General features: G+C 43.8%; 1 protein-coding gene across 4 annotated transcripts; it reads left to right on the top strand.

Moving 5' to 3' along the window:
- The first annotated feature begins 66402 nt into the window (after nucleotides 1–66402).
- Nucleotides 66403–141898, top strand: CNOT10 (CCR4-NOT transcription complex subunit 10). Of its 4 annotated transcripts, none has more exons than XM_075547099.1 (19): nucleotides 66403–66557; nucleotides 85130–85224; nucleotides 85982–86143; nucleotides 89915–90065; nucleotides 92595–92734; nucleotides 94102–94188; nucleotides 94968–95051; nucleotides 99607–99724; nucleotides 100757–100906; nucleotides 101722–101924; nucleotides 104161–104282; nucleotides 109540–109713; nucleotides 110518–110598; nucleotides 131554–131667; nucleotides 131935–132065; nucleotides 132616–132651; nucleotides 132864–132991; nucleotides 140416–140491; nucleotides 141466–141898. In XM_075547099.1, the coding sequence occupies exons 1-19, from the start codon at nucleotides 66536–66538 to the stop codon at nucleotides 141618–141620; spliced, it is 2229 nt and encodes a 742-aa protein (XP_075403214.1). In that variant the 5' UTR covers nucleotides 66403–66535; the 3' UTR covers nucleotides 141621–141898. The 4 variants fall into 4 exon arrangements, with proteins under 4 accessions (XP_075403214.1, XP_075403215.1, XP_075403213.1 ...); XM_075547100.1 differs by having other exon boundaries at nucleotides 92592–92734; nucleotides 110521–110598; XM_075547098.1 differs by having other exon boundaries at nucleotides 92592–92734.
- Nucleotides 141899–144179: the final 2281 nt, after the last annotated feature.

Here is a 144179-nt window from a genome sequence, read left to right as displayed (position 1 = left end):
AGCTCATCCTGCAAGCAAATAGATTCATTAGACAGAAGCGCTTTGCAAGGGAGACGTGGCAGGGAGCCTAAGGCAACACAGGCCACAGTCTCTCAAGAAAAGGAAGGGAAGGTTTATAAGGGAGTTGAGGAGGTAAGGACATTATGTTTATTAACATACAGCATGGAGAATTCCAGGAACTGTGTCTACATGGGTGGGGTTATGGAAATTGGGTGTGTCTTCAAGAGGTGTTCACAAATGTCATCCAAGGTAAAGGTTTCTGGGAAGGGTGTAATCACTTACTATGGGGGAGCTCCTATGTGCTGGGCAGCTCGTCCCTCAGGGTTGAGTCCTCTTCCAGTTCAACTGGAGGCCACAGGTGTCCGGGCTGCTCCTACTCCTATGACTAGGTTAAGCCTGTCAAGTGAGTGAATGCTACAGAGCAAAGGGGTGGAGCTAAAAGACATTATTCTTACAGGGCAGAAAAACACATGACTCTTGCAGTGGAGGAAGCAACTTGAAGATGATGCAGGCCATCCTAACATACCACAAGTTCAACGTTTAGCCAGATGTGGGGTGTACTTGAGCCCATCTTGGTTGGCTTGGGAAAATTCCTCAAAGGCATCTGAACTTGAGAAAAAAAGGGGGGAAGGGGATGGAAGCATCCACCTCTTTCCTAATCTTTCTCTCTAGCAGAAGTCCCCTCTGAGACTTAGTGATGTGGAGATGGCCATCCTCAACCGCGGAGTTGCGGCCAGGAGTGCCACGGGGCAGAATCAGAGTCCTTGAGCTCACAGCAACTCTGGGCTTATTGCCTCCCACACTCTCTTTGCTGTTTTCCAGATAAGGAAAGTGAAGTCTCCAAGAGGTTAGGTCACTGGTCGCTTTTGGCAGTCACCCACTTCTCCTGGGCACATGTGAGCCCTTGACAAGCCTTTCCGAGAGCAGCACAGATGGACCTGACTTGGCCAGGCCATCAGACTCCAGACTTGGTTGTTTTTAGCAATTAAATGACATCATGACACAGAAGATGGAACAGCCAGACAGCCGGGCTGCCCAACCAGAATCACTATGTTCTGCTGATCCTCTGGAGCCTGAAAGGGTACCTCCTTCCCCATCAGCTGACTGTACACAACTAGAAATATATGCCCCCTGCACACACACCCTCCACATTTGGAAGATCCATGAGGTTTGGTAGAGTGGCTGGGAGCAAAAATAAATCTTCAGGAGAAGATTGGGTCAGAAGAACCCACATTGGGAAAGGTGATGTACTTTTGTTGAATGGAGACCTAGACTCCCAGGTATGATGTGTAGCAGACATTGTCAGAGTCCTACCCGTATTCCTTCAGTCTCATCATTCCAGATATGCCAACCACTCCCTCCTGTAGCCTGAGGGTTTTCTTTGGCTACAGACTTGTGCACGACCATTCCAGTGGGGAGCTTCAAGATACTATCTTCTGACAGGGAGGGTGGAGGGTGGAGGGTGGAGGGAAGGTGAGGGAGAAGGGGGAACAGGTTACAAGGATCTACATATAACCTCCTCCCTGGGGAAGAGACATTGGAGAAGTGGGTGAAGGGAGATATCAAAAAACGGCTTAAGATATGACAAAAAAAGATATGACAAAATAATAATAATTTATAAATTATCAAGGGTTCAAAGGGGAGGGGGGAGCAGGGAGAGAGGGAGAAAATGAGGAGCAAATGCTGGAGACTGAAGTAGAAAGCAAATGCTCTGATAATTATGAGGGAAACAGGTGTACAGGAATGCTTGACACAATGAATGTATGTGTGGATTGTGATAAGAGTAGCATGAACCCCCAATAAAATGATTTAATAAAAAAATAGTATCTTCTGGAATTATGAAGGATTGATAGGCTTCGGGGTTTTCATGTCCTGATTCCTTGCCCCTTGGGTAGGGCAACTTTGATTTGTTGTTCTAAGTCAGTGGTTGTCAACCTTCCTAACGCAGTGACCCTTTTTATTGTGGTGACCCACAATCATAAAATTATTTTCATTGCTACCTTATCAATCACTATAATTTTGCTACTGTTATGAATCAGGCGACCCCAGTGAAAAGGTTGCTCGACCCCCAAAGGGGTTGCGATCCACAGGTTGAGAACCGCTGGTCTAGAGCCCAGCTCTGCTCTGACACGTGTGTGGTCGTCAGGGAGTCTGCTGGACTCAGTGATGACATTTTTGTATTTTGATTGTGTTTTACCTGAGACTTCAGCTCGCAAAGACCTCTGGCTAGCTGCAATCACCCCCTCCCCCAAGTGATCTACAAGCCTCTTTCTCTTCCTGAGTCTGTCCAGTAGACAGCCAGCTTTCTTCCCGAGCCAAACTTCCAAGAACTTTGGGACCAGAACTGGCACAACATCCCTTTCATGGTCATCTGGGGGTCAAAGCAAGTGACAGGCCCAGGTCAGATTCAAGGGTAAGGGAGCAGATAAGACACAAGCATCCAGAGGCCAAAGTCACTGGAAGCCACCAATGTGACAGGCCACCTCTGCATCTGGGGACATGAATTCAAGCCCTGTCTCCTCCACTTACTAACTGTATTGTCCGGCCCTTTGAGTCACTGGTCCCTTCCACGCCTGTAAACTACTTAGAATAGACTCCTCCCAGGGATCACTGAAGGGATCACTCTGCACATGCAAGAAGATAGACACTGCTTGGCACCCTCGCTGCCTGGGACTGCATAAAAGGGATGTGAGCATTGGCAAGGTGTAAAAACTGTAAGCCTGACCTATCTGAGAACACAAGCTCCCGGCTAGCTGAAGTAATCTTTTAGAGAGCATTAGCCTTCTAAAGAACCAGATGTTGGGGCCAAGATTATTTAACTGTCAAATACAAATGGATCACAGAGAGGGTGTAAATAGATACTCTTGTGTGGCTCCCGAAGTGCAGAGTTCTCTCTCTCTCTAATTGAGCTACGGTTAACATATCAAACAATGGAGTGGTTCAATCATATCAAGAAGGGTTGTGCAATCACCTTCATTTTTCTCCATCTTGAGCTACCTTTTCCATGTATCAACGTCTCCACTTTATTTTAAGGAGCCCTGGTGGCATGGGGGGTTGGGCATTGGGCTGCTAACCACAAGGTTGGTGGTTCAAACCCAACAGCAGCTCCACAAGAGCAAGATGAGGTTGTCTGTTCACCCAAAGACTCACCGTTTCAGAACCCTGTTAGGGCTGCTGTGGGTTGAAACCGGTTTATTTTTGACCTTGGTGGTATAGTAAATAAAGAACCAAGTTACTAACCCAAAGGTTGGACAATTGAAACCCACCAGCTGCTCCAAGGGAGAATGCTTCCTTAAAGATTTACAGCCTCAGAAACCCCTATGGGGCAGTTCCACCCTGTCATGCAAGGGCGCTCTGAGTGGGAATCTTCCATGACAAGAAGTTTGGTTTGGCTCAGTTTAGGGTTTCCTCTTTATCTTCCTGTCTAATTAGATATGTCGTCTGCCTAATTTCTTTTCTTTCCTTAATTTACTTTTTATTGTTCAGTAGTCTACCATACTATGGATATATGTTAGTCTGGGTAGACTATAGAAACAAATTCATAGACACACATGTGTATGAGAAAGATTTATATACAAGAGCAATTGAATATTGAAAAAATATCCTAGCTCAGTCCAGAGCACGTCCATAAGACCAATATTAGCCCATATGTCTGATATCAATCTATAAAGTCCTCTTCAGACTCACAAAATACATGCATTGATGCTGAATGCAGGAGGATCACAGACTAGTGGGTTGGAAGTCTTGTGGATCCAGTAGTATTATAAGCATCTCAGTGCTGGGAGGGTCTCTCCATGGCTTCTCCGGCTCCAGACGTGTGGTTGCATCAGGGTAGGTCCATGTGGCCTCTCCAGCTCCCAGGGTGTAGCGCCATGTGTCTTGTCAGTAGAGCATCTCTCAGGGAGTGAGTCGAGAGAGAGCGTGTGCCTCCCACCTCCAAGAAGGAACTACAGGAGTTGCCAAAATTCTCCAGAGAAGGCCATGCCCACACAGAGGCCACATTAGCTATGACACAATTGACAGACTAGACTCCACCCCCTTCACTCATAATCCTCTCAAGTCCCAAATTGACACAGATCAGGTAACTATCAGGATAGAACACATTTGTTGGATCCATTCATCCACTGAAGGATATTTGTGTTGTTTCTAATTATGGGTAAGTATGAATTCAGTATCAACACACAGATGAGTACAGGCTCTGCCTAATTTCTTATTCTTCCCCCCAAACCTGGAGACTCAAGAAGCCCTCCCCAAGGTCACCACCTTCTCCTCTAGAGGACAACTATCTGCCTGGTCCCTGTAGCTTGTCACAGCCTAAGCTGGAGGAAAATGGAAATCCCGCCCCACAGGTGGTCACGTGAACAGCGCCCCTGGTCCTGCCCTCCTGTCCATTGCAGGGCTCCCTTGAACTGAAGCAATCTGTGAGCTAGTGGCCTTTCACCCCGTGAGAATCACTTCCCTGAAAGCCCTGCTAATCTTCTCAGGTGTTAATGGTTAGCATTACCTTGTGTAACCCAGGTGCTCCCAGCCTTATCAGCAAAACCCTTTGGCAATGCTTCCCTTCCCCTCTGCTTCCATGTTCATGACGTCCTATCCTGTCCGTCGAAGGAACTCTGTCTCTTTGGTGGCCAATTTGACCAAGGGCCCAGTCAGTACATCTCAGGGCTGCTGTCTGCCACAGGATAATTAGCATTTGACTAAAGGTCTAGCTTCAACTCAACAACACCTAAGGACACACCAGTCAAGGCACTCATGCTGCTCAGCCGTTTGTAATGGATGGGCAGATTCGGGCTCAGAAAGTCAGGAGTGGAACCGGAGCTTCTGCATCTCTGAACAACTCTCCAATGGTGCTGGTCCAGGACCACCTTGATAAGGAGGAAGTGCTCCTTCTGAGGAGTCCCTGGGTGGTGCACATCCTAATGCACTCGGCTGATAGCACACATTTTGGTGCCCAAGTATTTTGATTTATTTCTGGGTATATTTGACTTGCTGATTTAAAACAATAAAACAGTACCAGTTCCTCCCTGTCAGCTTTGGATTTTGAGATACAGAACGTATGCCAGATACCACTTTTCATTCTACTCGCCCATTAAAAAAAATCAGAATATTTTAGTGTAGTGTTAGCAAGCATGAGGGAGAGGAAGTGCACTCAGGCTTGATTTAAAGCAGTTTTTGTGACACTAAATACTCAGGTCAAGTTATACTTCACATGGTGTCCTTTGCTCTAAAGATCTATTTGGACAGTGCACATTGTGTGAACTTGGATTTCTCACAAGTGTCACTTCACCTTTATTAGGAATTGGACAGCGGGCAGTCCCAATTTGTTATCTTTAGAAGGGGCCCGAGATCAGAGTTACTGTACATCAAAAAGGAGCGCTGATAGGTTTTGCGTTTGCTAACCACAGGGTCAGCTGTTTGAGCCCACCAGCCATTCTGTGAAAGAGACTTTCTGCTCCCTTAGCCTCATAAGAGAAGCGACACTCTGTCCTACATGGTCGCTGTGAACAATTATCAAGCCACTGACTGTGAGTTTGGTACAGTACACTGAGATTCAAAGGTTTTGAAACTCAAAATGGATCTGTTCAAACTCCTTTATTAAAATCGAAATGTTCTGGTCTTGTATTAAGATGACCCAACTTCGCCACCTGTGCACAGAAACTCTTAAAAGAAAAGTTAAAAGTATTATTATAAAGAAGTTTGGTGTCCCTCACCTCTGACACATTTAACAGGCATCAACCTTTGGCTTCTATCTGCTACAATGTACCCTGAAAGATTTGGTACGTAATTTGAAGAAGAAAAATGTAGAGCTGCAAAATATGTGTGGAAATTGCTACATTTTTGCCATCCTAAATTGCCCTCACACTTTCCATTTAGGTGTCTTAAATGTTCCATTCTTCTCAAGCTGTGTACTGACTTTGCACCAGCCAACTTACACTCTCTGTGTATATTTTCCACAGCCTCACATACCCAAAAGGAAAACTTACTGCTATCTAATCAATTGTAACTGCCTGTGTTAGTCTGGGTAGACTAGAGAAACAAGTTCATAGAGACTCATGTGAACAAGAAAGAGGTTTATATAAAGAGTAACCGTACATTAGGAAAACATCCCAACCCAGTCCAGACCAAGTCCATAAGTCCAACATTAGCCCATATGTCCTACACCAATCTAGAAAGACCTCTTCAGACTCACAAAACACACGCAATGACGCAGAATGCAGGAAGGTCACAGGCCAGTGGGTTGGAAGTCTTGTGGATCCAGTGGCGCTGTAAGCATCTCAGTTCTGGCTGGGGTCTCTACGTGACTTCTCTGGCTCCAGAGATCTGGTTGCATCAGGGTAGGTCTGTGTGGCTTCTCTAGCTCCCAGGGAGTAGCACCATGTGCCTTGTGAGTAGAGCATCGTCTCAGGGAGTGAGCAGAGAGGGAGAAGTATCTCCTGCCTCCAAGGAGGAAAATACAGGAGTTCCCAGAATTCTCAGGGGTAGGCCATGCCCACACAGAGGCCTCATTGCCTATAACCCGATTGACAGACTAGACTCCACCCCTTCACTCTTAATCCTCTCAAGTTCCAACCAAACTGACATCAGATTATGTAACTACCACACTGCCCTTTGGATTTTCAAACTTTTAAATCTCTTAAAGGCTGCAGAGTGACTGCAGCCTTTTGATTGGCAGCTCTGTGCATAACTAACTTGCCACCATCAGTCCATAAACAGTTTCCCTTGGAAGTCCTTTAATATTTAATTCTTTTTCAAATTTTTTTTTGCCTGTTTTGTCTTATCATATTTAAAACTAGGATGATAAAATAACAAATTAATGTAACTTAATAGCTGAAAATATAGTGAAATAGCATATCAAAGAAACTAGAGCTGATGTCTAAGTAATGAAATGTGAATCAGTACCCAAAATATCCCCGGGAACAGGGGTTAAAAACCGAGACCCCCAAGGGAAACAAACACTTTCTGGATATCGATAACGGTCGCCCAACATGAAGAGTGTGGTCAGTGTCACTGGATTGTACATGTAGATGTTGTTGAATTGGAGAATGTTTGCTGTGATTACTTTGTGACAATTGTTTAAAATTACACTAATAACAATGAGAACAAGGAAGAAGAAAATGTTCTAAAGTGGATTATGGTAATGATTGTACAACTCTTTTTGATATGATTGAACTATTTAATTGTATGATATGTGGATGAAGTGCCAATAAAACTGTTAAAAGCAGTTATTGGTGTTTTGGGGTTTTTTTTTGCCTGCTTGGGCTGTGTAATCTAAAGGTTGGAGGTGCAAGACCACCCAGAGCCACTTTAGAAGACAGGACTAGCCATCTACTCTTTAAAACTCAGCTACATAAGGTGTCAATAGGATAAGGTATCAGGTACCTAAGACCCAGAACAAAGTCGGACCCAATGTGAACTGGGGCTGGCGGGGGAGGGAGGACGTAAGAGGAGTGGAGACCCAAAGCCGTCTATAGATAATTGGATGTCCCCTCACAGAAGGATCACAAGGAAGAGACAAGCCAGTCAGGGTGCAGTGTGGCACCAATGACACACACAACTTTCCTCTAGTTCTTTGGTGCTTACTTCCCTCCACTATCATGACCTCAATTCTACCTTACAAATCAGATTAGACCAGAGCATGCACACTGCTACAGATAAGAGCCCTTAACACAGGGAATCCGGGACAGATAAGTCCCTCAGGGCCAACAGTGAGAATAAGAGATACCAGGAGGATAAAGGGAAGGTGGGGGATGAAAAGGGGAATCAATCACAAGGATGAACATATAACCCCCTTCCAGGGGGATGAACAACAGAAAAGTGGGTGAAGGGTGACAGAGGACAATATAAGATATGAAAATAATAATCTAAAAAAAAGATAATAATATATAACTTATTAAGGGTTCAAGAGGGAAGGAGGGGAAAAATGAGGAGCTGATAACAAGGGCTCAAGTAGAAAGAAAATGCTTTGAAAATGATGATGGCAACCTATGTACAAATGTGCTTGACACAATGGATGAATGGGTGGATTGTGATAAGAGATATAAGAGCCCCCAATAAAAGTATTTAATAAAAATTTTTAAAATAAAAAACTTTTGAGACATAAAAAAAACTCAGTCACTGACAGCTTAATGGAGCACAGTTCTATTTTTTGCACACAAAACACCATCACCTGAAATTGACTCCATGACAACTGTTTGCCTTTTGTTTGTTTGTTTGTACTACATACTAAGAAGCCAAGAACTCTGTCAGTTTGTACTACACATGGGGTAGCTATGTATCTGTCAGTTTGTCAGATCGTGGTGGCTTGCATGCTGCTGTGATACTGAACACAATGCCACTGGCGTTTCAAACACCAGCAGGGTTAGCGGAGGTGAACAGGTTTCAGCAGAGCTTCCAGATGAAGAACACGCTCAGGAGGAGGCTATTCACTGTCGCTGAAAACCTGATGGATAGCAGAGGAACATTTTCTGATCTAATGCTCGAAGATGAGACTGTCAGGTTGGAAGGACCGAAGAGGCTCAGCCCAAACAAGGAAGATCAACAAGAAGGAGTGACACAGTGGCTGCAACAATGGGTTCCAACATAAGAACTGTTTTGAGGCTGACAATGAAATGAGCAGTGTCTATTTCTGTTATGCAACATGCAGTCCTAAAAGGGCTATAGGAGTGGACTCCTTCTTGTAGCTCTGGAAGACAGTAAGCAACTCTGCTTCCTCGGACATCTTTTCATGGCCAAACGCCTGGACTATGGGGTGAAGAAGTGTGTTAGACCCGGCAGACTAGAGAAACAAATCCAGGGACATTCATATGTGTAAGAGAGAGCTTTATATCAAAGAGCAATGGTGTATTGAGAAAACAGCCAGTCTAGATCATGTCCATGAGTCCAATATTAGCCCATAAGTCCAATACTAGTCCATAAATTCCTCTTCAGACTCACATAGCCACTCGCAATGATGCTGAATGCAGGAAGATCACAGGCCGATGGGTAAAAAGTCTTGTGGATCCAGTTACAGTGGCAGCATCTCAGCGGTGGTGCGGGGTCTCCACATGGCTCCTCCAGTTCTCTGATTGTCTCCTCCACAGGAAAGTGAAGCAGAGAGAGAGTGTGTCCCACCTCTCCGGAGAAAGAGAGAATGTTCCCAGAATCCTCGTGAGAAGGCCACACCCACAGGCTGTGACCTGATTGACAGGCTACACTCCCCCCTTCACTCTTAATATCCTCAGGTTGGCATGAGATTATGTAACTATCACAAACAGCTATCTTCTAATCTGAACTCTTCCTTGACCATGTGCTCTTAGGCAAGTCATTTAAACTCCGAGCCACAGCTTATGAAAAAGCAGGGAGAAGCATATTATCTACCTCCCAGGGATGTCCAGGAACTTCCATGAGAAAGCATGTGTGCAAGCAGAGGGCCTGGCCCATGGTTGTGGGTGGCAGGTACTGATGACTCAGACTCATCGTGTGACCCCACAGGACAGAGCAGAGTGGCCCCTTAGGCTTTCTTAGGCTATAGTCTTCACAGGATCAGATCACCAGGTTTTTCCTCCGCAGAGCAGCTGGTAGGTGAGCCTCCAAGGATTGAGCCATTACAATACCAGGGCTCGTCTGGTACATAGTAGGCCCTCAACAGAGCCTCACTGTTGTAAAGATGGGCTGGTGAGTCCTACTCGGGTGCTGACTGTCTGCAGCTTCTGCATAGCCAAAGGGAGTACAGGGATCTGTTTTCACAAGTCCCAAGTTCATCAGCACAGGACCGAGGGTGTGCTCGGCCTGTTCCAAACCACCCCAAGGCAAAATGAAGTCATGCGCTGGAATTGTGAAGATCTCTCTCACTAGTTGTCACACCCCGCAGACGTTGAGATGTTGCGCATCAGACTGTTTTCTATTATAAAGTACAGCTGACACCTTTGCCAAAGGTTCTTCTCAAGGGACACAAAGGAACACGTTTCTCAGGACACTTTCTTCTACACTCACAGACGCTGTTCCTTTAGGCGGCAGTGTCCCATTCCTAAGCCCCTGGCTTGGGCAGGCGCCTTAACAAAGCAGCAGGCATATGCAAATCCTTTAAAGATTTATTCTGCTTGCTGGAGCGTTCCGCTTATTTCTGAATAATGACAGGCTGCTCCGCTGACAGGTGAGAGAGAGGACTCTCCGACTTTCCTCGCCGTGTGCCCACCTGGTTGGACTGTAGGAGGTAACTCCCACGTATCTCCCGAATTTTGGCTGATGATTCAGCAGGAGCTTTCACCAGCAAAACCAGTTGTCTTGTGCAGAGAACACCCTTTGGCTGTCCATGTTTCCTAAGACGATGACAACAACCTAAGTTATGGAGGGAGCTCAAACTGCCAACCTTTCGGTTGGCCGTCGAGTGCCCGTTCCAACACTAGTGTATTATAGGTTTCACATTAGGCACCAGACGGGAAGAGAGGCTGGTTAATAGGGGTACAACTTTGATGAAGAAAAAACATGCACAAAAGCACCAGTACTTGAATTTTTGTTTTGCTCCAGAGCCCAGGCTCCAGCAAGGTCCGCAGCACTGCAGGGAGAGTCAGGGGAGACGTCACTCCTGGCTCCACCAACTGCTAGCGTGTACCGTCTTCGATGCTCACTGGTTTCAGAGCTGACATGTTAAATGCTCACATCCAAGCGTTGAGCTTGCTCCTTTAGACGTGGAGTACTTGCACCAGTGCTCCGGATCCTTGCATTTTGTTGCCTTGTGCCAAAGGGCCAAAGGAATACTTTAAGGATAGTCATTTCTTTTTCATGAAAGAAATCGCCCACGTTTCCATCCAACTGTGGCATACAAGTTCTTAGGTGCTCCCTGCTGCTTCCAGGAATGGTAATTCAATGCAACTGGTAGCCCCAGAAGACAAGGAATCACGTGCTTCTTGCAAGAGTACTATGTAAGTAACACACAGTTTTATTATTGTCTTCCTGACCCGTCTTTATCTGCTGGCATCTATGCGGATCACTTTTCAAAGGTTCAATAAAGAAATGTGCTGGAATCGGTGATATTAAACTTAATTTTTAATTCGCACTTTTATTGTCTTTAGTTTGTGTTTATTGTAATGCAATCTGAAAACCCAGTAAGGAGAAAGATGCCATTAGCACATAAATGGAAGGTTCCGTTTGTTACTCTATTAGTAGAGACGTGAGCTTCATTTGTGGGGTCTGGCTCTCCTCAATAATGTCCTTAACTGAAGTGCTTCCTTTTAGAAATAGCTTATCCTCCGAAATATTCTATTCCACTTGTGAGAAATAAAGCCCTACCTGGTCCATCGGGAGGAACAAGGGGCACAAATGACCAAGAAGTTATCACAAGGGCAGAGCACAGTTGGTTGGCTGATTGACAATCACAGGAACCCTTGCAGCTGGGGTTTGTGGGAACAGGGTGAATTAGAGAAGGGGAGGGAACCTAATCGAGAACTGGCAACTTTGAAATAAGGATGTAACCATATAAGGAAGCAGGCGACCTCCTGGAAGGCTGTTCAACCCGGGGAGGGACTTTCTTACCAAGGAATAAAATGCTTGTGAAACAGGTGCTTGCTGTGCTGTTGCCAGCCCACCTTACCTTCTGGGGGTTGGGGACTGGTTTTGCAAAATCGACTACTAAAGCCAGACTCCTGCTCAAGTGGGTATAGATTGGATTTCTTGAGCACTCATGGATATAAACACTCATGATACCCACTGGTAACCTCATATGGGATAAGGTGCCCCCCACCAATTCTCTTTCTGGAGACCCATGGGGTAAGGTCCTACTAGGGGGCTTAGATGACCCTCCAGTTACCAGGAGGAATTAGATGATATTGGTATGTCAACAATGTTTCTTACACACTAAGAAGAATTTCTACACACATACAAAGAAGTAAACCTGTTCTATGCTTCTCCTAGATGATCTCAATATATAAATTACTAGAAATGAATCGATTTTGAGATTTAATTTTTGAAGGTTTAAAAAATCTCTAATACTGACCCTGAAACCAAACCACTCTAGGAATATACCCATCTTCAATTTTTTTCAATATATATATTGCAAACCATGTTATATATAAATAGTAAACATTGTAAAGGAACTTACTAGAAAGGCATAAAATGAGATCTAGATTGTTCCTCCCGCTCACCTCTAATCCTTCTCCCTGAAGAGAGTCTGGAAATGCTGAGAGCCTACAGCTGGGGCACCTGACCACGAAGTGGGAAACAGAGGTGTCCAAAGTGAAAAGTCACGTGAGCTAACAGTCAAAGGAGAACTGGGCATACACTAAGTCAAGAGGACCAGGAGGGGGAGGCAAGACTTTGCCGAGAAGAGAAAATGCATGTGCACAGGCTCTGTGGTGGACGGAGGGTGTTAAACGTGGAGGACGAAAACCCTGGCAGTGAAGTCGAGCTGAGCCAGGGGTGAGCATGGAGAGAGAAGTAATAGGTAGAGGGTTTGAAAAGCTTTGTAAACCATGCTGAGTAGTTTTTAATCTACCCAAAGAATGAAAGTGTGGCCAATTAGTATTCAACACTCATTCCACCTCCCTGGACTGCAGAGACTGAGAAGCTACTCCCTGTCTTTCCCTAAACCCTTGCAACATAGGGTGCTGTGTTGGTTTAGATGCAGCGAATCAGTTGCACACACATTAGTTTGGAGGGTGGCAGTTGGGAGGCAAGTCCACACTTCAACTATTGCTGAATTTGCTCTGTGAGAGCCTGACCAAGATGGGATCATGAGGGGCTCCAATGACAAATACTCCAATTTTTGAATGGGCAGAGGACATGGGCAGACACTTCACAAAAGAAGACGTCTGACAGCCAACAAACATATAAAGAAACACGCGTGCTTTTTAGTCATTCAAGAGATGCAACCCAAAACAACCATGAGATATCATGTCAGCCCAGAATTAAGAACAACAGTTTAGGAGAAGAGAGCCACACTCGGAGGGTGTCCTGGGGTACAGTCACTGCTCTGACGGCGTGGGCCGTGTAACTGTGGATAGCATACTTTTCTGTGTAGGCATGCTACTTTACAAAGAAACAAGGGAAAAACAAAAGTAATTTTTTTTAAGAAATGAGAGAGAGAAGAGTCACAGCCTTAAAAACCCCTATACTTTCCTTTGCCAGCAGATCTAAACGCTGGTCTGAGTGCTTAAAAAGGAGGAAAAATCAAATCAAAACTCACCTCAATTCTTCTGTGACACACAGGCCAGATTCAAACAAAAAATAACAACAACCGTAAAACAACAAGTGCTGGTGAGGGTGTAGAGAGACTGGCAGGACTACACAATGGTGCAGCAACTGTGGAAAATACGATAGTTCTTCAAACAACAGACCAGAAATACCATTGACTCACCCATATGTCTGCTTAGCATATACTCTAGAAAAATAAGACCTTCAACACAGATATATGCACACTCACCAGTAAGTGCTTCAAGTCCTCTTTGCTTTTCTATAAGTAAGGTTGTGTAATCATATAATCAGCACATCACAGGTTTCTAATAAGCCCTCCTCCAAATCCGATGCCTCATTAGTGCTCCATATAGTGCAGTTTCTCAGACTGTTTGATGAGCGTACAGAGTGAATAAATATGGTGAAGGGGTATGGCCCTAACGCACGCCTTTCCTGATTTTAAACGATGCCATATCCCCTTGTTATGTTCAGATAACAGTCTCTTGGTTTATGTACAGGTTTTGCATTCGCATAATTCAGTCTTCTGGAATTCATATTCTTGTTATCCATAAAATCAAATTTCTTTGCAAAGATAACACAATACATGTAAATATCTTCCTGGTATTCTCTGCTTTTCTTCAAGGTACATCTAACATCAGCAATGATAATTCCTCATGCCACACCCTTTTCTGAATTTGGCTTGAATGCGTAATTTGCCGTGCCTATACACGTTAACATATCTGTTTAATGTATATAGGCTTAAACCCAAATTGAACTTATTTTCTTTTAAAACTAAGAGTGGGCACATCAAGTTATACTTAATAGATAAAAGCATAAACCCTAAAACTAAAAGGTAACCCCCTACCTAGTTCACAATACAAACGTTAACTCTGAAAATAATAATAATCTTCTATTAAAACACCGCTTAAAAATGTTACAGACAGTCATTTTCATGTCACCTCTCGGGCAATGTCAACGGGTGCTATCTGCACCCTTCACATGTCCCTAGTGAAGTGGCCTATTTGACAAACAACAAGGCAGTGTCTGCAGAGAGAGGAGTGGAAGAGAGAGTACTGGTGATGAGGCAGGAAAGAAGAGGGAGTCCAGATTAGTAGGAGGTTGTAGGCATTGTGAACGGGTCCGTGTAGAGCTCTTTCCTTCCATACGGAAGACCTGGATTTGGTTCCCAACCAATGTGTTTCATACACAGACCTGTGTGCTGTGATAAGAATCACAGGTTTCAGGAGCTTCCAGACTAAGACATCCTAGGATGAAAGGCCTTATGACCTACTTCTGAAGATCACCACAGTCCAACCTGCAACCGGTCGTGGAGATGACGCAGCTCCGTGCTGCCTTTCTTTCCGTCGCTCCTGTGGACCTGGTCCCGAGGGCCTCACCGCAGCAGCCAGGGCTCTCTCTGGCTGTCACTCCGGAAACAAGAAGCCACTGGAGGGTTTGAGTGGAAGAGTGACGTGTTCCGAGTTCGGTTTTGTATTATTTTAACCTGAATCTCAAATTTTAGTTTGCCAGACCATTCTTTGAAGGTAACAAGAGTGGATTCCTAAAGAAAAAGGGCTGTTGATTTTGTAGTCGAGAATATAAACGGGAGAATAGGCAGCTGAAGTACTGATGAAAGTATGACCCCACTCGATGGGATCAAACGACAGACTTCCATGTGGATGGATATATTGGATTGCGTACGATACAGCAAAAAATACTCAACACAACAAATCTATTATAGAGAAAAAATTCATAAGGGTTTCCTGGGGGTAAGAGAGGGCGAGGAGGGGGGATCAAGGGGAGCTGATATCAAGAATAAAGGAAATGTCTTGAAACTGATTGTGGTAGCAATTGTACAATACTGCTTGATATGATTGAACTATGGAATGTTATGATATCTGTACAAGCTCCCAATAAAAGGATTAAATCTTAAAAAAGAATATAAACAAAGCACACACCAATTTATCAGTTCCTAAATGGATGATTTAATGACATTGATGACATCCTTCCAGAGGGCAAGCATTCCCACCCTCCTTTTCTGAGCTGCCCCTCCCTCATTGACATAAACTCACCGACACCTGAAGCTCCTGGTGTCACTTGAATCCCCTATCATTCACTGCCATCAAGTCAATTCCAAACTCACAGACACCCTATAGGGCAGGGAAGAACTAACCCTCTGGGTTTCCGAGACTATAAATCCTTCCAGGAACAGAAAACCTCATCCTTCTCCCATGGAGTAGTTAGTGGATTTGAACTGCTGACTTTGTGGTTAGCAGTCCAATTTGTAACCCACTAAGACACCAGGGCTCCTTGATTCCATATAGATAGTTCTTACAAGAGCCCGATTGAGTCTCAAGGCAGCTTTTTGGTTTTATTACTAGTTTAATTAAATTATTGCTTGCTTTTAAGACAACTTCAGGGAATATTTTTGATGTAGGATTTAAAGATTATTTTGGGGCAATAATTTCAGGGATTTATCCAATCCTCATGACTCCCGGAGGTCTGCTCTGCATTTCCCCCATTTTGATCAGGATTCTTCTAAACAATCTCTGATCAAAATATCCTGACCTACTTTTAAAGTGATCACTCTGGATACCACGTTTAGAGAAGATTAGGGGGCAAGAACGAAAGTGGTGAGATAAGAAAAAAAGGATATTAATTAAATAATCCAGGTGAGAAATTTTGGATCAGGATGATTGCAGCAGAAGTGGTTAGAAATGGGTGTACCTGTGTACTTATGTTTTAGAAGAGAACTTAAAGATCATCTGACCCATTCCACTAACCAGCTGCAGATGGGGTTCGTCCCATCTGCAAGGCATTACTAAAATGTTGTCATATTAATTTGCCAACATTTAAAAATCAGGGGCAGGGGTATCTCTCAGTAAATCAGCTCTGACAATCTGGAGTCTGCAGTTCGGCAAGGAGTCTCTGTGGGAGACTCGGGGTTTCCCCTTTAGGCTGTATGGGTGTTTTCCAGCTCAGCACAGTCTCCACCAAGCCCTGGCCTGCCTGCTTCTCTCATTTGCTCCTCCCCAGCTGCCACTGCAGGCATGGACTTGGCACCGAAAGGACTTGATGGCAGTGAGGAGGAGTCTAGTCCAAGAAATCCCTGTGTGGCCCAGAGCTTGTCTGTCTACTGATAGAGGCGTTGGCGGTTCATGATCACCCAGAGGATTTCTGTGGGAGAAAGTCTTGGTAATCTGCTTCTGAAGCGGTTGCAGCCACGAAACCCCCTCTGAGAGCAGGTTCTTGTTGGAAACACACGGAGTCACCATGAGTCACAACTGACTCAGCTGCAACTGAAAAGGAGCCCTCCCTTCCCTGTACAGACGCGGAGGCTGAGGTGGCACAGAGAGAGAATGGAGGGCTGGAAATGGAGTCTGAGCTCACTGACCAGACTCTTTTATCCAGTGTGCTGTTTCTTCTGCGCATGGGCTGGCCGGGTCTTCTCCAGGTTATAGCTCATCCCAAGATCCAGGCTGCAGGGGCAATGGCTGCAGGAGGCCATCTCTCCTTAAGGGGAACAGGCAGAAACTCAGGCGGTCAAGTCAAAGCTCACAAAGTTGCAGAAAGTGTTAAGTCTGTGATGGCACACATTACCCCTGCACACATCCTACTGCCCCACGCCAAAGTGAATGCGGTGAAGAAACATACTCCATTCCCAGGAAACTCAAGCAAGCATAAGGAAGAGAGAAATGGGCGTGGAAAAATCCCATCTATTGTAGGGCAAACCAGGAGAGCGGCTACAAAAAAGGTTAGACAGACTTACGGTTGTAGTCATAGTTAGGTGTTATCAAGTAGGTTCCAATTCATAACGACCTTACGCACAACACAACCAAACCCTGCCTAGCCCCGCGCCATACGCAGAATTGTTCCTGTGCCTGAGCCCACTGTCGCACCCATTTTGTCATCCCATCTTGTGGAGGGCCTGCTTCTTTTTCGCAGCCCCCACCCCCTGCCCCTGCCCTTCTCCTTTACCACGCATGGTGTTCTTCTCCAGGGACTGGTCTTTCTTAACAACATATCCAAAGCAGATTGCCTCTAAAGAAATCTAAAGGGGATTCCGTTGTCCTTGTAGCAGTCCATGGTGCTTTGTACTTCTCCAGCACCACCATTCAAATGCCTTCTTTATTCGATGTCCAACTTTCACATGCGTATGAAGCCATGAAAAATATCATGGTTGGATCAGGTGCACCTTAGTCCTCAAAGAACATCCTTGCTTTTCAAACACTCTGAAGAGGTTTTGGTAGCTGATTTACCTAATGCAACTTGTATTTCGTCCTCTTGACTGCTATTTCCATGAGCATTGATTGTGAATCCAAGCAAGACAAAATTCTTGATGAGGTCAGTCTTTTCTCCACTTATCATGATGTGACACATTGGCCCGACTAGTTGTGAGGGTTTTGGTCTTCTTTACCTTAAGTTGTAATCCACAGTGAAGGCTGCACACCTTGCTGCACATCAGCAGGCAGGGTTGTGTCATCTGCATAGAGCAGGTTATGAAGAAGCCTTCCTAAACGAGGAGCTGATACCAAGGGCTCAAGTAAAAAGCAAATGTTTTGAGACTAATGATGGTAACAAATGTACAAATGTGCTTGACACAATGGATGGATGGATTATGATAAGAGTTGTACGAGCCCCCAGTAAAATGATTTTAACAAAAGAAGAAGAAGTCTTCCTCCAATCCTGCTGCCACATTCTTCTTCATATAATCCAGCCTCTCCTAGTATTTGCTCAGCATACAGATTGGGTAGTATGGTGAGACCTACTATAAATGCAACTCAAGCAACTGCAGAAGCTTTATCCACTGTGCCCTGTATACCACGGGACGTTTGCTTTCTGAACATGCCACCCAGCTTATAAAATCTTAACTCAGTTGTCCAGTACTGCTATAACAGAACACCTCAGGAGGGTTGGCTCTAACAAACAGAAATGGACTTTCTCATACTTTCAGAGGCCGGAAGTCCCTGTGCAAGGTGCTGGAAGAAACTCCCAGGACATCTACATATCCTCCCATCCCTCTCCTTGCTAGATTGCATTCAATCTCTTTTATGTCTCAACTCAAATCCATTTGCATACATCCAACACAAATCCTAACTCGTGAACAGGACAAAGACAGCCTGCTCCCAAATGAGGTTAGAACTATAGGCTTAGAGGTTAGAATTTACAGCACACATTTTTCGGGGGCACAATTCCATCCACAACAATGCTTTATGCCCTTTCAGGTTATAAAGACACCATTTGGTCCTTACGGGAGAAAGAAAGAAACTACCCTTATCAATTTTTGAATGTCAAGAAAATTATTTCCTCCCTTTGGTCCCCTGCCAAAGTTACACTGATCAGTAAATCTCGCTGTAATTCCCTGGGAATAAAAACAAGGAGTATTGTTGCTAGGCAACAAACAAAAGGAGAACACTATTTTTATGTATTTTGGAAGACGTAGCATCATGCTCCACTGTTTCCATGGTGAATCCTAATTGTCAGGATTAATCAGAAGTTAGAAAATTGAAATGTATGCAAATGTGCTAGCTTTAGTAGGCAATTACTTATGCTAAGGGACAACCAGGAGAAATATTTAGACGAATACTCTTGCCTCAAATCAAGCATTATCCCGCGGCATCAACAGGGTGCTCGAGTTGGCTCTCTCCGGCGTGTCATCTGCTTCTCTAAACAAACGCAGTGGCAGTCCATCAGAATCACAGAGGGCACACGTGTCATTCCAGTGCGAGCCACCATCGGGTGGTTAGAGTGTGGATGAGCTGCCTCGGATTACTGAAACACATACACAAGAAATGATTCAGGGGGGGGACGAAGTATATATATAAAAAAAGAAACGATTCAACAAAAGGGCCTCTGCTGCGGTGCTGTAATAATGTGCAGGTTTCTGAAGGTCTTTTCCAGAATGCAAAAGAGGAACTAGCCCAGCTAATTTAGAGAAAGTAACATAAATGAGGGGCTAGAGATACTTATGGAGTAATCCTACCAGGTTACTAATGCTTATAAAACAGCTAAAGAAAGAAAGAAACTTGATGAAAGCATAGACAGCCATCTGGCTTAGAATAGGTACCATATATAAACCGTGTATAAGCCGAGTTTTTACCCGAATGAAGGCTGAGCATGATAGTGGGACAAGAGGAAAGTAATAGGAAAGATCTAGGAGGCAAAGGGCATTTATAGAGATCTAAATATAGGCATGTACATATACATATATATGAGGATGTGGAAATAGATCTATGTGCATATATGTATACATTTAGTATTAAGGTAGCAGATGGACATTGGGCCTCCACTCAAGTACTCCCTCAATGCAAGAACACTTTGGCATTCCATGATGCTCATCTTCCCAATAAAATCGCTGAGGACAAAGTAGGTGAATAAGCAAATGTGGCGAAGAAAGCTGATGGTGCCCTGCTATAAAAAGATATAGTCTGGGGTCTTAAAGGCTTGCACTTAAACAAGTGGCCATCTAGCTCAGAAGCAACAAAGCCCACACAGAAGAAGCACACCAGCCTGTGCGATTATGAGGTGTTGAAGGGATCAGGTATTAGGCATCATCAGAACAAAAATTCCTATCATTGTGATTGATGGGAAGTGCGGAGTGGAGACCCAAAGCCCATCTGTAAGCAATTGGACATCCCCTTAGGGAAGGGTTTTGGGGAGGAGACAGTCAGGGTGCAGTGTAGCAATGAAGAAATATACAACTTTCCTTTAGTTCCTAAATGCTTCTTCTCCACCCTACCCCCACTATCATGATCCCAATTCTACCTTACAAATCTAGCTAGACCAGAGGATGTACACTGGTACAGATAAGAACTGTAAACACAGGGAATCCAGGGCAGATGACCCCTTCAGGACCAGTGGTGAGAGTGGCAATACCAGGAGGGTGGAGTGAAGGTGGGGTGGAAAGGGGGAATCGATTACAAGGATCTACATATAACCTCCTCCCTGGGGGATGGAACAGAAAAGTGGGTGAGGGGAGATGTCGGATGGTGCAAAATATGACAAAATAATAATTTATAAATTATCAAGGGTTCTTGAGGGAGAGGGGAGCAGGGAGGGAGGGGAAAAATGAGGAGCTGATGCCAGGGGCTCATACAACTCATCACAATCCATACATACATCAATTATGTAAAGCACATTTGTACATTCGTTGCCCTCATCATTCTCAAAACATTTGCTCTCCACTTAAGCCCCTGGCATCAGCTCCTTATTTTTACCCCTCCCTCCTTGCTCCCCACTCCCTCATGAATCCTTGATAATTTATAAATTATTATTTTGTCATATCTTACACTGTCTGACGTCTCCCGTCACCCCCTTTTCTGTTATCCATCCCTCAGGGAGGAGGTTATATGTAGATCCTTGTAATTGGTTCCCCCTTTCTACCTCACCTTCGCTCCACCCTCCCGGTATCGCCACTCTCACCACTGGTCCTGAAGGGATCATCTGCCCTGGATTCCCTGAGTTTCCAGTTCCTGTCTGTACCAGTGTGCATCCTCTAGTCTAGCCAGATTTGTAAGGAAGAATTGGGATCATGATAGTGGGGGGGAGGAAGCATTAAAGAACTAGAGGAAAGTTGTATGTTTCATCGTTGCTACCCTGCACCCTGACTGGCTCGTCTCCTCCCTGCTACCCTTCTGTGAAGCCATGTTTTTTCAGCACATTTTTAAAAGCAGTTTTTGTGGTAAAAAATCAGGTGTCTTAGCTGATATTCAGGTTAGTTTATACTCGAGTATATACGGTAGGTAAGATACAGAAGACATTTTAAAAATTGGGAAAAGAAGATACAGAAATGACAGATGAGCATATGGAGAAGATGCTCATCATCATTCCTCATCAGAGGTGAAAAACGCCAGGCTGTACCCACTGACTTTTTAGCTGCTGCCAAGTCGGTGCCTGCCTCATGGAGTCCTCGTGCACCAGGGGCTTGAACAACGTGATCCACAGGGGTTTTATTGGCTGTTTTCTCAGAGAGAGATCCCCAGGACTTGCTTCCTAGAGATTGCTAGGACTTGCTTCCTAGTCTGCCGAAGTCTGGAAACTCTGCTGAAACCGACTCAGCATCATAGTCACACACAAGCCTTGTTGAAAGACACGAGGGGGCTGCACCTGAGACGCAGTGACTGGGAATCAAGTGCAGTCTCCTGTATGGAAAGCCCACTCAAAGTCAATGCCGACTCACAGCCACCCTAGAGGGCAGGGTAGAACTGCCCCTGGGTGTTTCTGAGCCTGGGACACTTTGTGAGAGAAGAAAGCCCCGTCTTTCTCCCATGGAGTGACTCGTGGTTTCAAACTTCCCATTTTGCAGTTAGTAACCCACTGCAAAACCACTCCGCCACCAGGGCTCCTGGAAATACCCAATAGGATGGCTGTAGCTAAAAATATCAATCATAATAAGTGTTGACAAGGACACAAGGAAATCGGCACCCTGTAAACTGTTGATGAGAATGTAAAACGGGGCATCCACGTTAGAAACAGAGCTGGTTGTACCTCAAGGGTTACCATTAGATCCAGCAATTGCACTCTTGGGCATAGACACAAAAGAATTGAAAATGCACATCTACACAAAAAATCACACATAAAAATTTAACCATGTCCATAGCAACATCATTCACTGTAACAAAAAGAAATGAAAATAAGTCCATCATCTACCGAATAAATAAATACTGCATGATACACCCCCACACAGTGGAATATTATTTGGCTAAACCAAGAAATGAGGAGTCCTGTGATGCACTGGGCCACGTATCGAGCTGCTAACCAAAGAATAAGCGATTCAAACCCACCGACTGCTCTGTGGGGAAAGCACGAGGCTGTCTGATTCCGTAAAGTCTTTGGAAACACTGGGGAGCGTTTTACTCTGTCTTGTAGTGTCGCTATGGGGCAGGATAGGCTCTGCAGCAGGGGCTATACATGCCACAACCTGGGGGACCCTTGCACGCTTCGGGCTAAGTAAAGAAGCCTACCCAAACAAACAACACCCCCCCACACACAGTGTATGATTGTTATTGTATGAAATTCCCAGAATAGACAAAGCTATAGAGACAGAAATTAGTAGTGACCTAGGGCTGGGGTTAGGACAGTGGGGGTTCAGTGGGAGACCAGGGTTTGATTCCTGACCAGTGCAGCTAACACCTGTCAGCCAACAGAGGCTTTGTGCTGCTGTGATGGTGATGCTCTGAGCGTCCAGGGTAAGGCAGAGTAGAAAGCAAGCGTTGGTGACCTGCTTCTGAAAAACGAGTCAGCGTAAACCCGGAGGATCGCAATCATCCCCACCCCCCACCCACCCCGGTTGTGCAGACAGAGACGGACTTGAAGGCAGCAACAACAACAGCAGGGCTTGGGAGGAGAATGAGTGGAAGTCACTGATGAAGGGTAGAGAGCTCCTTGGGGGGATGACAAAAATGTTCTGAAATGTACTGTGGTGGTGGTGGCGGTGGTGGTGGAGGTGGAGGTGGTGGTGGTGGTGGTGGTGGTGGTGGTGGAGGTGGCGGTGGTGGTGGCGGTGGTGGCAGTGGCGGTGATGGTGGTGGTGGAGGTGGAGGTGGCGGTGGTGGTAGTGGTGGTGATGGTGGTGGCGGTGGCCGTGGTGGTGGTGGTGGAGGTGGTGGTGGTGGTGGTGGCGGCGGCGGCGGCGGCGGCGGTGGTGGAGGCGGTGGTGGTGGTGGTGGTGGAGGTGGTGGTAATGGTGGTGGTGGAGGTGGAGGTGGTGGTGGAGGTGGAGGTGGAGGTGGTGGAGGTGGTGGAGGTGGAGGTGGTGGCGGTGGCGGTGGTGGCGGTGGTGGCGGCTGGAGTACTCTTAGCTTCTAACACCTTGGTTCCTGGCCGTTTCAAAACTGTTTGAATGGCCTTTTGCTAGTGTCTCCAAATCCTTCCAGTAAATTCCCTTTTGCTTAGATTCTCTTGACTCAGCTTCTCCTGCTTGGAACAAAAGATCATGAATTGATGCGGTTATCTAACGTTCTCTTTCTTTTGAGGAAGAGCTGAGGGAAAAAATACCTGGGACCAATGATTAATTCGGGAGAGCGCAGACTCAGGGCTTCAGAGCCTCCCCGGACAGCCGTCCTTGCTTCCGTGAACAGGTGTGAGCTCACCCAGCTTCTCCCTTGGAGTAAATGACCCTTGATTCTTATGTGAGACGCTGATTCAAGCCTGTGTCTGACCTGCAGCCTCCAAACATACATCTCAGTCTCAAACCTCCTCTTCATACCTGAGCTGGGATTCCCCCTCACCCCCCTTCTTTCCCTGTTGTGCTCAGCCGGCCTTCCTGAAAACAGAGCCATTCAACTGCACACAGACAGCTGTACTTGCAAATAAAAATAGCTCACGGGAGAAACACCGCCTTTCTCATGAGCGGAATTTTCCTCCCAAGATTGTTCAGCTCTTGGACTGTAGGGAAGTAAATGAGCGCAACAGGAAGACCAAAATAGACCACATCAGATCCCCTCAGAATCTAAAGACACCCCCCTGGTCTGAGGTACCAGGCACCTGCCTGTCCTCGGATGTTGTCGTTTTGGTTCTGCAGAATAATCGGGTGCCTGGATTCTAACTCAGGATGTCCTGGGACGATAATGCATTCATTGTTTATGATATTAAAGGATGCAGAAGCAGGAAGGCCTCTCTTGCTTGGAAGGTCTTTCGCTGTCTTTTTCTTTCACCCGTGCGGCTTTCTCTGTGTGCGCCTCCAAAGAGGAGGAGGCGTTTCCACCCATTGGGGATGTTTCGTTGGATTCTGCGGATAGTGGGGAGGGATGGAAGGCCACTGAGCGTGCTGATTTGGGCCTGTTTCAGATTCCCATCTGGTGGTTATTAAGATGTTTCACCCAGAAGGAGCAGAAGAAAAAAGCCACACATAAGCCTCACCCAAAAGAACAGTCATAAGAAACTCAGCCTTGTGCTCAGAAACAGGGTCACTGCTTGGAGGTAAACAACGGATTATCCCAGGGAGAACTAGGAGACACAGGCACGGGGAGGAGTATTTTAATCAGCATTTAAAACAAAGAATCTGTTACGCACACTGATCTCTTCAGGTTCTTCTATAGAAAAACTCAGAAGGGCTCTGGTGACTCAAGGGTTAAAGTGTTCTGCTCCCAACAGAAAGGTTGGTGGTTCAAATCCACCAACTGCTCAGTAGGAACAAAAGGAGGCAGTCTGCTTCTGTACAGATCCCAGCCTTGGAAACCCCATAGCCCAGTGCTGCTCTGTCCTCCTGGGACTCTGCGAGTTGCAATGGACTTGATGGCAGCCAGTTTGGGTTTGGTATAAAATCTCAAAAGAGAGTCATTGAAAAATTTGCATGCTAATTTTTTTCCTTCTTTTGGGTTTATAGCAGCGGTTCTCAACCTGTGGGTCGCAACCCCTTTGGGAGTCCAACAACCCTTTCACAAGAGCCACCCGATTCTTAACAGTAGCAAAATGACAGTTATGAAGCAGCAATGAAAATAATTTTATGGTGGGGGGGGGTTCACCACACGAGGAACCGTATGAGAGGGTCGCGGCATGAGGAAGGTTGAGAACCGCTGCTCTACGGAGAGTTCTCCTTGACTACAGGGCCACCCGGTAAACGGGCCACACTCCCCCCAGCGGTGCCATTCCAGGAGCCCTGGTAAAGCGGTACCATTAGTAACACAGGCTCAGCGGGCCTTCTGCTCTTTTGAAAAGTAGAAACCAATAGGGCATGTGTCAATGACACCCCCACCCCACCCCACCTCCCGGAAGTTAAATCCCTCTTCTCCTGACAACTTTAGCTGTGGTTTATAGCCGTGGGTCCTTCCGGGAGTTAAAAAGATGCGGTTGAGTCATTGATATTACCAGGACATTGTTCTAATTCTTCCGCATAAGCTTTAGAAATCATTTTCCTCCCTATTGATTTCTCTCAGTAAACATTGATCTCTTCCCCACCACCTCCTGTCACTTCAAATTCGAGTTGAAATAAGAGATCAGAGCTGTGTAAGTGGACAGCAAACATTAGCACTGGAAGTCCCGCTAGGAGTCAGGCAGCTGCAGGGGGACCGAGCGAGCGAGCGGTTCTGCAGGTGGAAGGAGCATGCGGTCAGGTCTGTATGCGCCTGAGGAACATCAGCTCAGAGCCCAGCGGAGACCAGGGACCACAAGCAGCTCCCGAAGCTCTTCGGGAAGACAAGCAGGGTTGCCCCCCACTGGTGCTTCAGGAGTGAAGCTCAGCTGGGCTCTTTGCCCAGGTCACTGCCTCTGTCTGTCCCCTGACTACTGCAGGTGCTAACCCCTCACATCAGTGACAAAGTCTCCTTGGATGCTGGGAGGCTGAGCCAAAGCTTACAACCAAGTTGACTCCCTGTGTTGGACTGGGATGACGAGAGAAAAAAAAGAAATTATTTTAAAAAGAGAAAAAAAAATTTTTAAACCCCTGTAGTTAACCATAGCAACAAAAACAGGTTGGAAGACCAACTTATATGTATCAATAGACTACCAGGCTAAAATACTGTGTGTGTTTTTTCAACTTTCTCTTTGTTTGTTTTATTTATTTTTAATTTTAATGAATCATTTTATTGGTGGCTCTTACAGCTCTTATCACAATCCATACATCAATTGTATCAAGCACATTTGTACATTTGTTGCCATCACCATTTCCAAAACATTTTCTTTCTACTTGAGCCCTTGGTATCAGCTCCTCTTTTCCCCCCTCCCTCCCGACCTCACTCACCCCGTGGACCCTGGATAATTTATAAATTATTTTTATTTTCACATTTTATACCATCTGCTGTCTCCCTTAACCCACGTCTCTGCGGTTCCTCCCCCTCCAGGGGGATGAGGTGTGTACGCCAGTCATTGTGATCGGTTAGTGCTTTGTCCCACCAGCTTCTCCACTCCTCTACCCCCCATGGTATTGCTGCCTCAAGGGTTTCTCTAGCATGGATTCTGGTGACAGCTGTCAATATTACCCAGTTATAATGATGCTTCAATCATGTGATTTCATCTGACTCTGCGATAAGCCAGACCTGTTGGGTTCACTGCTGCCACTGTTTTTAGAGTGCTTCTGGTATTTTAGCCGAATTTTGTAGTAAATAGAATTTGGGAACCTATCAATAACTTCTCTTGAGAATGAAGTCATAATTAAGGAAAGGTCCCACCCACTGCCATCAAGTTGAGGCTGACACATCACAGCCCTATCAGGACTGAGGAGAATTGCTGTTTAGTGCTTCTGAGATGTAAACTCTTGACTAGAACAGACAACCTCATCTTTCTCCCTTGGAACAGCTGCTGGGTTCGAGCTGCTGACCTTCCTTGCCGTGAGTAGTCCAATCTTAGCCTACTGTGGTACCAGGACTCCTAGTAATTAAAAGAAAGATGGAGAGAAGTCCAAACAAACTTCTGCCTCATTACTAATAATGTTGTAACCAACAATGTTGCAATTCAAGGTAGAAAGATTTATAAGAAGTATGACATTTTAGCAATTTACAACTTTATATGTCATCATATTCTATGATTATCATTGATACAAAGCAATGCTCCTTAGCATTCTGGTCCAGTGTGAGAGGAAGTACATGGAGGAGCAGCAGCACCGTGAGTCATCAACCTGACACCAACCCTAGACACCCACGGCGTGTGTGATCCACAGTGAGGCTTGAGCTTCGGCAAGCTTGGTAAGAGGGCCGCGAATTCCCAGGAAGCCCAGCCCCTCCTCTACTGCATTCCTCTTTCAGTGAGCCAACACATAAGAGCCCCGTGATCATGCAACCCTTTCCTAGTGGGGTCTCTCCTTGCTTATGCTTCTGGAGCAAGGCAGACAGGCTGGGGCTAAAATGAAGAAACTTGCCTGACTTGAATCACACCTGGAGTAGCTGTGACCTTCCTGTGCCTGAGCTTCCTCGTCTGTAATATAGAAACAATAGAACACTCTCCATCCTACGCTTGTGATGAAGATGCAACAAGTGAATGCCTGAAAAAATACTCAGAACTGAGTACCTGGCACCGGGTGATGGAACACTGTTGGCTATTGTGGAAAAGAGTCAAGGTTAAGAACTCCCTCAACCCTTTGATTTCCAGAATATGGCTTACTTCAAAGACTCCCCTTTCCACCCGAAATAGATAAAATTCATAGATGTCCTCTTGTTTATCCATGGCAAGACTCCAACAGCTTCTCCAAATTCCCATTTTTTGTCTCATAAGTAACTCTCTGAATTGCTTGTCCCTCACTAATCAATTGGTACAAGACCCTTGTTAAGCAACTTTTGGTTGACTTTTTGTTTTCCCCCAGGCTCCTGGACTTTGGTCCACCCTCTACCAAAGCCGGCCCCCAACACCTCCGGAAGGGTCCCTCCCAAAGAATAGGCTGGCTTTTGTGCAAAACTCTCTGGTCTCCTGTGTGACCACGTCACTAATTCTACTTCCCCACACCTGGTTCTTCCCAGTCTTGCCAACTCTTCCCTACACAAACAAACAAACAAACAAACCAAAAACACACCCTTTTTGCCTAACTCTCAAGATACTTGCTGATCTTATAGTCAGGATCTCCCATTACCATAATCTCTCTCTCCCTATGACAATAGAGATCCACCCCTGGAAATCATATTTCTAAGTAAAATCTCTCCTTGCTTCAGGGGTGCCCTGGAGTGGGTGAGTAGATGGCGTACCAGGGATTTATTACTAAGGACACTTGGGAGTTGCCCTGTCCTGCTCTGTGTTAACCCAGATCTTACACTTACCAATACCATCCATCATCCTTGGTAATAATCCAGTTGTAATATGGTGCGTGTACATACATGAACAAGGCAATGGCCCGCCCTGGGTGGGAGGAAAAGCTAGTGTGAATCCAGCAGTGGGGAAGCAGCCAGAGAAAGTCTCTTCATCTCCTCCAGCAGTAATATTGGACTGTCGTGTGGGCCTCACACATTGGTGGAGCCGTAAACACACAACCCCAAGTGACAGGAGGAAAGAGGCATGGTAGCCATACTCATTAAAAGCAACAGCCTGAGGTTAGCCTGGGCACTTTCCAGACCACTCAGTCCCTTCCCCAGCTTCCCCGAGCAGAATCATAGAATCTAGGCAGCATGGTGCATCTTGTTCCCTCAACCCCATCACTCTCCGTGTTTTTTTTTGCCATAAATCTTTTTATTTATTATTTTTTTTATTTTAACAATTTATTGGGGCTCATACAATTCTTTTCACAGTTCATACATATACATACATCAATTGTATAAAGCACATCTGTACAGTCTTTGCCCTAATCATTTTTTTCTCTTTTCTTCTTTTACATTTTATTAGGGACTCATACAACTCTTACCACAATCCATACATATACATACATCAATTGTATAAAGCACATCCATACATTCCCTGCCCCAATCATTCTCAAGGCATTTGCTCTCCACTTAAGCCCCTTGCATCAGGTCCTCTTTTTTTTCCTCCCCTCCCTCCCCATTCCCCCCTCCCTCATATGCCCTTGGTAATTTATACATCGTTATTTTGTCATATCTTGCCCTATCCAGAGTCTCCCTTCCCCCCTTCTCTGCTGTCCCTCTCCCAGGGAAGAGGTCACATGTGGATCCTTGTAATCAGTTCCCCCTTTCCAACCCACTCACCCTCCACTCTCCCAGCATCGTCCCTCACACCCTTGGTCCTGAAGGTATCATCCACCCTGGATTCCCTGTACCTCCAACCCTCATATGCACCCGTGTACAGCCTCTGTCCTATCCAGCCCTGCAAGGTAGAATTCGGATCATGGTAGTTGGGGGGAGGAAGCATCCAGGATCTGGGGGAAAGCTGTGTTCTTCATCGATACTACCTCACACCCTAATTAACCCATCTTCTCTCCTAAACCCCTCTATGAGGGGATCTCCATTGGTCGACACTTGGGCCTTGGGTCTCCACTCTGCACTTCCCCCTTCATTTAATATGATATATATACATATATACACATACATATATACATATACACATACATACACACACTTATATCTTTTTTTTTTTTTTTTGCATGATGCCTTATACCTGGTCCCTTGGGCACCTCGTGATCGCACTGGCCGGTGTGCTTCTTCCATGTGGGCTTATTTGCTTCTGAGCAATGCATGAATACCTTCTTTTATTAAATTGGAACTCTATGATGCTCACTCTCCCGACACAACGGCTGGAGCCAAAGTGGGTGAACAAGTAAATGTGGTGAAGAAAGCTGATGGTGCCCGGCTATCAAAAGAGATAGTGACTGGGGTCTTAAAGGCTTGAAGATAAACAAGCGGCCATCTAGCTCAGAAGCAACAAAGTCCACATGGAAGAACACACCAGCCTGTGTGATCGAGTGGTCCCAAAGGGATCAGTTACCAGGCATCAAAGAACAAAAAATCATATCATTGACTGCACACCTCCATGATAGGATCGCTGAAGACAAATGGGTGCATAAGCAAATGTGGTGAAGAAAGCTGATGGTGCCCGGCTATCAAAAGAGATAGTGTCTGGGGTCTTAAAGGCTTGAAGGTGAACAAGTGGCCATCAAGCTCAGAAGCAAATAAACTCTCCGTGTTTTGAAAAACATTTCACCTTAGCTCCTTGCAAAAGGCCACACATTCTTCCTAAGCACCATCTTCATCCTGAATTTTGAAGTCACCCACCTACCCCAAGGTTTTTGTCTCTGGCTGGTGTGTGTGCACATCACACACACACACACACATCACACCACAAACTGACCTAGAATCTTGATGAATACAACTTTCTCCATCTCCCTCTCTATCTTCTCTTCCCCACCCCTGCCCCCAGCCCAAGAATTGTTTGTTGAAGACGGTTCCGCCCTTTTTGTAGGTGCTCATAAGGGGAACATTTCTCTTTTCTTAACATCTCCACGACAAGATTTTGTGATTCAGCTGAGGAGCACTTCCCCAAACATGATGAAGTGGAAATTTTTGTAGGTCAGAGTCCCATTTGTGCTTCCCACTACTGATGGGTGAATTGTCCCCTAGGCTGGCTGCCTCCTGCCACAACTTCCGTTTTATATATGTATAATACACACACACATATATACACATATGCACATGTACACGTCCCTATTTCTACTGACAAAAGCTTCTTGCAGTGAACTGAAGATGTTACAAGACCAAGACCCAAGCTAATCTTCGCAGGGGGTGGGGTTGTGGCATCAGGACTCCGGGAAGAAGCAGGAGTTGTGCAGGCAGCCCCTGCCTGCCCCCAGACTGTGAACAGCCTCCACTCTTGCCTGTGGGAAGGTCAGTGCCAGGTGGGGCTGGGGGGCAGGCAGGAGTGACCCTGAACGGGGCAGGGCCAGAGACAAAGTGTACCTCTGGGAAGGCAGGTATGTGTGGAAGGCTCCAAACCAGAGTGGCTGCTTAGACAACACGTGGGGGTCACGTACAGGCGTGAGTCGGGTGGCCATGGGTTTGACAGGGCCGCAGGAACAGACCTACCCGGAGTTGAACTAAGTGGTGTACAGCTCCTGGGGTAGACTGGAGCAGGGGGGCAGTCTCTCAGGGGTATGTATGCACAGCTTTGTTCTCAAAGGATCGGCCACTTGAGGGGTCCCTGGTCCCAGAGTATGGATGCAGCTTTTAGCGTCAGTCAGGGTGGTGGTGGTGGTGGTGGCGGGTCTGACTGACACAAGGGGGTGGGGGTGGGGTGAGCCACATGCTGGCCCATGGAGCCCCCCAGCTCAGAGCCTGGATCCCGACGGATTTGCATTCCCACGCCCCAGGCCCTGTTGTTCACAAGACCTCCACTGCAGGGCTCCTTTGCCACGTGAACATCTCTCTTTGGGAGACATCAAAGGGCACATCCAGCCCCTCATTCTGGGGCCAAAAAAGCCTGTGTTGATGTTTTCAAAAGCTCTGAAAAAGGAGGAGAAAGGGGCTTGCTTGGTAGGTTTAACTGAAAGGGACGGTGGACGTGAGCCTCTCACTTGGCTTCAAGCAGAGAAAGAAATCCTAGGCCCTTCAAGGACGAAGAACCACCAACAGAGAACGTGCAGAATCTCTCCCAGAAGCGGCAGAGTCCGTGCTACACCAAGACCAGAGGCAGAGACCATGAGACAGAGCAGAGGAGTCTCTCCGGGCTCAAGCCTAACATCTTAAAACCACTGCCTTTTATGGCCACCAACACAGCATTATCCCTGAGACTGAGTCTAGCCCAGGAGAGGCGGGGCTTCCCGGCCAGCAGAGACAGGGTCAAAGGACCATGGGGCTGGGAGGCCGAGGACCAGAGAGAGAACTGTCTGCTTGCTGGCCGAGGAAGACGTACGTGGCTGGGGACCAACGACTGTGTCCTTACTGTTTTCTGATCTTGGCTAATGGTAAGCTGCTCACTTCCCTGGTGAGCCCCGTGGTTGTGAGTGTTGTCTGTGAGCTCTGTGTAGTCACTGCAGCAAATTACCAAACCAGAAAACCTGAGAGATCTGGGGGAACGGCTGGTCTCAGAATAGGGTAAAGAAGATGGAGGGTAGACAATTGCCTGGTGGCAAGTGGCCTGGGGCCCGTGTGGAGACGCAGTTTCTCCCTGTGTAGCCAGAGGAGGTCGGATGGGGCCTCCTCGTCCTTTTCTTAGGGGAAATAATAAAAGCTCACATTGCTGGTGGCAGGGGGAAGCGGTTTTAAGCCCAAGCATTCTGATGCTACTGCCACTCTCTGAAGCATCCTTCTGGAGCTGGTGAGCTGCCTGGGCCCTTGTGCTTCCAGGATGCTGTTTTCTGAGGCGGCCAGAACGCGGATATGGATACATCTCGGGGCTTCTGCTTTTGAGTTGGCGATGCCTGAAACCACAAAGACCTTTGAATCTCACAAGGCATGAGGTTATGTTGGTGGCATTCAAAGGCAATGAAGTTAAGGTGGCCGACCAGGGCACTCATCCAACAACTTCTGGTTCTTCCTCCTTGTCCCTGTAATCACCCCAGCTCAGTGGGGCTCAGTCTCAGAAACTCCCTTCTACTCAGCCCTCTAGAGTGGAGTCAGAATCTACTCCAAAGAGAGTGAGTTTTCTGAGTTAAGACTCCCCAAAAATGATTCCAATAATCAACAGTGACAGAGAACTTACTCGGTCTCAATCTCTTCGTAAATGCTTTACATTTAGTCAGCAGAACAACGAGTCTGGTTATTGCCTCCCCCTCCCCTAGACACTTTTGCAGATGGGGAAACTGAGGTTGAGGAAGTCGAAGAAGCCAGGCCACAGAGCTCCTGAGCTTCTAGCAAGGATTCAGGGGCTTGCTCCGCCGCCATTTGTTTCCAGAATGTCTCCTGAGCCACTAGGCTTGGTGTCTATCTGCACCCACACTCACCAGGGCCACCACAAAAAGGAAATCACACGATGGCCTTAATAAAGGCACACAAAACACTATTTTGCATTTTCCAAAGCGCACATGTTCCCATGTGCGCCTGAGTGGGAAGGAGGAAACACTGTTAATCTCTTCATTAGTCAATCCTCCCCCACCAGGCTGATTCAGCCCCATAAACAATAGATATAATTACAGGGAACAATTATGTGTTTGCTTCCAAGTCTAAACAGAGTTTACATTTAAAAACAAGGAGAACAGAGAGGAGAAGGCATCCTGCTGTTTGGGGATTGTTTTTTGTTTTTTTTTTAATTCTTCCTCAGATTTTCTTCTCAGCTTGAAAGCTTGGCTTGAGAGCAACCAACCCCACAGCAAACTCACTGCCACTGAGTCCACAGCAACTCCGACCACCTCGGGGACAGGGAGAACCGCCCCTTTGTGTCTCTGAGACTTCGACTCTTCGAAAGGGACAGCCTCAGCTTTCTCCTGAGGAGAAGCTGCTGTGTGCTCGGAGGTCAATACTCAAGAGGAGGAGGATTCTTTTTCAACCTTTTTTTTGGGGGGGTAGGGTGGGGGGAGTAGGGAACTCAGTTTTATTTAGAAAGAATATTAGAATATTAGAGACTGGATCAATGATTCCTTGGTGTACGGCAGGGGAGGTTTCGGGGAAATGGGAACTAAGAACAATGAGTACAAGATTGAAGAAAATGTTCTACAACTGATGTGATTGAACTATTGTATGATATGTGAATTATATGCCAATAAAACTGGGAGAAAACAAAGTATATTAGAGTTTAAATGTCTAAGCACTGTGTTTTCAAAAGGTTTTGGTCTATTGTAGAAGTACAAGTGCCTTTATGAGTCTCCACATGAAATCAGTCTCAGTTGAGGGGGCTTGTCAACGCCCAGCAAAATTACATAGGAGCTTAGAGCCCGGCTTCTAATAAGCTATCCCAAAATAGCGTGGCTGAAATGTGAAGAAACATTTTTCTGCAGCACAAAAATTTGGAAACCACACCAAAGTCTCTAAGAGAACAATGAATACACGACGACACACCAACACAGTGGCGTGCTCGGCAGTTCTGAAAAGAACTAGGAGGCATTTCTGTAAGGGTATGAAGTGATGTCTAAGGTGTACTGCTACACGACACGCACAAAAGGAAGAGAGGGAGAGAAAGTATGTAAACTAGACCACATCAAATCCACACCAGGGATGGGAGCCTCTAAAATACACTTCTCTATCACCAACGTGTAGTGACATTGAGAAAAATCCTAACCTCCCTCTTGGCGCAGTTCTGAAATGATTTAAAAAGAGCAACTCTTTGTTAGGAAGACACTGCTGATAGCATGGCAGCGTGAGGTTGTTGGAGTCTATCCTTACTTATACAAAGAGGGGAGACACTGTCTGGGAACTAAGCTAACAGGGAGCAAGGCAGAGGCCGAGAAGAGTTTCAAAATTGCACCTTGTGAGCAACTCAATCTGGCCAGCTCTCACCCTGTGCATTGAAATCATGTCAACCCCCAAATTCTCTTTGCTTAAGCTAATGCCACAACCATAAGAATCCCGAGTAACGGAGTACCCATGGTATTGGGCAAATCTTGGGCACCACTTCATAGCCTCTTGCCGAGCCATGTTGGGTTTGGCTCCTTTCAGATCAGAAGCCCCTCTGATTTACATCTTTCCTACACAGTATTCAGCGGCGTCACATGGATGGCTTGAAGTTAGCCCCGGCTATAAAATGCAGGGCAGCCCTGGCAGTGGGAGAGCCCTGGTGGCGTAGTGGTTACTTGTTGGGCTGCAATCCTCAAGGTCAACAGTTTGAAACTGAGGGAGAAAGAAAGACTTTCTACGCCCCTAAACATTTACAGTCTCGGAAACTCATAAGATGGCTATGAGTTGGCATCGACTTGATGGCAGTGAATTTGTTTGGTTTTCTGGGCAGTGCAAACTATTAGCCGAAAATTTGTCTGTACAAAGCTACCCAGAGGCAGCCCGAAGACAGATCAGGCAATTTTGCTTCTGAAAAATAACAGCCTTTGGGAGGAAACCCCTTGGGGGCAGCTTTACAAGGCACACAGGGGGTGGTCATGATTCAGAATCAACAGCAACTAACAATAACAACAGAAACTAGCAAAGGCTTCTTTGCCCTTTTTGAAAGCTGATTCGAGGCACTGTTGTCTTGAACTCACCTAATGTTTAAGCAGCTGCTGCAGTGACCTCTCCATAGAAGCTCCCACAACAAGGTCACCGAGCTCTTCATTTCCGACACAAACAAACAGAAAGGGGAGTGGGGGAATAAATAATAATAATAACCCACTGCTACTGATTCTGACTCACAGCAATCCTATAGGACAGAGTAGAACTGTCCCAACGAATAAAGTGTAATGTTACAACACAGAGTGGGTTTCTGCAGCTGTAAATCTTTACAGGAGCAGAAAGCCTCATTTTTCTCCTAGGTAAAACAGCTGGTGCATTTGCACTGGGTACATTCTTATAAGACTGTCTTGAAGCTCCTCAGAGACGTGAACCACCAGTTGCCAGTAGTGATGGTCAACTCGATCATGTTTTCTTGTCCCGGCTTCCTCTCTCGCTGTTGCACTCTGCGGCCTGAGGTTGCATCTGCCCAGACAAGGGACTCCTGCACAGGCTTTCATCGCAGGCACTGATTTCAGGGGAACCAGGCTTTGATGGCCAACGTTGGAAAATGCTGGGTCTGCTAGCTTGTGAAATTAGCTCATGGAGACTGCACAGTCCACAGAAGGAAAAAGGTTTAGCCCAGATTGTTATGAGATCCCCTCAAGAACTCTCTCTCGCATAGCTAAATTCCCTTTTTAGGCACCTGTGATGGCAAGGAATGACGTCAACGAGACACTCCTGGGTAAGGGTAAGGGCAGGGCCCAACCTGTCAATTGCAGCCTGGTAACACCTCCTGGGTGTTTTAAGCCTCTGGGTATGAGCATGAGAGACACTGAGAGTGGCCTCTCTCTGCCCAGGTCCCTCCCTATTTTCTGGGATTCTGCCTCCCTTCCAGGGGCCACCCCATGTGGGCCGCCCCACCCTGAGAGCTGTTGGTGTCCTGCCATGTTTCCACCGATCCTGGATATTGAATAAGGAAGACCATAAAAGAATAGAGACATTCAAACTGTGGTGCTGGAGAAAAATACTAAAAGGACCATGAGAAAATAAATAAATAAAAGGACTATGGACGGCTAAAAGGACAAACAAATATGTATTGGAAGAAGTAAGGCCAGAGTCCCTCATTGAGATGGACTAACCCAGTAACGACATCAATGGGCGCAGGCATGGGAACACTTGTAAGGATGTCACCGTGCAGTGTTTTGTTCTGTTATGCTATATGGTCGACATAGGTTGAAGCTGACTCAATGGCACATAACCATATAAAACTCTTTCTTACACAAACATTCGTGTTACTCGTTTGATCTCTCTACACAACCCAGCCTAATACAGCTGCCCATGCCAAATCTCACTCACCCCACCATCATTTCCTGAAATGCTGTTGTGATCACCCCCATTGGATAAACCACAACTAGTCTTCCAACAGAAAGACCTCAGATGAACACAGATGGTACAGGCACTGACCAAGTCATTTTTTCTTAAATCTAGCAGGCTGATGACCAAGAGGTCAGCTGTTCAAAATCACCAGCCTCTCCTTAGGAGAAAGAAGAGGCGTTCTGCTCTCATAAAACGTTACAGTCACAGAAACCTACCAGCACAGGTCTGCCTTGTCCTAAAGGGTTGCTATGCCTCACAATCGACTCCATGACAGCAAGTTTGGCTTGCTTTGGGGTGGCTGAGGCAAAGAATTCCTGTGTGGAAGCAACCTTTCCCTTTTAATGACCTTCGGTGTAAGTGTGGCCAATAAATTTCTGTTTTGAAAGCACTTTGAACCATCCCTTTCTTTTATGACTCCAAGCATAAACCTGAAGTATTGGGTAGACCCGCAACTTTCTAACCTTCGATCTTTTTTATTCGTGTATTCTTGGTATATAATTATAACCACAGACTAAATTAACCCATTTTGAAAACAATTCACCACTTTTATCATGTGGTTTTGTGACCAAATAGTTTTGTGATCATTGGAGTTCAGAATAAGAAGTTGTAGTGATTATTACTAAAGAATGATTTTTAAGAGGTTGCAATCATGACTCATATCTGTGCAATAAAAGAACAGGTCAAAGACTGTATTTAAGTTGTTAGCACATTAGCGGACTAACAGCATGTCACAACTGGAACAGAAAAGGGAAAAAATGCTGTAATTGGTTAAAAAAGTTATTCCAAGAACCACCCACATGTAAAGTAAAAGCAAACTTAGTATCATTCTGAACTGCTGACCGTGCAGTCAGCAGCCCAACATGTAACCACTACGCCATGACGGCTTTGGACTATTTGAGCTGTCAGTGACATTGACATGCTGACAAGGCTCCTTCAGCACAGCCCCATGGTCTCTCCGTGGAGGCCGCCATGTTGCTAGGATGTGTATTAGAGCTTAAATCCTGAGCACTAGGTTGGCAGGCAGCTACGGTTTACAGTGGAAGCCCTAAATCCATGTTTGAGTCGCCACATGAGTCAGGTCCATTGGATTCTTGCTGACTGGCTAGCAAAAATGTGAATAGCATGGCCCTCGAGCAGACAAATGGAGTGCCAACACTCCCCTAGGAAGCCTGCGGGGAGGGGGTGGGGGCAGCTGAGCAGTTAAGGACTTGGCTTGGTGTGCCTGTGGAAGAGGGCCACGTGGTGAGGAAACATGCCCTGAGTACCTGAGTCAGAGTCCTGTATGTATTCTAATAGTGGGACCTATCCCATGTCTGTAATCCCACCTGCAACTGTGAAGTACTGATCGGCTGCCAAGCATAAATGTGTGACAGTGTCTGTGGTAGTTACATAATCTGCTGTCACTTTGAGACTTACGAGCGAAGGGGTGGAGTTTAGCCTGTCAATCAAGTCACAGCTTGATGAACTCATTTGGAGGCGCTAAGGAGGTAAACAACTCTCTGGGAGCAGGACACAGGCTCACTCCCAGGGAGACATTGAAACTGGTAAGACACATGGATTTACGCCAGTGCCCTGAGCTGGAGGAGCCATGTAGAGACCCCTGCCAGTGCTGAGATGCTTACACCACCGCTGAATCCACAAGACTTTCCACCCACTGGCTTGTGATCTTCCTGCATTGGACAACATTGCATGTGTTGTGTGAGTCTGAAGAGGACTTTATAGATGGTATTGGACATACGGGCTAATATCGAACTTATGGACGTGATCTGGGCTGGACTGTGCTGGGATGTTTTCTCAATATTCAATTGCTCTTGTATATAAAGCTCTTTCTTACATACATATGAGTGTCTATGAATTTGTTTCCCTCGTCTACACAGTTCCCTTTGTTCTACATGTCCTATTTAAGGGTTGGAGTTTTTGTGCAGCCTCTGATGCCATTATCCATTATGGCCTTGTATGGGTGGTCTCTGCTTTGGCCTGTTTAAGGATTAATAAATGGTCTCCAAAAGTTAACATCTGAAATTTCAGTCTCCTTTCCCCCCCTAGAATGGATGCTAATAGGTTTCAGTGGAGCTTCCAGAATAAGACAGACTAGAAAGAAAGGCCTGACAATTTACTTCCAAAAATCAGCAGTAAAAACTCCAGGGTCCCACTAGTTCCGCCCTGTTGTGTACGCGTCACCATCACTGTGAGTTAGGAGCGGTCTCAGTGACAGCTAGGAACAACAGTAGGGACTGAAATGAATTCACGATTGATTGCAAATTTGGTTTATTTCATTAGGAGAGAAAAGAAATGCTATTGTAATTCCACATACATTTTATGTGTGTGTCTATGGACAACAATCATTTTCATTGCTTTCCATTATCTACAATTTATACCTCAAAATACTGAAAGGCAGGAAGACCCTACAAAAACACATAACCCCAAAGGAGGATGTGCTAGAACACATCTATTTCTCCACTGAAGAAACTCGCTAGCCAACTTGCTTCATTTCAAATTCTTCTCCATTTTTGCCTACGTTGTCTCTGTGAACCTCCTTGTTTCACAGAGGCCTAGATGAAAATAGCATTAATTATAATATATTTGCCACAAAGAAAAGCTACCATGTCTGAACCTCAGGACATTTGCTTCTCCAGGACAAGGCAGCACCTGTACTTAGGAACTTCATACCTCAGATACTCCCCCTCCTCCCCACCAGTTCCCTTTATTTCCACAGGGACTGGGATGCCTTCCATTGGTCTATTGCTTTATAGTCCCTAATATCATTTTTCAGTCAATTTCCCCATATGTTGGGTCAGGGTAAAAGTCTAGTTTTTCTGATGACTTCACCTACCTGAATTCAGCTTCTGAAATTATGTTGCACAACCTCCAATTAACTGCAGAATCTTGTTTTTTCCCTGTGTCGTTTCTACATTGTATGTACAAAATAGTTCCCACAACTAGAATAACTAGGAGGCAAAAGCCACTTATAGAGGTATAAAAATAGGCATGTATATATGTAACTATATTAATATATAATAATAGGGATATAGGTTTATGTGTATAAATTTATATGTTAAGTAGTAAGTTAGAAGATGGACATTGCGCCTCTACTCAACTCCTCCCTCGTTGCAAGAACACTTTGTTCTAATATCCTGGCATTCTGTGATGCTCACCCTCCTGACATGCTGAAGACAAAAATGAGTGCATAAGCAAATGTGGTAAAGAAAGCTGATGGTGCCGGCTATGAAAAGATTTAACATCTGGAGTTTTAGAGGCTTGACATTAAACAAGTGACCATCTAGCAGGGAATCAACAAAGAACACATGGGAGAAGCACACCAACCTGTGTTGATGGGATCAGGTATCAGAAGCTGCAAAACAAACATTTATATTGAACGATGTGAACGAGGGGGTTTGGAGTGGAGACTCAAAGTCCATCTGTAGACAATTGGGCAGCCCCTCACAGAAGGGTCATAAGGAAGGGATGAGCCAGCCAGGGTGCAGTGTAACACCGACGAAACACACAACATTCCTCTAGTTCTTTAATGCCTCCCCCACTATCATGACTCAGTTCTACTTTACAAATCTGGCTAGACCAGAGCATGTACACTGGTATAGGTAAGTATTCTCAACACAGAGAACAATAATGAGAGTGGTGACACCATGAGGGAAGGGAAGGTGGGGGAAGAAGGGGAAGAAAGTGGGGATCAATCACAATAATCAACAACACCCCCCCAGGGAGACGAATACCAGAAATGTGGGTGAAGGGAGACAGCAGATGGTGTAAGATATGAAAAATATATAATTTATCAAAGGTTCATGAAGATGGGAGAGTAGGGGAGGAAGGGGAAAAAAGAGCTGATACCAAGGGCTCAAGTAGAAAGAAAATATTTTTTAAATGATCATGGCAACATATGTACAAGCATGCACAATACAATTGATGTATGCATTGTTATAAGAGCTGTAAGAGCCCCTAATAAAAAAATTTTTTAAAGAAGAAAGAAAATGTTTTAGAAAAAAAAAAACTTCCTACAAATAAACCTGAGGTTTTACGATCAGAGAACAGATTGTTTTTCTTTTGTTCTTCAACAGTTTAATTGGGATATAACTCACGTATCATATAATTCACATCAAGAAGATGTCACATCAGTCACATCAAGAAGAGCTGGACAATCAGTTTTAGAATAATGTTCCTCCAGTGTGCAAATTGCGCCTGACCTGATCCCACCACACCGAGGCAAAGCACTGGGGCAGTGCAGCGGAACAGCAAGGGAATAGAGCGGTAAGGTCCCCAGGGAATGCTGAAAGTGGACTTTGGGGCTAGGGCGTGGTGCCCCAACAGACTGGACTGGAAGACACTCCTAAGGGCCAACAAACGATCCTTGAACTAACTACAAGCTTTTCTTACTTGATGTGTTTTGTTTTGTTCTTTGTCAGTGGTTTGTTGATGTCATTTTGTTGTATACTGTTGCTTTGTTTTCCTCTGTCTTGTTTTTGTGCATGTTATTATCTCCACAGGTCTGTCTAAATAAGACAGGCTGGATGAACTATCTGGAGGAAAAACAACTGGACCGAAAGTTCTGGGGGGACTTGGGATAGGGGGAGGTGAGGGGTAAGGAAGTTGTGTTAACCCAGGGACAAGGGAATAACATGGGATCCAAATTGGTGGTGTTGGGGAGTGGTAGGCCTGTTAGGGAATGATCAAGGGTAAGGTAACGTAAAGAAGAGGTATAGCTGTAACTCAGGTGGGGACGGAGCATGATAGTGGGGCAGGAGGAAAGTCAAGGGAAATAGAGGAAAGAGCTAAGAGGCAAAGGGCATTTATAGAGGTCTAGACAAAGACATGTACATGCAAATATATATATATGAGGAAGGGGAAATAGATCTATGTGTCTATATTTATAGGTTTAGTATTAAGGTGGCGGAAGGACCTTGGGCCTCTACTCAAGCACTCCCTCAATACATGATTACTTTCTTCTATTAAATTGGCATTCTATGATGCTCACCCTCCCGATACAACTGCTGAAGCCAAAGCGGGTGAATAAGTAAATGTAGTGAAGAAAGCTGATGCTGCCTGGCTATCAAAAGAGATAGCGTTTGGGGTCTTAAAGACTAGAAGATAAACAAGCGGCCATCTAGCTCAGAAGCAACAAAGCCCACATGGAAGAACACACCAGCCTGTGTGATCACGTGGTTCCTAAGGGATCAGTTATCAGGCATCAAAGAACAAAAATCATATCATTGGCTGCACACCTCCATGATACGATCACCGAGGATAAATGGGTGCATAAGCAAATGTGGCGAAGAGAGCTGATGGTGCCTGGCTATCAAAAGAGATAGTGTCTGGGGTCTTAAAGGCTTGAAGGTGAACAGGTGGCCATCTAGCTCAGAAGCAACAAAGCCCACATGGAAAAAGCACACCAGCCTGTGCGATCACGAGGTGTCAAAGGGATCAGGTATAAGGCATCATCAAAAAAAAAATCTTACCATAGTGAATGAAGGGGGAAGTGCAGAGTGGAGACCCAAAGCCCATTTGCCGGCCACTGGAGATCCCCTCAGAGAGGGGTCTAGGGGAGGAGATGAGTCAGTCAGGATGCGACGTAGCACTGATGAAGAATACAGTTTTCCCCCAGTTCCTAAATGCTTCCTCCCCCACAACTACCATGATCCGAATTCTACCTTGCAAGTCTGGATAGAGCAGAGGATGCACACTGGTGCAGATAGGAGCTGGAGGCACAGGGAATCCAGGGTGGATGATACCTTCAGGACCAGGGATGTGAGGGAAGATACTGGGAGAGTAGAGGGTGAGTGGGTTGGACAGATCTACATGTGACCTCCTCCCTGGGGGACGGACAACAGAAAAGGGGTGAAGGGAGATGCTGGATAGGGCAAGATATGACATAATAATAATTTATAAATTATCAAGGGTTCATGAGGGAGGGGGGTGGGGAGGGAGGGGGAAAAAGGGGACCTGATGTAAAGGGTTTAAATGGAGAGCAAGTGCTTTGAAAATGATGAGGACAAAGAATGTACAGATGTGCTTTATACAATTGATGTATGTATGGATTGTGATAAGAGTTGTATGAGCCCCTAATAAAATTTTTTTTAAAAAGAGTTGTATGAGTCCCTAATATTTTTTTAAAAATTAAAGAAAAAAAGAATATGTTCTTCATTCTTGTATGCATCAGTATTAGCTTGAACATGTTTGTTTTTAATTTCACAAACTCAAAGTAGGTTACTACTGAGAACCTTTTCACATTTTCCTGGTTTCTCACCTTCTGTTTTCGCTCAAAACAACAACTAATTAGGATACACTTGGGCAACAGGGTTCTATTATTGTGCACTGAAGAGAACCTGACTGTCCACCCGTCCCTCCCTGGGCTCCTGCCCAGTTAAAGTTTTCTGAATTATGCAATCCTCCTCCGGGGACAAAGGCCTTCACAGAGTTGCTGTGTCAGGTATAAGCGGAGGCAGTGACACAACCTGTGGGGTGTTTCTTGCTTCAAATCAAGAGGAGGAGGACACAAAACGCCATTACTGGGAGTCAGGTAGTCTGCACATGCATTGGGACAAGATAGGGAGAGGAGTTATGTTGGATTCAGGTCTTTGAGCAGGTCAGAACCAGTTTGGTCATGACCGATGCAGTGAAACCAAAACAGAACTCAATTTGTAAAACATGGGTGTCCTGGAACAATAATCAGAATGGGACAAATTGCAGGTCAGAGCCCTGGCACGGAATACTCAGAAGAGTGATGATGTAGTGAGCCATTTCTGGAGCCTGTTGTGTGAGAATTAATTGTTGCCAGGGCTGTGGAAAGCAACATACATTCAAAGTAACACAATTGGCCGCCATTTTTTAGCTGGGCAGCACCATTGTTCTGACTCTGCTAATGAAGGGATTTGGTTACTGTTCAGTGCACACACTTCACTTGTTTTCTGGGATGCAAATTAAGTTTTTAGCAGCGTGTCAACACGTAATTTTTCCTGTTCTGGTTATTGTTCCAAGACATGCACATTTTGCGAATTCAAGTCAGCTATGGTTTCCATTTGTTTGCAATGATTGAACTGGGAAGAACAGACTTGCAGCGCTAGTTGGGTTTTCCAGCATCTGCTGCCAACTGAGCAAGGACCACCTGCACTCAGGAATTATTCCACATTACTACAACCACTGAAGGAAATTAAGCAGTAACAAGAAACCAGGACAATAAAAATATAGTCACAGGAACAGTATATTTAAAAAAATCATTTTATTGGGGGTTCTTGTCACAATCCATACATGCATCCATTGTGTCAAGCACATTTGTACATATGTTGCCATCATCATTTTCAAGACATTTTCTTTCTACTTGAGCCCTTGGTATCAGCTCATTGCTATCACCCCACTCTCTCTCCCTCCCTCATGAACCCTTGATAGTTTATCTTTTTTTTTTTTCAAGTCTTACACTGACCGATGTCTTTCTTCACCCATTTTTCTGTTGTCTGTCCCCCTGGGAGGGGGTTATATCTAGATCATTGTGATCGGTTCCCCCATTCTTTCCCTACCTTCCCCTTCCCCTCTTGGTATCTATCAATATTGGTCCTGAGGGGTTTATCTATCCTGGGTTCCCTGTGTTTCCAACTTTTATCTGTGTCAGTGTACATGCTCTGGTCTAGCCAGATTTTCAAGACAGAATTGAGGTCATGATAGTGGGAGTGTGGGGGTGGGGAAGAAGCATTAAAGAACTAGAGGAAAGTTGTGTTTCATCGGAAGGACCGGTATCTTGATGTATTGATGCTTTTTTTTTTTTTTTAATATCATGCAACCGGAACTTCTTTTCCCGCCTTTACTGCGGGGAAGGAAAGACTGTGGTTGTCCTGGTCTCCCTGCTGTTTTAGTGATGGATGAAAGGACTTCTACAGTGGCACTGTGGAAGAAAGACCTGATAGTCTATTACAAAAGGTCAACCTTAAAAGTCCTATGAAGCAATTCTAATAGGAATACAGGAGGTGGTTGTGATCTGAATCAACTCGATAGCAGTCAATTGACAATATATGAAGTAGCTTCCAGAAGTTAATGAAACATTCCATTATCCATCTTTCAATTTGATTTTCCCAAAAACTTTTTGAAACCCCCAGTGTCAAGGGACAGATAGATAAAAGGGACAAAGGTGGGCAGTAGAACGGTACTCAGCAAAGTTCTTAGACTAAACCAACTAGAGTGGGAAGGAGGGACCTGAGATTGGCGAGCCTGGGAACATCTCTCTGGAGAGACAGAGACGTCCTAGAGGAGCCATTTCTACAGAAGGATGGAGAGAGGTGCATTTCTAGTGGAGTTCAACAATAGAAACTACAGGTGGGAAGCAGGGGGAGAAGCTACAAGCCAATCTCACTCTACTAAGGGACTTCAAAAAGATCTCAGAGGCAGGAGAGGAAGTGGGGGAACCGGGAGCTAACAAAAGTGAGTCTGGGAAGGAAATGTTCTCAAAGTTGAATGTTGTGATGATGCATAAATCTTCTTAATATGATCCAAGGTTTAATTTATGATCTGTGAAGCATATGCCAATAAAACTATTAAAAATATATTTTTAAGTTGCCCCCAAACTTGATGATCTTTTCTTTCCATTTTTCCATGAGCTTTTAAAGCTCCACCCCATTAGTTTTTAACCACCATCAAGGTTAAAGAAATCATATAGAACGAAACCCACGAAATTTCAGCTTGATACTCTTGAGGGGGTGCATCTGTTCCTCGCATATCAACCATCGCATCGTCCAATGTTGTGCACTTGTACCGGTGGTAAAAATCTACTACATCCAACTGTTTTATGCACTGACGACACACCTGGCAGTGAGGGGTAAGATGTGAGGTGAGTGGAACACTGGTGGTGGTGACAGTTATGTATTGACAGATCTGCGCCTTTAATCTCAGTGGTTTGACAGTGATGTCACGATGTAATTTGGCAGTTGTACAGTGAGATAGCCAGCCTTCATTTTGTAATCTGACATGGCCATCTTTTTTGCATAACGCTGATTCTGGGTAATCACATTTTTGCATCATGCTGATTCTGGGTAACCACATGGTCTTTGAAACCTAACTATGTCAGTAAGTGAGGAGCAAATTCTCTGGATCAGATTAGAGAGCAGTCTTAAATTGCCTGCCCTGTCTGTAGGGTGAAGGGGCTCTGGTGACATAGTGGTTACTAATTGGCCTGCGATCCGCAAAGCCCGCCATTCGAAACCATCCGCCACTCCACTGGAGAACGACTGGACTGTCTACCCCGTAAGCAGTTAGTCTCAGAAAATCACAGGGGCGGTTCCACCCTGTCCTATAGAGTCGCTATAAACTGGCATTGGTTCTGTGCGAGTTTTTTTGTATAATTTGTGACATGGTGCCACCTAGAGGTCACTAGTAAATTAGCGTCTTTCAAGGTAAGGGTCAATCCCGTGGTGGCATGATGGGCTGCGAACCTCCAGGTCCGTGACTCTTGGGGAGAAGGACAAAGACCGTTCACTCCGTAAAGATGTGAAGTCTCTGAAACCCGAAGGGACGAGTGCACACTGTCCTATAAATAAAGTCACTGTGAGGTGGAATTGACAGGAAAGCTTGAGATTGAGTTTGGGGATCTTGGTGTCGTAGGGGGTTGCACGATCAGCAGTTCAAACTCACCAACCGCGCCATGGGGGAAAGATGAGGCGCTCTGCTTCCATGAGGACTTACAGCTTCAGAAACCCCAGACGCGATTCCGCACCTTCCTATTGGGTCTAATTCACTCCACTGCAGTGAATTAATCTAATTAATGGAGGGTAGCGGTGAGGTGTGGCAAGTAAACTTTGCTGACACTCACCTGAAGTTTTGTTAGGTGGCTGGATTCGGGGTCAAGGGGCCTGTCCCTCCCATGCCTGCGAAGGCCCCAGTGAAGGAGGTCGGAAGGAAATCAGGCAACCATTAAACGCCTATGAAGACCCTAACTGAGCATGCTCAAATTCAACCCCCCAGCCAGGTGGGAGGTACACCTGGGCTGCCGAAACTAGGCCCAGGCTATGACCTCACCTAGGTGGGCTTAGCCCAGCCAATGGGATCAACCAATACCTTCAAACACGCCCCCCTCAGCCAGGGAGTGGGCTAGAATAAAGGCAGGGCGCATGCTCTGGCTCGCTCTTGCTCGCCCCCGTCCCCGGTGCCCCCACTTGTGCCACGGCTTCCCCATCCCAGTTCTGCACGTGAGTGCGCTGTTCCACAGGCTGCTAGGGACCAGGTTGTGAGCCCAGCACAGCTTCTGCGTGGCTTGGCACGCTTCCCTGAAATAGCATGGACCCTTTTGAGACTGTAAAACCTGAAACTTACCCCATCCTTCATAAAACCCCACTTGGATTACAAAACGGGCTTCAGTGTGAATTCTTTCATCATGCGAAGCCAAGAACCAAGGTATTTCCCACTCCAGAAACCTTACAGTTTTTGAAATCCATACATATTTTTTGTTCCAGCATCTTCCCGACCTTCAAGCCAAGGGCTAAATTTGTGAAACTGAAAACCTACATACTGAATTTCCTGACTTCCTTCACTTCTCTGAGGGGCTACATGTGTCCCTGATTGAATGGGGGACGAGCCAAGGAGTAACAGGGGAAAATAATTATTCAATATAGATCCCTCCAAAAGTGCTACAGACATTTTGAGAAGACAAATTTCCTTGTGGAGGGACAGTTTTTGGTAGCCTCTGAGAGATGGACAGATTGGAGACAGAGTAAGGAGAAGAGAGAAAGACTTTTTGAAGTGCATGTAGAGGGACAGTGTTTGGGGACCAGAGTTAGATTGGAAGTGTACAGAGAAGCAGGGACCCTGAAAGGTATTTCTGATACAGTGTGTTGAATAGGTGGAGCAGGTGACAGCTGGAAGTATACCAAAAACTAAATTATCATCAAGTTGATTCCAACTCATAGTGACTGTATTGGATAGGGTTCTCTAAAGAGTCAAACCAGATTGCTAGTAATTATATATATATTTATAAAGATAGATATATAATTCAAGAAATGAACCATTAAATTATATACAGATAGATAATACAAGAAATTAACAGTTAAATTATAAAGCAGTGAGACACTAGCAGTCCTTTAAGGCTTGAGAGCTGCCAATTGCCAGTCCCCTTCTATAGAGAGAGCTAGGCTATATCTATCCAGGCAGCAAACAGCAAGGCAGGTCCCCAACTGTCATCAACTGTCGGTCCCCAGCTCCAGAGATGAACATTCTAATTGTGTGGGCTTGAAGGGACCTCACCTTACAGTGACACTCTCCACAGGCTAGGCATCCCACAGGTAGTGTACCCCTTTAAACTGAGGCACAGAACAAGCAAGCCATTTATCCCTCTGCCCTTCAGTTAATCCTACTTGTGTTTATCGACCAGGCTGATAAACTAGGATAGAATGGGACTGCCCCGGAGAGTTTCAGAGGCTGTAGACCTTTACAAGAGGAGCTGATATTGAGGTATTCAAGAAGAAAGAAAAGGTTTTGGAACTGATTGTGGTAGCAATTGTGCAATACTGTTTGGTATGCCTCCGCTTGGATTTCTGTAAGGGTCTACTGAATGACTCAAGACACTGAGCCTTGTTCTACGTCCATAGCTCCGAGTGAGTTCAGGATGCTTAGACCAGGCTGTGTTGGCCTAAAGGAGCCCTGGTGGCATTGTGGTAAGGTTGGCAGGTCAAACCCTACAACTGCTCCATGGGAGAAAGGTGAGGTGGTCTGCTCCCTTAACAATTTTGTTTCACAAGCATATATATAGACTCACTGTGCATTTGTCATTTGTTGTACTCTGATGGCGTGCGTGTTGCCGTGATGCTGAAAGCTGTGTCCCTGTGTCTTAAACACCAGCAATGTCACCAGGTGAACAGCAAGGTTTCCCGACTGAAAATACACTCACTGCCATGGAGTCAATGCTGGCTCACAGTGACCCCTGTGGGTTTCTGAGACTGGAACTGTTTAGGGGAGTCGAAAGCCCCATCTTTCTCCCTGGGAGCTGCTGGTGGTTTTGAACTGCTGACCATGCAGATCACAGCCCAATACATAACCAGTACCCCACTAAGAATAGATGGGAAAAAAGAAGGGGCAATCCACTTCTTAAAAATCAGCCACTGGCAACTGGACGTCCCCTTACGGAAGGTTCGTGGGGAGGAGACAAGCCAGTCAGGGTACAGGACAGCAATGATGAAACACACAACTTTCCTCTAGTTCCTAAATGCTTCCTCCCCACCCCCCACCCGCACTAACGTGATCCCAATTCTACCTTACGAATCTGGCTAGACCAGAGGATGTACACTGGTACAGAGAGGCACTGGAAACTCAGGGGACCCAGTGGTAGCTGGGCACGATTTTCTTCTGGGCTCAGGGCAGTGGAAGCTGTGACTCATGTGTTCCTTTATAACCAATGTTTCCGTGAGCCTTGGATTTTCTTCACTCTTCTTTGCACTAGTCTGTAAATAGTTCCAGGTCTGTTCGTCGACCCTCAATAGTGTTTTCTGGTGGAGTCTGATGCAGTACCATGCCCTGGCCCCGAAGTCCACTTTTGATATTCCCTGGGGACTTCCCTGCCCTGCTCCCCCTGCTGTTCTGTTGTACACCCTTAGTGTTCCGCCTCGGTGTGGTGAGATCAGATTGGGCGCAATTCCCGCACTGTGTTTATAGTAGTCGACCTACCTCAGGGCCTCCATTAGGGCCAATGCCCAGCCCTGTCCAGAAACGAGCCCTTCTGTGTCCTGCTTCACGTTTGACAGCTTCTCTGCTTCGGAAAAGTCACCCGGGAAACATCAATGAAGTAGCTCTTACCATACACAGATGTGGTCAGAGTCGATACCTGGGCAGGGGGGCTGTCTGCTCCCCAGGGAGAATCCGGCCGGAGGAGAGATGGGAGCTAAAACCCGGCGCCCGGCACGGATTCTGTTCTCTCGAAAGCAAATGTTTTGAGAATGATGATGGCAACAAATGTACAAATATGCTTGACACAACATAAGTATGTATGGATTTTGATAAGGATTGTATGAGCCCCCAATAAAATGGTTTTTACAAAAGAGGAAAAGAAAACAAAATGTACCAATTATGAAAAATAAATAAGTTTACAAGGAAAAAGTGTTCATGGAATAAAGCCATTATCTTTTCATTAAAAAATAAATCAGCCACTAGAAACCTTATGCATAGCCACAGAACATTGTCTGATATAGTGCCAGAAGATGAGCCTCTCACGTTGAAAGGCAGCCGAAATCTGACGGGGTAAAAGCTGCGTCCTCAAGGTTAAGTCCATTTAATGAGATGGATGGATTGGGTACCACGAAGAATGAGATAAAGACAGCTGCAAACATTCCTTAGTAATCAGAATGTGGCATGTACAGGACAGATCTAGAAAATCTGGAATGCATCAAAAATGTGATTGAGGAAACTTCCCTTTTCCTCAGAGAAGTCACTTGGATTTATAAAAGTCCTCTGCCATGTGAATTCGTTCAGCGTTACGAAGCAAGAATGGAGGTATAAACCACTCCAGAAACCTAACAAAACCAGTCTGTTTAAAGAATGAAATGAAGTCAAATTAGAAAAAAAATGTGATTGAATGTTATCCCGAGAGGAATACCACTATCCTTCTTCAAAGAATTGGAAAAACAGATTACCAACTTCATATGGAGGATAATTAGCAGAGACCTCAAGAAGAAGGACAAAGTGGAAGGGCTTGCTCTACCTGATTTTAGCACGTACTATACGGCCACAGTGGTCAAAACAGCCTGGTACTGGTATAATGACAGAGATACAGATCAATAGAAAAGAGCTGAAGAGCTAGAAATAAAAACATCAGCATACCGGCAACTGATTTTGATAAGGGCCCAAAAAATATCAAATGGGAAGCAGATGCCCTCTTCAATAAATGGTGCTGGAAAAAATGGATAGCTACCTACAGAAAAATGAAGCAAGACTCTTATATCACTCCATGCACAAGAATAACCTCAAGATGGATCACAGACCTTGAGATAAAACCCCAAACAGTTAAGGCCATTAATGAGGGAATTGGGACAAACCTGAGAACCTTGGCACAGGAAATAGGGAAGGATACAAATACAGAGGAGTCACAAATAGAAAAGTTGGATGTACTGATGATAAATCACCTGTGTACATCCAAAGACTTCACCAAGACAGTAATAAGAGAGCCTACCAACTGGGAAAACATCTTTAGCAATGACACATCAGACAAAGGCCTTATTACTAAAATCTACAATACTTTGCAAGCTTACAATAAGAGAAAAACTGTGCAAATTACAACTGTGAGATACCACCTAACACCCTCAAAAATAGCCCAATTCAAAAAAGTCAGAAAGCAACAAGTGGAGGGGCTGTGGTGAGATAGGAACTCTCATCCATTGCTGGTGGACCTGTAGGTATGTATAGCCACTATGGAAATCGATTTGGTGATTTCTAAAACAGATGGAAATTGAGCTACCATACGACCCAGCAGTCCCCCTACTGGGCATCTACACAGAAGAGGCAAGAAACAAACCTCGGCCAGACATCTGTGCTCCAATGTTCATCACAGCACAGTTCACATTTGCAAGGAGTTGGAAACAACCCAAATTTCCATCAACTGATGAGTGGATTAAAAGATTGTGGTACATACATACAATGTAGTACTATGCATTGTTAAAAAGCAGTAATGAACGCATGAAGTATATTGCTGCATGGGATGAACTGGAGGAAATTATGCTAAGTGAAGTAAGCCAAGCACAAAGGACAAGTACAACATAAGTCCACTGAGATAAATTTAAAAAAAAAAAAGAAAAGCAAAATGCAAAAGGGGCACAGGGGAAAAGCTACTGTATACAAACACTCCACCAGGGGTGAGGTCCAGGTAGTATGGCAGGGGCCAGACCAAATCCAGGGGTACATATGGTAGGCAACTAAAAAGGAGTAGGAGGAGGAGGAAAGGGGCAAAAAAATAAAAGATGTGTGGCAGGGGAATAGGGCACTGATCCACCCAAGGGGAGGTTATTGTTTGTGTCTCCACAGGGAGAGAGGGACCAGACTTAAATCCAGTGTTCCGGGACGAGCCAGCATGGAGAGGGGAGCCAGTGGAGGGACCTGAGGGCTCGGCATCCATACCAGCTACGTGGACAACTGCCCCCCCCCCAGAAGAGTTTACTTTAGAGGATAGCACTGAAGCTACAGCTAGTAGTGAGGGACATGTCTGATCAGAGCACATGGGAGCAAATGAATGGGGAGGAAGAGAGAGTGGAGCACATCCTGGCCCACCAGGCCTAGAGGACAATATCCCTACTCCGAACAACCAATGCACAGAGTGGACCATATAGCTGATCCCACTATGAGACACGACGTCCCTCACTGACCCATGGGCCTACAGGGGACAACACTGGAGACTCAGTGTCAGGATTGGCCTGGACTGACCTGGCAACACCAAGGCAAAACACTAAAGGCCTGTGGCAGAGCAATGTGGAGAGCAGAGCAGGGAGCTCCCGAGGGAGTGCAAAGGACAGACCCTGGGTCCAGAGTGTGGCACCCCATCCGACTTGACTGGAGGACACGCCTAGAGGTCAAAAATCAGACCTTGATCTATTTCCTGGTTTTTCTTCCTTTAAAAAATTTTAAAATTAAAAAAAATTTTTCTTTTTCTTTTTAATTACCGTAACTTATTCTTATCTGGGTCATTGGTTTTCTTTTTTGTTGTCATCATTGTGTTCTCTTTTGTCACTTTGTCTTGCTATGCCTTGTTTTTTGGTGCATATTATTATCTCTGTAGATCTATCTAGATAAGATAGGCTGGATGAACAGTCTGGAGGAGAAAACAACGGGACCGAAGGTTCCTGGGGGACATGGCAGAGGGGGCAGCGGGGGAAAGGAGGTGGTGCTGACCAACCCAGGGACAAGGAAGGAACCAAAATTAGTGGCAAGGAGGGTGTGAGAAGCCTGGTAGGGATTTAACAAGGGCAATGTAACTGAGAGAAACTACTGAAATCCAAATGAAGGCTGAGCATGATAGTGGGGCAAGAGGAAAGTAAAAGGAAATAGAGGAAAGAATTAGGTGGCAAAGTGTATTTATAGATATCTAAATACAGGCATGTACATATGTAAATATATTTATATAGGATGGTGGGGAAATGGAAACACATGCATATATTTATAGGTTTAGTATTTAGGCAGCAGATGGACATTGGACCTCCACTCAAGTGCTTCCTCAATGCAAGAACACTTTGTTATTAAATTGGCATTCCATGATGCACACCTTCCCGACATGATCGCTGAAGACAAATGTGTGCATAAGCAAATGTGGTAAAGAAAGCTGATGGTGCCCAGCTATCCAAAGATATAGAGTCTGGGGTCTTAAAGGATTGCAGATAAACAAGCAGCCATCTAGCTCAGAAGCAACAAAGCCCACATGGAAGAAGCACACCAGCCTGTGTGACCACAGGTGTTGAAGGGATCAAGAATCAAGAACAAAAAAATCGTATCATTGTGAATGAGGGTGAGTGCAGAGTGGAGACCCAAAGCCCATCTGGAGGCAACCACACACCCCCTTACAGATGGGTCGTGGGGAGGAGACAAGCCAGTCAGGGTGTAGGGTATCAACGATGAAACATACAACTTTCCTCTAGTTCCTAAATGCTTCCTATCCCCCACCCCCCACTATCATGATCCCAATTCTACCTTACAAATCTGGCTAGACCGAAGGATGTACACTGGTACAGATAGGAACGGAAACAACAGGGAATCCAGAATGGATGATCCCTTCAGGACCAGTGTTGAGAGTGGCGATACCTGGAGGGTGGAGGGAGGGTGGGTTGGAAAGGGGGAACCGATCACAAGGATCTACATATAACATCCTTCATGGGGGATGGACAACAGAAAAGTGGGTGAAGGGAGATGTCAGACAGTGTAAGATATGAAAAAATAATAATTTATAAATTATCAAGGGTTAATGAGGGAGGGAGGAGCAGGGAAGGAGGGGGAAAATGAGGAGCTGATATCAAGGGTTCAAGTGGAAAGCAAATGTGTTGAGAATGATGATGGCAACAAATGTACAAATGTGCTTGACACAATGGATGGATGGATGGATGGATGGATTGTGATAAGAGTTGTAGGAGCCCCCAATAAAATGATTTTTTTAAAGGGGCAAAGGAAGCTGACTGCTCTTAGAAATAAGCATCCTCTATCAGTATACAAGGGGTACCCCCCAAAACAAAAATATTTTTCAAAGCTATGTTTGTTTGTTTTTTACAAAACAACCTTATCACTATCAAAGTACTCTCCATTCCACCTAATACATTTGTGACATCTGCTATTCCATTCCTGGAAATATTTTTCAACCTCATCTGTTTAGATGGCTGACAGCACCTCCCTTGTTTTTTTCTTCACCTCTTCTATATAAAAAATGAGGATCAAGTAAAACTGCTTTTATGAAAAAAATTCTCCCTGACTAGAGAGAGCCTTCTCTGTCAATGCCACCGGGTGCACTAATTTCAGAGCGAGTTGCTCAATGCTCGCCAAGCGGGGGAAATGCATACTATGAAAGCTCTGCTGCGTCCATCGCAATTCCAGTTTTGGGGGGGGGGTTACCCCCTCGGATGTGAGGACCCAGGCACCTATAGGAGATGACTTGATATTAGCATCTTAATGGGGAGTACTTGTGGAGCAAACGTCCTCCATGGAATAGGTGTATTGGGTGTTCTCTAGTATTGTCTCAGGACTGTGGAGGTGGCTTGCCAAGCCCTGTGGTCACAAGTGTAGATAGCAGGCCACATACATTTTCTTCCAGATGCTCAGTTTCCCACAAATGATCATTCCAGAACACTTAATTATACTCTTATGAAAGCAGCACACACGAAGAGGCAGTCATTCACACAGAACAAAGGATTACAGCATGGGTGAAAATCAGAGAGAGTGTGCGTCATGGTTCTATCCTCTCACCATACTTACTCAATCTGTATGCTGAGCACAATAATCAGAGAAGGTGAACTATATGAAGAAGGTGGCATCAGGATTGGAAGAAAACTTATTAACAACCTACAAAATTCAAATGACACACCATTGCCTTCTGAAAGCAGAGACTTACAAGATTTACTGGTGAAGATCAAAGGCTATAGTCTTCAGGGCAGATTACAACTTGATATAAAGAAACTAAAAACCCTCACAACTGAATTAACAGCAAACATCATGATAAATGGAGAAAATAGTGAAGTTCTCAAGGATTTCATGTTACTCTGACCACACTCTCATGGAAGTAGCAGTCAGAAATCAAATGATGTACTGCATTGAGCAAATCTACTGTACGAGACCTCTTTAAAGTGTTAAGAAGCCATGCAATGATGTCATTTTGAAGACTAACATGGGCCTGACCAAGCTAAAGTATTTTCAATGGCCTCATATGTGAAAGGTGATGAGTGAATGAGGAAGACCAGAGAAGTGGTGATGCATTTGAATTATGGTGTTGGCACTGTTGAAATTACCATGGATTGCCATAAAAATGAACAAATCTGTCTTGAAGAAACACAGGCAAAATCCTTCTTAGGAGCGAGGATGGGGACACTTTCTCTCACATGCTTTGTACATGTTACCAGAGGACACCACTGCTGACAGAGGGGCGTGGAGGGCCAGCTTCTCTATTGTGCATTCCCAGACCCCAAAGAAACAAACAAAATGCCCCAAACAGAATCAAACAAAACAAAGTCAGGAGGGCCTTGAGGATAAAGATTAGTACAATAGAGGTTCAACAAAGAAGAGGAATATCCTCAACACGATGGACACACAGTTGCTGCAGCAATAGGCCCAAACATTACAACTGTGAAGATGGCCCGGGACCAAGCATTATTTCGTTCTGTTGCACATAGGCCCCTAGGAGATGGAGCAGACTCGACAGTACCTAAAAGCAGAGTTTGTTTGCTTGGATCAGGGGGAGCGATGAACAAAGCCTACTGTCATGCTAGAAGAACTTGAATAGTGCCCCATAGTCTTATTGCATCTGACCTAGCTCCAATGTGATGAGAACTCTCTGGCCCAGCAAAGAAGCCTTGGGGCAGTGGTCAAAGCACTTGACTACCGACCAAAGGTCAGCTGCTCCAAGGGAGAAACATTAAGCAGTCTGTTCTGTGAAGAATGACTGCCCTAATCCCTAATTGAGCAAGTCTACTCTGTCCTACAGGGTTGCCAACGCTGACAGTGGGCTTGATTTTGGGCTTAGCCTAGTGCACTTCAAGCTCATCGACACACACCGAAGGCTGTGCCTAGAATGGGACAGTTGAGTATCCTGCAGGCCTAATGTGACTCTCATTTATCCAGTCTATACTACTACCTGTCATTAACCCTCCTACACACACACACCTCTGATGAGATTTGAGGTTTGGAATCTTGTGCTCCCCTCTACCCTCAAGAATGATGCTGATCAATTGGTTCTGTTTTCTGATCTCACTGACTTCCTTTTTTAAACGCTTTTTATTGTAAATTAGATGGAAGTTTTTGTGTCAAATCGTCATTTTTGCATACAATAACTTATCAAACCTCACCTTGCTTGCTGTATCCTTCCCCTTGTGTGTGTGTGTGTGTGTGTGTGTGTGTGTGTGTGTCTGATCCATTTCCTTCTGGATCTCTTAAAAATGATTTGATTTTTTCCTCTTTTTCTCCCTATGTTTCAATTGAACTTGTAAGTTATTAAAGACTCCAAGTCCACTTCAGTTTTACTTTTCCTTCCTTTTCAGCCACTCAGACCAATATTTATATCTGAGGGACAAGGAATCTGAAGGGGGGTTTGCTTTTTTTGATAGGATAACTAAGCTTGGCTTTCTACCATTGTAAGTGATGCACTGCTGATTGCAAGGTGGGCAGTTCAAAGATGAAGTTGTCTGCTCACATAAAAATTCACAGTCTCAAAAACCCTAAATAGGGTCATTCTGAGTTAGAATCTATTCTATGCCAGTGGGTTTGGTTTACTGAAGTATAATCCAGAAATTCCACTCCCAGGCATATACTTCAAATTGTTCAACTTCATAGTATGTTAATTATGTGAAGATGATGCAGCACTACGTGACGTTTCATTCTGGTGTATTTAAGTTCACTATGAATTGGAACTGACTCAATGGAACCTAACTTCAACAACTTTTTACGGGAATAGAAAGTCTCATCTTTCTCCCATAATTAACTGCTAGTCCACAGGAACTAGTGAACATAAAGTCATCAGTCCGCAAGGAAGCAATAAGCCTGCTCCCAAATGAAGAATCTTGTATTGGACTTTAATTTCATGAACAAGTCAACAGAGTCAGAAATAAAAGAAGGGACTAGTCTAGATAAAGGGAAACATCAGACTTATAAATTAAGAGAAACACAAAATAAAGCAACCAATTAAAAAGAATGGCTCTTTGATTTTTTTAAAAAATCATTTTATTGGGGGCTCATATAATTCTTTTCACAATCCATACATACATCCATTGTGTCATGCATTTGTACATTTGTTGCCATCATCATTCTCAAAGCATTTGCCTTCTCCTTGAGCCCTTAATATCAGCTCATTTTTCCACCTCCCTCTCCACTCCCTCATGAACCCTCCATAATTCACAAATTATTATTTTGTCATCTTACACTGTCCGATGTCTCCCCTCGCCCACTTCTCTCTTGTCCCATCACCCTGGGAGGAGGTTATATGTGGATTCTTGTAATCAGTTCCCCATTTCCAGCCCACATTCCCTCCACCCTCCAGGCATCACCACTCTCACCACTGGTCGTGAAGGGGTCATCTGTCCTGGATTCCCTGTGTTTCCAGTTGCTATCTCTACCATGGTACAGATAATCCTCTGGTCTAGCCAGATTGGTAAGGTAGAATTGGGATGATGATAGTGGGGGGAGGAAGCAGTTAAGAATTAGATGAAAGTTGTTATATGTTTCATCGTTGCTACCCTGCACCCTGACTGGCTCATCTCCTCCCCACAACCCTTCAGTAAGAGGGTGTCCAGTTGCCTACTGATGGGCTTTGAGTCTCCACTCTGTACTCACCCTCATTTACAATGCTATGATTCTTTTGTTCTTTGATGTCTGATACCTGATCCCTTCGACAGCTTGTGGTCACACAGGCTGGTGTGCTTCTTCCACGTGGGCTTTGTTGCTTCTGAGCTAGATGGTCGCTTGTTTACCTTCAAGCCCTTAAGACACCAGATGCTGTATCTTTTGATAGCCGGGTACCATCAGCTTTCTTTACCACATTTGCTTATGCCCACATTTGTCTTCAGTGATCACATTGGGAAGTTGTGCACCCACTGATATGATTTTTTTGTTCTTTGATGCCTGATACCTGGTCCCTTCCACACCTCATGGTCACACAGACTGGTGTGCTTCTTCCATATGGGCTTTGATGCTTCTGAGCTGGATGGCCGCTTGTTAATCTTCAAACCTTTAAGACCCCAGACACTATATCTTTTGATAGCCGGGCACTGTCAGCTTTCTAGGATCTTCTTTTGATTCTAAGCAGATATTACATATAGAATTCTTCTATACAATAGAGAAAATTAAGTATGGACTGAGTATTGGATAATAAAATTATTTTTTAATTATTTTGAATTTTTGTTATATGTGATAATGACATTATGGTAAAGCAGTAATTTTTTTTCTTTCAGATTACAGATGAAATGAACTGTCAGGGATTTGTTTTTCAAAGCTGCAGCAGTAAATGGCTTAAGTGATGGATAAGTTAAAACACAATGTGTATGCACTGTGGAATGTAAACTGATTATCTGCTCTGTAAACTCTCATGATAAAAAGTTACATATAAAAAAGAAGTTACATGTAGATAGATTTTTATAACTCCAGCAGCAAAGCATATCAAGGGAAAGGGGTAAACAAAGCAAATATGGTGAAATGAACCCAGGGGACAAACATGTACAGGTTCATTGTATTTATACCTTTTTAGTATGTGTGTTAGTCTGGGTGGACTAGAGAAACAAATTTAGAGATACTTATATGTGTATAAGAATTAGCTTTATTAAGAAAAAGTGTTTTATATAAAAAGTAATTGTATAATAAGAAAACATCCCAGCCAGTCCATAAGTCCAGTATTAGTTCATATGTCCAATACTGATCTATGCAGTCCTCTTCAGACTCAGGAAATACATGCAATGACACTGAATGCAGGAACATCACAGGCCAGGGGGTGGGAAGTCTTGTGGATCCAGTGGCATTGCAAGCATCTCAGTGCTGGCAGGGGTCTTCACATGGCTCCTCCAGCTCAGGGCACTATTGTAGTTCCATGTATCTTGTCAGCTGCAATGTCTCCCAGGGAGTGAGCAGAGAAAGAGTATGTCTCCTGCTGAGTTGCCCTGAGTTGAAGTCAACTCTATAGCAATGGATTTGAGAGAGGAAATCATCTCAGCTTCATGTTTTATGGAATGAAACATCATGTTTAGATACATTTTCTTAACATGTAAGTTTGAAATGTCCACAGGAGGTTGGCCACGCCAATGTGCTATATATAGGGTTAGCACTGGGCTGCTAATTGCCGGGTCTGCAGTTCTAACCCACTAATGGCTCTTTACCAGACAATTGAGTCTGCTCCTGTGGCTGTTACATAATCTCCTGTCAATTTGCAAAGGGGTGGAGTCTAGCCTGTCACTCAGGTCATGGCCAATGAGGCCTCTATGTGGGCATGGCCCTCTCCTGAGGATCCTGGGAACTCCTGTTTTCTTTCTTGGAGGCAGCACACACTCTCTTTGCTTCGTCTTCTTGCTGACAGGACACATGGAGCTACGCTGATGGAACCAGAGCCCTGGAGCTGGAGGAGCCACGTGGAGACCCACGCCAACCCTGAGATGCTTCCATCGCCATTGGATCCACAAGACTTTCCACCCATTGGCCTGTGATCTTCCTGCATTCAACATCATTTCATGTGCTGCATGAGTTTGAATTTATAGACTGCTGTCAGACATATGGGTTAATATCATACTTATGGGCTTGATCTGGACTGGGCTAGGATGTTTTCTCAACATACAATTGCTCATTTATATAAAGCTCTTTCTTATAAACATATGAGTGTCTCTGGATTTGTTTCTCTAGTCAACTCAGTTATAACACAGCTCCATCAAACAGAAGCAGCAGCACAGAACCTGTCAAAAAGGACATCATGCTTGCTAACGTGGAGGGGCAGCAAAAAAGCAGCAAGACCCTCAAGGAGATGGACTGACTCAGTGCCTGCAACAATGGACTCAAACATAACAATTGTGAGGATGGTGTAGGACTGGGCAGTGTTTACACAAGGTTGCTATGAGTCTGAAGCAACCCCATGGCACCTAACAACAAACTCTAATTGCTAAAACCCCCAAACTGCACCGACTGCCAGAGTCAATGTCTGCTCAGAGTATGCCTGTCCGGCAGTGTGGGAGTGCTGCCTAGGGTTTCTGAGACTGTAAAAATATGTATTTCTTACAATTCTCTTCAGTTACAATTGTTTTTTGCTTGTTTTACTTGTGGAATTTTCTTCTTGTTTTATTTTTAGAATGTTATTTTGTCCATTTTTGTTGTTGTTGAGACTACGCACAGCAGAACGTACACCCATTGAACACTCGGGAGGTTGACAATCCAGTGACATTGGTAACATTCTTCAAGGTGTGCAACCCTTCTCGACCCCCTTGTCCAAATGGCTGTCCCATTGACATGGTTTTCTCCAACAACAGAAGAACTAGGCATCTGACTGTCACCAGGGGCCGTGAGCTGGTGTCAGTTGGAGTCTCCCTCTCCCCCACTGAGTCTGAAGAGGTCAGACGTTGCCCTCACCCCACGCCATCAGGCACCTTTTTCTGAACTGGCTTGAGATGAAAAGGAACTATCTGAGCGCCTAAGTCATTTTTTCTAAATCTTTTGTCGAAGGGTATGTGCACTGGTCAGGATCCAATTAGGAAAGCCGAAACCACTCCAAACACGTGAAACAGGGGAAGAAGACCTGAAGGAAGGCGAATCCAGCAAATTGTAAGAAGAGCTGAGAAGGCAGGGATGCAAACCAGACCTTCCGAACAACTGGATACAGTAGGACCACCCTCAGGGGCCTGGGGCTGGGGAGGAAGGAAGAGTCCAAAGCCTGGGGTCATCACCAGCAAAGCTCGAATCAACATGGGCATGGCTTCTGCCAGAAAAACTACCCGAAAGAAAGAAAAAAGGGGAAAGAAACACAGACGTCTCCCTTCTTTCTACCCTCTAGCCTCCCGTAGAAACTCCGGAGGTGTAGTAGATTAAGAGTTAGGCTGAACTGAAAATTCAGCAGGGGAGAAAGATGTTGCCGTCCACTTCTGTACAGATTGACCCCCTTAGAAATACTGTGGAGCAGTTCTGCCCTGTCCTATAGGTTGCTATGTCAAACTTGGACTTGCCAGTTGTGGGTCAGGGTTAATCCGTCATGGGGGCCTCGCATCAGCTGAACTAGCCCGAGGCCTGCAAACAGAGAAGCCTGGGCAGTCAGCCCTGTGGTGCAGAGGCGAACCGTACGACCCCAACAAGGGGCCATCCCACTGGTTCTAACGCTGACTAGTTACGGCTACATTTACATTATATCTTATATTCATTTTAAAAGCGGTCCCTAGCTACTGTAAACCTAGAGCTCCCAGGTTTCTGGGAATGGAGTTGGAGAACCTCAAAGGATGCCAATTCCATTTGAATTTCCAATTCCATTTGAATTTCAAATTAACATTTCAATACTTGGGGCCCATTTCAATTTTTTTTTTTTTAACTACGCTATAAAGACATTTTCTTTTTTTTTTTTAAGATCATTTTGTTGCGGGGGGGAACCATTTCAATTAAATAGGAATTGTCTGCCTCAAATTAAAACTGAACTGTGAATTCTGTATTTGGAGTCATATTGGGTATACAGTATAAACCATATGCATATATGTGCATATATAAATTACATATATATGTCCATAAACACACATGCATCTATATCTTGTTGTTGTTAGGTGTCATCAAGTCAGGTCTGACTCATAGTGACTCCAAGTACAACAGAATGAAGCACTGTTGAGTCCTCCACCATCCTGATAATGGTTCATATGTTGAAGCCCATTGCTACAGTCGCTGTGTCAATCATTAATCCATCTTGTTGGGGATCTTCCTCTTTTCTACTGATCTCCTACATCATCAAGCATGATGACCCTCTCCAGGAACTTTTCCTGAGAACGCATTCAGAGTATGTGAGAGCAAGTCTCACTGCTAACCTCAAGGTCAACAGTTTGAAACTTCCAGCCACTCCAAGGGAGAAAGACTAGACTTTTTACTTCCATACAGTTAGTCTCAGAAAGCCACAGGGGCAGTTCTACCCTGTCTGTGATAGGTAGGTTTACTGTGCCAATGAACAAGTGGGATTAATTGAAGGACAGAGAGATTAATGGCTTGGTGAACCTTGCCTTTCTTGTCTCTTGCTCTTTGATGATTGGACCAGCATCCGGCTGCCTTAGCTTGTTCTCTGCCTCAATTTGCAAGCTACACTACCTGTGGGACACCTAACCTGTGGAATGTGTCTCTGTAGTTTGAGGTTCCTCAAGACCTGCTTCGCTTCTCTACTGTAGTATACATCACTTGAGCTGGGGACTATTGGACCCTGTCATCTGGCTGACTGTTAGAGACCTGCCTTGCTTTTTGGTGCCTGTGGCTGGATAGCCTGAATTGCTCTACAGAGTCCTACCAGGTGACCCTCAAGACTTGAAGGACTGCCAGTGTATTAGCTGTCTCACAGAAGTGAGTTGCACTGAGCCATTTGTACTGCTCTATAGATTAATTAGCTGTTTATTTCTTTTATCTATCTAAATATATATAAAATCATAGGTGTCCTGGTTTTGTTTCTCTAGAGGACCCTGCCTAATACACAGTCCTATAGGGTCACTGTGAGTCAGAATCTTCATAAGCGCAGTGAGTTGAAAGTCGTAATTATAAGAAGCTCTAGTGTCATAGTGAGTTAGATGTTGGACTGCTAACTGGAAGACTAGCAATTCGGAACCACCAGCTGTTCCACAGGAGAAAGATGAGAAAGATGAGGTACAGTCCTGAAAATCCACTGGGGCAATTCTACCTTGTCCTCTAGGGTTGCTACAGGGCCACTATGAGTTGGAATCCACTCAGTATCGGTGAGTATACAAACACACACACACACACACATTTGTATTTCATAGAGTTGTATATAAACACTTACTATATCTATAATATATATAAAGTTTATCCTAACTTGTACATCCAAATGCGCGTTTAATATATTACATACTAAAGAGCTACTTCATGAGATTGGACGGTGGCCCTGGGATCCTAACCTTTTCATACAAGGCCAACACACTTAGTTTGGGAAAGCAATGGAGGTCCTCCTCTGGGTCACAAAAATACTCAGTGGTGACAATAAATGATATTTCAATATCTGGTGAGCAAACTACAGAAAATGTTACTAGTGACAAGGTCAGTCGCAGTGCAATGTCAAGTCATATCGGAGCCTGAGACAAAGAAAAATCCATGGATTTAATATGGGTTCTGCCTTTATTCAAAATGTTAATGTTGCTCTTCATGGATTTTTATATAAATTCTTAATTTTAATATTGCATTAAAATAGTATTTGTCTTAATAACTGGATTTTTTTTGTACTCTCTTAAATGTTTACCTCTGCTGTGAGTGCCCGGGTCTCTCTGTATTCATTTCAAGGTCACAGAAAATATCCTAGATTTGTGTCCAATAGTCACTATACAATTTGAGTACCCAAATAATTCTGCCTTGGCAGCTTGCTTTCAACAGTAAAAGCAAAACAAAACCCGCTGCCAGAGAGTTGATTCTGCCTCGTAGGCTTTCCTAGGCTGTAAATCTTTACTGGAGGATAGAGCCTCCTCTTCCTCCCAAAGAGCAGCTAGTGGATTTAAACCCCTAACCTTGTGGTTTGCAGTCCAATTCTTACCCAACAGCATCACCAGGGCTCCTTTTGGTCAGGGAAACAAAAAGCAAGTCGGGGCGGGACTCGCTGTCTGGATCCCCCTGTTCTGGCAAAACAGGCAGAGATGTTTGCTTTTAGACTGTTTTACTTCTTAATAATGATGTATTTGCTGCAATGCATCAATTACAATCATTTGTGGTTTCCATCTGCTTGCTTACGGAGCCATCAACAACTTGATTTATCCCTTAGGGTCCTAGATAGCAGTACATTGTCCAGCTGGGTAAATTACATGCAGATGCAAAGAAGCAAATGGCTGAAGTGAGGAGAGGTGGAAAGATGATGCTGACGTCAGAGCCAAATAGATTATCAAGGGTCATAAAAGGTATTTAAGGAGTCTGGACTTGCAACCAAGCAATGGATGGTTTTTTTTTTAAATCTTTTTAAAAAATCTTTTTATTGGGGCTCATAAGGCTCTTATCACACAATATGTACATACATCAGTTGAGCAAAGCACCCTTATACATTCGTTGCACTCGTCATTCTCATAATTCACCTTCCACTTGGGTTCCTGGAATCAGCTCATTTTCCCTTTTTTCCCCCCGTCCCCCTCCCTCCCCGCAATGGATGGTTTTAAGCAAGTGCAGACATAATCAGATGAGCAATATCGATAGATGATAGATAGACAGATAGACAGACCGATAGATAGAGGTTCACGAATGGACTGGCAGTGCGAATGGAAGGATCCATGTTATTCAGGAGGTAGAATTCACAGACCTGGGTGGATTGGTTGGGTCAGATGGGAATGAAGAACTGGGAGGTTGTCAAACATCTCATAACTTAGTGGTTTAAAACAACATAGATACCCATGAGTTCATACTACTTGTTGTTGTTGTTAGGTACCCGAGTTGGTTCTGCCGCGTAACAACCCTAAGTGCAACAGAACAAAACACTACCCAGTCCTTCACTATCCTCACCCTTATTGCGATGTTTGCGCCCATTGTTGCAGCCACTACGTCAATCCATCTTGTCGAGGATCTTCCTCTTCTTTGCTGACCCTTCATCTATGCAAAACATGTCCTTCTCCATGGACTGGCCTCCTGACAACATATCCAAAATACTGTCCATGTCCATGCTACTATATACGTACAATTAAATAAATACTACTATACGCGTGTGGAGGAGCCCTTGTGTCATAGTGGTTATGAGCGGGGCTGCAATTCTCAAGGTCTGTAGTTCGAAACCACCAGCTGCTCCTTAGGAGAAAGATAGGGTTTCCTACCTCCATAGAGTTTCAGTTTTGTGAACTCACAGGGGCAGTTCTAGCCTCTCCTTTAGGGTCACTATGAGTTGGCATCAAATCAACAGCAGTGAGAGATAAATGTGTGCTTAAATAAGTCACCAAAGGGAGAAGAAGTAACAGAAGATAATATGTGGATATACTCCCTGTTTGGGATGTAGAGATTAGACACACACAGACACAGCCCTGGAGTATGGGTTGTGCTTAGAGACTTGCTTAGATACGTGTGTGGGAGGGGAGGGAGACTTTTTAATGGAGAAACCTAGTAAACACTATCTCATATTAAGGTTAACATCACCAATAATAAATCATTTTGATAACATGTATCTTTGATATACATAGGTGTGTCAGAGACCAATTTTTCAGAAGCAGATGGCCAGGCCTTTCTTTCTCGTCTCCCTTCATCTGGAAGCTCTGCTAGACCTGGTCCACCATTTGTTACCCTACTGGTACTTGAAGTCTCAGTGGCATAGCTTCCAGCACCACAGCAATAAACAAGCCACCACAGTTCAACACGTGGACAAAATAATTGGTAAAGTGAAAATGAAGGACATGCTCAGACATGGATTGACATAGTAGCCATTAACAATAGACCCAAACATGAAGATGGTGCTGGTCAATATTTTATTATGTTGCACATGGGGGTCACCATAGCAACTAACAACAATAACTCTTGAGTCCTAAGTCTCACCTGACCCAAGCCATGGTATTTTCCATTGCACCATACGCATGTGAAAGTTGAATTGAATAAAGAAGACTGAAGAAGACTTGGTACATTTGAATTGTGGTGCTGGAGAAGAATACTGAAAGTGTCACGGACTGCTAACAGGAGAAACGAACCTGTCTTGGAAGGACTACTTCTTAGAAGCAAGGACAGAGAGACTTCCTCTCCCATACTTGACACTTGTCAGCAGAGACCAGTCCCTGGAGAACATCATGCTTGGTAAAGTAGAGGGGCGGCAAAGCAGAGGAAAACCCTCAGTGAGATGGATTGACAGTGGCTCCAACAATGGGCTCAAACATAGGAACAATTTGAGAGGCTGGTGCAGGTCCAGGCAGGGTTTCCTTGTATTGTGTACAGGCTCACTATGCACAATACATGGCACCTAACAACAGGATGGAACGAGAATGCTACTTACCACAACAGTATACCGAAAACACCCCAAAAGTCAACAAAATCCACAACAATGAATCTACCCCTACCGCCCCCCAGGAACAAAAACCATGGATGTGCTCCTGTAGCTGGTTGAGACGCAAGCAAGTGATTGGAAGCGACATTGTACCTGGGAGTATAGTACAAGATTTAGAAAGCATACAGTTCTAGCCTTGTCCCTACATGTATACATGCAAACTGGGTTTACAAAAATATTAATTGTTGTTATATGTAACTAGAGGGATATTTTGATAAAGTTATACATTTTTAATTTTTCCTGAAACATTACATGAACATTTTATGGTCAATCATTTTGGCGCCCATCGGACGGTGTCACTAGTTTGTCTACACCACTCCGCTGCCTCCCAGTGAGGCCCCGGGAAACTGTTAGGCGCCAAAACCAAGCCCACTGCCACCGAGTCGGTTCAGACTCCAGCGACAGCGCCACCGGGCCGCGAACAGTCTTAAGAGGTGAAGAATAAATGCGATGCGGTATCCCGGATGGGGTCCTAGGGCAGAAAAGGGAGAACCGGGGGGAAACTAGTGAACCCCGAAAACCACGTCGAGTTCAGTTAATAGACACGAGTCAATGGTGGTTCCTTAGATGTGACAAAGGTGTCATAATAAATAGCAAAAATTGCCACCTTCACAGCTTCGCTGTGAATCACGTGAAGATTACATTCTAGAAAACCTTATAGGGTGATGCTTTGTCACATGGAGTCACTATGAATCGAAAGTCCAAGCAGTTTCTTTCGTTTCTGGAAACAAGGATTCGCCACAGCGCATCCTTCACAGAAATGAGGGGGTGCGAATCACGTGTAAGACTCATTGCCCAGCACCTAAGCGCGAGGTGTGGTTATTGTGCTTTCATGGAAAACGAGCGCGAGCGCGCCGACATTTTGCTACTTTAATCAGGAGAAACAAAGAGAACTTACAAGCACAGCGGCGCCAAGGCTTTCCGCGACTAAAGGCGACCCTGAACTCAGCGCAGCGCGGGCGCGCGTGGAGGCGGGGCGCAGGGACGCCGACGCGGGGCGGGGCTAAGACTACGTGCCTCCCAGAGGCGCGTCTGCTCGGCGCCGGAAGTCGTGTTTCCCTGGGGGCTGCAGGGCGGAAACTGTGTGCCGCGGTAGGCGGTGACAGCGCCGGAGCGAAGACGCTGTGGAGGTTGCTAGACGACGCGAACGCGAACTGGCGACGTCACTTCCTCACCCGCGGGCCGCTCGCTCTTCTGACCGGAACCTAGGGTCCCTGAGCGAGAGTGGGCACGGGGTCGTCTGGAGTCCGAGCCACGTCACTTGCAGGCAAGAACCTAAACAACAAGCGGGGAGATGGCTGCGGACAAGGCTGCAGGTGAGGCTCCCGGCCCCACTGGGTGAGGCAACGGGACACGCTGGGGCGAGCGGACCCTGCGCGGGCGGGGCGGGGCGGGTTTGGGGGTCGGGAGTGGAAACTCGTGAGAGGTTAATAGTGACGTGCATTTCTCTTCCTCGTCCCTTTCTTGACCGTCGCTTCCGTGAGTCATTGGGGTCCAGATCTGGGAGATTCCCAAGTACAGCATGAAGCCGATAGTGACCGGGCATGTCTGGGCCTCAAAGTTTATCTGACCGCTCCCCCGACGTTTCCGCACTCCCGCGGCGGAGACACCGAGGGAAATGTACACCTCGGCCCATAGCTGCCTGAAGACTAGGCGGCGGTTGCAGGCACACAGGCTGCCCCTGGTCAGCGGCGTTCCGTGAACTCAACTTGGTGAAAACCTGAAATTGTCTGTGTTCAAATCCTTCAAGATTAACTAGTTGATCTCGGTCGTTGTCTATATGGAGCACAGTTCCATTTCTAGAATCCCCATTAAAATAAAATCAACTCCCTCCCTCTGGGAAGAGTTCCTGTGAAGATTGCATGTTTTCTGTAGCATCCAGGTTTTATGAAAACGAATTTTAAAGCGGAAGGATTTGGAAGTGGTTGCCGCGTAGGGTTTTGGTTTTTTTTCTTCTTCAGTGACATTCATTTCAAAAGAAAAATTACACTAAAATCTCAGAAGATTTTAATAAGCCCAGATGTTGGTGGCAAATGAGTTTAGGAGCAAAATTAAAGGATGCAGATATTTTTTAATTAGTTGGGATTTAATATGTATATCATATTTCATATATAATATGTCAGTCATGTCAGCTAGAATGTATAGTTCCCCCACAATCAGTTTCCAAACGTTCTTTTGCTACATGGAGGACGCTGCTCTTATAATGCAGTTAGGGATGAATACAATCATTAGAAGCTGTCTTCCATAATCCTCTTCTGTTAAGAAAACACCCAGAGTGCCAGGTTAGAAAGTGAGAGTACGAATGTGTGCTGTAGAATTTTAGATGCGTTTTTCAGGGAGCACATCGGATGAGGTGATATGTGAGTGGAGACCTGAATGAAGTTTAAGTCGGAAGCCAGGTGGCAGCGTGGACAAGGAGAGTATCCAGGGTAGGGAACAAGCCTGGCCTGTCCAAAGCTGTCCAAGGAGGCCAACGTCTTCCTTCTTCCTTCAGGACAGTAGCTCCGTCCCCATGTTTACCATTTCTAGTTGCCCATACCATTGCTTCGACCTGGAATGGCTTCGTGAGAACTCAAGCCCATTCCGATGTCAAGCCCTACTTTCCTCTACATGTTCATTCATACACAGTTTTGAGTGTCAGGCACTTCCTTGTTGTTGGCATTAGATGCCACGAAGATTCCAGCTCCTGGTGACACAATGAAATGCTGCAGTCCAGTGCCATCCTTATTGGTTGGGCTTGACCCCCACTGTTACCTTTATCTCTTTGAGAGCCCCCTCTTCTCCAATGACCCTCGGAGCCCTGGTAGTGTAACTGGTAAAACATTGAGCTATTGTACACAAGGTCAGCGGTTTGAATCTATCAGCTACTCTGCAAGAGAAAGATGAAGCTGTCTGATCCAGGCAATATTGAAAGTCTCGGAAACCCAAAGAGGCAGTGCTACTCCACCCTGGAGGGTTGATGTTAGCCGGAATCCACTCGATTTTTCTTGAGCTCTACTTTCCCAAGCATGATACCTTTCTCCAGAGATGGGTTTTTCAAGATAACAGGCTAAAGGAAGTCAGGAAAAGCCTTACCATCCTCATATTTTTAAGGAGTATTCTGGCTATACTTTTCCAAGACAGATTTATCCGTGTGTCTGGTGGTCAGTCTATGACATACAGTCACGCATCACTTGATGCCCATCATAAACCAGAACAAAACCCACGGCCATCAATTCGATTCTAATTCATAGCAATTCCATGGAGGGTTTTTGAGACTGTGAATCTTCAGAAGCATAAAGCCTCATGTTTCTCCTGTGGAGCAGCTGATGGGTTTGACCTTGAGGTTAGCAACCCAAACCCTAACCCATAGTGCCAGCTTTCACTGTTCACACTGTGAAATGGGATGTGATTTCAATGTTGTGGAAACACCCTTTTGTAGTCTGGTTCTGCCTTTTTTTTTTTTTTTTTTTTTTTAAGCATCTTAAACAAGCTTTGTGCCTTACCTGCTATTATCAGTGTACTAAGAGAGATTTGATTTTGTGTTTGGGACTCAGTGCATATTAATAGCAATTTTCCCCTATCTGATGGAGGGATGTATCTCTTGCATTTTGTTAGCCCTGTAGCTTCCAGTGGAACAGATCCTCTAACAACTTACAAAACCTTTCTCATTGTTTTGAGGATCACTGATTTTAAAATGAGTCATGCCTAAACCATGAGCAGTAGCACTCACTGACTATCCACCTTGGTGTTGTTTCATAACCTTTTGCTTCACGTCTAAGTGGATACTTCTTTGCCTCCTGCTGCTGCCATCACTAGCACTGGGTTTGCTGTGATTGGGAGCCAGGATGCACTTCACAGTAATATCTTCCAAAGAAAATTAAACCGAGATAATGCTACAGCCTTCAAGTCAAGTGCAGTCTTTGACAGCTTCAGTTTCTTTCTCCATAGGTCATGATGTTGCTTAATTATCTAGGTGTAAGTATTTTTCAGAATCCATTAGTTGGCAGGAAGTTAGAGTTTAGGTTGAAGTATAATCCATACTGAAGGCTGAGGTCTTTGATCTTCCTCAGTAAGTGCTTTAAATCCTCTTTGCTTTCAGCCAGCAAGTTATGTCGCCTGTGTATCAGAGGTTGTTAACCAGCCTTCCTCTAATCCTGATGCTGTCTTCTTTTCATATGTCCCAGCTTCCAAGGTTATTTGCTCAACATTGTACGAAACAGATGCTGGATCACTGTCAGAAACATTAAAAGACAGCTTTGATACATGCCCTGCTTGTGAGGGCGTACTGCTCAATCTGGTAGTGGAAACAAAGTTTTAACACTTGCAGATCTAACATAGTTGCACTTCTTGGTAAGAAGTGTACAGAATGTTTAGTGGAAAAATCGTACCCCGAGTGATGTAGGGGCTATTTCTCTGGTCGACTTATGTTTTTAGGCCATGCTGTAGAACTCTTTTTCCTACTTAGATAATTAAGTTGTGTGATTCCCTTAAGTATATTTGTTCCTTCTCTCCATTTCCATTTCAACTATTGTGATTCTGGCCTTTTAATATGTTCCAGTTCACACCAGAGGCCCCCTGGTGGAAGAGTGGTTAAAATGCTTGGCTGTTAACTGAGAGATTAGAATAAATGCTTAGAAAAGAACAGTGAATAAGAAGATGGCCAAGGACCTGTTTGAGATAGATTGCTTGGAGAGGGCCTCTGTCTGGTGTGGCATTGGCCAACTCTGTAGGGGGAAGAATGGTCCAGAGAGAAGGAACAAGTGTACTGCTGGATTATAAACTTCCGGAGGACAGAGATGTCTGTGTTAGTCATCTTTCTCTCCAGCACCTACGACCGTTGCTGACATGTAGTAAGTGCCTTTGAACAACAATGGTGGTTGACGTATCTGGTCTCTGGCCTCCCTGTGGTCATGAGTCAGGGGTCAGACAAGCTTCCACATTCTATCCTTCATTCTGACATCAACCATTCTTCCCACCCCACTTTGTAGCTAGGCTGGGTTCATTAAGTGGACAGAGGCCACACAGAACTCACAGACAATACTCACAGTTAAGGGGAATTGACTTGGGGAATGAATAGGTTACCCTAAGTCAGGATCAGCAGACATTAAGGGTCTGGCCATTGGTGCCCTCAGCCAGCAGCCAAGGTGCTCTCCAGTTCGTAGTCCCTCTACCACTTAGTCCCTTGACCATTGCCTCCACGGGCAAGCCAGATCACCGGCCACTGTCCCACAGTTCCAAAGACCCAGACAAGAAAAGGAGAAGGCACAGAGCTGCTCCTCTGAGTCTCTATGCCACAATGTGTGATGCAGCTGGTCACGGTGGCCTCCACCACGTCAGACAGAGATCTTAAACAAGCTTTTCTTCCAGAACCTTCGGAGTGTCTCTCTTCTCTGCCTCTGACTCATCCTTACAGGCAGAGGAGTGGTAATGAAAACTGACCAGTCCCCTCTATTACTGTGATACACGCCCTATTTGCATAGTCCCATCCAATCACTTGGTAGGTGTTACAGTGACTAGGGTAGAAGAGCCCTATCAAGAAATATCACTCCACCACAGTAAGTACGCTACATAGCTATAGCATGAAGAGTAAGGGGAGCATGTAAGAAATAAGTCACAGTTGTGGCAGAGGCCAGCTCATGTACGGCCTGGTGAGACTTGAGAAGTTTGACTTCATTTAAAGATTGGGAAGCCACGCAGAGTTTTCACAGGAGTTTGATGGGCTGCTCCAGGAAGGGAATGGTAAAGCATCAGGAACATGGATTTTGAAGGTGGGCAGCCTCACTCGATTCATCCTAGCTCCATCCCACTGCCAAAGAGTTGATTCTAACCCCTTAGCTACCCTACAGCACAGAGTAGAACTGCCCCAGGGGTTTGCAAGGCTGTCATCTTTATGGAAGCAGACTGCTGCTACAGCTTTCACCCATGGACCAGCTGGTGGAGTCAAACCATCGAGCACTTGCTCACTATACCACAGGGCCCATGCTTGCTATGTCACTTAGTGTTTTGTGTTGCCTTCCAAATAAAACCTGCCATCGGGACACTCCTGACTCACGGGGACCCTACAAAACAGTATTTAACTGTTCATTTTGGGTTTCCCGTTTCCAAGGCTATAACTCTTTAAAGGAGTAGAAAGCCTCATTTTTTTCCTTTGTGCTTTTGAACCACCAACTTAAAGTTAGCAGCCCATTTTGAGAATGATGAGGGCAACAAATGCACACATGTGCTTGACACAATGGATGGTTGTATGGATTGTGATCAGAGTTGTATGAGTCCCCAATAAAATGATATTTTTAAAAACAGCCTATGTTAGTCTGGGTACTTTAGAGAAACAAATCCACAGAAACTCATGTGTAAGCGAGAGTTTTTTATAAAGGGTAAGTGCACATCAAGAAAACATCCCAATCCAGTGCTGCCCAAGCCCACAAGTCCAATATTAACCCATTAACCCTTATGTCCAACACCAATCCACAAAGTCCTCCTCCATCTCACAAAACACACACTATGATGGTTACTGCAGGAGGAAAGCCAAATCAGTGAATGTGTGAGCATCTCAGTGCTGGCAGGGGTCTCCACTCGGCTGCTCCAGTACCCAGGGCTGCATCGAGGTAGGTCCATGTGGCTTCTCCTTGCTGAAGCAGGGACCTGCCAAGGCAGCTGCACCCTGGTGCCACCATCACAGAACAAGAGACCCGAGAACTAGAAAGGCGATGCTCTCTGAGCTATTTATCCCTCCGCCCTCCTACCAACCCCACATGTGTTTTTCAGCCAGGTTGGCACAATAAACTAACTCATAACCCAACACCTAACCAACTCTGCCACTAGGGGCCCTCCTTTGTGTGGCCCTAGGCAGATTTTTAAGAACTTTTAAAAACTCAACTCTCCTGTATGTGGAATGAAAATGATAGTAGTATCTATAGGGAGACATAACTGGTCACATGCACGTGGGGCTTTCTGGAAGAGTGGCAAGGAGAATAGTCCAGAGTAGGAAGAAAAGAGGGATGTTTGTCTGCCCAGCTGCTTTCATCAATTTTAACTAAAGTACCGTGCTTTACAGTGCTTCTGAGTTACATGGCTTTTCAGTAACTTGTCAGCCAGCAGATCCTACACTCTGAGTTGTATTGCCGTCAAATTCTAAAGGGAAAGCTATCCTGGTCTGGGTAGGGAACCCTCCAAAAACTAGACTGAACAAGGCAGTGGAATGCTCACAAGGTTTGTGACCTCATATAACAGAAAACTGGTATGAAACCATTGCCATTTTTGATTAGGAAAACACCAGCCGTGTTTTAGGGTGGTTTATTTGGCTTGTCTTTTAGGGTTATTTGAAAGGAAGTGACTCGCCCGAGCACAACAGAAACCCAGGTTGGAAATGTTCCAGAGAGAGGGTGGGGCTAGGTTTAATAGGAAAAGCTTGGTAGCATCATGAAAGAAGAAAAGATGGAGCTTATGGCCAATGTGCAGCCAAGAGACTTTAAAATTGGATGTGAAATTTTGAGCCAGGATATCCAGAAAAATGGCAGAAAGAGTAAGCAAATGGGAAGATTTTGAACCCAGGACTTACTGTAGGTAAGAAGTGGGCCTCTGTTCAGAACCACTCCAGCTCACCCGCACTGTGTGCTTCAGACTTTCTGTAAAGCCTCCCCAACCACATGCTGACTTAAAGATACCTGAACTATGCAGAGGAAAAATATGAAGGGGCTTCAGAAAGTTTGTGGAAACATGGAATTAAAAGAGAAAAATATTAAATTTACTTCTCTACAAGCTCTATCAAGGTCAAGGTACTTTTATAAGTAATGATACCAGACAGTTAGTCCATCCCTAAAAAACTGGAAACAACTAAAAAAAACCTCATTGCCATCAAGTCGATGCTCACTCAAAGTGACCTCCTACAGGACAAGGTAGAACCGCCCCTGTGAGTTTCTGAAGCTGTGGCTTATTACAGGAGTAGAAAGCCTTGTCTTTCTCCCAAGGAGCTAGCTGGCTGGTGGTTTCAAACTGCTGACTTTGCAGTTAGCAGCCCAACAGGCAACACTACACCACACACACACACACACACAAAAAAAACCCGGAAGAAAACCCTGAGGGCCCTGGGAATTTCACCCTGCCAGTGCTGTCTTTTGTTACGTTAACTAAAGAAAATTGGATACCCTTTAGACATTTTTTAAGCTGGGAAACAAAAAGAAGTCAGGATCCAAATCAGGACTGTAAGGGGATGTCCAATGATTTCTAATAGAGATTCTTGGAGAGGGAGGGGGAGGGAATAAAGGTAAATGAGCTGATTCCAGGAACCCAAGTGGAAGGCAAATTTTGAGAATGATGAGGACAACGAATGTATAAGCGTGCTTTACTCAATTGATGTATGTATGGATTGTGATAAGAGTTGTATGAGTCCCAATAAAATGATTTATTTAAAAAATCTTACCAGATTGCCTTGTTTGGTGAGAGGATTGAGCCTGCGGCATTGTGGTGGAGGACGACTGGTGAACCTTCCTGAGTGTTTTTCAGCTACATTGTTGACTGACTTTCTCAAATCACTCTCACCATAAGTTCATGTGACTGTTCTTTTAAAATCATTTTATTGGGGGCTCGTACAACGCTGATCACCATCCATCCATCCATTGTGTGTCAAGCACATTTGTTTGTATATTTGTTGTCGTCCTCATTCTCAAAACATTTTCTTTCTACTTGAGCCCTTGGTATCAGCTCCTCATTTTTCCCCTCCCTACCTTCTCCCCCCTCCCTCATGAACCCTTGATAATTAATGTTATTATTTTGTCATATCTTATTCTGCATGTGACTGTTCTTTAGCCATGCAGAAAGTCAACAAATAAAATGCTTTAAGCACCCCCCAAAATGGTTGCTTTAACTAAACCACTTCTGGCTCCTGGTAGCTGTTGCTTTGACTTTTGCTTTGTCTTCAGGATTGTACAGGTAAAGTCCTGTTCCTTTTCTTATTAACAGCTATTTGAGGAAATTCTTCGGAATCTTGGTTCCACTTGTTTAAAATTTCCATTGAAAGCTCTGCTCTTCTCTGCAGCTGATCTGATTTCTTTGGGACATAAACTTTTCTGAAAGCATTCAGTAATTTCACCCTTCCAGAAACTCAGTGCCCCTGAACAATGACTGCCCCTCCCCGCCCCCTTTTCCCTCCATCTTACCCCTGTTTTAGGAAGTTAAATGGTAGTGGACTACTTTGGAAAAGAATAGTGATAGTGATAGAGATAGTGATAGTGATAGAGATGAGTTTATGCGTTCCCAGAGTCCATCAGGATATTACAGTGGTTCTCAGCCTTCCTTTCTAACAGTTCCTCATGTTGTGGTGAACCCCCCAACCATAAAATTATTTTTGTTGCAACTTCATAATTGTAATTTTGCTGTTACGAATTGGGAGACCCCTGTGAAAGTGTCGCTCGACCCCCAAAGGGGTTGCGACCCAAAGGTTGAGAACTCCTGATCTAGAAGCATATGATGTCCATGTGCTCTCACTGATGATAATTTTGGTCATCTGCTTAAAATTTTCCACCTGAACAAAATAATTTCTTACCTTCCTTTTGCCTACTGTACCTCAGAACTTGAATTAGCCATTTCCAAGGACCCCTGATAGTTAAGTGTAATTTTAATAGCTGGAAGTGTTGAACAGTTCTACTAAATATATATATCTAAGTCTACATAAAATATATTTTCTTCTATATTTCTCTCAATTTCAAATTTTTATATATTGATAAGTACATTTAAGCCAAATAAATGTAAAACTATAAATGTGCTCACATTTGGTATCCTTAGAAACTTTAATTATAAAAGATTTCAACCATCCAATTAATTAAAAGTGAAATGAATATCCATATACCCACAACCTAGTTCCATAGTTATTATATTTTTCCAGATATGCTTCCTCTATCTGTAGCTACAACTTTTATGTTGGATCATTATGAAATGTTACATACACATACATAGTTTGACATTCATGTCTGTACATTTCTAAATATGTCAATATACATTTCCTAGAAGAAAGGATATTCACCTGCTTAACCACGAAACCAGTACTGTGCTATAAAATAGTAATTGAATGGATTAAAACTTCTTCATTTGTCTCCAAAATGTTCTTGAAAACTGCTTTTCTCATCAGGAGCTGTCATAACATTGTATTTTATCAGGTTTAAAAAATATTTATTTAATTCCTTTTTTTTACATCATTTTATAAGGGGCTCATACAACTCTTATCACAATCCATACATACATACATCAATTGTGTAAAGCATATTTGTACATTCATTGCCCTCATCATTCTCAAAACATTTGTTCTCCACCTAAACCCCTGCCATCAGCTCTTCATTTTTCCCATCCCTCCCCTCTCCCCCCTCCCTCATTAAAATTAACCCTTGATAATTTATAAATTAGTATTTTGTCATATCTTGCCCTGTCCAACGTCTCCCTTCACCCCCTTTTCTGTTGTTCACCCCCCAGAAAGGAGGTCACATATAGATACTTTCCAACCCACCCTCCCTCTACCTTCCCAGTATTGCCACTCACACCACTTGTCCTGAAGGGTTCATCCATCCTGGATTCCCAGTGTTTCCAATTGCTATCTGTACTAATGTACATCCTCTGGTCTAGCCAGACTTGCAAGGTAGAATTGGGATCATGATAGTGGGGTATGGGGGGAGGAAGCATTCAGGAACTAGAGGACCTCCCCCTATCCCCCCACCCCCGTTTTAGGATATTGACTTTTTCCAGAGATTACCGGACACTTTAACTGCAAATAACATGCTCCTTCCCCCAGAAGGTATACTAAATTTTTATTACATGTTGAAAAAAAAATGTCATAGCAGCACTTAGAAAATACAAAATAACCTCCAGAGTGGGGAGGAAAGATTGGTAAGCAAATATAGGCGGTGTGTGGTTTGATAGATGCTGGTGAAAGCCAAGATTGTGGCCCTTAGACATCGCTTGAATCTGGAACTAAGCTCAGCCCGGGCATCAACTTTTAGCTGAACAATACACAAAGTGAATATTAACACCAGAGAGAGCTCACTCCTCAGTCCTGTCAACTATGTGCCACCAAAAGGACAGCATTTGTTTCACACATACACACACAGCTCCAGAGGCAGAAAGGAACAAGAAAGAAGGACAAATGGGAACTGGGAGCAGGGAGGAAGAGGACCAGTGCTGTTCCACCGGGGAATTACAACAAATGTCACCAAACAAAATGTGTATACATTGAATGGAGAACTAAGTTACTCTCCAAATTTTCACCCAAACTACAATTAAAAAAAAATCTAATGCAGTACTGCAAAGAGCTACCAGAATCCTGGTATACAATCATGTAAAAACCATGTCATTTTGAAATAAATAGTAACGAATAAATATGTTCATCTTCAAGCTCGTCTCAATATCATCTTTCACTTAGTATTTGTTTATTGATATCCACTGAATATTATTGAATTTTATTGAATAGCAATAAGAATCTGTTGATTTTTTTAATGCTTTCAACAATATAAACTTACATTTTAAGGCCCCATAATATATTAACCGTAGGAGGTAACGAACTAAAGGAAAATAATCTTTTCTTGAAAAATCATTGGAGCTATATATTGGCAATTGTGAAGACCCATCCTCCAATTGGATTTGAATTGTTAACATTCTGTACTAGAATGTGCCTCTGCTTTCAGTTAACTGGCTTTCCGTTTTGGAAAAAGGCCTACACTCCTTTTCTACTTAGTTCATACCTAAAGACATTTATTTGGTTAGAAATGAAGCCTGTTGGCTGGAAGAATGTCAAGATGTGTGCGTCAAAGAGCTCTGTTCGCCTGAGTCAACCATGTTTGTTAGGTCAGAGTAGAAAGAAAGTCAAGCCTTTGAATGACCCGTCATCATATTCTCTTTCAATTGGCAATGGAGACTCCTTTTGGACAAATAAAGAAACATTGTGGAATTATGTGCAGACCCTATCTGGTAAGAAATGAGTTAGAAATAATGACTTAACAAACTGATTTTAGAAGAATTATGCATTCCTTGTAGAAAATTCGAGTACAGAAAAATACAAAAAGCTAATCCAGCGTCGTGTATTTAAAAAAATTTTTTAATGTCAACTTTCAACCTACAGTAAAAAATATAAATAAAATGGTTGGTTAACATGTAAAAGGTTATTTCCATGTTACCACCAGCTGTAAGATTGACAGTTCAAACCCACCTACTGCTCTGTGGGAGAAAAGTGAGGTCGTCTGCAAAGTCTCACAAATCCTGTCTGGGGTTGCTGTGAGTCAGCTCGATGGCAGTGGGTTGCTTTAGTTAGGACCAGAAGCCAAGTGGCCATACCTATCATCTCGCCTCCGGTGGACAGGAGAAGCATTAACTCAACTCCATGCTGAATTGTGAGGTATTTCCCTCTGCTCTCTACTCCTGCGAAGGTCTCTGACAGACCACTAAGTTCCATTACAGAATGTCATCTGATCTAGGGAGAGCATAATTGGAATGAGCAATAAAGACAACTTGATGGCAAGCTAAGAATTTAATAAGTTGAGGATTGAACTTCTGTGCTTTCTGTGGTTCTGGAATCTTGCATCCCATTTTAACACATTATGACAGTAATATTTTTTAAAAGTAATTGAAGTCATTGATCCTTATTGTTGTTGTGTACCTGCAAAAGTTTGCCAAACAAATGTATAAATAATACTGGCTTATAGTTAAGCATAAATTGTAGGTAGTTGTGTTAGGTTGGGTTCTCTAGAAAAGCAAAACGACTGGCTTTACACAGCTGTAAAAATAACTAAGTATTTTAGTTAAAGTCTATTCTAGTTCAATTCAGGCTATTGGTTCATGGAAATTGATTAATAAGAAGCAGGAAGATTAAGACGAAGAAGCAGCAGGAGGTGCAGGCTGGTGGATGCAGAGGTCCAAAATCCACTGTAGTTAGTCTCCTGGTAGTTCCTGGGATCAGCAGGCCATGAAACAGGAGATGGTAAAACCAGATGCAAGATCCAGCTCCAGCAAAAGGTGAAGGGCCAAAGAGGATTCGACTCTGCTCAGTCTCTCTTTCTTAAATCAAAAGGCTTAGGACACCAACAATGTCAGAATGAGAAGTCAGAGAGAGACTCAAACTTGCTGTCAGCTATAAAGTAGCCAAAGCACATGGAGAAAGGATGAAGTCAAAGAGCTGAATAGAAAGAGGAGACAAAGCCAAATTTTGACCTAGAATTAGAAAATCAAAAGGGAAGAGCACATTCCGCATATCTGAAACTGAAAGAACTCAAGAAAAAAAATGTAAGCCTCAAGTTGCAGTTTTGAAAGATTCTCTGGGCAAAATATTGAACGAGACAGGAAGTATCAAGAGAACATGAAAAGAATAGCAGAGTCACTGTCACAAAAAGAGCTAGTCCACAGTCTACCATCTCAGGAGGTAGCAGCCCATGAGCAAGAGCTAATGGTGCTGCAGGAAGAAGTTGAAACTGCACTGATGCTTTAGCCTAAAACAAGGAAGTGATGGGATACCCATGGGAATGTTTCAGCAAGCTGAAGCAGCACTGGAAGCACTCGCTGTCTATGCCAGGAAATTTGTAAGACAGCTAGTTGGCCAACTGACTAGAAGAGATCCATATTGGTGCCCCTTCAAATAAAAGTGACCCAACAGAATGCTGAAACTATAAAACAGTATCATTGACATCACACACGAGCTATATTTTCTTGAGCCACCCAACAACAGTTGCAACAATACATTGACGGAACTGCCAGGTTCAGCCCGGATCCAGAAGAGGACATGGAACAAGGGATAATCAAAGCTGATGTCAGGTGTATCTTGGCTGAAGGCAGAGAATACTAGGAAGGTGTTCACTTGTGTTTTATTGACTATGCCAAGGCATTTGTGTGGACCATAATAAAGTGTAGTTAACCTTGATAAGAATGGGAATTCGAGATCACTTCATTGTGCTCATGAGGAACTTGTGCATGGATCCAGAGGCAGTTGTTCAAACAGAGCAAGGGCATACTACATTGCTTAAAATCAGGAAAGGTGTGCATCAGGGTTGTGTCCTCCCACCATAATTGTTTAATCTGTATGCTGAGCAAATCATTGAAGAAAGTGGATTATATGAAAAAGAATGCAGCCTCAGGATTGAAGGAAGGCTTATTAACAACCTGCAATATGTAGATGACACTTTCCTTGCTGAAAGCGAGGAGGACGGGAAGCACTTGGTGTAGCTTTCAGAGTATTGAAAAGCAAAGATCTTACTTTGAAGACTAAGGTGCACCTGACCCAAGCTATGGTATCATATGCATATGACAGTTGGACATTGAATAAGGAAGACCAAAGAAGAATCAATGCATTTGTATTGTGCTGGAGAAGAATATTAAAAGTATCGTGGACTGCAAAAAGAGCAAACAAATCTGTGGTGGAAGAAGTATGACCAGCGTGCTCCTTAGAGGCAAGGATGCCAAGACTTGGTCTTACATACTTTGGACATTTTGTCAAGAGAGATCAGTCCCTGAAGAAGGACATCATGTTGGGTAAAGTGGGGCTGGGGGGCAGCCAAGGAGGGGAACGTCCTTATTGAGATGGATTGACACAGTGGCTGCATCAGTGGTTCAGGCATCGGAACATTGTGAGGATGGCACAAGACCATGAGTTTTTCATTCTTTTCTGCATAAGGTTGCTATGGGAACCAACTGGATGGTACCAATAACAACACGACACCAAAGTAGCGTCATCAGGCTGCAACTCAACGGACAGGTTGAGCTCTCCCCTACCCTTACCCAGGAGTGTCTAGTGACACAATCCCTAACTATCATGGTAGTATAGAATAGGGAAACAAATGTACAGTACCTTATACTACAACCTTTCTGAGAGCTTGTAAGTCAGTGGTCCTCAAACTTTACACAGGGGGCCAGATCACTGTCCCTCAGACCCGTTGGAGGGCCGGACTATATTAAAAAAAAAAACTGTGAACAAATTCCTATGCACACTGCACATATCTTATTTTGAAGTAAAAAAACAAATGGGGCAAAAACACTCGGCGGGCCAGATAATGGCCTCAGTGGGCCGCATGTGGCCCACGGGCCATAGTTTGAGGACGCCTGTTGTAAGGGCTGGAGTGAATGATGGTTACATCAAGGAGATTTTATCCTGCAGACTCTGTTCACTCAGAACATCTTATATCTTACCTTTCTTAACACATAAGAGAGTGTACCCAAAAAAACCTGAAAATTTTTTTCAAAGCTATGTATTAAAATTTTTTTATAAAACTACCTTCAAAGTACTCTCTATTACACTTAATACATTTGTCAAATCTGTGATTCCATTCTTGGAAGTAGTTTTCAAACTCATCTGTTTGGATGGCTGACAGCACCTCCTCATTTTTTTTTCACCTCTTGTAACTTGTCAAATCACTGCCCTTTCATGTCCCTCTGATTCGCGGAAACAAAAAGAAGTTGAACAGAGCAAGTTCAGGTGAGTAAGATGCATAGGGAAATAGAGGCATGCTGTTTTTTACCAAAAACTGGCACACTGAGATGGCAGGTGCATTGTCATGGTGGCAAAACTAGTCCCCCGTCTACCACATACCCGGCCTTTTTTTTTTTGGTCACCCACTGTTAGCAATCTTTTCAGAACCTCTAAATAGAAAGCTTGATGAACAGTCTGACCTGGTGACCTCTACATGCACTATCCCCCTCTCATCAAAAACCTAATGAGCATCATCTTGATCTTTGATTTCACTTGACGAATTTTGGGGGCCGAGATGACAGTGGCGTATTCCACTGGCTTGATGATATTTGCTTTCGAAGTCATAAGAATAGTACCATGTCTTGTCACCAGAAATGACCTTGTGGGGAAAGTCTGGGTTGCTTCGAAGGTGTTCTTTGAAATCACGGCATGTTTCCACTAGAGGATCTTTTTCCTGGTCAGTCAGAACCCGAAGCACAAATTTCACAGTGACCCTTCTCATTCCCAAATCTTCTGTTAAAATTCACTGAACTGAGCTCCAAAGTAGTTCAGATAGCTTCCCCACCTCTTCAATGGTCTGTCTTTGATTTTCGAGCACAAGTGCATGAATTTTTTTCAACATTTTTGTGTTTGGGAAGTTGACGGATGTCCAGAATGAAGTTTGTCATCAATCAACATTTGACCTTTTTTGAAATGAGAAAACCATTCCTACATTTGAGTTTTCCCCATAGCGCTGTCATTGTAAGCTGTGTGTAACATCACAACAGTTTTTGTGGCATTTTTCCCAAGAAGGAAACAAAATTTCACTGCTACACACTGTTTTCTTAAATCGGCCATCACAAATGAGGTTTGAGCTAAACTGCTTTTCTGAGAAAATTCACTGCAACCAGAGAGAACTTTACCAGACACCACCACTGGGTACCCTAACTCAGAGCTATTTGCTTGATGTTCCCCTAGCAGGGAAAACTGTGCTGTGAAAGTTCTGGCTAGCTTATTTTCTGGTTGTTTTTTTTGGGGGGGGTACCCCCTTCAGAGTTCTTACCTGACCACAAAGCTCACCTTTATACACCCAAATGAGGGATGTGTTGCCTCCAAAGTGCAGAGACCCACCAGGCACTCGCTGCCATTGAGTCAAAGCTGACTCGGCAACCCCATAGGACAGGGCAGAACTGCCGCTGTGAGTTTCCAACACTATAACTCTTGACAGCAGCAGAAAACCCTGTCTTTCTCCTTTCTAGACCTTTTATTAGACTTAAATCACAGAGAGACCCCAAAGGTGAAGTTAGATGGTGACTTCAGAGGAAGTGCCCTATACTCCTAAAGGACCGCCTGGGTTTTCTAATATACAAGTAAAAATCTAGAGATGGGTGTGCAGTCTCCACTAAAGCCCAGTAACAGGCTATAAGCTGTTTTTCAAAAGGGGAGTAGTTACCTGCAGAGGATGTCAGCTTTGCTCCAAAATCCTAAGGGTCTGCCTGGCTCATCAGTATGGGCCTGCCAGAGACTCCAAAATGCCTGTCTATCTGCCACTGACACTTTTGAACCAGCCAGATCATACAGCCCATGTGGTGGGGTGGCTTTCACATGCTCCTGTACCTGTGGACGAGCATTGTCCTGTCCTGGGCCCCACTGGCAGCTTTTCGAGTCACTTGATAGATCCGCTGGAGTAGTACACCCAAATGAGGGATGTGTTGCCTCCAAAGTGCAGAGACCCGCCAGGCACTGTTCCTCCACTTTCGTTGTGGGAGGGGCCACTTGCGGTAACTTTTCTTTCAGTGTAGGAGGGTTATCTCAACATGCCCCACCCCACTGAACCTCTAGAAATTTCACTGAAGTGAAAGGCACCTGAATTTTTGTTGGAAATTTCCCACCCTCTAGCATAAAGATTTTTTTTTTACCAATAAGTTTAAAGTTATTGATTCTTCTTCCTTACTTGGTCTAATCAGCATAATGGCATCATTATGATGAACCAGTGTGAACATTTTGTGGAAGAGAAAGGTGGTCAAAGTCTCAGCACTAAATTATGGCATTAACTCAGGGAGTTGACATAACTCTGGGGAAGAGTTTAAAAAGTATTGCTAATAAATAGATAATGTATTGTTGCCCTTGCCAACTAAAAGCAATCTGTTTGTGGTGGGCTTTTGAAGTTGGAATTGAGAAAAAAGCATTGGCCAGACCAATAGCTGCATACCAGGTGCTGGAAGAGGTATTATTTTGCTTAGGCAACGAAACCACATCTGGAACAGCAGCTGCAATTGGAGTCACGACCTGGTTAAGTTTATGATAGTTTACTCTCATTTGCCAAGATCCATCTGTTGTTTTGCCCAGGCCAAATAGGTGAGTTAGATTGGGACATGGTGGAAATTACTACCTCTGCATCCTTCAGGCCCTTACAGGTGACACTAATCTCTACAGTCCTTCAAAAAATGCACATTGCTTTTGTTTTACTCTTTTCTCCCCTAGAGCAACCAGCGGCCTTTTACATGAGTGAGCATTCATGGGGGAAAAGAAAATCAGACTTTTCAGGGATTACTCAACACTGGCTCTGAATTGGTTTTAATCCCAGGAGGCCCAAAACCTTTTGAAGGCCCCCTAGTCAGAGTGGGACCTTAGGGAGGTGATGTTATTAATGGAGTCTTAGCGCAGGCCCATCTCACCGTGTGTCCAATGTGTCCCAATCCATCAGGTAGTGATTTCCCCCAATTCCAGAATCCATTATTGGAATAAACATACGCAATAACTGACAGAAACCCCCTACTGGATCCCTGAAATGTGGAATAAGGGCTTTTATGGGAAGAAAGGCCAAAATGGAAGCCGTTAGAAATGCTGTAATCTTAGAGGAGTGTAGCTATCACCACTCCCTATTTCCAAAAGTATTTCATTTCATTCCATATAGAAACTCAGTGCCCCTAAAGCTGTAACTTCTCCCTTCCCATTTTTCCTGACAACCACTATTACGCTTTTGATTCTGTACATTTTCAGCAAGTTTTTTAAGTATGCTACTTTTTGGCTTTTGTATTTCTAAGCCTATGAGATCTTTTATACTTTGCCTGGGAATTTCCTGTGAACCCTTACCAGTATTGTTTTTCTGGTTGTTGAATGCTAAATATTCTTAATGTCTGCTGCCCTCTGGGAGAAGCTGTGGCTGTCTGTCTCCACAAAGAGTACACTGGAAACAGCGACCGGGCAGTTCTGTTCTGCCCTGTTAGTGTCTCTACGAGTCTCCTAGACAGTAGTGGATGATATTTCAACTCATTCTCGTTCACTCACTGTCATCAACTCGGTCTGGTTCACAGTGACCCCATAGGAGACGGCAACGCTTTATAAGAGTAGAAAGCCTTGCCTTTCTCCCTTGGGAGCAGCCAGTGATTGTGAACTTCTGACCTTATAGTTAGCCCAGCGGGTAACCACTACCCCATCAGGACTCAGATATTCCCACTATGGTAGATTAGAAATTCCTTTCCTAGGGGTGCTTCAGATAAAAATTCACATAGCAATCTAGTTTTCCAATCAATCTTTCACATAGAAATTGTTTCACAGCATTGGTTACAATCTACTATGTGTCTGCACTCTCCCCAGTGCTTGTCTAGGGATCCCCATTTCTGTTCAACCACTGAGACCTTTTCTGCCTTCACATCTTTTCTTTTGGGTAAATGTTGCCCTTGTGGTTTTGTTCAAAGGAGCACAGTCTTCCCGGGTTTTACTGCTTATTCCATAGGCCCCATGGATCCACTGTTTGGCTGAGAGGTGACCTCTGGGAGTGTCTTTAGTTTTAAATTAGGAGGTTAGATTGCCTTAGGGCAGTAGTCTTTTTTAAAAAAAAACAAAAAACCTTTATTGTGAACTCTTACATCTCTTATCACAATCCATACATTCATCCATTGTGTCAAGCACATTTGTACATATGCTGCCCCCATCATTTTTAAAGCACTTTCTTTCCACTTGAGCCCTTGGTATCAGCTCCTCATTTTCCCCCTCCCTCCCATACCCTCCCTTCTTCATGAATCCTTGATAAGTTATGGATCATTATTTTCATATCTTACATTGTTAGAAGGCTGCTGACAAGTTTCTTTAGACCCCAGAAGCTCGATTACATATTTCTTACTGGCGGGAACACTTATATATAATGTCCTTGAATCTCTGGGACCTGACCAAGGTCCTGTAATATGGCTGGCTGGCTGGCTGGCAGATAATATTTTTAGGAGAACAGAACATTCTCGGCCTACATGTCATGATCCCCAACGCTGTAGTCCTTACACACAATGGTGGGTTTGCACTGCGTTTGACCACAACCACGGGAAACGTTTCTTCTCGACATTTTCTAAACAGCCGTTTGGTACTCACTTACTAACCACTGTAATTGAGAGGAATATAACTATGGCAGCTTCGGTAGGAAGAAGACAATTAAGAGAACTAAAGACAAGTTCACTGCACAACTTGTATTTCTACAGAACTGTCAAACTTGTGTGCTTACAGATCAGGGAGCAGAGAAACATGAAGGGACAGGTCAGTCCTCTGGGCTTACTGATCAGGAGAAGGAGTTGTCCAGCAGTGCCTTCCAAGCCTTTGCAGTAAGTAAATGGTTCCTCTTTGTCTGCTCAGGTCTGAGAAATCTGTCAGACACGGATATTTTCACAGTGGCTTTTCATTTTTAACTTGGTTCTGTGATAACTCAAGAATTGAGTTTGGAGACATAAATTTAGCCTTAAAATCAAAATCATTTTAGAATTGATTTTAAATATCATGAAAGGAGCAGGAGTAATTCGAACCATAATTTATATTTTCACACATATTATTTTTAAGTGTTTTTAATTTAGATATGTAAATAGGTTGGTCAGCCGTCATTTAACTTTTCTAGTCAGTTTTTTTCCTTTGAATACACTTTAAAATAGAACTCTAAAATTTCATTGTTAAGCCTTTTTTTCTATCATAAAACTATGTACAAGATAACCCAATTTTATCAGCTTACTAACATGTAAGCAGATGAACTTGGGAGTTGGATATTTGAAATACATATACTAGAAATTAAAATCGGGAATGCTGTTACCGCGTTTCCCCACCCCCTCGGGCCTTTGTTAACATACCAAACCAAAACTAACCTCACTGCTACCGAGTCAGTGCCAGTTCATAGTCACAAGATAATACACTCCAATGTCAGAGTTTGATTCTTAGCAAGTAAATAGCCATAGTTTCTTTTAGTAGCCCTTCATTTAATAACTCCAGTTAAAAAGAGCATTTTTTAAAAAAGAAATGAGTATATGTGGAAATAAATGGGATTGTTCATAAAGCTTAAGATACATAATTTTGCTTGTGTCCTTTCTTTTTAAGGCTGGAAATTATGATACCTGTCTGCAACACCTTGCCTGCCTGCAAGATATAAACAAAGACGATTATAAAATAATTTTGAATACTGCAGTAGCTGAGTTCTTTAAAAGTAACCAAACAACAACAGATAATTTGAGACAGACACTTAACCAGCTGAAGAATCAGGTGATCCATGAATGGATTTTGCTATAAAAATATTGTGATATTTTTTAATATGTGAAATAAAAATAGTTAAGGAAAATAAGTGTGATTTCCTACCTGAAATCGTTTTAATATATCTGAAACATTTATTGATATTAATTTTACTTGTATAAACTTATTTGAAGAAATGAAAGCTGGTATGTTGTGTACTTTTATTTGCTGTTTCTCTTTTCATTTGAACAGACTGGATTAATATAACAAATTTGGATGCTCAGAGTTTTGAGGAAGAATTACAGTAAAGACAAATGAAGTTTAGCTGATGGATGAAATATGCCTTATCTGTAATTACAAAGATTTTGGTTTTAATAATACCAAGTTGGTTTAGTATTTTGGATCAGAGTTAATTAAATAGAAGACACTCTGATACATGGTTTGGAGCTTCCATTAAACAGTGTTCTTTCTGCCTATAGCAGCAACATTTCTCGAGACTTCAGAAGTTGAGTAACTATGGTAACGATAGGATTGGCTCGCAGTCCTTTAGTTCTGTGTGACCAGAGCCTGTGCTAAGCACGTGGTCGAACACTGCTCACTTATTTTTCCCAGCAGCCCTGCCGTCATTGTAATTCTGTTCATTTTATAGACAGGAAAGCTGAGGCACAGGGAGCCTGTATAAATTGTCCAGAGACATATTACTCTTAAGTAGTAAGAACTACATTAACCCAGACCTGTTTGACTCAAGGTCCTATGCTTTTAATAACTGCTGCTTCATCTAAAGGATCTTGAGACGTTACTGAGCCTCTGCCGGTATTCATGAGTACCACTGTGTATCACCGTAAAACTGTATAGTTGAGCAATAAGTGACCCCATCAGGAACTTTATAATTTTATATAGAAATAAAATGATTTAAAAACCCTATTAGAATTCTCCAGAAAATGAAAATAATAACCAACATTTATTGAGTGCTTAAGGCCAATTATCATTTAAGTGTTTTTGTGCTTTATCTCATGTAATCATAGGATTATTATCATCTCAGTTTAAAAACTGAAGTCCAGGAAGTCTAATTTGCTCAGCTAGTAAATGGAGATTTTGAACCAAACCTTGTATCTGTTCAGTCTGTGTTTAATACCAACTTGGTCTTTGTAAACTTACATATCATGACATTGCATCCTTATTAGTTATGACATAATCTGTAGCTCCAAAATCAAAAGAAAGATGATAATTGCTGATGTCTAATATGAGAGGGCTTCAAGAGTTCATGGAAAATATAATCACCAAAAGATAATGAAATTTTCTGAAACACCTTATATATGTGCCCTATGACCCAACAGAAATTGTTTGCCAAGACAGATGGATATAGCCATTGAACCCAAGTTAAGCCATAGAACTTTAGAATAGGAAGCTCCTACAAATTTCTTGTTAAGCCAAGAAAGAAAAATTGTTTTAGTTAATTCTTTCACCAACCTTTCTTCTTATTAAAGATTGATTCAGTATTCCTCAAGTGCCGTCAACTCAAATTTCCTAGAAATTTTTATACTTGTGCCTCTTGGTTTTTTCTAAGTCATACACCTGCTTAGAATCACATTTATAGGCAAATATTTTGTTAGCATTTTATTTTATTCGGTTTAATGAATAGTTTTTATTCTGACAGAGGCAGTGATTGGATTATTTTACTAAATCACAGAAATGGTGTAAACTTACTCATGTCAGAGGTTCAACTATTGTCATTCTTAAACTGCTTAATCTCAAACTCCTCCATTTTCTGACGAGGAATGAATCTCTTAGCTTATTCTCATGCCATTACATAACAAGCATCCAGTTGTCTTTCTTTGGTAATAGTCTTGTTTCTTTATTTAAGGAAATTATTTTTAATCCCTTCAAGACTTAATCACTTGAAATACACATACTCTAAGCTACTAGGTCCACTTGCTAACATTTGAACCCACTCTTCCCAGCCTACCACATGAGTGATTGAAGTCTACAGAGACCTGATAACAAATCATGGTGTGCAATGAATCTTCAGGTTCCTTGCCGTTAGCCAAGCCAAGGGTGTTAAGTCTGGGTGTATCATGGAAGTCAGCATTGTTGTTAGGGGCCATTGTTTCTGTTCCAACTCGTGGCAACCCTATGTGCAACAAAACAAAACACTGCCCAGTCTTGCGCCAACCTCTCAACTGTTCCTACAATGGGTCCGTGGTGGCAGCCCCTGTACCAGTCCGTGCCGTTGAGGACCTCCATTTTTGCTGCCACATTGTCAGTCTTTGAACAAGTTATTTACTGTTGCACAGTACTTTATTACAGTGTTTATTTGACAAGGAAAAACCAGTTTAAATACAGGTGAAATTCCTGTACTAACTTTCATGTGTTAAATGGATCTGTGAAATGGATGTGAAACTTGTTTAAAATGTGAAAGAATAGCATAGCACTATAGTTTACAAAAGTGATATACTAGGGGGGAGGGGGAAAATGAGGCGATACCGGGCACTCAAGTAGAAAGAAAATGTTTTGAAAGTTATGATGGCAACATATGTATGTACAAAGGTGCTTGACACAATGGTTGGATGTATGGATTGTGATAGCTGTAAGAGGCCCTAATAAAGTGACTTTTAAAAGAGAGAGATACTGATAGTCATTAACTGTCAAATAGGAAGTATTAATATGTTTTCCTTTGGTATTATGCATGTAAAGTTACTAGTAAAGCCTTTAAAGCCCCACTTTAACCACCATATATGACCTGCGTGTTTTTGTTGTTCATTATTTTTAAAAAGTTCCTTTTTTTAATGAAAATGAAAAGTAACCATTACTGGAGAATCAGAAAATACATGTCTTAGTCAAATAATAAAAATAGGAATGATGATATTCTCCATGCCCTTGAGGTGTATGAACCCAAACCAAACTCACTGCTGTGCAGTCAATTCTGACTCATCTTGACCCTATGGGACAGGGTAGAACTGGGCCGGTGGGTTTTGAAGACTGTATCTCTACTAGAGTAGATAGCCTTGTCTTTCTCCCACAGAGCAGCTGGTGGTTTCAAACCACTGACCTTGTGGTTAACAGCCTAATGTGTAACCACTGTGCCACCAGAGCCCCTTCCTGGTGGTATATAGTTAGGGTTAGATGAAATGTTCTCTATTAAAGGTTTAACTTAATAGCAGGCTTGGCACATAGTATATAATTAGCTATTGTAGATCTTTAAATTTGACTGGATTTTTAGTCAAATGGAATTGAGCTATTCATTCTTGAAGTTGTCAGGGAAAGCTTGTTTTGAGTTCTTTTCTGTTCTCCATAGAGTGCCGTGCAGCTCCTGAGGCTGGAAGGTAGGAAGCCCGTTCAGAAGTTCTGTCGTCCAGTCCGTTAAAACAAAGGCTGTGTCATCAGAACCACAAGGAAGAGAACCACTTGTGCTGGGCGGGAGAGTGGGTAACTCTCAGGACTTTAAACTTACTAGCTACTTCAGGGGAGAAAGATGAGGCTGTCTACTGCCGTAAAGATATACAGTCTCAGAAACCCCAGAAAACAGTTCTACTCTGCCCTATAGTTACTAAACCAGAATCAACTCGTTGGCTGTAGCTTTGGTTTTGTTGTAGTTTTCTTTAATAGAATCCTACTGTGAATGAATGCATTAGTGAAATGATTTGTAGTAATGAAAATAGTTAAAATAACTGGGGTACTAGAGAAAGTGGGGAAAGCCAGCAGAAGTGCTGCCCCACTTTCCTGTTTATTCCGATAGGTTCCTTCGCTATTGCTTTGTATTTCCTTACTGCTGTTCAAGCGTAGTCCCTGTTGATTGTTTCCCAGGTGCACTCAGCCGTGGAAGAAATGGACGGACTGGATGATGTTGAGAACAGCATGTTGTATTACAACCAGGCAGTCATCCTTTATCACCTCCGGCAGTACACAGAAGCCATCTCAGTTGGCGAGAAACTGTACCAGTTCATAGAACCTTTTGGTATGTTATGTGTCTAGTCTTAAGTTCTTTGATACTTTTACCTCGATTATCCAGATCAGAAGCTAGACCTCGATAACTAAGGAGAGAAAAAAACTTCCATTGCTTGATGGTTCGAAAATTATTTTAATTTTTCAATTTTGACTCAAAATTTCAAGTCAACTTGCTAGAAATGCTGGGTCTAAGTGGAAACACTTAGTTATCTATTTTTATTGTTATTTTTTCCTTTGCAGCTTTTAAACACTTGCAGTGGATCTGATCCTTACCTCGCATAGTGAACTGAGGAAGAAACACTGGAATGTCAGGGGACTGAAGAGTATTTCCTTTTGTTTACTAGCTAGAATTGTTGTGGGTCATCATAGACTAGGTGGCACAGAACTACATACAGTGGTAACACAGCTTACTATTTCTAGCTTCGGGGACACGTAGGACCAGGGAACAAAGAGGAGGGAGGAAAATCACAGAATGAAGACTTGGCAGGGAAATAACTGTTAGGGGGCTGTTCCTTTAGCTTTTTGTTTTTTTCTGAGTTCCAAGGGGAATTTTTATACCCATAATCTTAAACAAGTAATAAGCTTGAAGATTGGTAACTGCTTTTAAGCTGCAACACACTGATGGGCATTCCTGGTTTTCGGCAGTGGCTCCCTTTGGAACCTCGAGAGCAGACCGTGTGCACCGAGGCCTGGCTCTCCTTTGCTGACCGCTAGTTGAGCAGCTGGTCCTTTGGTTCCCAGGAGGCACGTTATCTTTTTCTCAATCCTGAGAGCTGGTGGCCAGGCTGGTGGAGCAAAGATGCCACCTTCTGCAGTATAGCTCAAGACTAGAATTTTACTTTTAGTCCAGATGCATGTTTCTATAAAATGGTTTCAAGAGTCCCAGAACAGTTCGGGAAATTCTAATCTTCTGTACTGTGGCTAAACAATCTACAAAAAACTAGGCAGCATTCTAGTCCGCCCTTCTTCTTTGGCAGTCACTATAATTGTTAACTTTCTTACCCTATTCTTCATGCACCATATTTATTGAGCACCGCCAGTGGGCCAGGTGCTATTGTGGAATCGGGATAATGCTGTTTACCAAAAAACCCTTTGCCGGCAGTAAACATATATCCTATTGGGGGAGAGGAAGACCATGGAAAAATTCCATTACCTTCCAATTCCCTTTTTCACAAACCTTTTGAAGTCCCTTGACTTATGTCAGTGTTGTAAAGTAAAGCTAGAATTAGGCAAGAGGACAAAGATTGACCAGGACTGGTATCTTTTGATAAGGTTGCCAGGGAAGACCTCTAATGAGATAGCTTTTGAAAAAGGGCCTGAATAAAGAGATGAACTGAGCCTTGCTACTCTTTGGGGGCGGTAGGGGGTGGGGGGAAAGCATTACAGCCAGAGGGAGTAGAGTATGCAAAAATGGTAAAGTGAGGGTGCAGTTGGTGTGCGAGAGGCATAGGATGGGGAGAATCAGGACGAGCTAGGGGAGCATAGGAATTTAAAAGCCCCATAGTCTAGAAAGGACTTTTTAGTGTGTGGTAGGAAGCTGTTATAAACACGCTGGTGCCACAGTAGTTAAAACACTTGGCTGCTAAATGAAAGGTTGGTGGTACAAACGCACCAACCACTCCACAGGAGAAATGTGGCAGTGTGTTTCCATAAAGATCACAGCCTTGCAAACCCTATGGGACATTTCTGCTGCCCTGTCCTCTAGAGGCGAACTATAAATCTGAGTCAACTGCCTACAGAGGGTTTGGTTTGGGGGAGGGGAGGTTTTGTTTTTGAAGCTTACACAGTAGCTGAGTTCAGTCTAAATGGATTGGTGTGCTGCTGAGTAGAAGCAAGGAGGGAAATAGATTTTGAGGAGGTTTCGAAACTTCTGAAACGTCTCTGTTCTTGATTAGGGCAGTCTTTTAGATGTCTTATGTTGTTTTGTCATTTGGGGAAAGAAAAGAATATATTTCTGTGTCACACCAGATCACTTTTCTTGTTTTCATTAAGTCCTTCTGACATGCTGTAATGCCTACTTTGATGTTTTTGCACAGAATTGTCATTTGTGTTATCAAATTGTGTGTTCTTCCATCTCTGTGACCTAGAAAGGAAGTTGGTTTCGTAGTCATAGATCTTCTTAGACAGGACCTTGGGAGAACACCTGATTTAGTCTCTGCCTTTAGGCAGGTAAAGAAGTCTCCTTGTACAGGTCAGCCAGCTGAAGACTGGAAAGGTAGGCAGTATGCACACACCCACATCTAATAAGTGGCGTTGGTAGGGATCCTTCCGTGGGAAGTAGCACTCTTCATTACCTGTGCTGGTGCTTGGTAGATGTTTTCCCAAAGGAGGTTTAGTTGCTGGAGTTCTGAAGTGAGGGGCCTTGAGAAGCCTCATAGAACAGCAGTGTTGTTTCATTCACGACTAGGTAATGTGCCCTGAGGAAAGGCATGGTTTTAGTCATGTTGTGTGGAGGGTGATCTGAATTGTTTGTTTCACTTCAAATTAACGACTTTTCCCCCTGTTTTTTTGTTGTTGTTCGTTTGTTTCTTGCCAGAAGAAAAATTTGCCCAAGCCGTCTGTTTTCTACTTGTAGACCTGTATATATTAACTTACCAAGCTGAGAAAGCTCTGCATCTTCTTGCTGTCCTAGAAAAAATGATTTCGCAGGGAAACAATAACAAAAATGGGAAGAATGAGGTAAGTGTCCCAAGGTGCTCAGACTGAGTTTCAAAATAGGGTTAATATTTGTACTTTATTGAGATAAAATTCACCTACAGTAAAATTTGACATTTTGAAGTGTGCAGTTACTGGCTTTTGCTAGCCACAGAGTTGTGGAACCATGGAAAAGAGAAGCCAAAAAAGAAACCCTGTACCCATGAGCAGTCACTTCCTGTCCCTCACTGACATCCACTGGTCTAGCCTCATTCTCTAGAGTGTCCTTTCCTGGACATTTTATATAAAAGAACATCCATCCATCAAGTTCCTCAAACACAGCATGTGTGTGTGTGTGTGTGACAGGCTTCACCATGTTCTGACAAGAGCCTCGATGCACACGAAGGCTACATCCTAGGTCCCTTGGTTTTCTTATCTTGGACTCCTTGGTTGTTAATGGATGACCCCTTTCCTTACTGTTTCTGCCCCTGCCTGCTTTCTTACAAAGGAGTATTTACAGAAACAGATCGTTAGTACCTTTTTGCCTATAGAAGTTTGTTCTTGGAGTTTGAAATTAAAATAACTTGACCCTAGTCAAGTCAACCTTTCTGAACCTCAGTTTTTTAAAATAATCATTTACAACTAATTTTTACAGCTTAAGGAATTTCATAGAATTCTTCAATATCATATAATAAAGCATTTCCTGTTATGTTCAGTACTTACTATATTTGATGATATATAAATTCAACAGAACTTTGCGAAATGTGGAACAGATACTCTGCTAGTTACTACGTTGACAATAATGAAAACAAGCATTTCAAGGACTGACATGTCTGTGGGAAGAAACAGAATGGAAAACATCTGTTGATGAGAAGAAAGGAGGGAGGTTAGAGAATACAGGAGCTTAGAAGTCTGAATCGGACCTTGACCATGAAAGATGGCAAGATTTTGGCAGGCCAGAAAAGGAGAGAGTATGACAGGTTCACTGTCCTGTTTTAGCACAAGAAAGCCCAGAGGGTGAGAGCGTGGCACACTGGGATTATTTTCTGGTACTCGGCAGTGAATAGTATTTGTGCAATAGAAAGAAGATAAGTCATATCATAAAACACTGTGAACTCTGGGGGATTTAGGACTGGATCCTGTTGGCAGTGTTTATACCAGCAAACTTTTAAAGAAGGTAACAACATCCGCTTTTCTGGGTTTTGCTTCAGTCGAGTCTGTACTTTGAAAACCTGCTCCATTGTTGGGCTCAGCTGTGAGTTCCTCAACTAGAGTTACCTGTCACCACTCCACACTACTGAGCCTGAAACTCCAGGAGCGGGGCTTGGGATTTTAAAATGTGAAGCTTTTCACTGACTTAAGTTCTAATTTAAATTATTTCAATTGGCCAATTTTGTTTCACCATCCTACAGACTGGTAATAATACCAACAAGGACGGATCTAATCATAAAGCTGAAAGTGGAGCTCTGATAGAAGCTGCAAAATCAAAGATACATCAGGTGGGTAAATTTTAAAGGGGCAGTCGTACGTCACCTAGATGTTCCTGTGAATGAGGAAACCGTGTCATAGGTCAGAGAGAGCAATACAGGTGTCCTTTGGGTTCTGCATGGGATTGATTCCAGGACACCCCCTCCCCTCAATACAGAAATCGGATGTTCAGGTCCCTTGTTTTATAAATGGTGTGGTGTTTGCATAAAGCCTGTGTACAACCTCCCATATATTCTGCCATCGTGAGAGTGCCTGTAACACCTAATAGACTGAACGTGCTGTGCGCATGGCACTTTATGCTCGTGCTCTCAGCTTTCAAGGGATCGCTTTGACTGCCTAGTTGCTCTTTTGGAACCTCTCCCCATGCTCTGTTAGCTTCGGACTCGTGTAGTTCCGCAGCACATTTATATTTTGCTTAAGTTGATCGTGACATATGGTTTCTGGTCATTGCCCTATAAAAGATTGTGAGGACTAGCCTCAATTAGCAATAAAATCGTTTGTAGAAGTTAAAAATTCATTGTTGTTTTGGCCATTGACCAGTAAGGCTTAGTAGAATTTTTGCTTGGAATGGAAGGTTAGATTTTAATCTAACATGCTTTTAGTATTTTGCAGTGTAGTCAAAGAGTACAGTTAAAATAAGAGCTGTAGGATCACTTTGAACTTGCATTTGTAAGTAACTGTTGAAACTGTGCTGCAAACACGTTGGATTGAATGTCCCTAACTGTATAGTAAATGCTTAAGCACTGTAAATTGATGGTAGTTCTTATCTGCTGGCATTTTCCTTTGGCAGTATAAAGTAAGAGCTTATATCCAAATGAAGTCCCTAAAGGCATGCAAGAGAGAAATCAAGTCAGTCATGAATACGGCTGGAAATGTAAGTTTCTTTTGGACTTTTATCTCATTTTATAATCTGGGACTTTTATACCTTAAAACTTTTATTAAGGGGATAGACAACAGGAAAGTGGGTGAAGGGAAACAGTGGTCAGTGTAAGACATGAAATAAGTAATAAATTATCAAGGGTTCATAAGGGAGGGAGGGTAGGAGAGATACAGGGGGAAAATGAGCTGATACAAGGGCTCAAGTAGAAAGAAAATGTTTTAAAAATGAAGATGACACCATATATACAAATGTGCTTGACACAATGGATGGATGTATGGATTGTGATAAAGTCCCGAGTAAAATGTTTTTAAAAAAACAAACATTTATTAGTGGGACTATTGGTACCTGTGGATTTTAAATAACTTACATTACTCAAATGTTGTTAAGTGAAAGGTCAGCTATTTGAACCCACCAGCTGCTCAGTGGGAAAAAGATAATGCCAGTCGGCTTCCATAAATATTTGTGGCTTTGGAAACTGTAAGACTGTTTTACTCTGCATTGTAAGAACCCTGTGAGTGAGACTCCATGGGTCGGGTTTGGGTGTAGGTTATTGTAGTCTGCTACCAGATGTGTAAGCTTTGATATGATAGAGTTATGAAGTAGTGATCATAACATACCTATAATTTAATAAGTACCCTTTTTCTCTTAAAATTTTAACAAACATTTCCCCTTGGCATATAGCCTTTAAAAACCATCATTTGTAATAGCTACCTTATATTGTATGGGTGGTTTTCAGAATTCACTTAAAAATATTGTTATTAAACAGTTCAGTTATTTTAAATTTAAGATAGGAAAGAGGGATGTTGAGCTTGTATCCCTTTTTCATACTCAATCTGTGCAGCACAAGGAATTGGAAAAGCTGAACTATATGAAGAAGGTGGTATTAAGATTGAGGGACGACTCAGTAACATCCTGAAATACGCATATGACACACCCGCCTTTCTAAAAATACGGAAGACTTGAACCACTTACTGATGAAGATCAAAGGCGACAGCTTTCCGTATGGATCGTACTTTAACATGATGAAGACAAAAATCACCACAACTGGACTAATAAACAACATCCTGACCCACAGAAAGGAGTGAAGCTGTCAAAGATTTCCTTTCACATGGAACCCATCAATGGTCATGATCTGTTGAATGGCCATATCAGCTCCAAAAGACCTCTTACAAACGTTACAAAGCCAAGAGATCACTTTGAGGAGTGACGTGTGCATGACCCAAGCCCCATGATGTTTTCAGTTGTCTCAGATGCATTCAGAATTCAACAGTAAGGAAGACTAAAGAAGAATTGATGCCTTTGAATGATGATGTTGCAAAAGATAGTGAATAGTCCATGTTTGTTATAAGAACAAACAAGTCTGCCTGGAAAGAATTATAACCAAAATCTGTCAGAAATATTGGTGAGTGTGTTAGTCTGGGTAGAGTAGAGAAACAAATTCATAGACACTCAACCATATGTGTGTAAGAAAGCACTTTATATCAAAGAGCAATTGAATATTGAGAAAACAGCCCAACCCAGTTCAGATCAAGTCCATATGTCTGATACCAATCCATAAACTCCTCTCCAGACTCACAAAACACATGGAATGATGCCCGAATGCAGGAAGATCACAGGCCAGTGGGTGGAAAGTCTTGTGGATCCAGTGGTGGTGGAAGCATCTCAGCGCTGGCAGCGGTCTCCAGCTCCAGGGCTCTAGCCTAGCTCCATGTCAGTGGAATGTCTCCCAGGAAGTGAGCATGTGTCCTGCCTCCAGGGAGTTATTTATCTCCTTAGTGCCTCCAAATGAGGTCATCAAGCTATGACCTGATTGACAGGCTAAACTCCACCCCTTCACCCTTCAGTCTCATATTGACAACAGACTATGTAACTACCATGGTGAGACTTCATCTAACATAGTTTTCGACACCTTATCAGGAAAGACTAATCCCTGGAAAAGGACATTATGCTTGGTAAAGTAGAGGGTCCGTGAAAAAGAGGAAGGCCCTTAATGAGATGAATTGACACAGTGGCTACAGTAGCAGGCTCAAACACAATGATCGTGAGGATGGCACAGGGCGGGGCAGTGGGTAGGATTCCCGTGAGTCAGGACAAACTCAATAGCACCAAACAGCATGACTTCTAAATAGTGTACTTAAAATATTTGTGAAAATTATCAGTCAAGTTAAAAGCCAAAACCACCTTTTAAATGATTTGGGGTTGACCTTCATACCTTCAATTGGAGTAGGGCTAGGGTACTTAAGACAGAGCTCTGGTGGCATGGCAAGTTTTACTCATTGAGCTACCTCATTGGGTGCCAACTGATGGGTCACCAAGTTGGACCCGCTAACCATTCTCTGACAGAAAAATTAGATTTTCTGCTCCTGCAAAGATTCATAACCTCAGAAACCCACAGGGACAGTTCTGCTCTGTCCTGTAGGGTACCTATGCGTCAGAATCAACTCGATTATATCTCAAATACTTAGACAGTATTTGAGATATAATTATCCCTCCCTTTCACCCCTTCCATCTCAACCCTTGCCCTAGGAAGGTATGCTTTAAGATGGCATAGGGAAGAAAAGGAGCCCTGGTCGTTCAGTAGATCAGCACTCAGCTGCTGACCAAGCGGTCAGCAGTTCAAGTCCAGCATGTAACAGTAAAGGCCTTGGAAGCCTATGGGGTCAGTTCTACTCAGTCCTAAGGGGTTGCTTTGTGTTGGAATCAGCATAAAAGCAACTAGTTTTTAGATTTGATTGGAATCAAACAATGAACTATCTTGAAAACATTACAAGTATGAACTCTTGAGAAAGTAGAGTTTTATTGGGAATAATTAGTATAAATTGACCCTAAAAATCTTAGCCAGCAGCACAGAGTCACTTAGTGATGTTATGTGTATGTGTATAGAACAATTGTGGTCTAGACCTGAGGCGATAGCATGAGGAGGCTAAGAGGGAAAAACCAGGTCATTTTGAAACCTTTTATAGAATGAAGTATATAATTCTTGTCTTAAAGGTCATAGGAGAGAGACCAATAAAATAATTGTAGTGTAGTGTAGCACTTATAACTGAATCTATGAGTACTTGAGGAAGGAATACTGTCACTGGAATAAGCCTTGAAGAACTCTGAGTTATACAGGGAGCAGAACAAAGAATGAACTAGAATTTAGAAGACTAGGAAGTTGCTTAATGCTAAGCTATAATTATTAAATGGAGAAGACAAGAATCCCAGATATCCTCCAAAGTAGATGTCTCATCCCCAGATTTCTGTATGCTTTTGTACTATAGATAGGATCCTCCACCATGAGGAATCTGGAAGATGAGCCAACATGATCTTTGTAAACAGATTAAGTCTCAAAAATCATGCATCCTGTTATAAGTCTATATACAGAAAATAACAAATGCACTGGAGAAGCCAAAGAGTGCCCTGGTACACTGCCAGTGTGACTGTAACACCTCCAGATAGCCACCGCAGAAGCAATATGGTGCTACCTGAAACACCTGGGAAGAGAAATACCATACCATAATCCCTCTCCTGGGTATATATCCTAAAGATAAAAGCATCATAACACGAACAGACATATGTACAACACTGTGCACATTAGCAAAAAGGTGGAATCAGCCTAAATGCCCACCAGTAGAGGAATGGATAAAGAAACTCTGGTATATACAAATGATGGAATACTATGAATTTCTTAAAAAGAAAACAGTGATGAACCATGACACAGATGGACCTGTAAAACATCCTGCCGAGTGAAAGTAGTCAAGCAAAACAGGACAGATACTTAGATGAGCCCACTGCTATCCAAAATAAGATGTTCTTACCAAAGGGAACAGGCTTTGGAGATTGGGGGGACAGGGGTTGGGGAAGGAAGATGCAGCAACAGGGTATAGACAGTGGACGGATGTTAACTTGGGTAAGGTGGAAGGTGGTAGTCCACCAGAAGAGAACCAAGGAGAGGGGAAGGGCAAACTATAGGGGGCGCTGATGAGAAGCTTTCAACCTTTGAATACTAAATGGATGATATGAAATGTAAACCTTAACCTAAATCACAATGTAGAAATTGAAAGAAAAAAATAACATCATTATACAATGAAATCTTTTTCCTACTTGGAAAAGTATTTATTTCTATCTCTTTGGGTCTAAGTGAAGGGTTATCTGTGTGCTAAAAACAGGGACAGTCACCTGTTTCCTTAAGAGCATTAAAATGAAGGCCCCAGTCTATGCTGATTAAATTGCCCTCCAGTGGTGTGACACATGAATACACACAGAGTTGATACTGCACAGACTGTTCCTACATGTAGATGATATAGGTCTGTTTTTTTTAAAGCTAGACTTGCTCCTTTTATAAGCTGCTCTCTGACAGATTTCTTTTTTTTTTTTTTTCAGTTATAAGAGCAATGAAGAATAGAGACTGTTAGATTCAGTGTTGTGTAATTTTAAGGTTTTGTGACCATGACTTACCTGATTTTGTATATGCCAGGGAACACATGCCAGGGGTGCAGTCGTACAGGTATGGTCTCAAATTAAGCCTAGGAAAACAAAACATCAGTGATTTGCATTTTCTTTACAGTCTGCACCCTCTCTATTTCTGAAAAGCAATTTTGAGTACTTAAGAGGCAATTACAGAAAAGCTGTGAAACTACTGAATAGTGCAAACATTGCTGAACATCCGGGATTCATGAAAGCAGGTAAAAGAAAATTGTGAAACATTACTATTTACTTCCTAGATCTTTTACTTCTTGTTGCTCGGTTTTCTTTCCAGACTTCTTCAGTAGAATTAGTTATAGTGGTTGATGCTAATCTTAAGGGAAATGTCTTGATATTTCTGCTGTAAAATCCTAGCCTAACTACATCTACCATATTTGAACTTACATTGCTCTCTGTATGGTAGGTAGCAAGGCTGTTCATGTCCCCAGACTATGATCAGAGGGGATGCACCAGAGATTTCATCCCTGCAAATGGATTCGGGGCTTCTGCAGGCATCCGTAGCTATCTGCAAACCATTCCCTTCTTTGGATTTAATAATTTACAATCCTTAGATCGCACAGGCTGGTGTGTGGTCTTGGGTCACACTCCACTTGGATGGCTGCTTATTTGAAGACAAGCCTTTACAACCCCAGATACTCTTCTTTCTGATTGCTGGGCACCATCTAGTTTCTTCACCACACTTTCAATAGCACCTGCATCTTCAGTGATCCCTTCATGAGGACGAGTATTGACAAGGACCATAATCATGAGCTTTTAAGGCCCCAGATGCTACTTAACAAACTAGGATGTTGAACATTAATTTTATGAGCTATGTTATGCCAGTTGAATAAATTGAACCCCAAGACTGTATTCTTAAGCATCTTAGCCTAGTAAATTCATCCTGGAAGTTGTTTGGATACATCTAGGAAGCCTCCACAACAATACCCACCATGTACGCTGTTATACATGAGAGGCCTTCAAGAAGTTTGTGGGAAAATTCCATTATCTTTCATTCTATTTTTCACCAGCTTTTTGAAGCCCCTTCACATATAGATCTATAATAAACCTGATCTTAAAAAGAAAAGGACATTAGAAAATTTTCAGTTTTTCCCAAATTACAATTGTCTTGGGAAATGCTTTGTTGGCACTAGGGAGAATTGTGAATAGGTTTAAGTTATACTAGATAAGCACATTTCTTTTATGACAATTAACAGTATAACGGTTCTATGGTCATGTTTGTTTATTTTCCTCAGGTGAATGTTTGAGGTGCATGTTCTGGAATAATCTTGGATGCATCCATTTTGCCATGAGCAAGCATAATTTAGGGATTTTCTACTTTAAAAAGGCTCTGCAGGAGAATGACAGTGTCTGTGCACCACTCAGTGTGGGCAGCATGGATCCAAGTAAGTCAGTGCTGGGGACAGTCTGTGTTTGACTGCCTGCGGGAAGGCATGTCCTGTATACCTACATATAATCCACACTGGCCAACAAGCTTGGTCTTGTGGGGTCTCAGTAGATAGCACTACTTTGAGTAGCAAGGTGTTAGGTAAAACTCAGATTCTGTGACTCTACCAAGCTAGTGTTTATGACAGCTTCCTTTCAGAGTCCCATGTGTGGTACTCTTGGTAGCATTTGGTAGCCTTTAAGGAGATTCCTAAAGTCCATTCCTTTCATATTTCTTGTTTGTGGGTTCTTGAGCTGAGATACTTACATCGTATAATTGCTTAGCTTTTCCATATAAAGTATTTAATTGATGACATTTTTATCCATACTCAAAAGCAGGCTTACTTCTTGAAGGACTGTGAAACATGTTCCTGAGTGTGCCATAGTCTCTGTAGATGTGCGACCTTGGTCTGTGTTTCCACAGGAAAGTCTCTATGCCAAGCCGAAGGAAAAACAATTTTTTTTAAGGAGCTTTCCTATAGTCTCTCAGACTGTGGGCAAGGTGGTGCTGGGCGAGGCTGGTCCCAGCGCTGCTCTCCCCTTTCTAGAGCTTGTGGCAGGAGGAGCTGGAAATGCAGACACCTGTGGCTCTGCCAGCACCGGCAGTGCTGCTCTGCAGACGGTTTGTGGGGTTGGGGTGTTGACTGGGTGAGAGCTAATACATTTTAAATCAGGGTTAGGTAGTAGACAGGGTAACCTTAAAGGACATTGTGGAATAATTATTGTCACTGACTTTCAGTCTTGTGCTAAATTCTCATCCAATTTTTATCACTAGGTAGAAAGTTTTCTGGGAGACCTATGTGTACATTACTAACCAACAAGCGGTATGAGTTATTGTATAACTGTGGGATTCAGCTGCTTCACATTGGAAGACCTCTCGCTGCCTTCGAGTGTCTGATTGAGGCCGTGCAAGTTTATCATGCAAATCCTCGCCTCTGGCTGCGACTGGCTGAATGCTGCATTGCTGCCAATAAGGGGGTGAGTGCCCCTTGACTTTGAGCCATGCCCCCCCCACTTGTTACATGAAAAGCACAGAAGACCTAAAGATATACGGGGTGCATCCCCTTCATGACCCTTCATGAATTTACTAGAAAAATACGCTTCTTCTGTTCCTTAACATTTGAGAGAAAACGTCACTTAAGACAGTCATCTGTTATCATTTAGGTTTTCAGTAAGTAGGGCAACCTGTGTCAGCAGTTACATTACAGTGAAGCCAATAAGAAGGCCAGATCTTGTGGAACCGGGGTCTGTGAGGGGAGGGGCCATGACATCTGCCAGTGTGAAAATGGGGTGTGCACCAGGCCTTTAGAGAAGGACTGGCGAGGGGTGTAGGGAAGGAGATGAGCCAGTCAAGGTGCGATGTAGCAATGATGAAAAATTTTCCTCTAGTTCCTAAATGCTTCCTCCTCCCCCACTATCATGATCTGAATTCTACCTTGCAAGTCTGGCTAGACCAGAGGATGTACACTGGTACAGATAGGAACTGGAAATTCTGGGAATCCAGGGCGGATGATCCCTTCAGGACCAGTCGTGTGAGTAGCGATACTTGGAGGGTAGAGGGAGAGTGGGTTGGAAAGAGGGAACCGATTACAAGGATCTACATGTGACCTCCACTGGGGGACGGACAACAGAAAAATGGGTGAAGGGAGACATCAGACAGTGTAAGATATGACAAAATAATAATTTATAAATTATCAAGGGTTCATGAGGGAGTGGGGAGGGAAGGGAGAAAATGAGGAGCTGATACCAGGGGCTTAAGTGGAGAGCAAATGTTTTGAGAATGATGAGGGCAATGAATGTACAGATGTAGTTTACACAATTGAGTATGTATGGATTGTGATAAGAGTTGTATGAGCCCCTAATAAAACGATTAAAAAAAAAAAGAGAAGGGCTGGCGATCTCGTGGTGTGCATATGGAAAGAGCAGCGTTACGATTCGTGTCATCCCACGCCTGGTCTCTTCAGTTTATAGAGAGGTCGCCAGGTTGTTCCTCTAATGCAGTGGTTCTCAACCTTCCCAATGCCACGACCCTTTTATACAGTTCCTCATGTGGTGGTCACGCCCTACCCATAAAATTATTTTCATTGCTACTTCAGAACTGTCACTTGCTACTGTGATGAATCAGGCAACCCCTGTGAAAGGGTTGTTCAGCCCCCAAAAGAGTCGCGACCCACAGGTTGAGAACCGCTGCCTAACAGGTCTGTCCACCATGGCTCTGAGAAATAGGCCAGATTGCATCTGGGTACGTGCCTAGATGCTCTGCAAAGGGCAGTGAAGGATGCCCTTTGACTCCAAGTGGAGGGGTCAGTGCGAGGGATGGAGCAGTCGGATTGTATCAGAATTACCATGTGCCCTCTCACCCCACATCCCACCCACTCCCTCATTGCTTTCTTCTGCGGGGTGTAGGGTCTGGGAGCTCATATGCTGAGGTTGCGACCGGTGTGTTTTCTGGAAGTGATAGAAAATGCACACTTGCTGAGAAGCAGCTACAGGAAAACCTACAGAAATCAGACCTGTGTACGTGAAAACCTGTCAGAGCAGGCAAACGCTAGTAATTCAGTGAGTGGAGGAGAGGCGAAACTCTGAGGATGGCCTTATTTTTTTGGCTCTTGCAAGTTTTCTCCTCTGACAGTACAGTCTTCACACTTGCATGTTGCCCTCTACTTGTGGGAAACATTAGGGATTTCCTTCTCTACCAGGCTTCCACCTTCCATGGCCTTTGGTGAATGTTACTGTGTTTTTCTGTAGTCAAGATAGGAAAGTGGTAAATGCAGCTGCCCAGGGATTAAGATTTGAGTCCAGCACTGCGGGGAGGGATGGGGACGTCTTTGAAAGCCTCTAATGATTTATCAAATTACAGTTTGCTTTCTAAAAGACAAATGTTCCCATCATTCTTGAATTATTTTTTCACCATAGAATTTGCTCACATCTCATTATAACAAAGTATAACATATCACATACTCTCAATCCATGCGTTCTTTCCTGTGATATCTAACATACCTGGGAGCTTCAAAAAGCTCATGGAGAAACAGAACAAAAAGATAATGGAATTTTTCCACCAACTTTTAAAATTTTCATCATACCCTGTTCCTAAAAATTCATCCATGTAGATGGTCCTTAGAGGACTTCCTTATACTTAGAGTAAGTGCTAAAAGTCTTCTAAGACTATCTTTCAGTTCCCTTAAATTTATTGGAAATTATTTTTAATTTATAGACTTCTGAACAAGAAACTAAAGGTCTTCCCAGCAAAAAAGGAATTGTACAGTCGATTGTTGGTCAAGGCTATCATCGGAAGATAGTGCTGGCGTCACAGTCCATCCAGAATACTGTGTATAAGTAAGTATTTAGCTAAGAGGAATCGTGTTTCTGTTTAATGCTTTTCCATATGATGTTTCCCTTTCATTGTAATTTGAGTAACAATGTACAGAGCAAATTGAGTGCCATTCAGTAATGCATATGCATGTTGTTTCATGACATTGACTGCAGCCCCCACATGGAACAGCTCTCCTTCCCACTTCTTTCCTGGCTCTCAGCCTCTGGTCTTTAGTTTGGGGCAGGTGTTGCCCTCTTGCACTTACATTATTTCTCAAGGTATGCTTCAGGTCTGTCACCTTATAGGAGAAACTTCTTTGGCGCGACTTCAATAGATTCCAAACCTAAGTCCATAGTGAATGTTACCTGGTACATGTGACTGTTTTACTTCCTGCGTGGGTACTGAAATACTGAAGGCTTTAGAAGCCCCATTTACTCCAAGGACAAGGGAACAACAAGAGATCTAAAATCAGTCATGAGTATGTAGAATGCCTGGTGGGGGTTGATCAAGTGCAGTTTAGCCAAGAAGAATTACTGTGAGCTGAATGAAGGTGGAACATGATAATGGGACAGGAGGAAAGTAAAAGAAAATAGAGGAAAGAACTAGGAGGCAAAAGACATTTATAGAGGTATAAATATAAGCATGTACATATGTAAATATATTAATATATAACAATAGGGATATAAGTCTCTGGACATATATTTAATGTTAAATATTAAGGTAGCAGATGGACTTTGGATCTCTATTCAAGGATTCCCTTAATGCAAGAACACTTTGTTTTAATAACTTGGCATTCTGTAATGCTCAGCTTCCAGACATGATCGCTGAAGAAAAAAATGGGTACATAAGCAAATGTGGTAAAGAAAGTTCATGATGCCTGGCTATTAGACAATATACTGTCTGGCGTCTTAAAGGCTCGAAGATAAACAAGCTTCTAGCTGAGAAGCCACAAAGCCCGTGTGAAAGAAGCACACCAGCCTGTGTGATCACAACCAGATATCAGGCATCAGAAGACCCAAAACAAATAATTATATCGATGAAAACAATGGAGATCATAGGGGAGACCCAAAGCTCATCTGTAGACAGTTGGATATCCCCTCACAGAAGGGTCACAAGGAAGGGATGAGTCAGCCAAGATTCAGCATAGCACCAAAAAACACACACCATAGTTTTAGTTCTTAAATGCTTCCTCCCCTCCCCACTATCACAATCCCAATTCTACCAATTGGACCAGAGGATGTATACTGATAGGAACTGGAAACACAGGGAATCCAGGACAGATGAACCCCTCAGGACCAATGGTGAGAGTGGTGATGCCAGGAGAGTGGAGGGAGGGTGGGGAAAAAAGGGGGAACCGATTACAAGGATCTACATGTAACCTCCTCCCTGGAAGACGGACAGCAGAGAACTGGGTGAAGGGAAATGTCGGACAGTGTAAGATATGACAAAATAATAATAATTTATAAATTATCGAGGGTTCACGGAGGAGGGGGGAACAGGGAGGAATGGGAAAAAATGAGCAAATACCAGGGGCTCAAGTAGAAAGCAAATGTTTTGAGAATGATGAGGGAAACAGATGTACAAAAGTGCTTGATACAATGGATGTAGGTGTGGATTGTAATGAGTTGTACAAGGCCCCAATAAAATAATTTAATTAAAAAACAAACAAGCCTAAAATGCAAACAAATATGTAACAATAAGAACAAAAGAAACCCCCATTTAGAATATTTGGTGTCATTATTCAAATGTCCACAAGAGGGCATCTTAGTGCTTCTTTTTAATATCCTTTTGGCTGTCATTTAAAGTTTTTCATTTGGGTATCTTTTTCATAGTCTGTAGGAATGAAAATGTGTTCAAGCTAATGCCTAGTATTGTGGGTGGCCTTGGGATACTGCTATGTAACACAACCCAAAACCAAGCCAAACTCACTGCCATCAAGTCAATTCCAACTCGCAGTGACCCTGTAAGACTGAGTAGAATTGCCACTGTGGGCTTCTGAGACTAAGTTTTTTTTAAAAATCATTTTATTAGGGGCTCTTGTAACTCTTATCACATTCCATACATACATCAATTATGTAAAGCACATTTTTACATTCATTGTCCTCATCATTCTCAAAACATTTTCTCTCCACTTAAGCCTCAGGCATCAGATCCTCAATTTTCCCCCTCCCTCCCCACTCCCCTCTCCCTCATGAACCCTTGATAATTTATAAATTATTATTTTGTCATATCTTGCACCATCCAATGTCTCCCATCACCCACTCTTCTGTTGTCCGTCCCCCAGGGAGGAGGTTATATGTAGATCCTTGTAATTGGCTCCCCCTTTCCACCCTCCTGGTATCCACCCTCCTGGTATCGCCACTCTCACCACTGGTCCACCCTCCTGGTATCGCCACTCTCACCACTGGTCCTGAAGGGATCATCTGCCCTGGATTCCTTGTGTTTCCAGTTCCTATCTATATCAGTGTCCATCCTCTGGTCTAGCCACATTTGTAGGGTAGAATTAGGATGATGATATTGGTGGGTGGGGAGGGAACATTAGGAACTAGAGGAAAGTTGTATGTTTCATCTTTGCTACACTACTGACTGGCTCATCTCCTCCCCGCAACCCTTCCTGAAGGGGATGTCCAGTTGCCTACACATGGGCTTTGGGTCTCCACTCTGCACACCCCCTCATTCACAATGATAGGATTTTTTGTTCTGATGATGCCTGGTACCTGATCCCTTCGACATCTCGTGGTCACACAGGCTGGTGTGCTTCTTCCATGTGGGCTTTGTTGCTTCTGAGCTAGATGGCCGCTTAGTTACCTTCAAACCTTTAAGACTGCAGAAACTTTTCTTTTTTTTTTTTTTAATTTAATTTTTTAAAAACATTTTATTAGGGGCTCATACAACTCTTATCACAATCCATACATATACATACATCAATTGTATAAAGCACATCCATACATTTTTTGCCCTAATCATTTTCAAAGCATTTGCTCTCCAAAACTCTATCTTTTCATTGCCGGGCACCATCCGCTTTCTTCACCACATTTGCTTATGCACCCATTTGTCTTCAGCGATCATATCAGGGAGGTAAGCACACAATGATATGATATTTTTGTTCTTTGATACCTGATCACCGATCCCTAAGGCACCTCGTGAGCGTGCAAGCTGGTGTGCTTCTTCCATGTGGGTTTTGTTGCTTCTGAGCTAGATGGCCACTTGTTTACCTTCAAGCCTTTAAGACCCCTGATACTATCTCTTTTGATAGCTGGGCACCATCAGCTTTCTTCACTACATTTGCTAATGTAGCCGCTTTGTCTGCAGCAATTGTGTTGGGAAGGTGAGCATCATGGAATGCCAGTTTAATAGAAGAAAGTATTCTTGCATTGAGGGAGTACTTGAGTGGAGGCCCAATGTCCATCTGCTACCTTAATACTAAATCTGTACATATATGCACATAGATCTATTTCCACATCCTCATATATAAGTATATGACCTCTAAAAAAGCCCTTTGCCTCCTAGTTCTTTCCTCTATTTACTTTTACTTTCCTCTTATCCCACTATCATGCTCAGCCTTCATTAGCATTTCAGTAATTCTCTTGGTTACATTACCTTCAGGTTTCCTACACCCTCCTCACTACTGATTTATATCACTTGTTGTTCCCTTGTCCCTAGGTTTGCTAACACCACTTCCTTTCCCACCACCTCCCCCTCTCCCATGTCCCCCAGAACTGTCGATCCATTGTTTTCTCCTTCAGATTGTTCATCCAGCATATCTTATTTAGGTAGACCTGCGGAGATAATAACATGCACAAAAACAAAACAGCAAAGCACAGCAACAAAAGAAAACAAAACATCAACAACCAAAAACCAATGACAAAAAAAAAACCCAACAACAAAAAAGAAAAGCCTGTAGTAATTTCAAGGACTGTTTATTGGCCTTTAGGAGTATTTTCTGGTTGAGTCTGTTGGGGTGCCAAGCCCTGGCCCCAAAGTTTTTGGTATTCCCTGGGGACTTCGTTGTTCTGTTCCCCTTGCTGTTCTGTTGCACGCCCTTAGTGTTTTGCCTCAATGTGGTGGGATCAGATCGGGTGGAATTTCCACACTGGGTCTCCAGTGTTGTCCCCTGTAGGATTATGGGTCAGTGAGGGATGTCATGGCTCATAGTGGGGCTGGCCGTATGGTCTTCTCTGTGGATTGGCTGATCTGAGTGGGAATATCTTTCTTCAGGCTTGGTAGGCCAGGGTGTGGTCCACTCTCTCTTCCTCTCCCTTCATTTGCTCCCGTGTGCTCTGATCAGACATGTCCCTCTCCCGGAGCTGCAGATTCAGTGCTGTCCTCTGAAACAAATTCTTCTGGGGGGAGGGGCAGGTATCCATGTAGAGAAATTGTCATATACAGAGCCATCAACTTATATAAAAACATCTTTTTCTTGCCTAAAGATTGCAATGAGGGTTGCTACTATTTCTCAAGTAGGAGACTTTGCAAAGAAATGGCCTCTGTCATTTCAAAGTTGTGATGGTACCTGACACCCAGCACTTTAGCCCACGGTAGGTTACACATTAGGCAGCTAAACACAGAGTCGGCAGCTTGAACCCCCACCAAAAGTTGCTGAGTTCAGAAGAAAGAATTTTTATCTCTCAATAAAATTTGTTCCATTTGGTATATTAAACCAATAAAAGATAATATAAAATGTCAAGGAAATAATAAGATAAAGCTAGTGCTGCTCTTCCAGAAGTTACAAAGGCTTTTTTTGAAAACAAGAATCACCCCCAAATGACACCAATGGGTAAAAGAAGGAAGAAATGGTCTCAAACTTGATCGTGGCAATGATTGCTCAGCCCTTCTTGATAAGATTGAACTATTGAATTGTATGATATGTTCATTAGCGCTCAGCGGAACTATTAAAAACAAAAAGAATCAACCAAAAGAAGACTCAAATGTGAAAATGTATCTTCTCCTCTTCCTTCCCCTTCTTATCACCCTTGTCCTGGTCCTCATGACAGTGTCTCCTTTGTACACGCACTTTGCAGATCGACTTCAAGCTGTCCCCCCCCCCCACTTGTCTGTCAGCGTCTGTCTCATTCATACAGACACAATGTACATAGTGTGTACATTTACAGTCCACGATTATATGCAGGATTTAAATGCTTTAGCTGCTTGTGTTGAATTTTTTACCTAGCCAAACGAAGTGTTCCTTTATAATTCTGTTGGGTTTACTCCTGGAACTAACAAAATCTTTATGCTGTATACTTCACTCATTTGGATGTTTTGTTTTGTTTTCCTTTTTAGTGACGGACAGTCGTCAGCCATTCCTGTTGCCAGTATGGAGTTTGCAGCCATTTGCCTCAGGAATGCCTTGTTGCTGTTACCCGAAGAACAAGATCCGAAACAGGAAAATGGGTCTAAGAACAGTAATCCGTTAGGTGGGAACACGGACAGCAGTGAAAACAGTGAGACCTGCAGGTATTGGGGTCCCTCTGAGCCCCCTTGGCAAAACTAACCCTTCCAGGAATTGACTCTGTGCATTTGTATCTCTAAAAGCTTCAGCCAGTGTCCAAAATTCCTCTGCATTGATGATAAGAAAGTATCAATGCTTAAGTATTTCAGAGACAAACAGTAAAGGGTAAAGAGGAAACTTTGGATGTGGAAAGCGACAGCTTTTCATTGTCAGGAGTCATTGCACAGAATGCTAATGTGAGAGACATCCTGGGCTGGTTGAGTCCAGCCACGGGCACTGTGGAAGAAAGGGCTGGTGATCTGCTTTGAAAAGACCAGCGGATGAAAGTGCCCCGGAGCCCACTTCTGCCCCGAAAGGAATCCGGGCAACAGCAACTAGTTTTCCCTATTGCTATCAGAGAGGGGAGCTTTGTTTTTTTAAACTTTGAATCAAATACTTAAATCTAGAAAGTTCTCACTTCTTGCTGTTCTTTGCATCCTCTTACTGTATTACCACTAACCTCTCAGATACTGTATATGTGTTTTGAATCTTATAGTATAATTGTCTAATGATTTATAAGATACTGGGCATGTTTACCTTATAGTAATACAACAAACACTATTATATACAAGAAATCCTGCTTTTTATACGTGATACCTTTAACTTAAGTCTTCATATTGATTACAACAGAAAAGGTACCAGGCATTTTAAAAATCTTGACTCTTCAGTAGTTTTATCATAAAAAAATTCCATGGAAGTGGTCATAGGGATATAAACTTGTATATTTAATTATTTGTTTCTCTTCATAATTAAGAAAATATTTATTTCAGCAGTAAAAGCCATGACGGAGATAAATTTATTCCAGCTCCACCTTCTTCTCCATTGAGAAAACAGGAACTAGAAAACTTGAAGTAAGTATTATTTAAGCACAATTAACACTGCATCTACTAAAATGAGCACATGCCCTTTGACTCCTAGCTCTTTCCTCCATCTCCCTTGACTTTCCTCCTGCCCCACTACCATGCTCCGTCCCCACCTGGGCTACAGCTATACCTCTTCTCTACACAACCTTACCCTTGATCATTCCCCACTAGGCCTGCCACTCCCCCCCTCACCACCAATTTGGATCCCATGTTGTTCCCTTGTCCCTGTGTTTGTTAACACCACTTCCTTCCCCCCCGACCAACCCCTATCAAGTCCCCCTGGAACTGTCGGTCCTGTTGTTTTTCCTCCAGATAGTTCATCCAGCCTGTCTTATTTAGACAGACCTGTGGAGATAATAACATGCACAAAAAGAAGACAGAGGAAAACAAAGCAACAGTATACAATAAAACAACAAAAAACCACTGACAAAGAACAAAACACAACACAACAAGAAAGAAAAGCCTGTAGTTAGTTCAAGGATCATTTGTTGACCTTTAGGAGTGTTTTCCAGTCCAGTCTGTTGGGGCACCACGCCCTGGCCCCAAAGTCCACTTTCAGCATTCCCTGGGGACCTTGCCACTCCATTCCCTTGCTGTTCCGCTGCACTCCCCCAGTGCTTTGCCTCGGTGTGGTGGGATCAGGTCAGGTGCAATTCCCACACTGTTTCTCCGGTGCTGTCCCCTGTATCACCCTGAGTCACTGAGGGGCATCATGTCTCATAGTGGGGCCAGCCATGTTGTCCTCTCTGTGGAATGGCTGCTCTACTCAGGAACATCATCCTCACGGCCTGGTGGGCCAGGCTGTGCTTCACTCTCTCCTCCTCCCCCTTCATCTGCTCCCGTGTGCTCTGATCAGATAGGTCCCTCTCCTGGAGCTGCAGAATCAGTGTCGTCCTTTGAAACAAATTCTTCTTGGGAGAGGGGCAGGAATCCACTTAATTTATGGTGCTGGGGCCAGCCTCCCAGACCTCTCCACTGGTTCCCTACTCCACGCCGGGATATTGCGTTCACACCTTGCGGCACTGGGTTGAAGTCTGGTCCCTCTTTCCCTGTGGAGATATGAACAATACCCTCCCCTTGGGTGGGTTTGTGCCCCATGACTCCACTCCCCTTTTCTTCCTTATATTCATCCTTTTTTTACTTCCTTTCCCCACCTCCTCCACTGTTGTCTACCATGTGCATCCCTGGTTTTGATCTGGTCTCTACCAGACTACACAGTTTTCACCCCAAAAATGTTTGTATACAGTAGCTTTTTCCCTATGCCCCTTTTGCATTTTATTTATTTATTTTTTTAATACTTACCTCAGCGGGCTCATGTTGTACTTGACCTTTTGTGCCTGATTTACTTCGCTTAGCATGATTTCCTCCAGTTCTTCCCATGCCGCTATGTGCCTCATATGTTCATCACTGCTTTTTAGTGATGCGTAGTAGTCCATTGTGGCACACATGTAATTTTTAAGAAGAGGACATTGTGAAGGGACTGAGGCTTGATCACCAAAGGTCAGCACAATGAGAGCAGTGCTAATGCACCATGAGCACTGGGATCTGAAACTCCAGATGTTTGCAAGAGAGGCACCCGTTTGCAATTCCGTTTCAAAAACAACATTACAAAAGAACTAGTTGTTAAAATAAAAAAGGATTAAGGAAAAAGAAAAAAATTTTAAAGAATATCTAAACTGTTGAATGACCCTGCCACCACTCCCATATGTGCCTGATAAACTTCAACCACATCTTCTTCCTCCGCTCTCAGTTCTTTTTTTTTTTAAATCATTTTATTGGGGGCTTGCTCAGACAACTATTATCACAATCTATCCTTATGTCCATTGTGTCAAGCACATTGTACATTTGTTGCCATCATCATTCTCAAAACATTTGCTTTCTACTTGAGCCCTTGGTATCAGCTCCTCATTTTTCCCCTCCCTCCCTCATCCTCCCTCACAAACCCTTCATAACTTATACATTAGTATTATTTTTTGATGTCTTAACGCTGTCCGGCATCTCCCTTCACCCTCTTTTCTGTTGTCGGTCCCTCAGGGAGGAGGTTATATGTAAATCCTTGTGATCAGTTCCCTGTTTCTACACCACCTTCACTCCACCCTGCCGATATCCCCACTCTTACCACGGGTCCAGAAGGGTTCATCTGTCCTGCATTCCCTGTTTCCAGTTCCTATCTGTACCAGTGTACATCCTCTGGTCTAGCCAAATCTGTAAGGTAGAATTGGGATCATGATAGTAGTGGGGAGAAAGCATTCAAGAACTAGAAGGAAGTTGTATGTTTCATCACTACTATACTGAACCTTGACTGGCTTGTCACCTCCCACGACCCTTCTGTAAGTGGATATCCAGTTGCTTACAGATGGGCTTTGGGTCTCCATTCTGCACTCCCCCTCATTCACAATGATATGATTGTTTTGTTCTTTGGTGCCTGATACCTGATCCCTTGGACACCTCGTGATCACACAGGCTGGTGTGCTTCTTCCTTGTGGGCTTTGTTGCTTCTCAGCTACATGGCCACTTGTTTATTTTCAAGCCTTTAAGACCCCACATACTATATCTTTTGATAGCTGGGCAGCATCAGCTTTCTTCACCACATTTGCTTATGCGCCTGGTTTGTCTTCAGCAATCTCGTGTCGGGAAGGTGAGCATCATGGAATGCCAGTTTAATAGAACAAAGTGTTCTTACATTGAGGGAGTGCTTGAATGGAGACCCATTCTCCATCTGGCACCTTAATACTAAATCGATAAATATGCACATAGATCTATTTTTCCAATATCATATATAAATATATTTACATATGTACTTGCCTGTATTTAGATCTCTATAAACACCCTTTGCCTCTATTTCCTTTTAGTTTCCTCTTGTCCCACTATCATGCTCAGCCTTCATTTGGGTTTCAGTAATTCCTCTCAGTTACATTATCCTTGATCAAGCCCTACTAGGCCTCCTACACACTCCTCGCCACTGATTTTGGATCACTTGATGTCCCTTGTCCCTGGGTTTGTTAACCCCACTTCCTTTCCCCCACCTGACCCTCTCTCATATGCCCCCAGGATCTTTGGTTCTGTTGTTTTCTCCAGATTGTTCATCCCACCTATCTTATCTAGATAGACCTGCAGAGATAATAATATGCACAAAATCAAGACAGCAAAACAAAGCAACAATAGAAACAACAAAAACCAATGACACACAAAAAATAGTTCAAAGTCTGATGGGATGTCACACCCTGGCCCCAAAGTCTATTTTTGATATTCCCTTGGGACTTCCTTGCTCTGTTCCCTTTGCATTTCTGTTGCATACCCATTAGTGTTATTCCTCAGTGTGGTGGGCTCAGATCGGGCACAGTTCCCACACTATGTCTCCAGTGTTGTCCCCTGCAGGGCTATGGGTCAGTAGGGCCAGCCATATGGTCTTCTCTGTGGATTGGGTGCTCTGAGTGGGAATATCTTCCTCAAGGTTTGGTGGGCCAGCATGTGGTCCACTCTCTCTTCCTCCCCCTTCATTTGCTCCTGTGTGCTCTGATCAAACTTGTCCCTCTCCCTGACCTGTAGCTTCAAGGTTGTCCTCTGAAGTGAATTATTCTGGGGGGAGGAGCAGCTGTCCACATACTTGGGATTGGGGGATCAAAGTCTTAATAGCTAAATCTCACTCAAAAGGCAGAGAATGTGCGGCAGAATTTCACGTTTTTGAACTTGCTAAACCCATTGAGACTGGAGAAACTTCTTGCATACACAAAATCATCATTTTTCAACCTTTAATCAAAACTTCCTACTTGTCTTTAAAACAGACAACAGTTTTGGGGGGAAATACAAAAAACAGACAATTGTTTAGCTCAATTAATAAGTGTATTAAATCGCATTATTTGGATATACCCAAATCAAACTCACTGCCATAGCGCCCTTATAGAACTGGGTAGACCCAGCCCTGTGGGTTTCTGAGACTATGACTCTTCACAGCAGTAGAAAGCCTCATCTTCCTCCCTAGGAGCAGCTGGTGGTTTCGAACTGCCAGCCTCTACAGTTAGAAGCCCAACTCACATAAATGTCTATAACATACTTAGAATTCCTATATATTTGGTCATAAAGAGTTTTAAGATTTTTCTCTTACAAATCTGCATTAACATCATTATATGCATTTTATATTATAGAAATATAGATAACACTTGTCAGTTCAACATCTTTTACAACATTGTACACATTTTCTTACTTATTTTTATTTTTTTATTTATTATCATTTTATTGGGGCTCATACAACTCTCATCACAATCCACACATACATCAATTGTGTAAAGCACACTTATACATTCGTTGCCCTCATCATTCTCAGAACTCTAGCTTTCCACTTGGGCTCCTGGAGTCAGTTCCTCATTTTTCTCTCCCCACCCTCGCTGCTCCCCCCTTCCTCATGAACCCTTGATAATTTATAAATTATTATTTCATCATATCTTCACTGCCCGGCATCTCCCTTTTCTCTTTCCCATCCCCCAGGGAGGAGGTTATATATAGATCCTTGTAATCGGTTCCTTATTTCTTATTTAAATCATTTTATTGGGGGCCCTTACAAGTTTTATAGCACTCCATAAATCAATTGTATCAAGCATATTTGTACATGTTGCCATCATCATTTTCTAAACATTTACTTTTTATTTGAGCCCTTGGTATCAGCTCCTCTTTTTTCCCTCCCACCACCCCCCTTCCCACTTTCATAACCCCTTGCTGAATTGTAAATCATTATTGTTTTGTTTTGATTGTTGTTTTCATATCTTACACCAACCGCTGTCTTCCTTCACCCATGTTTCTGTTGTTCATCCCCCTGGGGGTTGGGGTTGGGGGCTGGGATTATACATTGATCAGAGCAATCAGTTCCCCCTTTCTCTTCTTCTCTCAGCTTTCACCTACCCTTCCTGTATCGCAACTTCCTTTTCTGTTCCTGAGGGGTTTATCTGATCTGAATTCTGTGTGTTGTAATCTCTTATCTGTACCAGTGTACATGATCTGATCTAACCAGAACTGAAAGGCAGGGTTGGGATCATGATAGTGGGAGGTGAGGAAGCCTCAGAGAACCAGAGGAATATTGTGTTTCAACATTGGTACACTGCGCCCTGGTTGACTCATCCCTTCCTTGTGACCCTTCTGTGAGGGGATGCCCTATTGTCTATAGATGGGTTTTGGGCCTCTGCTTCTGGTGCCTGTTACCTGATTCTGTTGACACCTTGTGATCACACAGGCTGTTGTGCTTCTTCCATGTGGACTTGTTGCTTCTCAGCTAGATGACCGCTTGTTTAACTTCAAGCCTTTAAGACTCCAGATGCTTTTTTTTTTTTTTTTTATAACCAGGCACCATCAGCTTTCTGCACCCATTTTTTCTTCAGGGATCTTGTCAGGAGGGTGAGCATCACAGAATGCCAGGTTATTAGAATAAAGTGTTCTTGCATTGAGAGATGGCTTGAGCTGAGGCCCAAAGTCCGTCCACTTTCCTCAATATATTGCCTTATAAATATACGTACATAGGCCAGTACCTCTATTTTTATGAATTAATTTTTTTACATAAATGTACCCCTATGTTTATATCTCTATCCATAGCTTTGTTTCCTACATCTTTCCTCTGTTATCTTTTAACTTCCTCCTGCCCTTCTGCTTCTTAATAATTCCTCTCAGCTTGATTTCTGTTGCTCCAATACCAGTGGAAGCTCTATGTCCTCATTGTTGTTTTTAATTCCCCAGTTGTTCCCCTGTCTATGTCATTGTTTGCTCACCACTCTTCCCCCTGCCTCTTCCGACCCCCAGGTCCCTCCAGGACCAACGTTGCTTTCTCCTCGGATTTGTGTCCCATGCCTATCTTACATAGGTAGGCAAAATCACAATAACAGAGACAAACCAAAAAGAAAACAAAAGATTGAATAAAAATGGCGGGTGGGTGCAGAGAGAGAAAGAAGAAGGGGAAAGAAGAAAGGAAAAAAGTAGCCAAAATAAAACCCCCAAAACATATGTAATTCTAGGTCTGTCCTCTGACCTTTAAGACTATCTCCACACTAGTTCTGGGTGGTTCCAGAACTGCCCCTCTTTGTCTGAATGTCTATTTTGAGGGCTTTGTGGCGTTGCGTTGCTCCTGTGACTGATCTGTTATGCTCCCTTCTTCATTTGCCTCACTGCAGGAGTGGTCAGACCGGTCTGGCCATGGATCCCAATCTTGTCTTGTGTCACAGTATGTTCCACCCAGGGGACATCATGTCTCGAACTGTTGTTTACCCTATAGTCCTCTCACTGCTTATCAGCTCCGTGCAGGGACATCATCACATCAGCTTCAGGACTTGGTGTGCTAGAATGGGATCTAGTTCCTCGCTCGCTCTTTATCCTTTTTGGTTTGTGCACAATTTTAAGGAGTGTCTTTTACAAAGCATGTGGACTAGGCATTGGCCTGCTAACTGCATGATCAGCAGTTCAAACCATCAGCCACTCCACAGGAGAAAGACGAGACTGTCTGCTCCCATAAAGATGCCCAGTCTGGGAAACCTTATATAGGGTCGATATGGCACTGGATTGGGGGTTCTTAACAAAGAATGTATTTGAAACACGTTTCAGACTTCATTAATTTTTTTTTAAAAAATTTGTTTGAATGAGCACTAATCTTAGGATTGCTCTATTTAACCATGCAACTTCACAAGTGTAGTGTTCCGTGTGGCTGGACAGCTGCAGAGCCGTGTGGGTCGGTTTCACTTTCTGTGAATGACTTCAGAGGAGAGGGATACGTGTCAAAGAATTCCGTTCCTTTCATGGCACAACTCTACTTTTCCTGCATTCCAGGAGGACTGCTGATTGTCCGAGAAAATGAAAGTACTTCCCTATTTTGTGGAAAGGAGCAGGAAGTATCCGTGAGGAATTCTATCATCATAAAATGAGGCAAAGATGGGTTCTTCTTGTGGACCAAATGGGACAAAGGAAGTGGAAGAAGATGGAAGGAGCCTTAGGATAGATTTAGAAAAAGAACTACTTCAGACAGTAGTAGTGGTGTTGTGGAGACAAATGGAGCAGAGAAGAAGTCATAAAAGTTGAGTTGTCTCGGTTTTCAAAGCTGTAAAGCTTTCCAAGCAGTTGTCTTAAAGGCCGGTTCTGTGGCGGGAGCCGACGGTCCTCGCTGGTTGGAGGCTGGGGGAGCACAGTGGCTCTGTTACCATTGGGGACTGCTGGACTCATCATCTGTTTCTGACCGGAGCTGCTTTGTGTGATTGGAAATGTGTGTGACTAGTGAATAGTTTTGTTTCCGTAGACTATTATTATACTTGACCTTTTAATACCCAAGACACCAATGCAGAGCCCCTACTTCCTATCTCCAGCATAACTAATAAGCAGTAAATTATCATGACTATCGTAATGGCTGCTGTTGGCAGTACGGATTCACAGCCTCGAGTCTTTCTGTTCTTTACACAAATGATGGATTTTTTAAAAATATTAATTTTAACTAAGTTGTGGGTATGTTTCCAGAGGCTGATGTCAGTTGTCCAATTTTATATCAAAATACAGGAAGCTTTCGAAAGTTTTTTTTCCCCCACAATGGTAACAAAGAAAAAATTATCCTCCAATCAGGAAAACATCTCAGAAATCTTTTCAGTACCGTAATTGTACAACTCAATGAATTTAGAGGTATGAATGTGAATTGGAGGGGTGGAGAATATTGTGTGTGTGTATGCATATATATATTTATATACAGTGTTAGAATATGGTCTAGTGCTGAGCCACTCAAAACTGTGCAAAGCCATGAGTCTCATTCAGTTGGGGACAGGGCAAGTGGGGACATACTCTGTAGCCTTGAATTCAATAGATGCGATGGGTTTGCAATTTTAAGGTGGCTCTGCTGCTGAAATGAAAACTTGAGCACCCAAGAATTTCCTAGCCGTTTTATTCATGGTGGCCAAAACCCTGAAGCAGCCCAGGTATCCATCATTAGGTAAACACATCACTACTTGTAGACTGCCTGTGTCTTGGAAGCGTAACCAGTTGTAAAGGTGTACTGGTTGGCTCTGTTTCATGGCGGCCCCATGTGTAGCAGAGTACAGCTATATGTTACAAAATTTTCAGTGCCTGGGATTTTTTACTATAATCAAATCAGTTAGACCTCATAATGACCCTATAGGGACCATGTAGAACCATTGCGCCATAGTGTTTCCAAGGTCACATATACTTCATGGACACAGGCCGCAATATCTCACAGAAATGCTAGTGAGTTCAAACCATACACCTGTCGGTTAGCAGCCTTGTGCTTTAAGTACTGCGCCATCAAAGCTCCTTTGAGATGCTCTGCTCAGCTATAAAAAGAAACAAATTGCTGAGACACAAATAAGCATGGCCGAATCTCTGTTTGGGTTTCTGACTTAGTATAAGGCACATATGGTATAGCTTACTTCTATGCAGTTGAAACACACACAAAACCATTTATAGGGAGGAAGGAGGGGGCATTAAGTGAAAGGAAACCTGGGTGATGGCAGTGATGAGTATGTGCACCGTTGCCGTTTAGGCCTTGAAATTAGTGTGAACAACGTTGGCCATATCCACTTACAAGATGAATCCTTAGATAATGTTTGGTTGTATTTTAAAGGTGTGCTATTTTTTTAAGAGTTTCTGGGTTGCATAAATGCTTATTCACTGGACTCCTTGCCAGAAGGTTCGTAGTTTGAGCCCAACCAGGGGCACCTTGGACCACAGACCTGGCAGTCTGCTTCTGGAGCTTGTTCTGCGTTACAATTGAAAGCAATGAACAGCAGCATTTGAGATCAGACATGTGTTTAAAAATAAAGTTAAACACAGTCTACTGGGTTATTTTCCCCCTGAGCAATTTTATTGAGATACAGTTATCTCAAAAATAAACTCCCTTTTGGGTGTCATTCTCCTAGTGTGTACGTCCCCCACCCATCCCCAACTACTACTACTTGTCTCTCTAGCTATCCCTATTCTGGACTTTCACATGGTCCGAGCACCTTTGACTTTCGTATAACGTTATCAAGGTTTGTCTAAGTTGTAGCATGTTTCAGTAATATTTTACCTTTTCGTTGCTGAATAATATTCCATTGTATGATACAGCACTCACTCTCTGCCATTGAAATGATTGTGACTCAGAGCAACCCAACAGGACAGGGCAGAACTGCCTCTGTAGTTTTTGGAGACTGTAACTCTTTTTGAGACTAGAGAGCCTGGACTTTCTCCCTCAAAACGGTGATGGTTTCGAACCACTGACTTCGTGTGTAGTAGCCCAACTCTTAACCACTACGCCACCAGGGTGTGTTTATCCATTCATTTGTTGGTGGGCATTTGGGCTGTTCCTGAGCTTGGGCTATCATGAATAACGCTGCTTTTAAACATTCATGTAAAAGTTGGTGTTCGTTTCTCTTGGCTGTTTGCCTAGGGATGGAATCACTGGAGGCCATATAACTGTGCTAAACTGTTAGAAGAAATTCTTCCGCCATTCCCCAAAGCTCGCATACATTTTTACATTCCTATTAGCAATATGTGAGCCCTAATTTTTCCACATCCATGCCTACACTTGTTATTAGCTGACCTTTTGATTCTCGCCATGCCAGTGAGTGCAAAGTAGCATCTGATTGTGGTTTTGATTTGCATTTCCCTGATGTACTTAAGTCGTTTGTATCTCTTCCATGGAAAAATAGCTGTTAGTGTCCTTTGTCTGTGTATATATATTCCATCATTTCCGTTTTGATTGCAGTGATTATAAAATCAATAGAACCATGCTACTATTTTATAGGATATAATGATAATTGGTCAGAGACATGCAGAATCAGAATGTTACATTTCATCTTCTTTCAAACAGATAAATATAAGACTCCATTTACTTCAGTCTTCAATTATTTGATTCACGGTCAATTCTCATAATTCTCCATTCCTTTGTCGTTTTTTTAAATTGAGTTCCTTTGTTTTTATTCTTGAGTGACAGAATGAGTCCTCTCTATATTCTGGATACAAGTCTCTTAGCAGATAATACGGTGTGTAAGAATCTTCTCCCGTTCTCTGAGTTGTCTTTTCACTTTTCATGATGGTGTCTTTGAAGCACAAAGTTTGTCACTTTAATGAGATGCAATTTATATATTTCTTCCTGTCCTTTCTCGTACTTTAGGTGCTGTGCCTTAGAATCCTTTCACATATCCAGAGTCTTAAAGATTTTACCATTCTGCTTTCTTCTAAATCTTTTATATTTTATTTCCTACATTTAAATTTTCTACCCATTTTTAAATCTTAATATATGGTACAAGATCTTTTAATGTACTATTGTCATCTCTCTGATATTTTCTGTCTGATTACTGGGTTATTCCCATCTCTCAATTATGGTTAGAGGGAACTCACCAGAGGTTTATTCCCCGTGTAGATCCTGCAAATGTTTTGGGCTTCTACTGTCATCTGTAGCCTTCTGCACAGAATCTCACAATTTAACCTGATACTATTCTCTCCTTCAGATTTCGATTATATAATTTATAATCCTTGGGTCATGGATTTTAGTGTGTTTCTTCCATGGGGCTTGGTTGACATCTGACTTGGATGGCTGCTTGTTTGAAAACAAGCTTTTAAGAAGTGAGACACTTTTTTTTTCCTGATACTCCTTTTAGATCTCTCTCATGGGAGAGATATACCTCAGTCCTTGGCTTCTCACGAGGAATAATTCACACCTCAGCCTGGTTTGTGATCCGAGTGAGTTTTAGGCAAGGTAAAGAAGCTTCAGGTTCACACAGGCATCTCAGAGCTCTTCACCCCGCACGTGGAGTCCTTAATGAGAGCTGAACACTGACAAGTGCAATAATTCTTAGACTGTGATTAAGAAATTGAAACACCCTGACTTCTTTCTAACTTTAAAAATACAATGCCATATTGAGTTTATTGAAAGAAATTACATTCTGAGGGGCCAGCCCCAATCCCAACTACGTGGACACCTGCCCCTCCCCGCAGAAGAATTTATTTCAGAAGACAGCACTGAATCGGCAGCTCCGGGAGAGAGACATGTCTGATCAGAGCACATAGGAGCAAATGAAGGGGGAAGAAGAGAGAGTGGAGCACATCCTGGACCACCAAGCCTTGAGGACAATGTTCCCACTCACAGCAACCAATCCACAGAGAATACCATATGGTCAGTCCCACTATGAGACACGACATCCCTCACTGACCCATAACCCTGCAGGGGACAACACTGGAGACACAGTGTGGGAATTCCACCCGATCGATCTGATCCTACCACACCGAGGCAAAACACTAAGGGGGTGCAACAGAACAACAAGGGGAACAGAGCAACAAAGTCCCCAGGGAATACCAAAAATAGACTTTGGGACCAGGGTTTGGCACCCCAACAGACTTGAATGGAAAACACTCCTAAAGGCCAACAAACAGCCCTTGAACTAACTACAAGCTTTTCTTGTTGTACTTTGTTTTATTTGTCATTAGCTTGTTGTTCTTTTCTTTTGTTGCTTGGTTTTACTGTGTTTTGTTTTTGTCCATGTTATTATCTCCGCAGGTCTATCTAAATAAGATATGCTGGATGAACAATCTGGAGGAGAAAACAATGGGACCGACAGTTCTGGGGGGACATGGGAGAGGGGGAGGTGGGAAAATAAGTGGTGTTAACAAACCCAGGGAAAAGGGGACAAGAGTGATCCAAATCGGTGGTGAGGAGGGTGTAGGAGGCCTGGTAGGGCGTGATCAAGAGGAATTACTAAAACCCAAATGAAGGCTGAACATGATAGTGAGACAAGAAGAAAGTAAAAGGAAATAGAGGAAAGAGCTAAGAGGCAAAGGGCAGTTATAGAGGTCTAAATACAGGCATGTACAAATGTAAATATATATGAGGGTGTGGAAATAGATCTATGTGCATATATGTATAGGTTTAGTATTAAGGTAGCTGATGGACATTGGGCCTCCACTCAAGTACTCCCTCAATGCAAGAATACTTTGTTCTATTAAACTGGCATTCTATGATGTTCACCTTCCCTACACGATCGCTAAAGACAAGTGGGTACATAACCAAATGTGGTGAACAAAGTTGAAGATGCCCGGCTATCAAAAGATACAGTGTCTGGGGTCTTAAAGACTTGAAGGTAAACAAGCGGCCATCTAGCTCAGAACCAACAAAGCCCACATGGAAGAAGCACACCAGCCTGTATGATCATGAGTTGTCAAAGGGATCAGTTATCAGGCATCAAAGAACAAAATTTCATATCATTGTGAATGAGGGGGAGTGTGGAGTGGAGACCCAAAGCCCATCTGTAGGCAACTGGACATCCCCTTAACAGAAGGGTCTCGGGGAGGAGATGAGCCAGTCAGTGTAGTGTAGCAACTCTGAAACACAACTTTCCTCTAGTTCCTAAATGCTTCCTCCCCACCCACTATCGTCATCCCAATTCTACCTTACAAATCTGGCTAGACCAGAGGATGTACACTGGTACAGATGGGAACTGGAAACACGGAATCTAGGATGGATGATCCCTTTAGGACCAGTGGTGAGAGTGGCAACATTGGGAGGGTAGAAGAAGGGTAGGGTAGAGAGGGGAAACTGATTACAAGGATCTACATATTACCTCCTTAGGGGATGGACAGCATAAAAGCAGGTCAAGGGAGATGTCAGACAGTGTAAGATAAGACAAAATAATTTATAAATTATCAAGGGTTCATGCGGGGAGCGAGGGGGGTAAATAAGCTAATACCAGGGGCTTAATTGGACAGCAAATGTTTTGAAAATGATGATGGCAACAAATGTACCAATGTGCTTTACACAATTGATGTATATACGGATTGTGATAAGAGTTGTATGAGCCCCTAATAAAATGATTTTAAAGAGATTACATTATTAGGTTTTCACATTTTTTTAAACATCATTTTGTTGGGGGCTCTTACAGCTCATGCAACAGTTCATACATCTTCACTTTGGGGGCTCTTACAGTTCTTATAACAATCCATATGTACATCTTCACTTTTTTTTCAAAGTAATGTTTTCTGTGAGATTGTTTTGCAAATATGTTTTTCTTTGGCAAATGGTATCTGACTTGCTTTATCCCATTTTAGTCTCTTTTAGTAAAGGTTAAACTAGTTCAGATATTTTGTATAGATGAATGTAAATCATGGGTTGTTTGTTTTGACAAATTTTAAACTTCAGCCTTGCGTAGTTTGTTGCCATCATTTAGTACTTTAAGCAATTTTAAGTACTTTTTTTCCTTTTTAAATTTTTCTTCCTTTCCTTTCTTCCACCCACTACCCCTTTCCCAGAGATTAGCATTTGGTATTCTTGACGCTCCTCCAGCATGAGAAGGGGACAGTGTGGGGTCTTGTCAGACCCTCCACAGCAGGGAGAAGCTTGGGTGCCTCTTCCCTAGAAGTTTCACTCTTCCGGTCTGATGAACTGTCAGACCCACTGAGTGGCTGGTCAAGCAGATTGCACAGTGACTCGTGAAGTAGTGGTGGAGGAGTGGGGCACTCCTGTAAGCAGCAACCATCCAAAGGAAAGACTTTCTCTGGGGTTGTAATAGTTGTTACGTGTGTTTTTCTAGTGTTGCCAACCCCCAGGAATACGCAGAGAGGCATGCTGTTTTCTATGAAGAAAGGCGCATGAGTGGATTGGGGAGGGGAGGGACGTTGGGGGAGGTAAGCAACTAGGAGAAGGAGCAGCAGACACTTCTGCCTGGATTCAAGGAGTGAGCCCTGCTTATTAACCCCTTTGACTCTGGACCAGAATGCCAGGCACTTGTGGTCCTCTCACGTTTTTTGGATTCACAAATTTAAGTATTTCTTGATTGGCAAGAAAGATTATTTTTATTATTTTAAAATTGTTTATCCTGTCATGATTAGATGTACTTTCTGGTAAAATTGGAAGGAAACAGATTTTTGCCTTCTCATGCATAATTATAAATTGGGCTTCCTGGGGAACAAAATTCTGCTGCAAACCACATGACTGATTTCTGGACCCAAAGTGGGCTTGACAGTGGGCTGCAGCAGTAATAGCCCACCTACTGTCAGGAGAGGCCAGGGCAGGCTTTTCCCAGCAAGCCTGCCTAAGGTGGCCTTGACCTAGACTCTGGGACCTGGACCATCCAGGAAGATGCCCCAAGCTGAGGGAGGCCAGAAAGAGGCTGCTGCTCCCTCCAGGTGGCCTTCTGTCAGGCAAAGTGGGGATCTGCGAGCTTGGATAAGTCCAGATAAACAGTTGGAACCTATGGTTTTTAGCGAGTACCTGTTCAACATTTTGTGTACATGGTAAAACTGAGCCCTGGTAGCAGTGGTTAAACAGTCAGCATTTAAAAAGTCAGTAGTTCAAATCCACCAGCTATTCTATAGGAGAAAGATGTGGCACTCTGCTTCTGTTGACTTTCTCAAACCCACTGCCATCCAGTCAGTGCCAATGTAAAGCAACTTAAAATGATGGCCATCACATTGCTCTGGTGGTACAGCTGGTTGTGCACGCATGGGGCTGGTCACCACAAGGTCAGCTGTTTGAATCCACCAGCCACTCTGCAGCAGAAAATGAGTCTTTCTCCTGTGAAGACTTGGAAATCTCTGAGGCAGTTCCACTTTGTATGCTAGACTCCACAGCATTGAGCCTGGTTTGGGGATATTTGCGCATGGTAAGAAATTGTTCTGGTCTTTGGGAAAGTTAAAGATAGAAATGGGCATTAAAGTTAGTGATCATCATCCATGCAGGCTCTGAACTTGTGATCTTCTTAGACCTCTGAAATCCCAGGCCTTCAAAGGGTTTTTTTACTTTGTTTTGTTTTTCTCAGAAACATGGCACACACCCAGTATGGTGCTTGAATGAATGAGTGTCCGCTGACATCATTACGGTTGTTGTTGTTACCTGCAGCTGCCAAGTCCCTTCTGACTCAAAATGAGCTCTGGTACCCCTGAGCAAAACACTCTCCAACCCTGTGGCATTCTCAGAATCTTTCCTGTATTTGAGCCCCTGTATCAGCCGTCTCCTTGAAGATCTCTCTCTGTTTTACAAGCACGATCTTCTCCAGGAACACTTCGAAGGAACATTTCAGTTGTGTTTCCTCCAAGACAGATTTGTATCTCTCTCTCTCTGACAATCTGTAGTATATCCAATATTCTTCACCAACACCGTAATTCAGACGAGATCGGGCACGTTCAGGGTGGTATGGCCGTAGACCAACACCATAATTCAAATGCATCCATTCTTCTCCAGTCTTCCTTATTTCATTGCCCAATTTTCTCGTGCACGTGAGATGACTGGAAAGTACGGTTTGGACGAGGTGCACCTGGATCCTTATGTTAGGCTGGGTTCTCTAGAGAAGCAAAACCAGTGACCCTTACATGTGTTTATAGATAGAAAAAAATACCTCTATCAAGAATTGGCTCACACAATTATAGAAATCGGTGAATTCAGTCCAGTTCAAATCCCTGGGTCAGATGTAACAGAAACCACCTAGCTTTTGTAGTATCAGGGACAGGTACACAGAAAGAGGAAGACCACAGGCTACTGGATGTGGACCTGTTGAACTGAATGAACCCAGGATCAGCAGACCACTGATGGCTCCTGGAGTCCACTAGCCTCCACACTGTCTATTTATACTGAGTAGGCCACACCTTGAGTGAAACTTCCTTTGATTGTGTCAAAGCTGTGACTTAATTAAGGTCTCCTCTCCCCACAACTGCTGGGCTGCCTCACAGAAGATCCCATCATGGAGTTGACCAACCACACTGTGTTAGATCATGTCACGGGAGAATCGTGGCCCACCCAAGTTAACATAAAACCTAACTATCACAATCCTCCAAGGAACATATTTGCTCTTTAACACTTTTTTCCCCCCATTCATTTTATTGGGGGTTCTTACAGGTCTTATAACATCCCATACATCAATTGAATCAAGCGTATTTGTACATATGTTGCCATCATCATTTACTAAACATGTACTTTCTTTTTTAAAAAAACACCCAAAAACATTTGCTTTCTATTTGAGCCCTTGGATCGGCTCCTCTCCCCCTCTCCCCTCCCATCGTGACCCTTTAATAAATTATAAATTACTATTGTTTTCTTATCTTACACCAACCACTATGTCCTTTCACCCACCTTTCTGTTGTTCATTGGGGGGGGGTTATGTGTCGATAATTTCTATCTGTTCCCCCTTCCCTTCTCCCTCCACCTTTCCTCTACCTTCCTAGTATTACTACTTCCATTTCTGTTCCGGGGGGGATTATATGACCTGAATTCTGTGTTGTGAGCTCTTTTCAGTACCAGTATACATGTTCCGGTCTAGCCAGACTGAAAGGCAGGGTTGGGATCATGATAGTGGGAGGTGAGGAAGCCTCAAAGAACCAGAGGAATATTGTGTTTCAACAGTGCTACACTGCGCCCTGGTTGACTCATCCCTGTGAGGGGATGTCCTATTGTCTACAGAAGGGTTTGGGGCCTCTGCTTCAACCCCCCTCATTCTCAATAATATATTTTCTCTGTTTTGTTTTGGGTCTTCTGGTGCCTGTTGACACCTCATGATCGCACAGGCTGTTGTGCTTCTTCAGTGTGGGCTTATTGTTTCTCTGCTAAATGGCCAATTGCTTAACTTCAAGCCTTTAAGACACTTTCATCTTTTGATAGCCGAGCTCCATCAGCTTCTTTCACCACATTTGCTTATGCACCCATTTTGTCTTCAGGGTGTCTTGTCAGGAGGGTGAGCATCACAGAATGCCAGGTTATTAGAATAAAGTGTTGTTGCATTGAGGGAGGCTTAAGCTGAGGCCCAGGTCCATCCACTTCCTCAATGTATTGCCATATAAATATATGTACATAGGCCAGTACCTCTATTTTTATGAATTAAAATGTGTACTGCTATGTTTATACCTTTATCCATAGCTTTGCTTCCTACATCTTTCTTCATCTGTTATCTTTTACCTTCCTCCTACCCCACCATCACACTCACCCTTCTTCTGCCTCTTAGTAATTGTGTTAGTCTGGGTTGGCTAGAGAAACAAATTCATAGATATTAATATGTGCATAAGAAAGAGCTTTATATAACAGTAATATTATATTAAGATAACAGTCCAGCCCAGATCAAGTCCCTAAGTCTGATATTAGCTCATATGTCCAATACCAGTCTGTAAGTTCCTCTTCAGACTCACATAACACATTGCAATGATGCCAAATGCAGGAAGATCACAAGCCAGTAGGTGGAAAGTCTTGTGGATCAAGTGGCAGTGGAAGCATCTTAGCACTGGTGTGGGTCTCCACAGAGCTTCTCCAGCTCCAAGGCTCTGGCTGCCATCAGCATAGCTCCATGTGACTTGTCAACAGGAATGTCTTGCAGAGAGAGTGAGTGTATCTGGCCTCCAGTGAGCTATTTATCTCCATGACACCTCCAAATTAGGTCATCGAGCTGTAACCTGATTGACAGGCTAGACTTCACTCCTTCACAAGTTGACAAGAGATTATGTAACTGACACAGTAATTCCTCTCCGCTAGATTACTGTTGCTCCAACACCACCTCGTTGTTGCTATTGATTCCCTAGTTTTTCCGGTATATGACATTGTTTGTTCACCACTCCTTCCCCGTCCTCCCTCCACCCCCTCCTCTCCCTAGGTCCCTCCAGAATCGTGTGTCCCATTGCTTTCTCCTCAGTCTTGCTTCCCATGCCTGTCTCTTAATGTCTGATCTACCAACAGGAGCACCAGGCTGGTGATTCTGCCTGGACGCCATCTTGACTGCTCCTTCCTGCTCTTTATCACTTTAAAGTGGTTTTGTGTAGTAGATTTGCCCACTGCAATACATCATTTGATTTCCTGACTGCTGCTTGCATGAAGGTTGATTGTGGAGCCAAGTAAAATGAAATCCTTGATGCCTTGGATCGTTTCATGGTGAAGATGTCTAGCTTCATTTTCTTTATGTTGCAGTGTAATCCCTATTAAAGGCTTTGGTCTTTGATCTTCATCAGTAAGAGTTTCAGACCCTGTTCACTGTGAGCAAGCATGTCACAGGTCCGCATACGTCATTCTTCAATCCTGATGCTGCCACCCTCCTCTTCATAGAGTTCAGCTTCTCAGATCTCTAGCTCAGAACACAGTCAGTACGTGTGGCGAACTTACACAGCCTTGATGCACACCTTTCCTGATTGTAAACATGCAATATCCCCTTGTTGTGTTTGAATGTCTGCCTCTTGGTCTATGACTGCTTTTGCATGAGCGTAGTTGCATGATCTGGAAGTTATGAATTTGCCCACTATAGGTGTTTCACATAAGTGTGATCATACAGTATTTGTCCAATGCAGTGTGTTATTGGATTTCTTGATTGCTGCTTCCATGGGTGTTAGTTGTGGATCTAAATTTTGAAGATAATAACCACACACACAAAAAAGATAATAACCACAAATAAACCAAAAGAAGAAACAACATCTCTCTAACCTCATTATGCAGAAGTAACCACTGAAGGGCTTTCTGAAAACTAGAAATAACTGGCCAATTCCAACCTCAGTTCCCCTGATTTCTCATCATAAGGGGGCTCCCCCTTCATCCCCTAAGGGCTGTGCCCACAAGGCAGCCTTGCTTGTGAAGCCAACTCCTGGAGACCATGGAATGTTGACTGATCTTTTTGGAAGTGGCACTACTGCCTGCTCTCAAATTACTCTCTTCCATGAACATAGTTCCGATCTGAGGTGATACATGCAAACGAAAAGCTCTGGCCAGACGTTGGGCTGCTAGCTAAAAGGTCAGTAGTTCAAGCACACTAGCCATTCCTTGGTGGAAAGATGAGGCTACCTGCTCCCACAAAGATGTACAGCCGCAAAACCCTGGATGGCTGTGTGGATCTTTACTGCTCTCACAAAGTGCCCGTCTGTAATGTTTGCATTGGCTTCTCCCTGCCCCCTTTTTAACAAGGTAGGGTGCCCATGCCTTATATACATAGAACTTAGAAAAATCATCATGTCACCATTTCCATGTGCATACTTCCTTCTGAGGAAGGTCTTGTGGATTGTTACAGAAGCAGTGTGGTAGAACGTGGTCTGCAGTGGGCGCGAAGTCTACAGTGTTGAGTGTTGTTCTGACTTCAAGCGTGAATGCTAAGCTAGAAGATGCATTTCCTCTCTCCAGATCTCAATTGCTGCCTGGAGGAAACAGGAGTTGCGTTCCATCAAGGCCATGCACTTGATGTTCCGTTCTTTTGCCTCCTCTAGGACCATGTTTCCTTTTCTGTTGCTCCTTTTCCTTCAGTGGATAACTTTCCAAGATTCCAGCAACTAGGAGCAGGGCAGTGCGAGGAAACAGCCGACTGCTGTAAATCTGCGAGCTGTGGTTTCCCTGGGCGTGCCATTTCTAGTCAGACCTTCAGAGCAGTAAGGGAAACTGATGCTCTGGTCGGTCATTCCATTCTCCCGTAGACCAAAATCACCACCTCCCAAGAAGCACTTAGTGATCTGTGGCGTACGTATTTTAATTTGGAAACATAACTCAGAACTCCGTATCAACATTGGGTCATTTGTGGTCAGCCATTCAGGCCTCATTTCTACCTGACAGAGGTTTATTTTAAGATTGCTTTGTGGAGCTAGTGTTTAACATTCAAGTGATCTATTAGTGTCAAGTGTTCAGGGAGGCCTGTTTTAAATGAGCCGCCCTTTAAGGAGAAAACCAAACAAGTTTAGCTTTCCAATCCAACTTAGCACAATTGGTGTAACATATATATATATTTTTTGTAACAAAATTTTAACTTCACAGGTGTTTATATTCAGCCTCTCCACCCCACCCCTCTTGAATATTCATTTAGGATCCTTGTAGCTGCATGAATTTTTTTTTTTCGTTACCCTGAAAACTGTTTCTTAGAGCAAGAACAATAGACTTCTTAATATATTCCGAAAAGGAACACTTAATCATAAGCTGTGCTACACAGGCTTTTCAATCAGTTAATTGTATTTCTCAACAAAACGATAAATGTATGTAGCAAGAATAACATCAAAGGTGGAGACTCAAAGCCCATCGGTAATGGGTGAGTGCAGAGTGGAGACTCAGAGCCCATCGGCATCCAACTGGACACCCCTTACTGAAGGGTGTGGCGAGGAGATGAACCAGTCAGGGTGCAATATAGCAACGAAGAAACATAACTTTCCTCTAGTTCTTAAATACTTCCTCCCCCCAGTATCATGGTCCCAATTCTACCTTACAAATCTGGCTAGACCAGAGGATGTACATTGGTACAGATAGCAACTGGAAACACAGGGAATCCAGGACAGATAACTTCTCCAGAACCAGTGGTGAGAGTGGCGATGCCTGGAGGTTGAAGGGAACATGGGATAGAAAGGGGGAACTGATGACAATCTACGTATAACCTCCTCCTTGGAGGATGGACAGCAGAGAAGAGGGAAGGGGGAGACGTCGAACAGTGTAACATGACAAAATAATAATTTATGAATTATGAAGGGTTCATGTGGTGGGGAGTGGGGAGGGGGAAAACAAGCAGCTTATATTAAGGGCTCAAGTGGAAGGCAAATGTTTTGAGAATGATGATGGCAACAAATGTACATATGCGCTTGATACAATGGATGTATGTATGGATAGTGATAAGAAATGTATGAGCCACCAATAAAATAATTTTTTTAAAAGAATAACATCAAAGGGGGGAAAGAATAACATTGTGTGTAACCTTATTTCCAGGATATTAAAAAATTTTCTATGGGGTTAAGTGTTCACTAGTCCATTAATTACATTATATTTTATAGGCTAACTATGTAACTCCAAGAGAGTATTCTCTTGTGCAACAGGGGTGGAGGTGTGAATTGGTTGGGGGCATGGGAAGAGTTAGGTAGGCAGCTAAACAGGGCTTCAGTTGGAGGTTTCATAAGCCCTTTCCTTCTTGCTGACAGTGTGGGAACCTTCCCGTCTTCTCTCCTGGTGGCCACGTGGCAGCTCCTTTCGGGACCCGTGTGGGTTTCGTGGCCCCAGTTTTCAGCCCCTTCCTTCTCCTGTTCTAGGTGCTCCATCCTTGCCTGCAGTGCTTACGTGGCGCTGGCTTTGGGTGACAACCTCATGGCTCTGAGTCATGCAGATAAACTTCTTCAGCAGCCCAAGCTGTCAGGATCTCTGAAGTAAGTGTGACTAGCCCTCAGTTCGTGTCTGTGGTTGGCTAGTCTGCTTGGGAGCTTCCCATTTTGAACTCTCTGTGTTAATATTTAAAAAGCTGTTGCCTATTTTAAGATTTTTTTAAAAAGCGAAAATGTGTGATGACCCTTAATCGATGCCTTTCTCTGAGCTAGATTTCCATTCAAAGAGACATGAAATGTATGAAGTGTGTCACGTCCACTGGGCTTGGTGATGACACGCTTGTCTGCGTGAACTCTGCCTTTTTCTCTCAGGTTCCTGGGCCACTTGTATGCTGCAGAAGCCCTCATTTCCCTGGACAGAATATCGGATGCCATCACTCACTTGAACCCGGAGAATGTCACTGACGTCTCCTTAGGGATCTCTTCGAATGAGCAGGACCAAGGTTAATGAGGGCACAGCCGGGCAGAGCCGGCCTGCCTCCACTGCCTTCCTGCCGGGATTCAGGATGGGTGGAGACTGGAGCATAGCCCTAAAGGGAAGGAAGTTGTCGGCAACTCTCCACTTTGGGACTGTTGGTTTTGAAGTAATGGCTAAGGGAGCCTGAGAATTGATTTTCACACTGCCTCTGTCCTCACTTTGGAAAAGCTGGTGGGGTTAAGACAATTTGTTTTGGTACTGCCGCTGAGCTTTTCTTTTTGGAGTTATTTCACACCCTGGGGGAGTACAAATAATTGCATTTAAAAATCACTTGTGAATCGTAGTTGAAGTGTTGTGAGGGTGCAAGCACCTTATGAAGGTTATTTCTCAGGTCACAGACAGTGGTGGGTGGTAGCATGTTGGGTGTCCTTTAATAGAACCCCCACATGAAAAGTAAATAAGACAAATTGCTTTGATACTTGATAGCCATTTTCTAAAAGAAAATTCGGTTTTCCAAAAATCAGCTGTTTTCCTGCCCCCCCCCCCATCAAATCTCTTTTCCATATCTTTTGTAGGATCAGACAAAGGTGAAAATGAAGCCATGGAATCCTGTAAGTAAGACGTTTCTATGTTCAGAGTAAACATTTAAGCGCCTGGCTAGCATCCCAAAGAGTTAGAGTATTTTGTGTCCGTGGGAGCCTGGGGAGCAGTGTTGTGCTCTGTTCTGAGTGGCTCCTGGCAGGCCGGCAGCTGGGGGTGGATGGGGAGACACTCTTCCCCAGGGCCCTGCCTCTCCCATTCAGTGTGCGGTCCTTCTCCCCAGCCGGGAAGCGGGCCCCCCAGTGCTACCCAAGTTCTGTCAACTCTGCAAGGACCGTGATGCTCTTCAACCTTGGCAGCGCCTACTGCCTGCGGAGCGAGTATGACAAAGCCCGGAAGTGTCTCCACCAGGTGAGACCGGAGAACGGGAGGGGCAGTGCCTTCTAAAGCAGCCAGCCAAGGGTTTGGCGGAATGGCTTTTGTTACGAGGGGGCTCGGGAAAGTTCATGGTGAAATTCTATCAGTATTTCATTCCATTTTCCCATGAACTTTATGAAGCTCCTTGGTGGGTAAATTTTTATAGCCTTCTGGTCAGTTTAGTTAGTATTTGAATATTACCCTTCCCAGTTTATGACTATTCTTTGAGGGCAAACAGAACTGATGGGTGTTGTAAATGAACCTACGTGAAGAATTTTCTTGTGATTTTTTTTTTTACAATTTCAGCAATTTATAGGAGAATGGACCGTGATTATGCCCTGCTGGCATAGTGGGTGCTAACCACAGAGTCAGCAGTTCAAACCCACGAGCTACTCCTCGGGAGAAAGAGGTGGCGTTCGCTCCCCTAAAGATCTGCTGCCTTGGAAACCTGGCAGCAGCTCTACTAGACTCTAGGGAAGTGCTGCTCCACCTTCCTCACGCCGCGGCCCTTTCATATAGTTCCTCCTGTGTGGTGACCCCAGTCATAACTTTATTTTCATTGCTACTTCATAACTGCCATTTTGCTACTGTGCTGAATTGGGCGACCCCTGTGAAAGGGTTGTTCAATGCCCAAAGGGGTAGCAACCCACAGGTTGAGAACCGGTGCTCTAGGGTCACTGAGACAGAATCGATTTGATGGTCATGGCGGGGGACAGTGATTCTCTTTTAGCACTAGGGTTTGTTTAAGGATTTCTCTGTGCCTAGTGTGTGCATATGATATAGTTTTGGGCACTGGGCATACTTTACCACTAAGGAAGGGGGTAAACAATCTGTGGGTACATATATTGAAACATGTCCAACTTTGCAAGTCTCTTCACAGGTAGTGTTGAAGAGTTGTTAACTGGGAATGATCAGACCATAGGATCCTCCTGGGGGTGGCAGTTAGCACTGACCAGCCCTGACACTAGTGTCTCTTCCCACTCGTTTCCCCAGCCTGGGCCAGCCTCAAGCCAATACCACTGAAGTCAACACACTATCAGAGCTGGCTGCCTTTCAATGCAGTGTGTTCCCATGGACTTCTGTCATTGGAAGTCTCCCCCTCCCCCCGGTTGTAAAGCATGCTCAGTGCCAAATACCTAGATCATGCACCCACACTACCCACACAGAAATCCTGAATCAACACAAACCAGAGTGCCAAAAGATAATCACTGTTTGCACTTGGATGTGTATCCTTCTAGTCTGCTTTGATTTTTCACCCCCAAATATATGTGTACTTAGACTGATAATTTATCCCAGCAAAAAGTTAATTTAAAAAAAAATATTTTTATTGGGGGCTTGTACAATTCTTATCACAATCCATACATCCATCCATTGTGTCAAGCACATGTGTACATTTGTTGCCATCATCATTCTCAAAACTTTGATTTCTACTTGAGCCCTTGGTATCAGCTCCTCATTTTTCCCCTCCCTCCCCGCCCCTCTCCCTTATGAACCCTTGATAATTTATAAATTATTAAAAGTTCATCTTTTTATAAGTCGTCTCTAAACTGAGCAGACAACGAATATTTGCCTCAACTGTAGGGATGGCGGAAAGGGTCCCTTCACTTTTGAGCCTGAACGGTAGCGTAACCAAGGTTGGCTGTTAAGGTTCTTTTCCTTGTCTGACTTAGCTTCTTTAATGCTGCCGGGACCACTCTCTGTAGACACCTTTGTGTCCCTTGCTGATTGGTCCTCTGTCATGGCAGAAGGCAGAAACTTAGCTCACGAGAGCTTAAACACAGAAGGGTGTCTGCTAGTTAGTATAGCTGGGAAGTGTCACGGGCAGCTCTAGCAAGAACTCCACTTATAGAAAGGTTGGCTGCTGGCAACCTCAAGTCTAGATTCTTTTCAGGTCAGAATTCCAAAGGGAGGGCCTGCTGACTCCACTGTTGGGACTTATGGAGGAGCCTGCTTGGGTCTCTATGGGCCACCTGCCCATCCTAGGACCAGTCATGGGCTTGGACCCTGCCTTACTGCCTGAGTGCTGCTCTCAGAAATACCACAAGTGAGTGGCTTTCACAGACAGAAGTTGATTTTCTCACAGTTTAAGGGAGAGTTCTGGGCGCCAGCTCTCTCTGACCACTCTAGTGGGGAACCCTGGCCTGGGCTGCTCTAACATTCTTCTTGGCATTTCTACCTGGCATTTGTCTGACTTTCATTCTTGCCAGCTGGCTTTTGTGTCTAATCTACTGTTTTTGTGTTTCAAAAGTGACCCGTTTAAAACACAGTCTGCACTGACATGGCTTCCTCAGCAGAACCACAGAGGACCCTATTCCCAAAGAGGGTAACATCTAGGGCTGCAGGAGTTAGAACTTACAACATACCTTGTGGGGGTGAGATTCGAGCCTTAACAGGTGCAGACCTGTAGCAAGGGACCAGCTGCACACAATTAGCAGTCCCACCGGGAGTTCGAGGAATTGGAAATGCATTCAGCAGTTACTTACTGAGCACTTTTTTCTGTGCGAAGCTGGAGGGATAAGGCCTGCTCCTGTGGAACTTTTTCTGTTGGCATGGACCTTACAAGTTGAGGTCTCCCTAGAAGAGAATATGCCAGATCCCAGGGTGTACAGGATTTGTGGGAGACGGTGTACTCACCAGCAGTACGTCACCGAGCCCCATCCCTGCATCTTGCCAGTCACCAAAGTGGGCCTGAAACCTACTCGCAGGAAGACGTGGCATCCAGAAATTTTTCACCTTTAAAGGCGACCCTGTTGTGCCTAGAAATAATGGGGCTGGTGGTACTGTGGGCTGCAAACCCCAAAGTTAGTGATTGAAACCCACAGGCTGCTCCACAGAAGAGAGATGAGGCTCTCTGCACCTGTAAGGATTTACACTCCCAGAAACCTGTCATAGGGTCATTCTGTGGCAATGGGCTTGGTTTGGACCAGGTTGAAAATAACCGTGGATTCCATTAACTAAACAGCATCTGGCCAGCATTTCTGATCCAAACTCAGAAAACACAAAGTGGCATACTCTCCCGGGGGCGAGTTGGGGTGGGTGTACAAGAGGGTGGACACACAGGTAAAGTGGGCGAAATGGAAGTTTTTGGCTGTTGACAGAGTTCAGAGTGTCAGACATCCTTTCTCTAAAGGCCCACAGACTGAGCTCTGTAGCAGACAGGGCTTTCAGCCTGAATCTCCAGTGTGCAGCGACCCCTGCAGAGTCTCTGAAGCCCGGGCCATGTGACCTTGGCACCCGCTGTGCTGGAGAAACTGGTGGAGTCAGGCCTGAAGGAGTTTTGTTTTGGCCCCTTGGGCTTCCGATTCACCCAGGAGCCCCGGCCCTTTGTTCCCTGGGACGCCCACCCTGCGTGGGAGGGCCGAGCTGTGATAGGGTTGGAAAGGACTCCATTTTAAGCAAAATGCCACTGCTTCTCCTACAGTTGTTGCCATGACTTGTGTCTCATTTATGCCCCCGGCACCTGACTCCTTAGACATCCTCTGTCATTGGCTGCAATGACAGTCTTCCACCACCACCCACCACCCCCCACTGTCAGCCGATCCTTGCCCTGCCAGGACAAAGGCAGACTCCTTGTTCCTTATTTCAAAGAAATGCTTCTTCTTGTCTGCATACTCACAGCGAACTCGGTGTCTCTCTCCCTGGCTGGCATCTAAGTAGATTTGTTCGGATTAATGTTAGTTGCATGTCAGGTTAAGTTCTTACCCTACCCACCTTCCCCACCTCACTCCGCCCCCAATATACTTGTGGTCCGTAAGTGTTGTGGAGTCCACATTCGCTGCGTGTTCTGATGAGGTTGCAGCAGTTGTCAACCTGGGGGTGGCAACCCCTTCCGGGGCCGAACAGCCCTTTCAGAGAGGCTGCCCAATTCATAACAGTAGCAAAATGACAGTGATGAAGTAGCAACAAAAATCATTTTATGGTTGGAGGGTTACCACAACATGAGGAACTGTATGAGAGGGTCACAGCATGAGGAAGGCTGAGAACCACATGGTTAGAGGCAAAGCAGCCTGGAAGCATTAGGTCCCTAAACAGATGTGTGTGTAGAAGTGCATACTAAGCTGGGGGAAAGGCTGCAAACCCAAGGGTGTTGATTTCTGAAGAAACCAGCCTGCAGTCTCCGTTCCTTTCCTCCTGACTGTGTCAGGGAAGTAAGTGGGCTGGCTCTCAACCTGACCCAAAAGAGGACCCCATGTAGCCTAAGCAAACAAATCCATGATTTGACTAAATTATATCTGAAGAAATACCAAAAATAAGCTCACTGCCATCAAGTCAATACTGACTCATAGAGACCCTATAGGTCAGGGTAGACCTGGTTCCTGTGGGTTTCTAAGACTGTAACTGTTTGTAGTAGTAGAAAATCCAGTCTTTCTCCCTTGGGGCAGCTGGTGGTTTTGAACTGCTGACCTTGCAGCTATGAGCTATTGGTTCAACATGGAACCACTACGCTACCAGAGCTCCTTGTCTTTAGGAATGTGCTAAGTGGTGCATTTCATCTTTATGATCACATTTTTTAGTATGAAAGGGGCAAGTGGCAGCTTACAGTACTAAGTGCAACATAGGAAAACAGATGCAAATGTGGGGTCAGCACAGCTGTCTTTGTGGTAAAGAGCCACCAGCAGACAGATGGCTGCAGGCGTGCAGACTCAGGGTATTACATAGCTCGTTTCAGACCAAGTCTAGCCACGAGGCGGAATAAGAAGCCCAAGCAGGTAAAGACTCAGAGGGAAGGAAAACCTTTCTATGCTAAGAATCTAGTATGCCTTTAACAACCAGTGCCCTGGGGGTGATTCTGATCCAAAGGACCTGACCTGACCAGAGAACGGCCTCATCTTTCACCTGCCAGTGGAGAGTGGCTGGTGGGCTCAAACTACCCGCCTTTCCATTAGCAGCCTGGCCCGGAACCCACCGTGCCATCCGGGGCTCCTCATTCTGCGTTAAGCAAGGGAAAAGAAAGGGCAAATCATTTAGCTGAATTACATCTCTAGCCATAATTAGTAGGGATCTGAGCACCATCAGAGTAGGGCTGCCACCTCTTTGCATGAATCACACATACTGGGGATATTTCTAGAAGCCCTCGTGGTGTGACTGGGAGCTAGGGGGACTGGGAACCGCAAGGTCAGCAGTTTGAATTCACCAGCCACTTCTCAGGAGAAAGAGGAGGCTTTTGCTCTCCTAAAGGGTCACAGCCTTGGAAACCCATAGGAGCAGTTCTACTCGGTCCTATTGGAGTCTCGATGAGTTGGAATCAACTCGATGGCAGTGCTTTTCTTTGGGTTTTACATACCTATTTGCCAACTGCAGGAAGCTCCCCCTCTTGTACACATCGTTTTTGTGTGTACAACACACAAAAAATACCTCACTATGCCATTCCCCCCAACCCTGTTCATATGCAAACTAGGGTAGGTATTATCCACTCAGTAGAAATAACCACACAATTTCAGTGGTTTGTTTTCCACTTAACAGGAACTGCCGAACTCACTCTATGACTTCCTGACCATGTCTTATACCTTGGTTACAGAAATAAGATCAAACGTAACACTTTCATATTATTTTTATGCACATACCCACCCAGCCCCACTCCTGTCCAGTCAATTCCACCTCATAAGCACCTGTAAGTCATAGGACAGAGAAGAAGTGCCCCGTGGGAACGGAGCAGGGAGTCTCATTTTGCTCCCATGGAGCAGTTGGTGGGTTTGTACCACTGAAATCTGCACTTGGCAGCCAGTTGCATAGCCCACTGCCCTACCCAGGTTCCTTTGGATGCACATGAGCAGAAGTTTCCCAAATGAACAGAATGGTGTGATTGACTTGTAGTATGTGAGGCCAAAATTCACTTCTGGGAGTGTTGCACAGCATGGGAGAGCGTGCAAAGCCAGAATGGTTTTATGTACTTTCGTAAGGGATGCCTATTACACGAGGGGCCAGCCAAAAGTCTATTGTCCAAACATCCTATTGCCTTTTAATCCAGTTTTCCCACAGACTTTCGGAAGTTCCCTGGTATGTATTGGCTGACCATAGGGGTGGGGTTCAAATAACTTAACAATCGGCTCACAGCCCTGATGACCATATCAATAAAAAATATTAAATAATACTGACAAAAAATAAAACTTATTTGAAATAGTTCAATATTGCTTCTTTACCCTTTTTACAAAACCGTCTTCTAGGGAGCTAATACAGACACCGTATTGGTCCCTAGTTCAGTCACATTCAGCAGTGTTGTAGAACTGTTGCCACAGTCATTTCAAAACCTTCAAACCCGTATGTTCCTTCCTGAATTCCTTGACATCAGCTCCCTTTCACCCCCACCACCCCTACCACCAGCTTGCATCTTGATTGGCATCCTCACTTGCCAATAGTCTTCGCCTTTATCTGAGCACCATCGGCTGTGTGATCTATCCTTAACCGTCTTTTCACTGCAGGAGGGGAGCCCCTTCTTTTAGAGGTAGGCCAATTAGACAGTAGTCATGGTGTTGGATAGATTAGAAAGAAACAGGCGACTTCTGTTCTCTGAACATAGCATGTGCAGCTCTGAAAAATCCTATCCGCATCTGCTGATCTTACAGCAATGTTCTGACAATATCTTTATCTCTTTGAACACATTCAGGAATTGCATTACTCACTCATGGGAAACTGGGGCATAGCACAAAGTTGAAATGAATGACAAGCGTGTACTTTTGAGTGTTTGACACTTTTTACGATGTTTGTTTACTGAAGTAAATTCAATGGAATAAAAATGTAGTATTTCATCCAAAGTAGGACACGTTTTGTGAAATGAACAAATATAACCAGCATAGTTCCATCTAGTTCTGTGTACCTGTGGACAGAATGGAGATTACTGTGGGAGCTTAGAATACACTGTTGCACAGAGAAGGTTAAAGAGAAAGGAATGTAAATTTGTGGTTTCCACATCGGGCAGCTGGGCACCTTAGAACCCTGGGTACAAGTGCCATTTTCACAACTAGTTCGCTAAACTCAACCAAAAAAATATAGGTATCTGTTCTGCCCAGCTGGTGTGAACCAGCTGAATCCCACCACTGGTTTGGCCTCTTCTTTACCAGAGTGCACTGTAGCAAAGCAAGAACAGCCAGAACGGGTCTGGTTGCTGTGTGCCATCTCGTTGAATCTGACTCCCGGCAGCCCTGTAGGGTGTAGTCCAACTGGCCCATTGGGTGTCCAGAGCTGCCACCTTCACCATGGCGGCCGACTGCCGCAGCTTTCCCCACTGGTGGGCTCGAACTGTCAGCCTTTCTATTAGCGGCTGAGTGCACACCCACTGCCCCACCAGGGCTCCTAAGACCAGCTTGCCTGCAGGAATGTTTGTGACGATGGCATTGGTAAATTAATAATCCCTTTTTGTTTTGGGTTTTGCTGGGTGCTCCTGGTGATGTTCCCTGGGTTTCTGTTTGTTTTGAACAAAGGCAGCCTCCATGATCCACCCTAAAGAGGTGCCCCCTGAGGCCATCCTGCTGGCTGTGTACCTGGAACTGCAGAATGGTGAGTGGCTCCTCTCTCTGGCCCTTAGCAAAGCCTGAGACTAGATTGTCTACTTTTCTCTTCAGAGTCGAACCCCAGCCTTCCTAGAAGTTACTACCTCCTAATACTCTTCTAAACAAAATATAATTAGGGTCTTCTTGAGACCCTACAAACTCCTGCTTCTTGCCAGCTAATTATACTCCCTTTCATCTGTGAAAACACAGAACTGCATAACTTCTGACAATTACAGTTAAATCCCTGCTAATTCGCCTTTCTCTCAAGCGGCCAAATGACTCTTAATGGAGAACAGCAGTCAGAGTGCCAGCTGCCTCAGCTGAACACAGTAGTTTTGTAAATGACATTAATGTGTTTTATAAGTAAGCTAGTTCTTACTGAGAATTATTTATCCAAGCCTAAGTCCAGGTCATGGCTCTAGGGCATGGAAGACATCCAGGCTGGGGCATAATAGAAAGGGTTGGGCCCAGGGGAGGCATGGAAGAGCCGGGACTGAGAGAGATGAGAGGGGAGGAGTAAGAAGCTGTGTGAGTGCTAAATCATCCCTCCTGGGTGATGCCGGGAACCCCTGCCAACAGCCCACTGGAGGAGGGCGGTATAGGGCCTGGCTCCAGCAGCCTCCTGAAAGGTGTGATGAGGAGGGCCCTGCCTGGTTCCCATGTGTCCTCTTGTCCCACTGCTGGACCCTTCATTCATCCAGCCTACCTCTCGCGGGGTTCACAACCTCCACTGAATTAGAGTCACCAGGGAGCTTTCCAAGGCCTATTTGCCCAGTACACACACACACACACACACACACCACACACACCCTCCCCACACACACACACACCACCCACCTCCTCCCTCCACTGTGGATCAGAGTCACCGGACACAAACAATCTCATCTTTCGCTTTTCTGGCTAGTAGTCTGGTGGCTGACTTGTTTTGGGTGTCATGGTATTGTGTGTTGTTTTGTATTTTAACCGGGAGTGTTTTTGTAGGTAATACCCAGCTGGCCCTACAGATCATCAAGAGGAACCAGCTGCTCCCGACAGTGAAAACGCTCTCAGAGATGAGGAAGAAGCCAGTGTTTCAGTCCGTGCACCCGATCCAGCCTATTCAAATGCCGGCCTTCACCACAGTGCAGAGAAAATGACATCTTCCTACCTCACTCCCAAGGGACTGACTTCTTCCTGGCTTTGATTGTTCCTTCCCGGCAAGATGAATAAAAGACAGATGATGACGGGGGCTAGTTCTGAAGACAGTTTTGAGATGATTCTACCCCTGACGTTTTTGCCAGAAACTTACCAAAAAAATTAAGAATTCATAAACCCACTTCCAGCCATTTTTCTTTAACCTTTACCAAACTGTTGATTTTGAGCCATTATGTGATATATCTGTGTCATAGGCAATAAAAATACAATCTTACCAAAAGAGTCTTGTATAGTACGTTTTATCTGTATTGCCACCTTTGGGGTACTTCTGCATCTGAGATTTAGTACCAATGTTTTCAGAGTGATTTATGCTGGAGAACAGCAAGTGCCGTAGACAAATAGCCAGTCCACCAACTGATGGAGGTGGCTAACAGAGGCAGGGAAACTGATAAGTCTGATGCCTAGTTAACACTAAAAGGTTCACAAAATGCATGACGACCCATCCCAAGTGCAAACCCACTGCCACGGAGCCAGCCCTGACTCACAAGAACCCTGTGTAGAATTTCCAAGACTGGGTTGATGTCTTTTTTTTTTAATCATTTTATTGGGAGCTTGTACAACTCTTATCACAATCCATACATCCATCCATTGTGTCAAGCACATTTGTACATTTGTTGCCATCATCATTCTCAAACATTTTCATTCTACTTGAGCCCTTGGTATCCGCTCCTTATTTTTCCCCTCCCTCCTTGCCCCCCCCCACAAACCCTTTGATAATTTATAAATTATTTCATCATGTCTTACATTGTCCGATGTTTCCTTTCATCCAATTTTCTGTTGTCCGTCCCCCAGAGAGTGGGTTGTATGTACGTTTTTGTGATCAGGTCCTCCTTTCCACCCCAACTTCCCTCCACCCTCCCATTATCACCACTCTCACCACTGGTCCTGAAGGGATCATTTGTCCTGGATTCCCTGTTTCCAGTTCCTATCTTTACCAGTGTACATGCTTTGGTCTAGCCGGCTTTGTAAGGTAGAATTGGGATCATGATAGTGGGGGTGGGGGTGGGGGTGGGGAAGCATTAAAGAACTAGAGGTAAGTTGTGTTTCATCAGTCCTTTACTGTACCCTGACTGGCTCATCTCCCCATGATCCTTCTGTAAGGGGCTGTCCAGTTACCTACAGATGGGCTTTGGGTCCCCACTCTGCACTTCCCCTCATTCACGATGGGATTTTTTTTTTTGTCCTTTGATGCCTGATATCTGATCTCATCTACACCTCGTAATCATGCAAGCTGGTGTGCTTCCTCCATGTGGGCTTTGTTACTTCTCAGCTAGATGGCAGCTTGTTTATCTTCAAGCCTTATAAGACCCCAGATGCATATCTTTAGACAGCCAGGCACCATCAGTTTTCTTCACATTTGCTTATGCACCCATTTTGTCTTCAGCAATCGTCGTCCAGAAGGTGAGCATCATGGGATGTGTGGGTTCATTCCTAAGGAAGCAGATGAACTCATCTTTCTCCTTCAGAGCGGCTAGTGGGTTCAAACTACCTACCTTTTAATTAGCTGAGCACTGTAACCACTGCACCACCAGAACTATATAATGCCATTGAGTCAATTCCAACTCTCAATGATCCTATAGAACAGAGTAGCACTCCTCAGTTTCTAAGGCTGTACATCTTAGTGGAAGCCAACGGCCATATCTTCTCCCAAGGGGCAGCTGGTGGGTTTGAGCCACTGACTTTTGGGTTAGCAAGCCAACACTTAACCCACAGTGCCACCATAGCCCCTTAAAACTGTCACCATGTTAATTCTGACTTAGTTTCTATAGGAATAAAACTGCCTTTCTAAGGTTTCTGGGCTGTGAATCTTTATGGGAGCAGACAGCCCCATTTTCTTCCATAAAGTAGCTGGTGAGTTCAAACTGCCCACCTTGTAGATAGCAGTGCAACTTGTAGCCCATTACACAACCAGGGTTCCTTCTAAAATCGAGTGCAGGAGAGAGAACTGACCTGATGGGAATTGTTTGCTTGAAAGGTGTAAACATGGACAAACAAGGTTCAGTGCACTGGTCTGATTCACGTTCCAACACTGCTGTCAGAATCACTGGTTCTGCTGTCTGTTATGGGATGCAGGGCTCATTGCTAACCCTTGTGGTTCCCAAGAGGGAGATAAAGGTATAGTATTGATGGTGCCAGCATTTGCCACAGGGTGGATATGTTAACTTTAGAAGGGAAAAAAACTCAATACAGATTTGCTTTAGCTAAATTGGGTGACCTAGTTAATGATTGTGTCTGGTAGACTCATCCAAACTTGCCACATGGGAGTATCTTTTGCTGTTTGAATCAGTGAAGTTTCCTTGTTTCCCGTTTAGAGAGGGAAGTAACATTAGCTATACAGGTTCCGTAGTTTCCGAATGAGAGGCAAGAAAATACTGGATCCCCTTCTGAGCAATTGGGACAGTGCATGATTTCTCCAGAATTTTACATAAATATGTTGCTGAAATCAAATATTGAGAGTTGGGGTAGTAATGTATACCTAAACTGAGTGTGTGTGACTTAAC

The sequence above is a fragment of the Tenrec ecaudatus genome, chromosome 4 (assembly GCF_050624435.1).
Source record: "Tenrec ecaudatus isolate mTenEca1 chromosome 4, mTenEca1.hap1, whole genome shotgun sequence".
NCBI lineage: Eukaryota > Metazoa > Chordata > Mammalia > Afrosoricida > Tenrecidae > Tenrec > Tenrec ecaudatus.
This window is presented reverse-complemented; position numbering and strand designations above follow the sequence as displayed.

Bases quoted from the DNA above. Each gene is read 5' to 3' on its own strand.
- CNOT10 (XM_075547098.1), top strand. From the start codon at position 66,536: ATGGCTGCGGACAAGGCTGCAG. The intron at 132,066-132,615 runs GTTAATGAGGGC...TATCTTTTGTAG, and splicing joins TTCGAATGAGCAGGACCAAG to GATCAGACAAAGGTGAAAAT. The intron at 132,652-132,863 runs GTAAGTAAGACG...CCTTCTCCCCAG, and splicing joins AAATGAAGCCATGGAATCCT to CCGGGAAGCGGGCCCCCCAG.